The sequence below is a fragment of the Orbicella faveolata genome, unplaced genomic scaffold (genome assembly GCF_042242905.1).
Source record: "Orbicella faveolata isolate gen_17 unplaced genomic scaffold, um_ofav_v1 contig_3, whole genome shotgun sequence".
In the NCBI taxonomy this organism is placed as follows: Eukaryota; Metazoa; Cnidaria; class Anthozoa; order Scleractinia; family Merulinidae; genus Orbicella; species Orbicella faveolata.
In genome coordinates, this window is record NW_028301558.1 from 6957421 (window position 1) to 7077500 (window position 120080).

At 38.7% G+C, this 120080-nt stretch overlaps 8 protein-coding genes, 2 long non-coding RNA genes and 3 pseudogenes across 21 annotated transcripts; 8 read left to right on the forward strand and 5 right to left on the reverse strand.

Moving 5' to 3' along the window:
• Nucleotides 1–1577: 1577 nt before the first annotated feature.
• On the forward strand, nucleotides 1578–6254 carry LOC110039938 (collagen triple helix repeat-containing protein 1-like). 3 transcript variants are annotated; one of them, XM_089297789.1, is made up of 5 exons: nucleotides 1578–1624; nucleotides 2694–2740; nucleotides 4492–4625; nucleotides 4848–5183; nucleotides 5771–6254. In XM_089297789.1, exons 3-5 carry the CDS (start codon nucleotides 4542–4544, stop codon nucleotides 6125–6127), a joined length of 777 nt encoding a protein of 258 aa, XP_089153915.1. In that variant the 5' UTR covers nucleotides 1578–1624; nucleotides 2694–2740; nucleotides 4492–4541; the 3' UTR covers nucleotides 6128–6254. The 3 variants fall into 3 exon arrangements, with proteins under 3 accessions (XP_089153915.1, XP_089153914.1, XP_089153916.1); XM_089297788.1 differs by lacking the exon at nucleotides 1578–1624 and adding an exon at nucleotides 2511–2614; XM_089297790.1 differs by lacking the exons at nucleotides 1578–1624; nucleotides 2694–2740 and adding an exon at nucleotides 3977–3994.
• A 1138-nt stretch (nucleotides 6255–7392) lies between these two features.
• On the forward strand, nucleotides 7393–18842 carry LOC110039951 (uncharacterized). 5 transcript variants are annotated; one of them, XR_016209686.1, is made up of 4 exons: nucleotides 7393–7828; nucleotides 9903–9954; nucleotides 12062–12114; nucleotides 18753–18842. It is a non-coding gene; the product is annotated as an uncharacterized LOC110039951 (long non-coding RNA). The 5 variants fall into 5 exon arrangements; XR_016209687.1 differs by lacking the exon at nucleotides 7393–7828 and adding an exon at nucleotides 9773–9826; XR_016209685.1 differs by lacking the exon at nucleotides 12062–12114 and having other exon boundaries at nucleotides 18753–18826.
• Nucleotides 18843–19086: 244 nt separating this feature from the next.
• Nucleotides 19087–20809, forward strand: LOC110039952 (collagen triple helix repeat-containing protein 1-like; annotated as a pseudogene).
• Nucleotides 20810–24304: 3495 nt separating this feature from the next.
• LOC149106203 (uncharacterized) lies at nucleotides 24305–25212 on the forward strand (annotated as a pseudogene).
• A 6302-nt stretch (nucleotides 25213–31514) lies between these two features.
• LOC110039926 (uncharacterized) lies at nucleotides 31515–45824 on the reverse strand. 3 transcript variants are annotated; one of them, XM_020745101.2, is made up of 16 exons: nucleotides 45728–45823; nucleotides 44052–44086; nucleotides 43883–43973; nucleotides 42088–42878; nucleotides 40656–40756; nucleotides 40059–40107; nucleotides 37826–37958; nucleotides 37336–37419; nucleotides 36843–37002; nucleotides 35634–35722; nucleotides 34803–34869; nucleotides 34602–34671; nucleotides 34357–34488; nucleotides 33252–33465; nucleotides 33055–33120; nucleotides 31515–32010 (listed from the first exon to the last, which is right to left on the reverse strand). In XM_020745101.2, exons 1-16 carry the CDS (start codon nucleotides 45774–45776, stop codon nucleotides 31943–31945), a joined length of 2199 nt encoding a protein of 732 aa, XP_020600760.2. In that variant the 5' UTR covers nucleotides 45777–45823; the 3' UTR covers nucleotides 31515–31942. The 3 variants fall into 3 exon arrangements, with proteins under 3 accessions (XP_020600760.2, XP_020600759.2, XP_089153842.1); XM_020745100.2 differs by having other exon boundaries at nucleotides 43883–44086; nucleotides 45728–45824; XM_089297716.1 differs by lacking the exon at nucleotides 37336–37419 and having other exon boundaries at nucleotides 43883–44086; nucleotides 45728–45824.
• A 977-nt stretch (nucleotides 45825–46801) lies between these two features.
• Nucleotides 46802–65319, forward strand: LOC110039936 (tartrate-resistant acid phosphatase type 5-like). 2 transcript variants are annotated; one of them, XM_089297740.1, is made up of 7 exons: nucleotides 46802–47000; nucleotides 59171–59420; nucleotides 60390–60462; nucleotides 61282–61359; nucleotides 61910–62057; nucleotides 63375–63493; nucleotides 64325–65319. In XM_089297740.1, the coding sequence occupies exons 1-7, from the start codon at nucleotides 46824–46826 to the stop codon at nucleotides 64620–64622; spliced, it is 1143 nt and encodes a 380-aa protein (XP_089153866.1). In that variant the 5' UTR covers nucleotides 46802–46823; the 3' UTR covers nucleotides 64623–65319. The 2 variants fall into 2 exon arrangements, with proteins under 2 accessions (XP_089153866.1, XP_020600776.2); XM_020745117.2 differs by lacking the exon at nucleotides 46802–47000 and adding an exon at nucleotides 54055–54464.
• A 1712-nt stretch (nucleotides 65320–67031) lies between these two features.
• On the forward strand, nucleotides 67032–77770 carry LOC149106204 (tartrate-resistant acid phosphatase type 5-like). The gene is made up of 7 exons (XM_089297746.1): nucleotides 67032–67744; nucleotides 71290–71539; nucleotides 72999–73071; nucleotides 73418–73492; nucleotides 73909–74056; nucleotides 75231–75334; nucleotides 76165–77770. The coding sequence occupies exons 1-7, from the start codon at nucleotides 67574–67576 to the stop codon at nucleotides 76349–76351; spliced, it is 1008 nt and encodes a 335-aa protein (XP_089153872.1). The 5' UTR covers nucleotides 67032–67573; the 3' UTR covers nucleotides 76352–77770.
• Nucleotides 77771–83064: 5294 nt separating this feature from the next.
• Nucleotides 83065–84219, reverse strand: LOC110039919 (D(1)-like dopamine receptor). Its single transcript, XM_020745093.2, has one exon. The coding sequence runs from the start codon at nucleotides 84020–84022 to the stop codon at nucleotides 83228–83230; it is 795 nt and encodes a 264-aa protein (XP_020600752.2). The 5' UTR covers nucleotides 84023–84219; the 3' UTR covers nucleotides 83065–83227.
• A 4317-nt stretch (nucleotides 84220–88536) lies between these two features.
• On the reverse strand, nucleotides 88537–90237 carry LOC149106205 (uncharacterized). The gene is made up of 2 exons (XM_089298375.1): nucleotides 89500–90237; nucleotides 88537–89307 (listed from the first exon to the last, which is right to left on the reverse strand). Exons 1-2 carry the CDS (start codon nucleotides 90235–90237, stop codon nucleotides 88537–88539), a joined length of 1509 nt encoding a protein of 502 aa, XP_089154501.1.
• Nucleotides 90238–95531: 5294 nt separating this feature from the next.
• On the reverse strand, nucleotides 95532–96299 carry LOC110039953 (growth hormone secretagogue receptor type 1-like). The gene has a single exon (XM_089297796.1). It carries the CDS (start codon nucleotides 96294–96296, stop codon nucleotides 95532–95534), a length of 765 nt encoding a protein of 254 aa, XP_089153922.1. The 5' UTR covers nucleotides 96297–96299.
• Nucleotides 96300–99158: 2859 nt separating this feature from the next.
• Nucleotides 99159–100160, forward strand: LOC110039954 (5-hydroxytryptamine receptor 2A-like; annotated as a pseudogene).
• A 3304-nt stretch (nucleotides 100161–103464) lies between these two features.
• LOC149106206 (uncharacterized) lies at nucleotides 103465–112126 on the reverse strand. Of its 3 annotated transcripts, none has more exons than XR_016209696.1 (3): nucleotides 111682–112118; nucleotides 109552–109632; nucleotides 103465–104606 (listed from the first exon to the last, which is right to left on the reverse strand). It is a non-coding gene; the product is annotated as an uncharacterized LOC149106206 (long non-coding RNA). The 3 variants fall into 3 exon arrangements; XR_016209695.1 differs by having other exon boundaries at nucleotides 103465–105182; nucleotides 111682–112106; XR_016209697.1 differs by lacking the exon at nucleotides 109552–109632 and having other exon boundaries at nucleotides 111682–112126.
• A 791-nt stretch (nucleotides 112127–112917) lies between these two features.
• On the forward strand, nucleotides 112918–118602 carry LOC110039923 (collagen triple helix repeat-containing protein 1-like). Its single transcript, XM_020745097.2, has 4 exons — nucleotides 112918–113063; nucleotides 115177–115304; nucleotides 116609–116881; nucleotides 117896–118602. Exons 2-4 carry the CDS (start codon nucleotides 115182–115184, stop codon nucleotides 118253–118255), a joined length of 756 nt encoding a protein of 251 aa, XP_020600756.1. The 5' UTR covers nucleotides 112918–113063; nucleotides 115177–115181; the 3' UTR covers nucleotides 118256–118602.
• Nucleotides 118603–120080: the final 1478 nt, after the last annotated feature.

Consider the following 120080-nt stretch of genomic DNA (forward strand, 5'->3'; position numbering starts at 1 on the left):
TGATATTAAGACAAAGTCAGGCAGTTAAATATGGAAAATAACAAACCAATTTCGATTGATTCATCACTGCTATGTTTCCAGTCTTTCTTGGAGTCCAGGTATTCTCGTTTGAAGCCAACTGAACGGAAGCTTGGCACTTACATTGTTCAGTTGACCCTAAAATTATTCAAGCTATTCCACAACATGTTCCAATGTAAAATGTTTACAGTGAATGCAAACACTATTATGCTGTCGGGGTAATCGAGGATAAATCAACGTTTTCTGGCTCTTACTTCTTGCATTTATTACACTTTACAATGTAGGAAATCACTATTCTTCAATGATAACATAACAAATTTTCCACAAAAGCCGGGAATCTGCTCAATTACAGCAGATGTCGATATTGCTAAACAACAGCCTTTGTTTACCTCATTTTGGTTTTCATCTGTAAGTCTGATCGAGTCTCTTCCTCGATTCAAGCAAACGAAGACCTGTGCCCTAACGTGCGCTGTGATACAGGTTATAATTTTTCTCAGTTTGAAAGCCACTAAGACTGAGAAATCTATTCTTTGGCAGAATTTTGTGCTCTCTGCACCAGATTTGTCTTATCAAATTCAGTAGGGAAGCTTGTAAATGCTTTCTGTTTTCATTCGTTTCAAATTTGACGCGAAACGCATTAATAGAGATATTTGCAACAAAACAGGCATTTTCGAAAGATATTAATAGTCACGGGTGACTTCTAGCGAGTTTCGCGGTTTGCTAGATTGCACTGACTTTTGTGCCAATATTCCTGCTGCCTGATACTTAGGAAAAGTATAAATTTGCAAGAAAAATAGAACAGAACTGTGTTCTACTTTCCAAGGTGGTTGATTTCCTCATGTACAGTGTAATGAGGTGATTCGATGTTTCACTGATAGGTGTTCAGTTTTTAGTCAGCAGATCTGTTTTCAAATCTAAATCTAGTGCAATTATTCCATAAGTAATTTTTATGCCTTTAAGAGCCACAGCAGATTTGCACTGTAGCCTAAGAGAGCGGATAATTAGATAATCTTCGTAACCTCAAGTTTTGTTGTAACTGGGGCTAACACATTTAAAAGTATAAGTATTCGTAAGGATGGCATGTGTTGCCTTTCTGAGTGAATCCTGATTTTTGAGCAGGGATTTATTTTAAACAAAGATTCAATTATTTTTTACTTATCGTTAACAAAAGACAAGAAGTGACTCACGGCTTTGGTTTGTTTGATATTGCATTACAGCAGGATCAAAGGTGACAGAATGATAACCTCCATCCTATTGGACAAATCCACGGCTAAACAAACCGTTCTACATAGATAGCGAATAACATCGCGTGTTAGAAAGATAAATAAAAACATAACAAATCCGTTGTTTCACAAACTTGTTCTGACGAAAATTTTCCTAAACAAACAAAGAAAGCAACAAACAGTGTGGTCAGTAAGTCAAGGAAAGAAAACTTGCTTGAATTTTTTCTAGCTTGGAGAACTTAACAATGTAAGTTTAAATTTTTTTTTTTAGAACTCTTTCTTTTCAACCGATTTTAATGTTAAATCTTATGTTCATTTTTCTGTTCTACTGTTTAGCTTTGTGTGCTCGCTCAGACGACACAAGAGGCTGAGTTTATTCAAAGGTAAATGATCTAGCGTTAACTGAGAAGCATGCACCAATTTCGCAGATTTAAAGAAAAGGAAAACAAAATATTTATATGTGCACACCTTAAACTGTAGTCAGGGTAGACATACTGGAAAATTAGATCACTTAATTCACAGACAGCACTTTGGGTCAATTAGTTGACAGAGAATTTAGCGGTAAGATTTTCAACATTAATATTTTTAATAAGAGTAAAGTCATGTTCACAAATAAGACTCATTTTAAGTGTTTATTAAGACTCTCTTTCAATCTCTTTAGAGTGGTTATGTTAGTTATTGCTATAAAGGGAAAAAAATTTTTCCGTTGTTTGCTACCTTACCGTTAACAGGTTTTGTGGTAATGCACAACATAGGTTGAATTGATCATTTGAACAGGAACAAAAGTAGAAGGCCGGGCTGCTAGGTTTTATTTATTTCATTTTAGAGATTAAGACAGACGTACGACAGACAGAAGGAATTAGAACATTATCCAGAGTCTGCATTTGGACTTTGTTCCATCACAGGGGCACGTGTTTAAACCATTTATTATCAAGGACTCGACATCCGAGTGTAAAAACAAATATTCTTCTTTCTTTATCATCCGAATTTTTTTCATTGCAGTTAAGTTGCCTTTTGGCTGAAAAATTAGTGTGGAATTGCATCCTAAAAAAAGAAATCAGAAAGAACGCTGACTCGCACTCATTCGTGAAAAAAAGAAAAAAAACTATGAGGAAATAAACAGACTGAGCAAATGTAAAAATATAACACGTCTTTTCATTGGACAAATAGCAGAAAGCAAACAGTTTTAGCGAATAGCTTTGCTTGTGAAAATGAAAATTAGAATTTTACTATGTACGCTGTTTCAGAAACTTGCTTTTACGCGAACCTCACACCGACAAACAAAGCAACAAAGTTCAATATGCCTGACTAACAAACAAAGAGTTCATTCGTGTTCTGAACGGCGAGGAGAAAGGACTGTATAAGTTTAAAATGTAAGTTGATTATTTTTTGGACTCTTTCCTTGTTTTAACATTGTTCAATCTAACACTCCTTCTTCTCTTCCCTGTTTAGCTTTTTCAGTTCCATTCAGACGACACCGGAACTGAGTTGCTTCAAAGGTAAGTGATTTCGTTCATTGCGCGTCCCGCCAGAGCAATTTTTGTGAAACTTTTTTTTCTCTAAAACCAGCATAATATAAATTATCAGTGTCTTCCAGCTTTCGTCTTGGCGGAACAAACAATCTACAAACTAAGATGGAACAAACTGAAAAGGTTTTAAATGAGACTACATTTTGCAATTGCGCTCATCAGCTTAGTATCAGCTCTTCTTGATAATGATACAAAATGGGATTAAAATCTCATCATTGACGCTGCTTAGATTTCAAGGTGAAACGACATCAGTTCTGTCGTTGACTCATCAATATGTTTGTTGGACGATATGCCTTTTGCGCAAAAGAGTATCTGTATTAAGTCTGTCCCACTGAAGTCGCGTTTTCTTTCAAAAATGTTAGCATAGATAACCGAATTTTTTGTTGTTGCTGTTCTAATTTTTAGAAAGTAAGTTATATCAAATAAATCGTTTTCTGGATAATTCAGTAGACGCTCTTACCATCAATGCTGTTGATTTTTTAATTCAAAAAGGATCCTTAAGAAAAGAAAACGTAAATGGATAAAAATGAAAGCTTTTTCGTAACTTGTCAGTTTGTAAATGTTGGATAAGAACTTCTTTGCAGTATCGGCATGCTTTTTCAGATATATCACAGGCAGTAACCCGACAAGAAGAGACTGCCGTATGAGCTGACGGTGTAACAGCTACATTGTAAAACTATATAAATGACTTAAAGAAGGTTCTAAGACTTTGTTACATCTGTTCAAGTGCCATAAATTCGAGAAAAGGTCGTGGCGTCTTAAAACAAGAATTGGAACAAAAACTTGTAACCTTCACTCCATGGGCCCAGATTATCGCCATCTGCTCATCAAACGTATTACTGCCGTTATCCTTATTTGAAAACGTTCTAGACAAAAGTTTAAATCATTTTTAAATGCATTTTCAAGGAGCCTGTTACTAAAAAATGGAGAAGTTGACTCGTTGTCGTGGCGTATTTTGCATTTTCGTAATGATTTTTTGTCCACAACACGTACACAGCTCTAAAACATGATTTAACGTGAAACTTGTCAGCACAAAACAAATTGACGTTAATGTCAGACTCCGCGTCATTGATCAATTTATAAGTGATCTGACCAATGAGAGTGCTCACATAATTACCTAGTAAACGTGTTTTCAACATGTATCTCCAACGCCGAATAACAAGATAAAATGATACACTGATAGCAGTATCATTTTCATTCAGATGATTGCTGCCGCAGTGGAAGGTATGCTTTTTATTGACTGAGTTGTACATTCATTGTTTTGCCTTGCCTGGGTTTAAACTTAAACTGGTGCGAAGAAACATTGCTTCGTAGCGTAATTTTCACTTTCTGTTGTTGCAAAGTCTCGGATAGATAGTCGAAAGAAAAGCAACGTGGGATCAAAAAGAACTCTCATAACAGCCAAAGAAGTTCTCGACAGCCACTACCTATAGTACTCAGCACCTCTAGTGGTATAAAAACCAATAATAGAAATGTAAATGTCGCAGTTTTAATTTATTTTGTTATTGGCGATCACGTCAAGAACTCCATTCATTTCCATAGCCTCAGCGAGAGTAGAAACATTTCTCTGAAGCTATTTTTCAAGCAATGATCTTGCTATAAAACGAGCAGAAAAGAAAAAGTAGAAAAACAGTGACTCAGTTTGTCAAAGATTTCTATAAGGTACTGTGAGTGTCACCATGACCATTATTGTTTTACTTTTCTGACATTTATTTCTACAGGCCAGGCTAAACGATAACAAAAAGAACCTCGTATAAAGTGCCCGCCGATCATGTTGTTTCTACTGATTTTTGTGCTGATAACCCAGGCATCTGCGACCGCCAATAATGTCAGCAGCAAACCAAGTGATAACAAGGTGAGTAGCTCCCTCTATGGTGTGTGAGTTAAAGTACAGAGAAGAAGATAAAAAAAAAGAAAAGAACGAGAATAGTACAGATTATGTTATAGCTGCTAAACATCACTGCTTCTGAAGTAGTTTCCAGCGAGATTGACGAAGAGTTACATCAAGACGCTTCTTGTCACTTTATTATCGCTTGGACCTCACTGAACTCAAGGTGTTGATCTTTTTCTGACACAGGTCTCAATGTGTTACGGTGGACAACCAGGGACAAATGGCATCCCCGGCATGCATGGCATGCCGGGATCCCCTGGGGCACCTGGACGTGATGGACGTGACGGAGCCAAAGGAGACCAGGGTTGCCCGGGAAAGACTGGGCCCCAGGGACCAGCTGGCGCAGAAGGAAAGGAAGGAGATAAGGGAGAGCCTGGAGCCCAGGGCCCCGCCGGCCAAAAAGGACAGCGAGGGGAGAAAGGTGAGAGTGGAACTCCAGGATCACCTCAGCTTTCCTCGCACATGAACTGGAAAGAATGCACCTGGAAAAAGGTTGACGGCAAAGACTCAGGTGTGATCCAGGCAAGTGATTTACGGCACTAGCTTGGAATTTATTCAACAAAGTTTTGTCATTTGATTCTGTCTTCTTAACAGAGGACATTATTACTATAGGATAACATGTTATTGCCGGGCTCTTTGATTTGGCATTTTTGTTAGATTTCCCAGCCTTCACCTCTGTTGCTAAGGGTAAAGATCTAAACATGAGCTATGAGTTAGCATTTATTTCACCGAGAATGTCGAGTGCTATTCTTAATCATCGGCAAGATTAATTCTCAGCCGACTTATTGCTCTTGAGGTTAGGAAATAGTTACGAAGAGTTCTCGTAAGATTAATCACCCTGACTAAAATGGGATACGTTCACAATGTGCAGGCCCGGTAATCGTTTCCATGTTAATACTGGATAATTCGTTTCTTTCATTTAAGTTTTTTTCAGTATTCTCGGCTCATATATTCTAGCATAGTTATTATGCAATTTTAAACATCTTATTTCAAATTGACGTTGCTTATTATTTTCATTCCAAATACTCTCACTTGTTCCTGGCAAACAAAATTACAAGCACTGCCTGAATTCAGGTTATTTTGATTGATAATAATGATTATTTCTGTAGAACTGTGACTTTATGAAGAACTTCACAGACACTGCCCTCCATGTTTTCTTTGCTGGTAACCTCAGGATTCACGGATGTGACGACTGCTGTAGTCGTTGGTATTTTACCTTCAATGGCGCCGAGTGCAGCTCTCCTGGCTCCATTGACGGTGCCTTCTACATGGCAACCGGCAAGAACCACAATCTTCATCGTCACCGCCATATTGAAGGTCACTGTAATAACATTCACAAGGGAAAGGTGCGAGTGGGATTCTGGGTTGGAAGTTGCAACACTGGCCACAAGAATACTGACGCTTACACAGGCTGGGCGACAATGTCCCGGATCTTCATTGAAGAGGTGTCAAAAGCTCAGCAGTAACACGTTACACGTGATCAACTGGACTTTCTAGAAGAAATCTGTTGTATAGTAAGGGTAGATAAACTGCTCTGCTGTCTTCGACAGTTTGTATCAGCTGAGAAATAAAGTCCAGGAAAGTAATCAAAAATCTGTCTTGTTTCAGTCGGAAGATTCCTTATAATTAACTTGCGAATTTCCAACACGGGTTGAACAAGCAATATTTCTGAGCTACAGCTGAAGTACTTAGAGATACACACCAGTAAAAGTACCTAAAAACTAATGAGTGCATTTTCGTACAGCACGGAATTCAACCCTTTTGTTCATTGTTTGAATTAAAGTATGTTTACCTGCGTTTCTGTAAACACGAACGCCAGGGTACTTTGCATCATTGACGTTTGATGCCAACTTCAAAATCACACGCTTTTAAATACAAAGTTTCTATGTCTTACCCGGTTTATTTATGTTTAATTTTTTTTTTTAGCCCACTTGTTTCGTATTTTTCCTGTAATAAAATAAACAGTCCCCTCCGATCCGGCGATAAATCCTGATTCCTGGCAAAAACAAATCACAAACCTGCAAGATGATTCCTTCGTATGTTTCAATAATTATAAAGAAATTTACAATTACACACTTATCACTAGGACGGTTAATGAAGCCAATTTTCTTTGCTAAGTCACGAAAGTTGGTGAGGTATTGTGGTATTAACAGTAATTTTTCATAAAACGAAAACATGGGTTCAACAAGCTACTAAAATATTTCGATTACTGACTGAAAGCCACCGTTGTAGTGCGAAGTCTCGTTATATTGGTTTTTGCGCTATTTTTTGTTTTATCAGACAGATTTAAATCCCAGAAATAGCAGAATTTGCGGACAAAACGGACCGGGCTTAAAGTGTAATTCTGCTACTTAGCGATAACAGAACTCGGTTATTCAGAACGCAACGTGCACAAATATTCAACAAAAATTAACTTAATGACTGCCACGAGTGCGTACATTGAGTTCAAAAGGAGAAACTTACAGTCAGTTTTGAAAACCGATATTAAGCAGGCAGCAAAAGGTGGCTATAGGAAAACAAAAGCTTTAATCTAAGACGTTAGGATAAATTCGGATGTTGAAGTTCGCATGAGCATGTATTATACATAGAGCCATGTTTTGAAATTCATCATATAATCAATTAAATGAATTAAGGTGCTCTCGCCGAGTAACACTCAAATTATAGACGCTCTATTTATCAGTTTTTTCTTACTTTTACTGTAACCTGGAGTCATTTTGTTTTCGTTTTTTTTTTCAGATCAAAAATCACACCGAGATAGTTATATTACAGGTAGCTATATGGTTTGAATGAAACGCGTCACAAACAAATTGTCAATGAAAGACTTGATTCTATTGGGCTAACCAGTGACTATAGAAAACGTTCTAGCGAATAGCATTGCACGTTAGAATGAACATTTTAATAACATTAAATCTGTATGCTGTTTCACTTTTCTTGTCCTTACGAGAACGTCTCTAAATATTCTACGAAAAATATTTTCACTCAGGCTTTGAACAGCGACAAAAAATCAACTACGTGAGAGAAGATGGCGGTAGAACGTTGCCGCAATGTGTTAACTGGTTTATTTTCAATCATTTTGAACTGTGCTATCGCTATGATGCAATCCGAATTTTTCCGCAGCGGTTTTTGTTTTCCCTCAGACAAGCCCGAGGCACTAAGTTACTTGACAGGTAAGTGATCTATAGATTCAATTAGAGTTGCTAACCGACTGTGTCCAATTATTTCGCTTCAAAAATATTGCCCTCAAATTCAATGAAAAAGCAAATTTGCGACCCCCTTAAAAACTCATATCGTGAAGACAAATTTTGCGGACCCTATTGGGTGAATTCATCTCAGGATCCTCCAAAATATTCGCAAAGTTATCAAAGAAAACAGGTTCTCGATGTGTTCAACAATTTGCAATCATGATTTGTTTTCATCGAGTCAGTCTCTTGATTTTGCATAATTACGTGAAGCTCACTTGTAGTTCGTTTGATGAACCTTTTGTACTTCTCTGTAAAAGAAACCGGGATCTCGACATAGATTTTACCGATTTAGTACAGCGGCAAAAGTAACTTCTGATGAATTTAGTTAATAAATCTATATTTTAAGTATCAGATTAAGTAGCTCCAGGGTTGGCGGGTTTGATAAATGTTTTGGCTTGACTGTCGGTAGGACAAAAACGTTCGCTGTAGCAGTATATTTTGAATTTTCATTTTCTGCTCGGAATTGTGTCAGTTTTGCATCGGCAATCAAACAAGAGAAATCGAGTACACAGAATCGTATGATGCAGATGGAGAGGGAAGGCCTATATAAAATGTAACACATTGTTTTTGTCAGCTATCGTGTATCGTGATGTAGATGAGATTCAAAAGAGAAATTAAAGACTTAAAACTAGCATGGGGCTACCCTACCGTACGTTTCTTCAAAACATTGAGACTAACATTGATATAGTCAGCCGTGTTTAGGAATCTACGTATAAATCTAGCCATTATAAGTGTGCCCAACGTTATATTTTCATGAAAAGGATTTCATTTCTCGCCTTGTTATAACGATCGAATTTTGTCTGTTACGCAAATGATAAATGAAACAATAAATTTTACACTTACCACGCTGGCTCAGACAGGTTTACGTAAACATTTTGGTCTTTAATGGAAGGGAAAAAAAACAGCAAACAGTCCATTTTTTTTTGGTCATCATTAAAGCTTTAGTTCTTTGAATCAAGAACGTAACTGGAATCGAAGATGTTCTTACATCCAAAATGATACGTTACAGTCAGGTTTATATTTTATACGTATGTTCAATCTAGGTAGTTCTTTCAACTGAAATTCATCCAGGTTCATCTGGAACTGACTTCGGTCTTTAATTAATCGAAAAACAAATTAATCCGTTTAGTTTGGTGTTTTATCATTATTTTTTATTGCCAAATATAATGACTCACACATACAATCTGAATCATGTCTTTCTGGTTTTGAAGCACTAGTACCAGTCCATGCTTCATTGTATCAATCCCCCGTGTGCAATTTTGAGAGCTTCAGTTTGTTCATTATTTTAATTTCCACATTCGTTGCTTAATTCACAGCCAAAAAACGATCAAATAACCAATTCAAACTTCTGGTCAATAGACAACAGTTCGGAATGAAATGCGATCAAAGCATAGTTAACGTTTCGTGACTGATCGATGCAATGAGATGTTTGTTTTCATTGAGTTTTTATCTCGCATCTGATTGGTGGCTATAGAGAAAACAAATGAAAGTTCTTATGGTTTTCTTATAAGAGAATTTTTGTAACAAAATGACCCATGCAGCAAAATAGATCCTCTGATCTGGTGTTTCTTTATTAATATGAAGGAAAATATATAGCTAGGAGTTGGATGTGAAGTTGGTTTCTTCACACGAAATAGCAGCGAAATGATTAAACAAAAGAGCACTTGCTGTGAAAACGAAACATGGCACTGAAACAAACGGTGAATAGAAGACTTCATCCTATTGGACAAATTAGTAACTAAATAAACTGTTTCAACCAATAAAAATGTGTGGTAGAATGGAAATTCAATTTTAATATGTCATTTATTCCACAAACTTGTTCTGACGAGAAGTTCATAAATTAATAAACAAAAGTGTAGGTATGAAATTAAGGTTGGATTAACTAGGACGAAGTATTTTCACCTCAGTTGTGAACATAGATAAGTAAGTGTGTGTTTTCTCGCTTTGATCAGTTTTAAATTCTTACATTTGATTCTATTTTCTGTTTTATGCGATTTAGGTCATTCGTTTCCCCTCAAAACGTCCCAAGCACTGACTGAGCTATTTCCAAGGTAAGGGCTTTCCTTTGTTTCAATAAGTTAATCTCGTTAATGCGATCGAATGTCCATAGTTAGCAATGAAAAACAAACAAGAACTCAGGCATTCACAACCGAATGTTGCAACTGACGAGGAAAGAGCTAACATAAAATGTTAAAAATTGTTATTGTTAGAAGAGTACTCAGTATTGTGATAATTTGAGATTCAACAGAAAACGACCATTAGCACTAACATGACCTAACACTGATGTACTTTGCTTCGAAACTCCACATAAACATGCCGTGTTTTGGAATCTATGTGTACCTTGAGTCAGTGTATCGTACGTTACATTTTCAAGAAAGGGATTGCATTTATCGTCTTGCCATGATGATATTCGTCATGCCTGATTACGCAAATGTCTAATGATAAAATCATTTGGAAAAAAGAAAATTGACTCCTAACCAACTCTTGCTGTGCTGGATAACATTAACATTTTCGACTTTTCTGGAAGAACAAAACAGCTAATTGATTTTTTTTACTGACCATTAAAACAACCCACCATGTTAGTTTTTATTTTCTTTTTCCGTCTATATGTTCTGAGGGCAGAACTGCTGAAAAGACGGCTTAGAGAACCAAAGATTTAACTGGAATCGAAGATCGTTTTGCTTGAATTAGTAGATGATAAATTAATGATTTACATGGAATGATACATGTTCAACTGGAGAGATTTATCCTCTAAAATTTGTTCAAGTTCATCTTGAACTGAATTTTGGCCTTTGAATCGAAAAAGTAGTTACATTGCTACCCACTGAATTTGGAGTTATCAAGTTTTTTCGCGTTCGAGAGTAACGAGAACGTATACTAATTTCGTCTCGGTCTCCTTGTGTCTCACCCGACCAGAAAAATCAAGATTTTTCGTTGGGAAGTGGTTCACATATTGTCCCCCTCCCCCGAAGATTTTTTCAGGGGCTAAACACACGCAAGTAATGCATTCATTTATTTTCAAATCTTAAGCAAAAAACGTGGAGGTTGTTTCGTGCGGACTCAAGTTGTGGCTTTGATGGGGAGATCATTGGCGGTTAAGGAATTTATCTTTTCCTCAAATCAACCACAATGTTATTCAAGAGTCTTAAAGCTAACATTTAATTGTGTATTCTGTGTTGTCAACTTGGTCGCGTTTGACGACAACCAACTGTTGCGTCATAATTAATTGAACAAAACCTCCGAGTTGTGTAGGTCACCTACAGAAATCGACCATGGTTTGTTCGAACAAGATAACTCTTGTCACACACCGAGTTACGTAGCTCGCCGACGGTAAATGGCCAGATTTGTGGTCACAAACACAAATGTAACGATTCTACGAGTCGAAGAATTAATTAGATCATATCCCAAATATACCGCTCGGATTTCCATTTTGTTTTCACCGCCAAAAACAAACCGTGAACCAAGGTATAGGACATCATTGCAGGGGTATATTCGCTATATTCCCCGAGGAATATAGCGAATATTTCTAAGGAATAGCGATCAGAGGTTTGTGAATTTTTCATGCTTGATCGAGACAGACGTTAGTTCGCTTTCGTTGTTTCTTTTCCTGTCCTTGATGGCTACACAATAGAAATGAATGTGTTTATGGTCTTCTTTCCGGCTTTTTTTTTTTTTTTTTTTTTCACTTAACAAAATGACTCATGCATATGCGGCAAACTTCTCTATTTTCTTGTTAAGCACAAATTTATTACTGGCAGTTGGATCTGAAGTCTTCAGATACTTTGGTTTCTTCACATGAAATAGCAGCGAAATAATGCTTCGAAAGTAAGAAAAAGAAACGTGGCACTGAAACAAACGAGGAATGGAAGACTTTATCCTATTGGACAAATCGACGACTAAACAATCCTTTTTAACCAATAAGAATGTATGTTAGAATAAATATTAAAATCACATATATCTTTCGTCCTTCAAACTTGTTCTGACAAGAGGTTCATCAACAAACAACAGTTTGGTTATGAAATTAAAGTTTGCTAAACTACAGTGTAGGAAGAAGTATCTTCAACTCAGTTGTGAACACAGTGGCAAGTAAATGTGTGTTTTCTCGTTTTGATCAGTTTTATACGCTTACATTGGATTCTATTTTGTTTTACTGTTTAGCGTATTGATTTCCTCTTAAACATCCCAAGCGCTGAGTTATTTCAAAGGTACAGGTCAGCTATTTTCATTGTTGATAAGTTAACCCCCTGTACCCGAATGATTCCAAAAAAGTTTCCACACTTTCAACTGATGAAAAAGCAGGAAGGTGAATAATTAAGAGCCAGTGCCCATAACTATGGACCAAACAACGGCACAAGTCGAAAAATCGATTTTTCTCATTTTTTGCCCATAGATTGGCCCTAGCTAGTAAACAAACGGACCATAGTTAGTTTCTGCTAATGCAGCTTTTTTGGGGAGAAATTTGCGAAAAACGATTTTGCCCCGATTGAGCTCAAAATCTACTTCCTGTTATGCTAAATTTTCTGAAAATTTGATTGCTTTGCGCGTCGCACAGCAGCTACTTAAGAATCTTTCCATGGTCTTTACATTCAGGTCAGGTCTTCATGGTATGACTGAGCGAAAAATAAAATAAATCGAGGTTTCTTTTGAGCCCGAAACGAGATCGAACAGAAACGCAAAATATTACGATGTGTTGCAAACGAATTATAGCACTAAAATATCGCCATATTTTTCTATGGGCTATAACTTTAAATGCCATAAAAACACTTTCTACGGGTTAACTGTACACCCACCTGTTTGAAAATCAAAAAATATCTCTGGGCAAATGGTTTAAAGTCGCCCGCCTTGGCCTGTGCTTCTCATAGATTTTTCCCTGAACCGCCGTCAGAATGTAAACAATTGCGTGACGCAGGCGGTCACCGTGAATACATAATTCGTTTCCAACAAACCGCAGATGGCTATCTTAGAACATTTGGGTGAAAAAGAAAAACATAATGGACCACTTTTAACTTTAATATTTTGAAAGTCATCGCTTTGGAAATTTCGTTAATTAAAAACGTCAATTTAAAGCAATTTACTTGGAGTTCGGGTGTTACTGCTATGTCGTTTTAAGCTGTCGTTCTTTCTTTGATCATTTTAATTACAAGAGCGAGTTCTAGAGAGAAAATCGTTCGAAGTTCATTTGTTAAGCGTAATGACAAGTTGATATTGTTGGTTTGTAGTCTTACGTGATCTGAAGCAACGCTACAGTGATTAAATTTGTATTTGTTGATTGATTTTCGACGGATCGATTTTCGGTTAAACCTTTTTATTTGTACCTTTAATCTTTAATAAGTATACTCCTGAAACAGTGGAACTATACTAGTACCAACACATTTAGTGCCTTTTCTCCTGCTAAAAAGTCGGAAAAAGTAAAGTAAACAAATCCTAAAAGTTTAAATCATAAATAAGAGGCATCGACAGTGCGAGTGTCTCGGTAAGCTGTTAATTTGAACAATTACTGTGCTGGACGGATTGCTTTCCAGGTTACGCACGTACTATACATATAGTTCATTGTGCGCGAATGTTTCTGTTTCAAACAACTGAAATGCTCAGTGCTTTTTTTTTTCTTTTTTTCTTCAGTCTTAAAACTTAAGGTTAGAGTTAGGCTAAACCCTAAACTGTTTTGGCGGCCAACCTATTTTTGGCTAATTGCTTAATCAAATTATATATTTATTTCATTGAAATTCGCTCTTCCGTGACCGACTTCCGCGAACAAAACAAGATGGATGTTCGCTGTTCATTTAAGACTACAATCCTGGTCAAAAGTGTTGGGACAGTTACGGCAGATGACTTCACAGGCAGCCTCTCTTAAGACCAAAACCGCGTAAGCCCGCCTACCCCCCTGCCCCTGTCAATGTTCATAAAAATCTTGAAGAAAAAAAATCCTTGACAATAGCTTCAGAATAGCCACGTTTCAAGAATTGTTCGCCTCCTAGAAGAGTATTCTCGAACTAAAGAGACGAGAAGATAGATATTCACGTCTTATTCCAATAATAGCGATTTTTCAGCAATCGCGTTTGGTTCCAACACAACTGTCTAACCACTTTCTATTGTCCCTTTTTCCTTTTTTCCCACATCCGATCTAGTCTTTAGAATAGCTTCGTTTTCATGCAACATTGCTAGGGGGGAGGGGGGTCAATTGTACTTGCTTCTATTCATCTTTTGTTCTAAAACGTTAATGACGTAGTTGAAATCGAAGGTTTTAGCGCGCAAAAGGGGGAGGTGTCCCAACAACTTATGGCCAGGATTGTAGGTTTACACTAGAGGAAATTGTTCCGGATTCTTGATGAATTCGGAACGTTTCAGTGCCGGATTGATTTTGCCGTTTACACAAAAGTGGACGAATCCGAAAAAAAACTCCCCGGAATTTAAAGTGGGAACTTTGAATCCCAAAACTTTTAAATCTGGAGAGTTTGTCGTGTAAACGATTTTCTCTCGAATCCGCATATTTTTCCGCCTGTGATCTTTTGAGTTTGCGGTGGAACGAAAGTGGCGGATTACATGATCCAGTCGTAGTCGAGTCGTAGGCACATTGATGGCCATTTAATGGCGGTCGCTGGGTGATTACCTCGTGCTGTTTCAGGTGTAGGTAATCACTTTTATAATGGGTAATGCCATACTCCTCAGAAACCCAATTTATACTTTACTGCGCAGATGACGACGATGGCACGATCGAAAACCTCGACGGTTCTAGATATTAAGTAAAGACTAGAATAACTTCCTGGAGGGACCTGACATGATGGACAACAGTACCGTGGTCAGCGAGTTGAAAGAAAACTTCAGACTGTCTCAACCTACCCCTAGCCTTATTTTCGGAGGCATTTTATTTCTCGTTGTCGAGGTGACAAACTGCTTGTTAACCATTCCATCATGAATGTGCCCGGAGTTATCGTCGTGTGTAAACGGTTAAGAATCCGAATATCCTTTCACTGTAAACCCCTACTAATCCGAATACTCTAAAATTGATGAATCCGGGAACTTTTACGAATCCAAAAAAACTCCTTTAGTGTAAACCTAGTCCTAGATCGACCACTGTAATGTTTATTTTTCTACCAGTGTTATGATCTGCAAATTTCAGTTAATTGATCAAACAACCAAAGTAGAAAAGATGGAGTTTTTCCCAGTATGATCGAAACTTAAACGCAATTTCTCCCTGGGCTAATTCAATTCAAGAAATTCCAGGTTTTCTAGCTGAGTTTGAGCATAATGTGCAGGTACAAATTTTCTACACAGCTAGAAGAGCTGAGATGCCATCACGCAGTTAGTAGTTTATAGAAATTATGGTATTTCCACTTGACTTTATTTGTCAGTCAATGATTCAATTGCCATAAACCATAGAGGATTGGTTAAGTGTATCTCTAAAACTGCCTCTATATTGTAAGTTATCAGTGAAATCAATAAAATAAACAAGTGTTAAAATCATTTCCCGGAGTACTGTAGAAACGTTCTTTATCAGGGATGTCGTGGGTGTTGCAATGCAAATGAAAAAACATATATATTTATACTGACTTAAACAAACAAAAAAAAAAAAACATTTTCCATTATTTTATCCACACAACGTTTCAAAAATTGCTTTCATCGGATTGCTGGAAACGAATATTTTACTCGAGTGTGGCTATCCGCGTCACGCAATTGTTTACATTCCAACGGCGGATTTTGGGCAAAATCTATGAGAAACACAGGCCAAGGCGGGCGACTTGAAACCATTTGCCCAGAGATGTTTTTTGATAGCCTAACAGGTTGGTGTATATTTAACCCGTAGAAAACGTTTTAACGGTATTTAAAGTTATAGCCCATAGAAAAATATGGCGATGTTTTTAAGCAATAATTCTCTTGCCACACACTGTAAAATTTTGCGTGTCAGTTTGATCTCTTTTCGGGCTCAAAACTAACTTTGATTTGTTTTATTTTTCGCTCAGTCATACCACGAAAACCTGAACTGAATATAAAATCCATTGAAAGATTCTCAAGTAACTGTTCTGCGGAGCGCGAAGCAATCAAATATTCGGAAAATTCAGCAAAACCGGAAGTAGATTTTGAGCCCAATCGGGTCGAAATCGTTTTTGGCGTATTTCTACCAAAGAAAGCTGTATTAGCAGAAACTAACTATGGGCCGTTTCTATTCTTACTAGGACCTATCTATGGACAAAATACAAGCGAAATCAATTTCTCGACTTGTGCCATTGATAGGCGATTTAGGTCCATTTTTGTAGGCATTCACTCTTAAGTGCCAACGCTCTCGCAAAATCATTTAATTTTAATTTGCGAAGGAACAATCTGGTCTCAGCTTGAGTAAAACAACCCGCTTTGAAGACTTGTTATAATTGCTAGTTAACACCAGATGAAATGATGCATTGCCGGCATTATGATGTGACTTATACATGTCATCATGTGAAACTAGTGTTCCGGTTGTAAAGTAGTCACAGAAAAGAAAAAGGAAATGCTTTGCTTTTCATTTTTAACAGAACGTTTTCACCAGTTGAGGTTAGTTCAGACTCGTGGAAATCCTGTGTCACTGAAAACGTAACTGGGGCTATAAAAAAACTGATGGGGAAACAACTAAAAGTAACCTATGCCCGTATGAAAAGAGCTACGTGACTGTTTATCAAATTATTTCGGTTGTAAAATGTAATTATCTGCCGAACCTGTTTTAGCGTTTACCTCATGTTAAGTTTATAACAAAATTAACATGAATTCATGACGCTATTTCACCGGACAACCTAGACACTATCTAACTGCAATAAGCTTATTTGATGTACTGTTAGCTATTGCAGGGGACAACTTGTTTTTACTAACATGAAGCTCAAAGAATCTTGTCACATAGGAAAGCGTTATACTTATCTTGCAATTATTTCATCAACTGCAAGAACAAGGTAAAGTGAAACCTGTATTAAGCGGACCCCATATTAAGTGGGCACCCTCTATTAAGGACGTTCGCGCGAAAATTTTCCAATATTGATTTTTTTTCTGAGACTTTTACCACTGTAAGATGATGAGTTAGTTGAGTCAGAAATGTAAAAAACGGGGGGATCACGGACTTCGTTTTGGAGAAAACATGCCCCCAAGAACACCCTAAATCCGAAAAAATCGGGCTTCGTTAGCGAATAAGGCCACAGTATCTGCAAGCCCAAAAATATTGCAATTAGATCTTTGAAGTGAAATGTTTACTACAACATATTGTTTAAGTGGATCTATTAAGTGAATATAGCCAGCTGGTGAGGTTTTAAAGAACAAGTTCACATTTAGCGACCATAGTTTCACTCGCCTTTAAGCCGAAACATGGCAGGACTCGATGTCCAGTGGACAGAAATCTTGAATTTTTTCTAACTTCCCACTTTGATTTTTTGTTCATTTTTGGACAATGTGGAGATAATTGTCAATAAAATCTGTTTCTGGAAAGAAAAGTAGGGATCACCGAAGGTCCAAGATCGTTAAATCCAGGCAAAGCTCTAGCAATGGCCATCTGCCCTAATAAACCTGAATTCAGCGGACTTCTCTGTTAAGCGGACCGGGACACCAATATTCTGAGCCATTTTGTTGTACAAAACCTGCAATAAGCGGACACTTCAAGGGCTATTTGCTTTTAAAAGCTCAACGCAGACTTGGTAGATTATTCCAGATTGATGCACTGGTAACCTTGCTTATTCATGCGACGAGAGAAGACTGCCACTGAGCTGACGGTGTAGCAGATATATTTCAATGGCAAGTAAATGACTTTCATATGGTAAAAGGTTCTAAGACTATGTTAAATGTGTTCAAGTGTCATAAGTGGGAGAAAAATAAAGACATCCTAGCACCTTAAAACAAGAATTGGAACAACAGCTTCAAAACTTCACTGAAGCCCAGATTATCGCCATCTGCTCAACAAACGTATTAGTACCGTTATCTTTCTTTGAAAACGTTATAGACAAAAGTTTAAATCATTTTTAGATGCATTTTCAAGGAGCCTGCTACTAAAAATGGAGAAGTTGTCTCGTTGTCGTTGCCTATTTTGTATTTTCGTAATGATATTTGGTCCAAAACACGTACACAGTTGTAAAACATGATTTAACGTGAAACTTGTCAACACAAAACAAATTGGCATTAATGTCAGACTCCGCGTCATTGATCAATTTAGAAATGATCTGACCAATGAGAGTGTTCAACATCTGCACGTAATTAGCTAGTAAACGTATTTCAACATGAATTTTCATCGCCGAATAACAAGATAAATTAAGTGATACACTGATAGCAGTATCATTTTCATTCAGATGATCGCTGCCTCAGTGGAAGGTAGGCTTTTTATTGACTGAGCCGTACAGCCATTGTTTTACCTTGCCTGGGTTTAAACTTAAACTAATACAAAGAAACGTTTCTTTCTATCGTAATTTTCACTTTCTGTTTTATACTTTCGTTTAATTTAATGTTGCAAAGTCTCTGATAGACTTGCCGAATACTTCACTCCTGCATAGTCGAAAGAAAAACGTGGAATCAAAATGAGCTTTCATAACAGCTGTAGCAGCCCTCGACAGCCACTAGCTATAGTACTCAGCACCTCTAGTGGTATAAAAACCAATAATATAAATGTAAATGTCACAGTTTTATTTTATTTTGTTATTGGCCATCACATCAAGAACTCCATTCATTTCCATAGCCTCAAGGGGAGTAAAAACATTTCTAAGCTATTTTTCAAGCAGTGATTTTGCTATAAAACTAGCAAAATTAATGAAAATGTAGAAATACAGTGACTCAGTTCTCAAGATTTCTATAAGGTACTGTAACTGTCACCACGACCATTCTTGTTTTACTTTTCTGAAATTTGTCTCTACAGGCTAGACCATATTAAAGAGAACCCCGTATAGAGAAAGCGCCTATCATGTTGTTTCTACTGACTTTTGTGTTGATTACCCTGGCTTCTGCGACCGCCAATAATGTCAGCAGCAAACCAAGTGAGTAGCTCCCTCTATGGTGTGTGAGTTAAAGTAAAAATAAAAAGAAAGAAAAGAAGAATAGTACAGATGATATTATCGCTGATAAACATCATCGCTGTTGAAGTAGTTTCCAGCTAGATTGACGAAGAGTTACATCAAGACACTTCGTGTCACTTTATTATCGCTTGCACCTTCGCAGAACTCAAGGTGTTGATCTTTCTTCTGACACAGGTCTCAATGTGTTACGGTGGACAACCAGGTACAAATGGTATCCCCGGTATGCATGGCATGCCGGGTTCCCCTGGGGCACCTGGCCGTGATGGACGCGACGGAGCCAAAGGAGACCAGGGCAGCCCGGGAAAGACTGGGCCTAAGGGACCAGCTGGCGCAGATGGAAAGAAAGGAGATAAGGGAGAGTCTGGAACCCATGGCGCCGTTGGCCAAAATGGACAGCGAGGGGAGAAAGGTAAGATTGGAACTCCAGGATCGCTTCAGCTTTCCTCGCACATGAACTGGAAAGAATGCACCTGGAAAAGGAACGATGTCAAAGACTCAGGTGTGATCCAGGCAAGTGATTTACAGCATGAGTGTATAATGTATTCAACAAAGTTCTGTCATTTACCTCCGTCTTCTCAAGAGAAGATCTAGACATTACTGCTTTGAGATAACATTTTAATGACGAGAAGGTCATAAGCCGGGTACTTTGATTTGGCAAAATTTTTTTAGTTCTTCAGCCTTCTTCTCTCTCGGAAGAGTAACGATTGCAACTGGAGGGGAAGTAATTTATTGACAATTTCGAGTCGTGTTATTATTTTTTAAAAATGCTTTAAAAAGTCTGTACGTAGGGTTCAGAGCCACCTTAATTTTTCAATACTCTAAGGGGCTCTGAACCCTATGTACAGATTTTTTTAAAACTTTGCCTTAATAAAATTTAGTAATATGAAAAAATTTCACTGTGCCTTTTTTGAACTATGGTAACCCATGGTGTCACGAAAATGATAGCAAAGTTTTCACCAATGATTCGGCAGTTTTTTGATATTATGATTGAAGCATCAACTGATAAAGGGTGGTTATAACAACCCATCAAAATCTGACTGCTGGAAACTGTTTTGAGCCACCTCAATACACAATTTAGAGTAAAAGAAAATTTTAAACTTTTACTTGCTATAAAAGTTAAGAATACTTGGCGATAAAACACGAAACAGATTGGCAATAAAAACAACTTTGAATTTTAGTAGGCCGTACAGGAGAAAACGTGCCGCTAAACTGACCAATCAGCGCGCGCGTACTAACAGAGATATATAATGAGCTCTCTTACTTTAATAATCTCTTGGTTTAACGCGTTTTTAAAAATTGCATTGATGTTAATGATTAAGTCTCACTTGTTTCTCGCCCCTTCATTGCTGGAAGTTATTTTCTAGTGTCAGATTAATTTGATTGATCATCTTCTGTAGAACTGTGAATTTACCAAGAACTTCACAGACACTGCCCTCCATGTCTACTTTGCTGGTAACCTCAGGATTTATGGATGTGACCACTGCTGTAGTCGTTGGTATTTTACCTTCAATGGCGCCGAGTGCAGCTCTCCTGGCTCCATTGAAGGTGTGTTCTACATGCAAACCGGCAAGAACCACAATCTTCACCGTCACCGCCATATTGAAGGTCACTGTAATAACATCCACAAGGGAAAGGTGCGAGTGGGATTCTGGGTTGGAAGTTGCAAAACTGGCCAAAAAAAATGCTGACGCTGAGACAGGCTGGGCGACGATGTCCCGGATCTTCATTGAAGAGGTTCCTAAAGCTCAGCAGTAAACACGTTACACGTGATCAAGTCCGTGATCAACTGTACTTTCTAGAACTTTAGTATAGTAAGAATACAGAAACTGCACGAGTCGTTATCAACGGATTTGAAACCTGTATGAGCTGAGAAATAAAGTCCAGGAACAATATTAAAAAAGCCGTCTTGTTTCATTCACAAGTTTCCTTATAATTTACTTGGGAATTTCAAACTTGGATTAAACGAAACGTACATGTACGCCCCAATTGCAACTTCAGCTTTAGTGAAATACTTGGAGTACACTCCTGTGCCAGTAGTTACAGATATGATGAATTTTCTTACTGGTGAACTAGAATTCAATTACGCTTTCGGTCAGTTCCTGAATTAGGCGCAGAACGTTTGACGTGCGTTTCTGCCAAACGAATTCTAGCCTGTTCCAGGCTCCCGGTAGTTGGGGACGACCGAAAAAACAGAGGACGAGCGAGAGAAAAAATGAGGGAGGACTTATCTCACTCGCGCTCTTTTTTTCTCTCGTTCCCAACTACCGAGAGCCTAAGTCCCCCTCGTTTAATCTCTAACTCGCTCTTTTATTTTTCGCCCGTCCCCAACTACCAAGAGCCTTAGCCTCCCTCGTTTTTATTTCTCTCTCGCTCTCTTTTTTTCGCTCGTTCCTAACTACCGAGAGCTTAAGAGCATGTCCACCAGAGGACCAGGCAGAGGTGATACATGCCATCTCACCGATTTCAGTGAAACTTGGCCAGATTGAAGGGCATACCAAATAACTCAAAAATCCAAAATGGTTTCTCAATTGCAATTTTCCAGGGGGGAGTTACACCACCTCCCTTCGTTTTTTACATAAATTTCTTTAAATACTACACTAAGTAAGAGTAAAAGTAAGGGGCTCATTCAATTCAGTTGTGGCTGCACATGAGTGTAGATACGTCCTTCGTGAGTTATATACGGGTGTTTCACGTCATTTGATTGATGACCTGTCAATCAATGTAAGTTAATAATTACCCATGTAAAATGGCATAGCAAACTATGATGATTTTGACGCCAAATACCTCCGGTGGCCAAGTCCCTCCCAAAGAGATAGCTATATCACGGTTCAGTTCCACCTTTGGCCTATACGAGTTATTAAAAAAAGTTTTGGGACCTGCTTTTTTTTGTTCGTAGATCGAGCTCAAACCCTGCACATCTTGCACAAGATTTTAGTTTAATGACTAACATCGTAAAAGTTCCTATATAAACCGCACCCGCAGATAAGCCATAACTTCAAGATGGAAGCTAAAATATTAAAGAGCAACATAAAGACAATAAAGTTTGAAGTTCCAATTAAGTTCTAATTGGTATAAAAACAAAGACAACCAAGTGCGGTTTCAGAACTCTGATACAGCGGTTGTTGCGAGCCTTCATATCCATTTAAAAGTCTTTAGATAACAAAATTTCACTTGTTATACCTTTTCGTCTTCCTAATTCACTCTTCTCAAACTTGAGATGCTCTCTTGATAACATTATCGCTTCGCCGAAACAAGCCAAATTCGTACGCCACATTGAAACGATACGAATTAGTGCTTAGTAGCCAAGCTATTGAAATGTGGAGAGGAGTCTGGGCATCACAATGCGTATAGATGAGTCGCTTCGATACTTGGACACTCAACTCTCATGAAGATAACTTGATAATATTTGTGTAAATTTTCGCTCAACTTATATGAGTAGCAGCTGACGAACGATTTAGATAAAAACTGAACGTGTGAAACGTGACATCAGAGGGGTTACAACAAAACACTGACCCCCGGTCAACTGACCCTCTACTTACCCCCTTTACCGCCCCCTCCAAAATTCACTGGAAATAATAATGAAAGAAAAATATACACGGAGACCAACTTACCCAAGGAAAAAATATTTTTCAATACCGCACAGAGTGTTATTACGCATACATAACGCGTATGAGCCGAGCAACAGATTTTCACATGCGTTATATCGTTTGCACGTTCACTGAGCGACTTGAGAACATCCCAGCATAACACACACACACAAAAATATGTTAGCATTTTCCCAAACATTCGCGGTTCTGATGGGCACAAAGGGAGAAATAGTTTACTATTCCTACTGTAAACATTGTCACTGATGCGCCGAAGTTTCTTGCTTTGTTTACTCGCTGGCGCAAAGATAATTATTTGGCGTCACGAAACATCACAGTTCATGTTTCACCGAGGTTTTTGAATAATAAGTTCAAGTACAATTTCATGACCCTGAACTTGGAACAAAGAAATTAACCTTACATTCCCTGAAAAAAAATTCCAAAAACTATTATTGCAATAAGCCGAGACAAAATTACGGACATTATATTTGTAGTTACTATCCATTTTCAGCTAAATAAAAACACTTTCTCGCCTTGTTTATTTCAAAGTACATTTCCTTCTTTTCAATAGCATTTCTTAACCACTATTATTAAATATATTTTCGTGAAATTGTTCTTGAACTTGTTGTGTAAAAACTTCAGCGAAACATGAACTGTGACGTTTCGTGCGCCAAATAATTACGTCTACACTAAAAAGTAATCAAATTTGTCGGGGTTTGTAAGTGGGACCTTAGCACAACAAATTCATTTTCTTCGTGACCTTTAAGTTGTGAAAATAATGTCTAATCTTTCTGTTCTTTTGCCTCGCACTGTGACTCTCACTGTAATATTTCATCTCGACGAAACGAGCTTCTTCCTCTGAGCTCTTGGTCTAGAGATATAAGTGCTCATCTTCGACAAATCTCTGTATCCCAAACAAGTGTAAGTGTCTTCTGAGAAAGAACTAACTCTTGCACGCGTGGAGTTGTTTAATGAAGGTGGGCGTGACTTCCTCGATTAGGTTTCCTCAAACATCAAGCTCTATCAAACGTCGGCTAAAAGCGGCAAAACAATATCTTAAGTCAGATTTTTAAGATACATATTTCCCAAGAGGAGCCCTGTGCCGACCACTGTAGCGTGTATGCCCTCAGCAGTGGACGGACAGTGATCATCGCGGGACATGCCAGCACCAACACAGCATCTGCTGTGATCGCTGTGATGACTTGAGGAATGTAGACATCGATATCCAGCTAGCCTTTTCCTCCTCTGATGTACATTTGAGGTAAAATGTGAAGAGCCTATTTCCGTATTTTTTGCATGAACGATTCAAATTCTAGTGGCTCCGGTTTCAGAAAAAAATAGCAACGTGGTTTCTTCTTTTATTTCAATGTCGCAGTGATACATACTGACGAAAAGAGCTAAATTATGATGTCGAGAGGGCTCTACCTATGCTGGAAGAGTGGAAGGCGCACATTGTGCGAGCTGTCCACGAAGATGCAGCCAAATCCTTCGTGGTCGATCGTCTATCAGCCAATCAATCTCTCCTAATCCTGGACTGGGCAATGAAGTTACTACCCATGAGTTTCAGAGAGACCCAAAGAGACTGGTTTGGGAAAAAAGGGAAATCCTGGCATGTGACGGTAGTAATCACGAAAGATGAAACTGGCAGTGAAGTTGAGGTACTCGTCTCACATTATTTACTCGAATAAATGCCGGGTAAGCTAGGGTGCTCCATTTTGTCTTGTTTGCTTTGGGAGATAAGCTAATCCGATCATATGCCCAGGCCTGAAAATCGCTCCGGTAATACCTACACGATCGTGATAGTGCAACCGAGTCATGTTTGGTGGAGATGATGAGTTACTCTTTTTCAATTATTTGCAGACAAAAACTTTTATTCACCTCTTTGATGACTGTAACCACAATTGGTTTGCTGTTGAATCTATCCTAGAGCACACATTAGCAACTCTGAAGGGACTAAAGCCCCACCTTGTAGAAGCCTTTCTGAAGTCGGATAACGCTGGGTGTTATGACACCGCTTTTCTGTTGCTCTCCTTACCAAGCCTTGGGGAGTGCAGGGGAGTTAGAGTTGCACGCTATGTCTTAAGTGAGCCTCGGGTGGGGAAAGATATATGTGACCGTTGGATGGCCTCAATAAAGAGTCACATTAGGCGATTTGTGAACGAGGGAAACGATGTGGTAACGGCAGTTTCTATGAAGGCAGCTATCGAGTCTCATGGCGGCGTGAAGGGGTGCTGTGCGTCGGTCTGTAAGGTACAAACTACTTTGTAGACGATGCAAAAACACACTATGACAGGCGCACAATCCCTGAACAACTTTTCCTACGAGGGAGGAGGACTGAGGGCATGGCGGCGTATAACATTGGATCTGGAAAATTCTTCACCCCAGCTACGCTGGCACGGTTGGGTACTCCACAGGGAGCAACAAAATCTTACCATTGTACTACCATTTGGAAGACCAAACGAGGAAGTGGGAGACAGCGGTGAGACCTGTAGCACCATCTCCTGTTGAACCCAGCCCCTCTCGGCTAGATCCCGCCACCCAGTTTGAAGAGCAAGAAGATGAAGACAGGGTCCCTTTCGCTTGCCCCGAGGAAGGATCCATCACAGTGTACCGGTCATTTGCTGCTTTGCAGAGGCATCTCGATGTGGGGAAGCACCTTTCAAGACTTGAACGCGAGACTCAGTATGACCAGGTCAAACGCAAATGGGCAGAAACCTGACAGTCCTTGGCTGGTGGATATCTTCAATCTGTGCCTACATCCTCGGCTGCAGGCACTGCCGACCAACCTGGCAATCAAAGCATGCCTTCTGCAGAAGAAGGATGGGGCCTCAAAAAGGTCAGAAATGCCGTAAACATCTCCGAAAATGTGAGAAACTATTTACGGGAAGTGTTCCTGCTGGGGGAAGAGACAGGCCAGTAGGCTAACCTGGGAGATATAGCAACGTGCATGAAGGGGTTGCGGGACAGTAGTGGGAAGAAGAGATTCCCGAAAAAAACAGTGGTTGACCACTGCGCAGATTTCTCGCTATTTCAGCAGGCTATCAACCCTCAATAAAAGTGGTAGACTGCTTGGCGATACAGTTGCAGCATCTCTCCATGCAGATGACGATAACGATGAAGATGAAGATGAAGATGAAGACGGTGTTTTGACAACGGAGGCCACTGCCATCCGGACAAGGCAACAGATCCGGCGCGAGTTGGAATTGTAGTGACACTGAACTTTTATGAACATAACTTTTTCTGAAATTATAAGTATCAACGCTTCCATTTTCTACGTATTAGTCGGTTTCCCAGTTTTTTTTTGTTTTTTTTTTCATGTCATGTTTTTTTTTTCCTATTTCACTTTTAAATGCATCAGTTGTAAATAAGCGGCGGGAGCTGTTTAATGATCAACAAAGAGGCTCAAAAGTTGGTCACGTCATACACCAGGGACCCAACCATCAATACTCGCATTAGTTTGCTCAAAATGTTTTCGGTGTAAGGATTTCTGCGTGGGCAAGACGAGGAAGCTACAATTCAGCTATATAGAGGTGATTAAGGTTTTAGACAGACGTGGGCTCGGGCGTCTGGAAGCCAACAAATCAATACACTAGTCTACCTCGCGGTTGTCAACGGCATATTGAAATATATGCACGACAGCCAAAGTCCTCACAAGAATCCCTTAGAATTTTTTGCAAGAAAATCAATGTGAGCGACAAATCACCTCTCGTGCTAGCTTCTAGTACCACTTTGTAAATGACTTTGGCGGAAATTTGCGTAATATATTTTCAAATCATCTACCTGAAAGTCAGTACAGAAATAATATATAGGTACAAACTGTAACTTTGTTAGTATTGTAAATAGCGAAAAAGAGTATTGTGATTATTGTTGAGCCAATCTAGTTATTTTTTTAATCGGTATTGTAAGTAATTTTAGTGGTATTAATACTGTTGGCAATAGCGTTAGAAAATGTTGAATATTTTAGTATTATAGTGTACTGTTAATCCTTTTTGATTAAATTATTAGCATTGTATATAATTATCATTATCAGTTCTTCTTTTAGCTGCGACTACTATCACTTTAACGGCAATATTCATCCATTGAATTATCCAAATCCTCGTCTGTGTGAAGTTTTTCTCCTGCTGTAGTTTTTCAAAGATCTTGATAGTACGTAGTATCCCTCTAAAGTAAATAGGGGGTCTCTTATGTGTTGTGATGCCCAGACTCCTCTCCACATCTCAAAGCTTGGCTACTAAGCACCATCATCGCATCGTTTCAATATAACGTACGAATTTCAATGTCATGGAATGTTCCGGCGAAGCGATAATGTTATCAAGAGAGCATCTCAAGTTTAAGAAGAGTGAATTAGGAAGACGAGAAGGTATAATAAGTGAAATTTTGTTATCTAAAGACTTTTAAATGCATATGAAGGCTCGCAACAAACGCTGTATCAGTGTTCTGAAACCGCACTTCAAACTTTATTGTCTTTATGTTGCTTTTCAATATTTTAGCTTCCATCTTGAAGTTATGGCTTATCTGCGGGTGCAGTTTATACAGGAACTTTTACGATGTTAGTCACTAAATTAAAATCTTGTGCGAGATATGCAGGGTTTGAGCTCGATCTGCGAACAACAAATAGCAGGTTCCAAAATTTTTTTTAATGATTCGTACAGGCCAAAGGTGGAACTGAACCGTGATATAACTATCTCTTTGGGAGGGACTTGGCCACCGGAGATATTTGGCCTCACAATCACCATAGTTTGCTATGCCATTTTACATGGGTAGTTATTAACTTACATTGATTGACAGGTCATCAATCAAATGACGTGAAACTCCTGTGTATAACTCACGGAGGACGTATCTACACTCATGTGCAGCCAAAATTGAATTGAATGAATTGATCAGGTTTAAGAGCCCCTTACTTTTACCCTTATTTAGTGTAGTATTTATAGGAATTTATGTAAAAAACGAAGAGGGGTGGTGTAACTCCCCCCAGAAAATTGCAATTGAGAAACCGTTTCGGCTTTTTGAGTTATTGGGTATGCCCTTCAATCAGGCCAAGTTTCACTGAAATCGGTGAGATGGCATGTATCACCTCTGCCTGGTCCTCTGGTGGACATGCTCTTAAGTCCCCCTCGTTTTATCTCTTACTCGATCGCCCTCTTTTTTCGCTCGTCCCCAGCTACCGGGAGCCGGGAACAGCCTAAACGAATTCCAGAGTGACTTCAAGTCATTCACGTATTAAGGTGACTTGATACCCTAAAAAACACCAAAACGTTCGTTTAAACTTGGGAACGAAAAAAAAATTGTATTCGATTGCATTCATTAAGAGAACAATAATTTCGACGGTTTTTATGTTAATTGGTCGCTATGGCAACCAGCCACACCCTTTTGAAGTACGATTTTATAGCATTTCATAGCCCCTCTACAAACAAGGTTTGACTTGCAATAAAACATATTGAGTGAATCTCTGTTTCACCCTAAGCACTAAAACCAAGTTGACAGTAACCTCTTGCAGTGCCTTTCACAGGCTTTATTTTTTACTTATTTTGCACCAAACCTAGTGGAAATATTATCTCGTATTACGGGACTGACGTACAGTTATCAATGAAAGTGATGCAATGAACCAAATAAATTGCAACATTTTCGGTCAAAATGTCACGATTTATTTGGTTCATTGCTTCACTTTCAGGAAACCCTCTTAAATATGTTTCAAAGGATATGTTGCCGAGAATTCAGTCAGTTTAAAATGTAGACATTTAAGAAAAATACACTTAAAGTTTCTTAAAATAAATAAATAAATAAATAAATAAATAAATAAATAAATAAATAAATAAATAAATAAATAAATAAATAAATATACATTTATATAGCGCCATTTTCCACTAATTGTCCATGGCGCTTTACAATACTTTAAAATTAAAATCATAAGTTTAAAATCCTAAATTAAAATCCTAATCCTGGTTGAATTAAACATTTTACAACCCAGTATTGAGGGGAGGGGTTGTTGAGGCTTGCACCTCCTGGGCTTGTGGCGAAGGGGGAAAAGGGCTGTCTCGTGTGAAAGTTACTTCGTTTGTAGGAAATATTCCACTTCGTAGGGACAATTTGATTACAACTGCTAAGCTGTACAGGATTTACCGCTTTTTTAAAGTATCACATATGTATGTTATAATTGACTTTTTCATCAAAATCGTCATACTTTAGGGTATTGAGCCACTTTAAACCAAAGTCAAATTTATGGTCCATTATGTATTGGCCAGTAAGAGTTTATATCCAGTGTGACCGTTGTTAGCTGACAAAAGGTCTTTTTTTTAAGACTTTAAATTATAGAACCAAACAAGTGTTGAGCCGACGTCTGTCATACATATATGTTGTGGCTCAGTTTTATCCTTGGAATAATTGTATGGTAATATGTAATAATGAATATAAAACAAAGGAAAATACCAGATTGTACCAAGGGTAAATATACAAATTGATGTGAAATATGTATTTCAAGGTTTTCGAGGTATACTTTTCGTTATGCGATAGAGACATAACGAAACTTGGAACTGAGTGAGCCCGTTTATTTCATGGGCTTATATAACTTCATAAGGAGTTTTGGATGGGCTTATAAACGGGGGACTTATATCCTAGGGGAGAGGGGGGGGGGCATATGAGCGGAATACAAAAACGTGTTTCAGAACGAGATAAAACGAATTAAAGCTAACATACCATTACATTTATAGCTATCACCTTATTACCGTATTATTACTCTGTTAGCCTATTTTCGATTAACAATTTTGATCTTTGTAAAGAAACGCAAAGGGAACCCACTTATACATTAGATGGGCTTAGGGGCGGACCATTAGAAAAGTGATGGGGGGAGGGTGGGGAAAAAGCAAAAAAAAATTCATGCAAGGGAGGGTGACTGAAAAAAAAAAATCGCGCAAAGGAGAAGTGAAGAAAAAAAAATGCTGCAGAGTGAGTTGCACTCTCGGGCTTACAAATTGTACTCGCCTGAAGGGCACCTAAGCAGCCATTTGATACTGCAGTTTCAATTTCTTTGTCCTGGTGTAATTCCCATTCAGCTGGTGTTCTCTACAATTAGGAAAACGGACATTTTCCCATTTCAAGGCTGATACATTTTGTGCACAGCAACCTAATCATGGACACTGCTAGCCAAACATCCTTGCAGAAAAACCCTTACGGATGGCTTAAGCCATGTGCTATAAATAGCCATCCTGCTTGATTCGTTTGCAATTAAGGAAGCACATACTGTGTTTTAAAAGCCTCGACATATATAATAGGCATAGGCATGTATAAATGAAGATTGTGGACACATGTGCACACCCATGGCGAACCGTAACATTTCCCCTAAGATGGCCGCTAAGATCAACGTTGGACAAACGTCGTAAAAGACAATCATGGAGTACTGATGCGTTTAGTATGGGCTGTTTCAATCTATTTTAGGTTTTTGACGAAGTAAACGACGCGCTGGCATTCAAGTCCAATCGATATATTACATTTATCGGCCGAAAATCGGGGAAAACGCACCAAAAACGCTTCAATTTTGCAAAATTTTCTGGGGGGGGGGGGGGGGGCATACCCACAGACTCCCCTAGTAGAATAGGCCTTTTGGCCCCATATCATGGTTACTGGAAGGTCACTCACAGAATCCTAGCTAAAACCTTGATTCACAGCATGCCAATGAACTTTATTACCAGAGAAAAGAATAAATAAAATGGTTATTTCCCTAGACATCAAACAAAAAATGTAACGCAACCCCATCAGTTGGGCAACAGCCGCTTATGAATGTGTCTGATAGTTGGTTATGTTTCTTCCTGAGTATAATTTCGACATTAAAGCGAAACAACTGTGTGAAAGATAAAAATATATTTGTTTGAAGCCTCTTTCAGGCAATCAGATTGTGGCGAGTGAAGATTAAGATTGCGGCAGTAGAATATCCACCTCCCCACCCCCCCCCCCCACCCCCCCCTCAAAGAAAACAAAAAATTCGTGCAGGAGGACTTGACCCCGAAAAAAAATCCTGCAGAGGCAGTGGACGTGAAAAAAAATTCCTGCAAGCTGAAAAAGTCCCACCCCCCTTAATTTTCTGGTGGTCCGTCCCTTATATCCGGGGGAGGGTTATATCCGAAATAATATCTTTGTTAGGAAATAGAAGGGTTTATATTCGGGGGGGGGGGGGGCTTTAACGTGGGATTTTACGGCATGTAGTCAAGATTGAAAATGCGTCACTATTGATTATATCAAGAAAAATTCCTTAGGGCAAGTAATTTTCTCGCTTCTCTCTTTCCGTTTGTATATTTTTCAGTGCGCGTTAATTATTCAATCCTACTCCCCCCTGTTGACCAGCCTCCTTATTCTCCAAAAATTACGCCTTACAGTGCATTGCGATAGTACGGAGAAATAAGGCAATGATCGTGTCATGCTACTTTGCAGGTTACCATACTGAGAAACATAGAATGTTCTACTAAAGGGATTTATTTTAAAGAGGGAATAAACTACATAATGAATGTTCATAGAACAATGGAAGTTAGGCGGGTGCATAAATAGTTTTCACTATTTTGTTTTTAGTTATGTATTACAATTACACACCTCGAGCAGGCCTACTAAACTCTCATTCAAGGTTTTTTGTTTCTCTTAAGCCTCCTCAGCACCGCCAGTTTTCACCGTTGTTTCTTTTTTTTTGTTTTGTTTTTTCATTAGCAACTGCAACTTCTTGTATGATAACTAAATACGTTGAAATTATACATTACCCTATCGAATGAAGATTTATAACTCGCTTTCAACGTCACATATTTTTGAATTAAAAATGATTGGAATTCAAGGGTGAAGAAAAAAAAATTCACCAATACAATTGTTGCTATTATTATTTTTAATGCACTGCATGGACTTAAAAAAAAAAACACACACACACACACACAGACTGAGAAAGTAATGAGATTAAGAAGAGAAAGTTCAAGGGAAGCTGAAGGTGGAGAGGCGTCTATTGGTAATCGTTCATTCACGACTAACAAACCTAGATGGTTTACAGACAACTTACAAGTAAGAACGTTGGTAATTTTATTATATACCGATAAATCTTCATGTTAATTACTCTTTATTAATTTCTCTCTATTTTCTTTACAGTCCCGCCGTTACACGTTTCTTTAAAAACACATTTACACTATGCACAGCACAACAAGAAATAATATCAATAAAAATCAAACAACTGGCCCGCGCTCCAAGTCCCGCCGTGACAAAAAGAAGTCACGCAACAATTTGCGTGCTAGAGAGACTCACAATAACTCACGCAATCATATCATCTGTGACTCACTCGCTCTCCTGCAAAGTAACGCACAATCCTCCCGTCGACAAACTCACTCTCAACTAAAGGACAGGCCACTACTTAGTGGTAGATCCTTAGCTTCAAAGGCCCAGAGACAAGGAAGTTCAATTAAGAACCTCTTGAAACTAAGCCTACCTAATCAATCCTCAGTTTGCTTCTCGGGTTCCTTGGGCTTCAAGAACCTCGGACGAATTACCACTGGTTCAACTGTAGACAAAAAATAGTTTACATATAAGTTAGTTAAGTTTTCTGTGAAATTGCTACATCAACAACCTGATGTCGGTCAAGATTCTTGATAACATAATATTTCGAATTTACTGGCGTGGATAACAAAATTCTAAAATGTAGAGGTTGTTTACCGTCGAGACTGCGTATACCATCTTCAGCAGCCGCATGCAACGACCAAAATGAGACGATTGGTTTTGGCCTTGCTTTTCATTGGCTGAGAACACATAAGCTGAAATCTGATTGGCTAAATGATAACGAAAACATGATACTTTACATCTCCAAGCAGTGGTTACAAAAGTTAAGCGAGTTTCCGGGAAGGCTGTAGCTGTAAATTGAATGAGAGTTTCAATCTATACTGCCTAAAGTCGTTCGCTTCTCATTGAATAGGGCTGGCCGAAAACTTTTATCCTTTGCTGCGCGCCAAATTTACCGATGGAATTTTCCTCAAGCAGAGGCGGATCCAGGGGAGGGGTTGGGAGGGTGGCAACACCCCCTCTCCCCCTGTGAATAGCAAACTAATAAAATTGTTCTAGACATAGTTCTTTCACTTCCGCCAATTGACTGACTCGGACTGTCAAGTTAGGAAAAGGTAGGGTACATTTCACGACTGCATTTCTGGTTGAGAGGTAAAGTAAACTCCAGATTTTATATCATGCCTTCACAAACGCTTTTCAAGTGTCAGGAATGCCGGAAATGGCGGAACATTTTTCCGGGGAGGGATGACCTCGAAGCCCCCTAGAAGCTCGCGGCTACGTCGCTCGCCATCCACGTCAATGGCGTCAAAAGCTATAACAGTGGTACAACCCCCCTTTCAGAAATTCCTGGATCCGCCCGTGTCAAGTTCTCGCAAGCGAAACAAGTCGAGCTTGCGCTCTTCAATCTTGCGCTCTTCGCATTCAAGTTGTGAGCGTCGCAAACATTTTTCTCTTTCCGAGCTCGGCTTTCGCAGCTCGACTTGAAGGTAAGTCTAACTTCAATCCAGACGCTAAAATGCTCAAGCCCAATGTGAAGGTCCACTCTTACCATCCTTCTCTTTGGTTTCTACTGATGTATTTTCCAACGGATCCAGCGTAGACGTTTGCTCCGAATCTACAACACAAAAGAGCTTAATCGACAGGCAAAAAGGTATGCTTTGATATGCTTGTACATTCGTCAATCTCAAAAAAGTCCGTAAAAGACTAAGACCATTTGAACACTCAGAAGTAGATATCATGACAAACCTGCATCGCTGGCTGAAAGTGGCAAGAAACCTTCATCACTCGTAAAATCCAATTTGGAGAGTTTTGAGCTCTCGTTTTCCTCTTTCGAGGAAGATTTTCGTTTACGTGCTGCAGCAGGTTTTCTTGCTCTGTGCATTAGTTTGCAGTTGGATCCCTTAGAACACTTGCCAGTCGTTGAGAATTCTTCACACTCAAGGATGTGTTTTTTGTTACACTGTCAACCAAAAAAAAACAACAACTATGTTTTACTTGTAAATAATTACACAGTAAACGATACCAAAACGACGGGAAATACACCCATCGACAGATCACTTCAGGGAAAAGCGCTCAATTGTCAAGGCTTGACAACAAACGCACTCCGCCTCAGGGCCAAATTTCTATGCCTACTGGACGTGTATATCCAATGCTGTTGACAGTTTTGTCGCTACCTAAGATTATTTGGCCTTCTCTGGCTACTTTTGACAGCGGAAGCGCAGCATTCAGCAAGATCCCTTGTTATATGGCTAGCTCCGTGAACAGGCAAGATGAACCGCATCCTGCGCTTTGATTGGCTACACGAGTGGGTAAGATGGCACAACCTCGCCAGCTCGGAATTACCCGCCTTGTCTTGCAAGAAAATAGTGTCCTTATTTCGTATAATAAATCCTTTATTGACTGAGCTTGTTCGGTCAAGATGATTTTGGCCTCGTTCTTTTTCTGCGTGTTTCTGGACCTCAACTCCGTCTCGGTCCATAAACACGAGGGAAAAAAAAAAAAGAAAAGAAAAAGGACTTGGCAAATGCCCAGCCATCTTGACCTCTGGCTTGGTCAATAAACCAAATATATAATCCTACCCTTCAATGCCTTTGAAGAAGAGTAAATTTAATCTTTAGCAGAATGCACGCAACCTTTGTATTGCCTGTTTATGACAGCATACATACACATGTATGTATTTCAAGTACTTGATAATCCACTAAGTGCCCGGCCCTTAAGCTTCAGTAATCTTCTCAGAAGCGTTTGTATGAGGTTCTCACGCAATACTCCTCCCCACATGAGAGTAGCATTACATGGCAATACAAATGAGAGCAGCGAACAAGAGAATAATCAACAATGAGAGTAAACACACTTGTTGTCCTCGTGAACAGAACCCTTTGAGAAAATCCTCGCACACTTCCGCCTTCTTGCTAACGTTGACGTGAGAATAAGGACAGTTGTCGTGGGAACATTTACCACGAAGAAAAAACTGACAAACTGGCATCTGAAATGATGAAAAAAGACACTAATGTTACAGAAGGTTAATTTGGGTATTGGATATGAAATCTCAAGCAGCCAAGGAAAGAGAAAAACTCTAATAAAGAGTTTAAAACTCACCTTATCTCGGTCAATCTTATGCGAGAACGGACAAGACCCATCGACGTTTTTACAGCGACCACGCAGAAATCTATTATAAAAAAATACAAGACCTTGTCAAAAATCTGCCCTATTTAAGCTACGTGTTCGTCCAAAACTCACAACTTAATCAAATTCAGTTTTGACGTTACAATAGTGCGATAAATTTAAACGCATACTCACTTGGTACACACCGCAACTTTTGAAGGGTCATGAATGTACGGACAAGTGTCCTGCTTGTTGCATTTTCCTGTAAAAAAAACATAACGAAAGTGTAATACAAGGGGTCACAAAGCAATGTGAAATGCAGTCACGTCTATCTATTTCTACTTACAGACCATTACCAGAGAGAGATAAACTGATCACGTTAGTATAGTTTAAGACGAGTTATACAGACAGATAACTTGACTTCTCCTGATTGAACTCAGGGCGCCCGCGTCAATCTGTTGTTGTTGTTGTTTGAAAACATTACCCCAAAGAAAGAAAATTTGTATCGAGCTCTCACCCATTTTTGAGACCGTCTTTGGAGCAACCCTGAATCCTCCATTCACTAGTCATGACTGCATTTTTTAAGGGTTTAATGCGCGCTCTTATTGGTTGATTTATAGTCACGTGACAACAGCTACATCTAAATGACGCCCCCGCGGGCAACAATTACGCTCTTCCCGGACCGCTCTCCCACTAACCAGAGGTTACTTTAACTTCTTTCTTGCCTTTTTACTTTACACTCAGTGCGCTACAGCTATATAACAAAACACTTTATTACTGGTCCTTTGGAAAACAGTTAGTTTTGTTTTTCCCTCCAATATCGAGATCCTCAGGAAAACAGAACTAATTGTTTCCCTCGGAACCAGATAAAACAGATAAGTCGCGTGATTTAGTGACCCGACCGAAGTCGACTTCTCTTTTTGGCTTTTTGAGTTTATGTTGAATGTCTTTCAGCAGACTCAATAAATTATTGGCCAAGGGAAAATGAGGTCTCGTACAGTGGTTTTCATTACCATATGAGCTTACCAAATCTATTGTAGAACATGCAGTACTGCTGTGAAGCTGGCGTCTTTTTGTACAGTCTGGCATTGTTTATGCTACGCCGCAATACACGGCTGAAATCATCAACGGAAAAAAAAAAACAGGAAACAGTTAGATACACCATTTTACCTTACCCAAATTTGCAACATGCCATGGGCATTTGGCCCGACTTCGTCTCACCAAAATACGAAACCACGGCTCGATCAAATTCGCCTCATATGCTGCCGATTCAACACTAAAAAGGTTCAATTAGGTATACATGTAAATATCAGTCCTTTCAATCTATCGTTGTTTGCAAATGTTAGACTGAAAGACAGCTAGGTTTTTATTAGAGTTCAGTGACTAGAGTGGGAAAATCCTTGATGCGTGGAAGAATTTAAGTATAGCAAGGTCCTTATAGACTGACCAGCAGTGGCAAAGGGATCTTTGAAGTCTGGCTTGACCAACTGTACCCAAAACGTGTTGAATCACATTGTTTCTTAACGGAGTTACGTCACGGTTTGGGCATCTTGAAAAGTTTAGCCTATGTTCGTCGTTTGTAATCCGCGTGAATCTTCTCCATCCTTCACCATCCTTGTTTCTTTATGGTTTATTGATATCTCTTTGGTGTTTTTCTAATTTAGTTAACTACTATTTTTAGGTTTCTTTCAATTCAAAAGTACTTTTGTACGAGGCCAAAACAACTCAAATACCGTGACTGAGCTCCTTTAAAGCCCACTTTATATTTTTCCAAAAAATTTAGCCTCTCTAGTAGAGCTCATTCTCCCTCCCACCAAACGTCTACACACCCTTCCCATCTTCCCTTGCGTCACTCGTCCCGGTAAGGTACACACTAATTAACAATTAGAGGCGAAGCCGAATGAGCTATTGACCCGTGGCCCTTGAGGGCGAAGGGTCTAATTGTTTTAGTATCACCCAACTAGTCGGACAGAAAAGGTAATAATAAAGTTAGCAAATGCAAGTTGAAGAAATATTTATTTGGGAATAAAACGAAAGAAAGCGTCACGCTCGATGGCGCCAATTTCGCTACTCGATGACTATTGCTAATAGTCCCCTAGTAGCGTAGCCAATCAAAATGCAGGATTTGCATTAGTCCACTAGTTGGGTGATACTAATACGCAAGTATCGATTTCATGAACTCGATTCAGGCCTTTTCTACCTTTCATCCAGTAATTAAAATGTTTGATAGAATACCTAGCAAGAATCTTGCTTGGAGTATTGCTGACTTTACTTCTAACCAGCGTAGTTGGAGTACGTAATATGACCATGTGTCCATTACTTGACCGCCTTCTGCTTGGGGGCATTTGACTTGATTTAGAAGAACTTGGTCCATTTGTAGAAACACGTCTGGGAGCTGAAAGGTACATGTAGATATAAGATATCAGTTATTATTACTGACTGAGCCATAGTTGAGATTGGTTCTACACTGTAGTTGACAAGAGCCCGGCAACTTTCCATCATAAAGAAGCTTGCATAACATGTACATGTAAACGTACAAACTGCAGCTGCTCAGAGTCCACTACATGTATCTCCATTCCTACAGTATCTTATGATTAATACTTTTGAAGCCAAGAAAGGTTTTTGAAAGAGTTTACACTTCTACTGATACGAGAAAGAAAGAAATTGCCTGGAAGCAGGGGAATTTTTTCCTGTAAAATACACGTCTGTAAATATGCTCAGTGTATACCTTTACTGATTCTCTGGAGAGTCTTTCCTTTTGAGTCCATAAGAAACTTCTCACCCTGAATGTTAACGGTTTTTGTCAACTTTCCTACGGGAGTAAAGCGCTGTAAATTAATTTGTAGCTTAATTAAGAGGTGATCTTGTTGACAAATGAACACATATTTTGATCACAATTACAGTGCTGAAATAATAAACTGTAGATTTCCATGAAAAGATTCCTCACAAGTACCAAGAAAAAGTACAACTAATCGTAAGCGTAACATTAAGGCTCACTCCAATCGATCACATGTTCAACTAAATTCCAATTCAAGGCTGTGGTCTACAAAAAATTACTAGGAGCCTCAAGGTTCCTAACCATATGCATGATATCCTGGGTGGCCAGCACTTAAGCTTATACGAAAACAGTAAATTTTTTCAGTCGCCCAAAGGCAAAAGTTGACTTTTACCACTTTTTTGACATTGAAACATATAGTAATAAGTTAAAAGAGGCTCACCGATTTTGCTTGTTGACAAACTTTTCATGCCTCTACCACTTTGCCTCTCAGTTGAAGATGTTCTTGCTTTGGTGAGTTTATTGGATGACGTCTTGTATGAAACACCTCCAATAACCACTTCTTTATTTAACTTCTGCAAACAAGCAGCATTAGGAAAAATTAGTATTATGATAAAATTAAAAAAAAAAATGATTTAAACGTTACAGTGCAAGGAAGTTGTTCTAAATAGTTTTTTCTCTCCCCCCCCCCCCCCCCCTCCCTTAATCAACAGATTTTCAGACTAAGATGGAACCATTATGAAACAGGGTGCAAAGAAAACCAATTTTTGAGCTAGCCTTCTGGGCAAGCTGAAACTATGATGTACTAGTCCAAAAGTCATTCTCACCTCCACCCCTCCCACAGTATAGCACAATAATTTCATCTCTTACAGTACATGTGTGATTAGAATTTCTTGTAGATTCACCCCCTCCCACCACACCCACCCACTCAAAAAACGGTTGCCTGTCAGGCAGGTAAAGGCTAAAGCCCACTAGCCCAAATGCCAAATCCACTAGCCCCAGACTATCAGATACAACTTTCTTTGCATGCTGTAAAAGCAATTTATCATACATGTACAGGGTAACTGCATCAACAACAGTTTGTTGAAACAATCATGCACTCAAACCTTTCAAAAGCCAAACATATTTAATTCTCAGTATTGAAATATTCACTGATTATCAACATCATGCTCTCCTTCCCTTTCTTTTATTAAAGACATTTTCTACTATTGTTGTCTAGTCGTTTCAGACGGGGTTTTTAAGCTTTTTTGTGTCCAGTTCTACCCTTTAATATTATAGTTACATGTTTTTGTTTTTTTGTTTCTTTGTTTGTTTGCTTGTTTAGGAGTTCATGTACATGTACTGTAGAAGGGGACAAGAAAGGAGAGAATTTTTCATGTCCCAATGTTTTCCCACTGTTAATATATTGGTCGTAAATCTACATTTACATTTTGGAGGGCAACATCTGACAAACTACCCCTGCTACAAACTAGTCTTTACTTCAGTCGCAGCTTTGTTAATGTGTTTGTTGGTTTGTTTTATTGGTTGCTGTTCTCACACAAGTATCATCTATGCAGATATTTGTTTTTTCATTTTTACATGTACAATGTATGTTTTAACCACAACATAATTTATTTTGCTGCAATATATATATTTTTTATATTTTATATTTTTTCTCTGATGGATTGCTATTTTGTGCTTACAAGCACTTGATTGTTTGCTGCATGTTCTAACACATGTTAACATGTCTATTCTTTTTTTCTTGCAGCATTATTTTTAACTAGTGGCTTTTTAGAACATACATCAATACTAAATGTACATATGCCTCTGTAATGTTTCTTTATGTGCATGTACATGTAGCTACAGAGTGTAGTACAGTAGCATAAACATAATTACTTTGAAGCTTTGTGGAACTACATTGTTAAGACTCTGACTCTGACTTTCTTGATCAGTGGACAGGAGGGGGACAGGAGAATAATACCACACTGATGTTGTGCCAGAATGCCAGAAATGAGCTGGCTACTGGTCACAAATTATATGTACAAAGTGCATACCCTTCTCTACATGACTGTATGTAAAACTGTAAATGTAATCAGGGTCTAGAAGTGTGCAGTGTAATATAATATGACGAGGCATATAGTAATTATATATTTCATTAACAACTACAACTTGATGAAATAGATCCGATTTTCTCATCTTCGTAAATGCGAACATTGACGGCCATGCTAGAAGCTTGTACACTGTTGGAAGGATGAGAGTCAAAGATCCTCTCTTAAATTATACAGTACACCTGAAGGTATGTGTATCAAAAGAGGAAGCATTTTATGTCAGTTACAATGTACATGTACATGTAGCCCAGGCCACTATAGGATTGTGGAAATGAAAATAATGTCAATCAAACCCATTGTTAACTGGCCAGATACATGTAATAAACATTACAAAATATATGCTTTGAAAGAAAATGATCTCAAAATTTACTGCAATATAGAATTAGACCAGTGACTTCACCAGAAGTGAATTAATATACATACATGTAATATACTGTAATATTATCAATATGTGCATAATATGCATTATGTACGTTAAGTTTTTGTATACAGTCATGTAAATGTACATGTTGGCAGAGACAAATATTTATTATAGTCTCTTAAAACAAAAAAGTGCATGACTGTAGGTACTTTGAAAAATTATCAAACCTGAGCTTTAATAGCAGCTTGTTTCCTCTTTGACCTCACAACCCTGTATCTGGAAAAGTCCAGTTAAAAAAGAAGCAAATGTCAGGAAACATAATTGAACACTAAGATGTGTATACAACAATTTGTGCAGCAAACAGGTATATACCCCAAAGCACATGTACTGTTCACATGTATATAATTACCCTCTTAATAGACACGTCTAGTTTCTAACAAAACAAATCCCATTTTACTCCAGAAACATATCCTCTTTTGATATACATGTAAGTAAATGCAAAATTTAATTAGATAATTCTACAGTACCTTGTTACATGTACATATCATAAGAAATTACATGTTTGCTAGACAATCAAAGAAGACAGTTACATTTCAGCTTCACTACGGGACAGACAGAACACAATATGATCCACTACTGTAGGTTTATTTTGCATGTCTTGACCAAGCACCAGAGTACTACAGTGTACAACCTAGTACAGACACTGATATAACCTTTCACATGAAATGTTACAATTTAATTTATAACTCATTATGATAAGATCAAATTCACATTCACAATTTCCACTTGGCTACTAATTACCAAAAGGTAGACCATACACATACCTCTCAATCAATCCTGCAGAGGATCTTCTTGACAAAGCTCTTGATTGACCTTTCCTCCTGTCTAACTTTAACGCACTCTGAGACCTCCACACACTAGAAGTCTGCAAAACAGACCACAGGTGTCTTGTTACAGAATGCAATGAACCTTGATTGAATACAGAGTATGCACAGAACTAGGGTCTGTAGCACATACATGTACTACAGAACTGCACTTCCATTCCCTATCCCCTGAACTTCGCCTTGATGTCAGTCATGATTTCTCTGTTTTTTAGCTAGTTTGGACAACATACATGTATGTACATTGTAGATCAGGGCTTAAAATAGTAAACAAATATAAAATTACAGAACTGGGTGATGCTGATCTGTTTTGCCATACACTTGAGTTGTATCACATTAAAATTAACAGCCAGGGTTTGGTCTTTGGCAGTTCAAAACTACAACTGTCTGGTAAAATTTTTGATCTTTTCTACCATAAGAATAGAAAACTCCAGGGTTATGATTCCTTTGAGTTTCCTTGTAGCTTTTTTATCTTATGGAGTTTTGCTTTTATTTTCACTACTTTATATGTAGATGAATACTAAAGAAATTCTATTAAAACGTGAATTAAAATGAAAAATTAATTAAATTGAAATATGACTGTGAATTCATTTTTTTCAATTTACTTATTTTATTTTCATTTTATTATTGGTTACTATAGTGTTTTTAGGGGTAGTACATGTAAAAATAGGGGGTCCATGGACCTGGTCCATGAAAGGGGGTCCATGGACCCAGTCCATATTTTGATAGACCCGGCCCATGGACCTGGTCCACAGAGGGGATCCCTGGACCAGGGGGCCATGTTTTGTACTCTCCCAACATCACGGGCTCATCAAGGATACTCAGCCGTAAGTACAGGTGTTACAGGTTAAGGCCCTTAATGACAGCCCTGAGTGGTACAGTGGAACCCCACCTTATGGACACTCCATTGATACCTTATTCTGGGCTGAACCAAAGGTGCCCTTACTTTTTTCCTTATTTAAAGAACCTCTAAAACACAGATAACCTGCCTATACACAGCCAGATTTTTGTGGTCCATTGGTGGAATTAACAGGGTTCCACTGTTTTTACTTGACCCTAGCAGGAAGTCTGCAATCCTTTAGAGTGTCTACTGAAGAGTAAAAGTCAATTCAGCTGTGTCAGTTCAGCTATGCCTCATTGACTAATCACTCAAAAAAACTCAGGCTTGTAGCGCAATTGTTACCTATACTGTCATGTCCAATCATGTACATATACAGTACTTCAAATACTTGAGGGGCTTATTCACAACTCAACCTTGGAGGCCTGCATTTATTTACCACTGACATTTGACCAAAAAAATAAATATTATTAAGATATTTTAAGATGATCACTTGTACTTTCTCACAACATTGCATCTCATCATAAAATACTGTACCTGATTTTGGAGTATTTTCTTTTGCGTTGAATGCACTGGTCCTCTGATCAATTTAGTTTTGTTAGCTGTTTTCAGCATTCCTTGTTTCTGACCAGCACTGCCACTTGCAGTATTTTCTTTCCTTAGCACGAACGGATTCAGTTTTCTTTTGATTCCAACTTCAACAGAAGCTACAGAATCTCTAGGTTTGGTCCATTTTAGCTTGGATCTTGAAGGCTTGGATTTCTTGGTACTTTTCTTTTGACCAAGACTGCTGGAAGCAGTTGGCTTTGGTTTTGACCACTTAAAAGATCCTGGAACATTTGATGGAACTTTGTGGTGAACATTTGATGAACTTGGTAACTGCACTGTACTTGGAAAGTTTGATTTCTTAGCGTAAAGTTCTGAATCTGAGAGGCTCTTACTATTCGCAGAAGACAAAACTGTGCTGACACTTGGCTTTGACCACTTCAGTGCTGATTTCTGAGCAACAGCTGATTTGGGAATAGATACATAAAATGTTTCCTTTTTATTCAAAACATAAGGATTCTTTGCTGTGACTTGATGGCTTGGCTGTGAAGATGAAGAGTGATGAGAAATTAAAGATTTCTGCAGCAATCCTGTCTGCGGAGGTGATGATGCTGTACTTGATGATATTGTTGGTGTTGATGTCGATAACTTTGAATAATTTTGTCGTGTAATAGCTTTGTTGTTAGCAAATGATTTTGTGCCTTTAGCACATGTAGTCCAAGACGACCCAGACAATCCAGAAATGCCAGGAACATTCAACCCAGTCACTGTGGTGTTTGAACCTGGAATCGAGAAACACAGCCAGTAAATTTGCAGACTTCTGAACGACTAGAAAAGGATGCTTTTATTTCTTTTATTTCCTGTTTGAATATCAAGCTAAACATTAACATCAATGCAAGAGGTAAGTAAACCTTGTTGTTATATTGCTGGAGATAAGTTGAATCTAATGCGTGCTCTCACTGGCTGATTTATGGTCACATGACAAAAAAACACTGATCCCTTGGCCAACAGTTTTGTTTACCCACAAATCTTGATGTTTTCCTTGACTTCGTCTTGGGAAACATTGAGATTCAAAGGAAAACTGAACTGTTTCTGCCGGGAACAGCAATTAAGTGTATATTAGTGTATATTATACCACTCATTACAAAACCCCAAAAACCCAACAAAAAAGTTGGAAAGTACATGTATTTCTTAACAAAATGCATGTCACCAACCTCTGGGGGTTAAAGATAATTAAGGTATTTTTTGAAGAAGTCTTAAATAAACTTTGTGGGCTGAGATGAGCACATTACAACTTTAAAACCTTATACATGTACATACATACATGTACCTTACAGTGGACAGCAATTAATGCCATAAGCAACAAGTGTGCATTGCACAGCAACAGGAAAATACACAGGCAGCCCAAGCTCACGATGCGAGGAGTTATTATTATTTTTTTTAATCTTTATGCGAATGTTCAGCGCGTGGTAATAGTAGATGTCGGTGGTGAATATGTCACGTTTCATGCACTGAACATTTGCATAAAACTTAAACAAAAGAAATAAATAATAACTCCTCGCGTCCTGAGCTTGGGCCACCTGTGGAAAATATTACTTGTAAGTGCATTATCTGTCGCTACTACTAAAAACGATGGATTTACAGTTTAGTTCTGCCAAAGATAGATACTGCACAGTTCTCTCAATTTAAAGCAGTACATAGTGTATATTGTAGGTGTGAGAATTACATTGTGTAGTTACTGTTATGTTCTGATGAAGTACCTCTTATACAATCCTGGAACTCATACCTGAACTGACACTGGTCATCTTCCTTCGATCCAGACTATATGAATGGTTGTGGGGAGGGCCTGTTGCTGGTCGCTTCTTTTCTTCACCTGGCTGTTTAGGTTTTTGCCAAGAAAATGAGCTTTTACTCTTATTTGATATGTTATTATTAATTGAAGAAACATGGCTTACATGTGATGTTGTCTGTTTATGGGATTTGATGAGATCTACATTGTATAGAAGCAAAACAGAAAGTAAGTATGACTGTACAAAGATAATACCTTTGTAATACAGTTTGGATTTTGCGAGCACTCTGACTGATTGGTAAGAAAGCTATGTTTTGAACATGGAAAGCACTGGAAATAAACAATGTAAAAGTTGTCATCAGATGTTGTCCCACCAAATTTTTAAAATTATCCAACTATCTTTGCATTATGATAAGACATCATAACCGAACACCAATTTTAAGACCTTGTTTGCTAATTTCAAATATGTTAAGAATCACAAATCATATCGATCTGTGGTTTATTTTCCTTAATTACATGTAACTTCTCCAGACTTGAATAAAATGAGAAAAAAAAGCCAAGATCCTTTGCCAAGTGCATGAAGTTTGCACTACATGTCTATGTACTAGCAAACTTCCTGTGCAGTCGTTTACTTTTGTGCGATGACTGATTCCAGCTACAACTTTCATTTTCTAAATTTCCTGTCAAAGTACTTTGAATTCTTGAATACAAATTATCAAGCTTAAGCTTATGGCCTTTACCCTTCCTTTCTTTAAACTTTAACAGCATTAATAAAGTCTTTGCTGCTTTGCTCTGCAGACTCTGTGTGTGGAGCTGAACCTATGCTTTCACTCTTTCAGTCACTGTGACCGGTTTACCACCTCAACGCTTAGAATAAGCAACTTGATCACAAAAAAACGATGAATTTTCCTCTCTTGACAAATGCTTTTTTAATGGGTTTACTGGGACAATAAACCCACACGGGATGTTGGGAGCTTTTTTTTTTTCATGTGGATTTATTGTACCAGTAAACCCATGAAAAGAGCAGCCTATTACTCAAACACCAAAGTTGGCTACTATGGACATTGGCAAGCAAAAAATAAACTTTGAAATTTGAAATGAATACCCCAAGAGTGTACTACATGTGTAACTTCTATATAAGAGGAAGACGTTTGTGTACAAGAGAAACATTTGTAGGCAAACAATACAGAAACTCTAGGTGCATGTAGCTTGTGCTTCAATTCGTGATAACTATAAGCATTTCATACCAACACGTCTGTCTGAAAGTATACAAAATGTATGTAACCAGTGGGTTCATCTAAGTTGTATGTACGTGTATGTAATATATCTCTTCCCTGGTTAGTTTTTCGTATATTTTTTCAGTCCTCATAGTGCACCAAAACCACGGAATATAAACTTTGTATTTTCAAGTCTTGGAAAAGTTACCGACACAGTTCATAATTATAAACCGTTCCCTTCCCCTCAACATGAGTCGATCGAAGATCAAGGAGAACATTGTCTTTCGATCTGTATTTAAAAATATTTTACCAGCCAAATTTCACTTTGAAGCTTTCGGATGAATATATGCGCTCGGAGATAATTTATATCCCTTTGAAAGTAATTTTCAAGCTTTACCCTCTGTCGTTTACAAGTCAAAACAGCACAATCGACTGAGCACGAAAAACTAAAATGCTTTTAGCTGTATATGTTTTACGAAATACAAAATGGAGTGCAAGGTTTACATGTTTTCAGTGAAATGAACTTCATTTAACCGTATTACTAATACCAAATACTAAAGAGATAACAAATAGTTCGATAAAATAGCACAAACGTAACTAGAATTGTAAAGCAACGAAAACTTACCCGTCAGGAACGCTATTTTTGCTTTCAGCTTGGACGAGTCGTCCGCCATGATGTTTGTGCCACAGAAGAACTGCTGACGTCCTGACGTCCTGACGTCATAAACGCTTGTAAAATTACAGGAATACCACTTTCTCAAACTGCACAGCCTACCAGAGAAACTGCAGCATGTCAGAATATAGAATATCGGTATGGTTTTTTTCTTTTCTTTTTTTTTTTTTTTTTCGAAGAATGTGAGTATTTTTTACTAAAGATTTTGAACCCAGAGACCCACACCTTCGTTGATTTGCTTTGGCAGATGGCACTTTTCAAAGGAAATTGGCTCCCGGTTTTCGTAAATGGTAAATTCACTTTCTTTCAGTTTGTGTGTGAAAAGATGTGTTCAGTCCCAAACCTTCTTTAAGACGTTTTGACATGGTTGTATTGTTAACTAAGAGGAAATGGACTCAAATTGAGTCATTTACATCTTTACCAGCGGAGATATTACCCAAAACAAGAGCTTCAGGAGTTTGTAACGGCGCACCATTCGTCCAACTTTGCACGTTGAATGACACATTTAAATCAGGTCAATTAGGATTTGGCCTGTAATTCCTGATTCAGTAATTGGTTTTAAAGCTTTTATTTCAGAAATGTAGAAAAGAACAATGTATATACATGTAAATATTAACTTAATTTATGACACCTCACTCTTTTGATCATGAGTTATTTATTTTTAAACTTCTAGTTCTGTATTTACTGTTTTAGAAGTATACCATGGCCAATTAGAGATTGCCGATAATGAATCTGCATCCCGTCCGATGCTAGAAAAAAATGCGTCAGGTCTCCCAAATATTTATAGAATAAAATAAATTGAATTGAAGTCCGTCCCAAACTGTATTAAAATATAAGATTGAAACAGTTAGTCAAAACACATATTTATTAGTCAATGGTTATTTCCGGCTTGTTATTGGAGAACTGTGAAATTTAATCATCGCTATCTCACTGAAGAGTGTTTTATATACAGATCATTGAAAATTTTGTTTACTAAAGCTCTTAGCATAATGTATTCGTAAACGCGTAGCTATGTAAATTGGGCTCAAGTTAACTTGTGGCCACCGAAATGCTACGAAAAGTAAGGTCCTTGTCAATTTTCATCGCCTTAAAGATATGCTATCGTGTTCACTGCTATGAGGAAAGTCAGAGTCTCACTTTTGCTGCGACTGGAGATTTCGGTGGAACTCCATTTCCACCGTATTACACAAACACGCAAAAGAAAGTAGCAAAGGTTATGGGAGAGGTATGTGTTGGAAGAGAATTAACATAGCTGACTTTACAGCCGCGTTTTATCATTAGAATTATAACCCTTCCTATATAGCATAAGACGTGAGTTTTGTTGGAAAGCTAAACGTCAACGGCTGAAGGAATTGTATGAGAATTTTGGTATGTCGATTTGGTATATATTCGAAGCACATGTCCAGCCGGGCCGCAAAAATTTTCAATCGTCTTCAGTAAGATGCCAAAGGAAAGCATCAACGTAGACATCAACGTAACTTTGCAAGAGCAACTTTGAAGTTTGACTAATTCAGGCTTCTCTTAACCTTAGAAGAAAAGAAACTACGGCCGAGTTTGCGCTGGTTTTAATAGCAGGCACGCGCACCTTCCTATGGCGCCCATCTCTCCATGATGCTAGAAGTTTCCCATATACCGCGATCACACTAAAGCTCCCTTCAATATCCATCCCGGTTAAAAGAGAAGTTCAATTGTTCTCAACTTGCCTCAAGACGGTCAATGCGACAGAATCTTTCGGGCGCCGGTATAGTCAAACTCCATTTCTGAACTTCAACTGGCTAACCTTGCCAAGAGACTTCTCAATTCTTAATTCGGCATATAGGCCTTCGGGAAATATATGTTTTTTGTTACTATAATTGTTGTTTTAGTTCTGTGAAGTGCCGGGCATGATCCACAAATGGAATTCTGATTGGACTAGAGTGTTTGAATTCAGGGGAGTTGATAAATCCACGCGCAACCGAAGTCAAATTTGCAAGCATTTCTCAGTACAACGAAACATGCACACTTTAAGCGGGTATCGACGCTTATATTATGTTTGTTACGCCAATAAGTCCAAGTTCATAAAACAGATGGCCAGAAAAAAAGATGACCGGTTTATACATGTAATTTTTAAAATTCATACACATTCTAATATGTTGCCATGCGCCCTCAGAACATAGGAAAGTATCCAAATTGTACCAAATTAAAATTTAACCACAACTGACATACGTGATATGTCAAACACGAAAGACCGCGTGTTTGACCGCATTTCCAAAACCGAGAAGAGAGTAAATTGAAGATATTCTTCAGTGTGTAGCTTAAATGGACGATTCGCTACTGCATTTCTTACTTATTCCAAGCTTTCGCCGATCTACGGCATCGTCAGGGAATGAAATAGAGGATATTACATGCCCGAGCGTGGATACGAATTTTATCTTCGAGTGCGCTCACTCGTGAGATATGGAGTTGACGATTTTCCGAAGATTTCCGACCACTTTCCGAGGATTTCCGAAGATTTTTCAAAATTGTTCCGAAGGCCAGACTAACGCTTCCAAACATTTTCCGAACATTTCCGAACATTTTCCGAAGATTATCGAAGATTGCCGAAGATTGCCGAAGGCGACCGAAGAAGATCCAAAGATGTTTCTATCATACATTAACAAATGTAAGTGTAGTTAAAGGGACAAAAGACAATGTTATCAAAAATGTTATCAAAAAGGAATGATATCTTCACAGTGTTAAAGATAAAAATAGTATCTTCACTACGCGCGATGATGATATGATTTTTTAATAATGGTAATAATAATAATAATAATAATAATAATAATAATAATAACGAATATTTATACAGGATAGCCCTTCAGTGCAAGAGTACTGTTGTTAAAGGGGTCCTGTCTAAGTAACATGATATAATGATAATATAAGTAAAAGGAAAAATCCTGGTATTTCACTGGTGTTTATATGATAAAAGAAAATATTCCACTATGCGTGAAATAAAAGCGGTATAGATGACACAAATGCTAGCCGTTAGGATATACAATAAGGACACTGAGTGGTACAAATGTGGCGATGGTAACTCAAAGTAACAGAAAAAATTGCTACATGTAATCGATAATTTGGTGAACAAAAGATCTAAGCAGTCCAGTTTAAAATAAAAGGTCTCTCAGTTCAATATATTCCTCTCGGGAATTAAGTTCGAGCTTACGCTTTCGAAGGGAGTTGAAAATACTACGCTTAGTGGAGTATTTTTGACGATCTTTGAGGTGTGTGAACAAACCAGTAGGGTCAAAGATAGTATTAGTTTTAAGTTGACGTAATAACATGCGCAGGTTACATGGAACACTATCCCGATTGCGCGCGAAGGTATTTACCATATTTTTCTTCGAGACGGTACCCAGTGACTGAAAGATCTTCTGCTCAGATTTGAACCAAAATAACGCAAATTAAACACAGGTTTACAATGAGTTGTTGTTATTGCATTGCATACTGAGACCGCACAATCCAACCTTCATGGTTTGCCCTTTCTTAAATTCTGGGCCCGACTTGTTTTTTTGTTTTGTTTTGTTTTGTTTTCTCTTAAATAATCCTTTATTTTTTTTATTCACTGAAAAAGGTAACATACAACACAATTTCAAAAAAGAAAAACAAAATCACAAAAAAATTAAAACGCAACAACCTACAAAAAAAAAATTACAACTAATATAATTAAAATAGCTAAATGAAAAGATCTGCGAATTACGGTCTTACAAACACTCACAAGAATCAAACAAAACAAAAGTGCTCTAAAGAGTAACGAGGTCTCGAATCTTTTTTTTTTTTGTATAGTTTTCTTCTGTACCTGAAGAAGACCGGAAGCAACCAGCTGAAACATAATAGATAATACAGCACTAAATCAATTTAAATTCTACATTGTGTCGGCATGGCTTAATTTACGGTTGCTTGCTATCTCTTCTAGTCCTTTTTTTCAGCTTCCAATTTTACATTGTTATATCATTGTATTTGTTATACCAGTGGTTTAAATATAACTATCGTAATATCTATTTATAGCACCTGAAGGAAAACAATTCTAATGTGAACTACTTCGTGTCTGGGGCGGGATCCAGGCGTACTGGCCCCTGGCTCGAGAAGCATCTCAGCATTGCAGCACGAAACTCAAGTGAGTAAAAGCCCGGGGGGAAGAGGGGAGGGGAGACACCCTGTGAAACGACAGAAGATGCTAATCGTCTCGCTTAGGGGTGTAAATCACGGATCTTAGTCGGCACTTAGGGTAGAGCACTATTTTTAACCTTCAAGGTATCTTTCAGGGTTATACGCGAAGAAATGATCTGGTCTGGGTGTTAATGACGAGCTTCCCCGACCTTTTCAAGTGGGAGCCCTCAACGGGAGTAATAGATGTTTATGGTACTTCATTCGGTGATTGAGCGTGCTTTCATTCCAATGAAAGCTAAACATGCATATGAGACTTATATCTCCTCCTAAAATGGAATATTATACAACGATGCCGAATTTGGCTGTGCTGGCTCGCAACGCGATTCAAAGCACGGCACGAAACATAAATAAAACCCTTGAAGAATGTTTGTATTGAATGCTTTTCATCTCAATAATTTGCAATTTCGTTAATTTTGTATTTTTGGTTTTTCAACAGTTACTATGGAGCTTTTACTCTGTTTGAAGCCACTCCTGAATTTCTAAAAATCACGCAAATCAATGAGAATGTAAAAGAGTTGAACAAGGCACCGTTAACACCAAGGAACTCAAGAACCCGTGGAATTAGTAACCCGTGGGGTCCATTAATTGCTGTTTTACTAGCCCTTGTTGGTATAGTGGGTGCCACTGGCTTTTTGTGCGCGCTTCGGTCTATGAAAGCGTGCGAAAAATTGAAAAGTCGAAAAGTCTGGACCAGGGTGCCTGAAGAGTCGAGTGAAGAATCTGAGCCTGAAAATTAACTTGAGTTCACAGCTAAGTTGACGATGATGTACGTCCACTATAAATGTACAGGAATGTATAGGGTATTTGAAAATACTTAGGCTGTTTTCTTTAGGCAATTTAGGCATAGCTCTAACTTATATCGCACCAAAAAATCAGGGGGTGGTCCACCAACCTAAAACTTTTTCTGCCTAATAGGTTTAACAATTGTGTCATATTTACCTAAAATAAGTGATATACGCTCATTAGGTCACGTGACTTGTTGCGAGGGTCTCAATGGGGTAGTGGCGTTTACGGCTAATGGTTAAATTTTAAGCATTTTTATGCCTAACGGTTAAATTATTGGCCCTTTTACGGCTAACGGGTAATTTTTCCCCGTTACGGCTAACTTAAAGTTTAATAATTAATTACCATTATTTTAACGTTATAATATAATAATTAACTGAAATATAATAGTTAATTTCCATCGGTGTGGAGCATGGCGAAATCATGAAAAGTATAGGAAACATTCTCGGTTGACAAAAAATGAAATTTATCTGGTCCACCAATACATATCAGTCCTGTATTGCGGGACGTAGAAATTGGGAACTTTAAACTTCCAAGAAATTAAATAAAACAAGGAATTATATTTGCCTGTATGTGGTTAGGCGTTATAAACAGGTTGTTCTTGTTGTTCTTTTGAAATAATGATTATCATGCTTCCTCTTACATTTTTGATGAGGCTTACCGTTTTACACTCTCTTAAACATCAAAATGTGTCCACGCCTTGACCTACCTCCCTAGCTGACCTCGTTATCACCGCTCTACTAGTGACCAGCTCTTCCGATTCAACAGCTAAATCATCACGATAGGCAAATGGAGTTCTTTACAAGACAATTGAGACCTTTAATTTGTGCTAATATATATATATATATTTTTACGGTTATTTTCAATTTGTTTTACGGCTAACGGTTAAATTTTAAGCTTTTTTACGCCTAACGGTTAAATGATTGGCCCTTTTACGGCTAACGGTTAAACCCCATTGAGACCCTCTGTTGCGGCTAAAAAGTTCAAAAAACCTTTGAGCGGAAATGGTACCAGTTTATACCAACAGTCATTTAACTCGAATGCGCCCAGATAGTTCAAAAGGTTAGCAACAAAAGATCTGCGTTCGCGCTATGTTAAATATTTCATTAAATTTGAAAATTAACGGCATTTTGTACTAGTGCCAAGTCCCCCAAAAAGTGATTGACGAAGGGTCAAGGAAGCTATCCATATAAGACTTCATCCAAATAACACCAACAGGGATGGTGGAATTGAAATTCCTGAAGCATGGATACCGACAATCACAAAGCACAACAGCCGATCAGTTACAATGCGGACCTATGAGGGAACAGCGTCACAAAGCCGGAATAATAATGAAATACACTATCGGATCGAAATACACCAATAGCAGCGAACCAAGTGCCACAAATAGCGACACACAACAATCGACCTCATCGCCTGAGGAAGACTAGAGTATAGCAGTCGAAACGTCGTGATCTACATCTCAAAGTGACTCCATCGTGAGACAAACGAGAGAAAAATTCACCTATCCTATCTTACACCACGATGAATAATGTACACATTTTTAATGACAAGTGATTTCTTATTTTATACTTTTATCTTAAAAAATTCAACAAGTCCGGGAAAGGTAACGATGTACCTAACAGTCCTCACATTATAAAGCCAATGGCAGCTTCCTAGATGCTGTAAAAAGTGGTGCCATTTTGCTACGAAGAAATTTGAGCTAAAAATAGCCTTGGCAGGTCACGTGACAATAAATGAGTCCGAAAAATATTCAAGGTTGCCTAATTAACTTCTTGCTCACAATGATATCCCAAAGAAGGAGCCCATGATAAGCTCCTGCCCAAAGCTATGAGATGTCTTTTAAAATGCTTAAAAAATTAGACCACCCTATCACTTTTTTAATGAAACGTTTTAAAGCTAGGCCTTAATTTTCCTGAGTTAATATTGTTTTCATGGCAAGAACGAATTTGTTGAAAAAAAACTTTAGAAAATGTATTAGAGACCAAATTCTATAGAACCCAGATCTACAGGATTACTGTAATATTCGCTTGATAATATCCGTTAACTCCGAGTTCATAATTGCCAATTAAAAACCTCATGCGATCAGGTTTTGTCTTAATCTCGTTTCTCCCTTCTCTGTCGCTTCCCCGCGCACTTGAGTCAGTAATTTTTCATACTGAGAGAGAGACTGGGACGAGTTAGGCTGTTGTCTTCATGTCTTAGTTCTCGCAGACGTAAATCAATGAAAATGAAAAGGAGGTGAACAAGTCAATTTACGGCCGTTTTCCCTTAGTGTACTCGTTCGGCTGGGGTCACTCAATGCCCAACCTTGGGAAAGCATTTATAGAAGACAAAGCAGTGAAGCTAAAAGCCATCTAAATTGCAATTTTAATTGGCTTAGAAACCTCACGAGAACCAAGGAAACACACACCCGAAGCCAGGTAGGTTTATCTGTCTTTACGCTCCTTAGTTTTTACCGTTTTTCCATACAAATTTTTATATGACGACTGCACAGGAATGCTCACAACGTACGAGCTTGGCACACCTGTGATTTAACCTTGAGACTTCAAATATTTCACTAGCCAAATTTCATTTTGAAAAAAAACGGGCGAATGTATGCGCTACAAGATATGTCCATTTTATTTTTCAGCCATTGCCTTCCGTCGCTTACGAACTGAAATAGCACGATCGACTAAGAACGAAAAATTTATGTCTTCAGTTGCTGATTTTCAAAGTGAAGTGTACATGTTCCTAGCGAAATGAACTTAATTTTAAAGCTTAACCAGACTTCTTAATTAATACCAGATACCAAACAAATAACAAATCTGAGTTTACAAAAGAACACAGAGACAGCTAAAAATGAAGAACAGCTAAGACCTCATCGAGAGAAACATTATTTTCGTTTCAGCTTGAACGAGACGGAACATTGTACTTTTACAGGCCAACCAACCACTTTATCAAATTGCACAGCCTTACCAAAGAAACGCATCGTGTCTCAAAATATTTTTTAAGAATGTGAGAGTGTTTTACTAAAGATTTCGCTACCAGAGAATTACACCTTCTTTGGAATGCTCTGGCAAATGGAGTTTTCATGGCAATGGCAAATCGTGAATTCGCTTTCTTTCCGTTTTCGTTTGGAAAGATGAGCTCTTTAAAACGTTATGTCATAATTGCATGGTTAACCAAGCGAAAAGGCACTCAAACTGAGTCATTGTCGATATTGAATTTGCATCCCGTCTGATGCTAGAAAAAAAAAATGTCTCGTGTCTCCCAAATATTTATAGAATAAATTAAATTAAATTGCGGGAGTTAAAAAGACATGTCCGTCCTTAAACTGCATGTACTGCTCTATTAAAATATAAGATTGAAACACTTAGTCAAAACACATATTTATTAGTCAATAGCTATTCCCAGCTTGTTATTGGAAGAACTGAAATTTTGATTATTCATCAGTGCTTGATTGTGTTATCACTGAAAGGTTTGTTTATTAACTCTTAGCATAATGTATTCGTAAACGAATAGCTATGCAAATTTGGCTCACGTTAACTCGAAGACAACGGAAATGTTAGAAAACGTTAGGTACTTGTCAATTTTTCTCTTGTTACAGATATGTTGTCATGTTGGCAGCCATGGGGAAAATCAAAGTCTCACTTTTGCTGCGATTGGAGATTTCGGCGGAACTCCATTTCCACCGTATTACACAAGCACCCAAAAGAAAGTGGCAAGGGTTATGGGAGAGGTATGTGTTTGAAGAGACCATCCATAGCTGACTTTATATTATTTGTTATTCGAATTATTTTTTACGTCTTTCAATTATTAGAATTATAACCCTTCCTTTATATATAGCGATGTACACTATTTTCCTTGGAAAGCCAAAAATCAAGGGATGAGGGAACTTGAATGAAAATTTTGGTACATCTGGCATTCTAGCCGAGCCGTCAAATTTTTTTTTTTTTATCGGCGTCAGTAAGTTGCCAAAGGGAAGCAATCTGCGGACATCAATGAAACTTTACAAGACTTTGAAGGGTGGCTAGTTCAGGCTTCGCGCTGCGTCAGCAGAATCCCAGCAAAACAAGCCCAGTACAGTCGAGCTGGTTCTAATATCAGCAGCCTCCCTACGGCGCCCATCTCACCACAATGGCTCGGAGTTTACATCCCAACTGCATTACCTGTATACCGTGATCCATAATCTCTGCTATAATCTGAAGCTCCATACAATGGCCAGCTCGGTATAAAGAGAGCCGGTTCAACTGTAATAACCGTAGCGATATTAAATCACTGACATAACCACCAACCGCAATGAGTGTTCTCTACCGCAAGCGGTCAAAGAGACAGATATAGCCCCACACTGCCTAACTTCTTAAGTGACTGTTCAGTTCTCAATTCTGCTTATAGGCGTTCGGGTAAAAATGATTTTTTTATCATTGCTGTTTTAGTACAAATCAGTGTACAATACACCAAACGGAATTGAAGTGTTTAATCTGAACTGGGAAGATAACAGTAAGTACCTACAACCAACGACAATATTCGCAAGCATTTCTCATACAATGGTAACGAAACATGCTTACTAAAAGGCATATCAGCGCATGTTGTGTTTGTAAGTAAACAGGTCTAAGTATATTAACCAGAAGCCCAGAATATACTGCACGCTGACAGGTTAATGCGTAATATATCAAATGCGAAAGACTTCATGTTTGACCACATGTACAAACACCGACAAGAGAGTTGAAAGTATATTTGACAAACTTCCAGGTGTTTGAAGAAGTGGTCAAACAGTGCACTGAGTGTTTGATGTATCTTCACAATCAAAGCTAAAACTAAGGAGAAAACAAAGAAATAAAATCATGAAATTCTATGCTAATTAAGATCAGATATTCAAACTGGCGTTCTTGGTTTTCGGAACTTCGCGTGATCGAATTGTTATAAAAACGTTTTTTTAAAAAGAAATGGCTCGTTAAAACCTGTTTTGATATCCGGTTTGCAAAAGAAGTCTCAAGGCCCGGTGAATCAGTTATCAATATAGAAACTCTCGGGACCTTCAGCCATCCGTGATAGTCGAGGTTTGAAGTCTGTTGTCCTAAAGAACACAACGCTTTTGTAAGAATGCTCTGGAAACCTCTTATTGCATGGAATAAAAACTAACATTTCAATCACAATGAGGAGCTCTCAGACGCGAAAAATTGTTATGCAAATTGCTGGCTGCATATTGAATGTGCAGCCAGGTAATTTGTATAGATATGTAAGTCAAAGTCAAGGTTTGACACCTCTCCGTGTGACTTCAGGTAGTCGCCCGCAAAAACACCTATGGTGACATGGGTGTTACCACAATTTCCGATTAGTGCATTTTTTTTTATCATTTTCCTAATATAATACATTATACCAATTAGATATCGCTTTGTCTGCTATGTTTTAGTGCTTTCACAGCAACAAAAGTCTTCGCATTTCTCCATCAAAATATATTCGGGAACTTTCAAACTAGTTATCTCCATAGCGAGAAACCGAAACTACTAGTTCGTGTTTTAGCGCTTTTACAGCAACAAAACGTCAAGGAGTTCATGGCGTATGAAGCAGTAAACTCCTTGATACTTGGCTATGGGAAGATCTTTAGTTGCAGCGGTACAGTTAATTTACAGTTGTTTAGTCGTGAAGGATGAATCTTGAAAGAAACCGTCAGAGTTCAACGTAGAAAGGAAATATGGAAATATTCTCCTTGGTTTTGCCATAACGTCATCGCATCTCTCCATCAAATTATAAAACTCAGTCATTTTTCAGTATTTTTTTCGGTAAATTTCCCAACTAGTTGTCTTCCATAGCGAGAAACGGAAGCTAGTAATTTTAGCGCTTTCACAGCAACAAAATGTCTTCGCACCAAACTCAATAAGTTGTCGGTAAATTTCCCAACTAGTTACCTCCACTAGCATTTACAAAACTCGGAATTTTTTTTCGCACGTTTACTGCACTCTCAGCGGTTTCTGGAAACACAACAATGTCTACGCATTCTTTAGATATATGAGCACAAACTCTACAGCCGGGTCTACAGGAAGTAAACGGCTGCTGACGACAATGGTTAATTGCTTCAGTTCCTAAAAATCGGCATAATAAAATACGCTCTAATTTCCTTAATGGCCGGTTGCTCGTCGAGCTAATTTTTCAAAGCCTTATTTACCACGACCATGTTCGTAAACAACATTCCTGTACTTTTTGGACAAGAAATGCTAGAGAGTATGTCTTTTTTCGCAGATGGTTTTCCGGTACCATCAACCAATTGCGGCGCAACGTAGCTGTCTTTGTAGAGTGATTTTAAATGTGCAGATTTAGGGTCGGGAAGTTTTGCTTCGCTAAATGCGACACTTGTCCCAAAATCATGATCACTGGATAAAGTCTTTCATCATCTCGTTTTTCCAAAACAACATTGTCCGATTTTAGATCATTATGTGTGTATCAAACACCTAATGCTTCCGCGGTGCCACAAAGAATCACGTGCCACTCCTGTTTTCCAGCAACATGCTTTGTTTTTGTCGCTTTGTTTTCGGACAACAATTTTTTAAGCTCTGGCTATTTCTACATTATACACATTTACATTCCCAACAAATGAAAAGTACCTACGTTTCTGGGTACCTTCTGCGATGATTCCGGCGCCAGCGCTTCTATCCTGCGCGATCACTGCTAGACGACGAAATGGCGCCATGAGGTCAATAATGAAGCAAAGAAGAGCGTCAGCGAAGCGCATAGCGTTCTGGTCATCTAAAATCCCACATCCAAGCAGCCACTGTGGGTAGAATGTACCTGAGAGTAACAATCTATAAATAGGGTGACTGTTAGATCGCAACTCTCAGGTATATTCTACCCACGATTGTTACAAAGTTAATATGATGGCGTGACTATTAGATTGTAACTCTCAGGTATATTCTACCCGCGATTGTTACAACGTTAATATTATGGCGTGACTATTAGATTGTAACTCACAGGTATATTCTACCCGCATTGTTACAAAGTTAATGTTATGGTGTGACTACTAGATTGTATTAGCTCACAGGTATATTCTAACCACGATTGTTACAAAGGTAATATGATTACTCTCAGGTACATTCTACCCACAATGGCTGCCTGGATATGGGATTTTGAATACCCAGCCCGCGCTCTGCACTTCGCTGACGTTCTTCATGGCTTCATTCTTGATCTTATGTCAACATACTTGCACTTGCGCCATTTTGTCGTAGAGCAGTGATCGCGGGTAGAATCGCTGGTCAAGTAGCTTTGGTCGTATAATTCACTTTGACTCGTTAACTTTCCACAGCCCATGGGTTGAAGTCGCATTTTCGGCACAATGTATTTGTCTCCGATTATGTTCATGTCAACAGCATTTCAGTTATTATCTCTCAGTCCGAAAAGACCATTCTTTTTGAAATACTTCAGAAACGCTGAGCTAAATCTTCTTCGTTCAAAACCTACCAGTTTTCCACTCAGTCAAGTCGATGTGTGCTGTACTTTTTGACTTAATAGTTATTAATAACTTCTTGGTGACTAAAATTACACCAATATTCCCCAATTTTCAAAACTGCGCGTGTTCAGAAAACTGAGATTTGAAGGATAATCAACACAATAGCCTCTATTTGGCGCGAAAATATGCTCGGATATTTGTCCTTGGACATTCTCTACGCTCTAGGAAAACTGTTCGCTTCTAGGAACAGACTGTCCGCGGACAACTATCCGAGCATATTTTCGCGCCAAATGGAGGCCATTGTTTATGAAATTTGTTAAAACAACAAAATAATATGAGGTTAATCGACCCCGACTGAACGAATATTGACTAAACATATTTGTTTGCCTTATTGTTTTATATTTCTTTTTTCAAGTAGCAAGAAAGAGTATTTCGGGAAATTGGCCGCAAAACTGTGTTACTTGTTTGATAATCTCCAGGGCGGTTTTCCATTATTTACTTTGGGGCAAAAATTTCCCTGAATGCGGTTCCTCGCTCGTGGCTCACGTTTCCATTCTGTTGTTTTAATACTAGATGATACGCCAGCCTTCTCTTGACCACTTCAGTTTCTAAGCAGTGTTCTATAAAAAGATCGACACACTGAGAATTTCTGAAATCTCGGCCCTGATTCTAGTTTTAGTGTTAAAAAAAGCCTTATGCAGCCACGATATTAAGTGTTTCGTTACAGACGTCGGTTCGCATTTTTTTTCACATATTGTTCTATAATAATATAATCTAGCAGAAATCTGTTTAATTGACATGATGTATTAAGACTGGGATGCCTAAAACGTCATTTTGAGAAAACACCTTTGACCACAAGTGTCAATATAATTATTTCATATCTAAAAACATGATTGACGCAAACAAACACATTTGTAATCTTCCCTGCTGTGATTTTGTTTGGACTCTGAAGTTCGACATGAGTGACGTTTTCTTAGTTAATTAAATTTCTTATTCATTCTTAGTACGCTGATTTCCAAGGAGTAAAATTCGTCATTGGATTGGGTGATAATTTTTATTACAAAGGTGTTCGTACGGTGGATGATCCCCGATTTACTACGACCTTTGAGCACGTGTACGCGAGCCCCGCCTTAAAAGAAGCGACGTGGTACATGATTGCTGGAAATCATGACCACGGCTCAAACGTCTCTGCACAGATAGCTTACACTAAGATCTCCCCTCGCTGGCACTTTCCGAATTTCTTTTACACTAAAGGTAAGAAATTTAAAATAAATGACAGACCCTTGAAAATGGCTTAAAAAAAAATGTATGCTCTGTCTTCTCAGTGGTTGATTAGCGTTTCCCTGGTAAAATAACTTTTCATCATTTAAATTCCAACATTTCGATTTGAATGTAACTGGACTGGAGGGAAACTGTCGACCGTTGAATTAAGTGTTGACACGCACGATTTATTCTACGGTTGATGGTTTTACGGCTGTTTGCTTGCGAAATTAGGAAGTTTGAGTGATCACGATTGGTTTATAATCAATGAAAAGCTGGGCGTGTGCCAAAAAGCATGCACAGGCGAATAAATAATAGGGACCTTACGCATATACGACGGCGACGGAGAGGACGACGCCTAGTAAAAAATGTGTTTCTATTTTACTTTGGAATTTCGCATTTATTTGGAACTATCCAATGTGTTTGTCGCAAGAGTCGGTATTAAAACTTGCCGCTGCTGAATATGCTACGAATGCGTTCAGTTCCAAATAGAAATACCAAAAATTAGCAGTTGTGGTTCACGTTCTCCAGACAACGCAGAATTTAGTTATTTCACGTTGTTGTTTTGCAGAGGACGGCAAAGAAATGTGCCAAGAAATATAATGCACGTGCACGGCCATTGTTTTTCTCATTAAACCTTTTGTTTGGTGACGTTAATTCTCGTTGCCGTTGCCGTCGTGTTTTGCGTAAGGTCCCAAATACAGACATGCGCGGAACTGTAAAACCCTCCCTTTAACCTTACAAACTGAAGAAAAGACTAATTAATACTTTTCGTATGTCTCGAGTCTTTTAACGTAAAATCTTAACCAAAAGGTTTGTAGTTTTTTCTCTTAGCTCATTATACAAGACAAAATTAAGGTGGCACCAGAAGACTCTAAAATGAAATAACTTACTTGTTTTTTTCCTATTTGTAAAAAGAAACTTTATTATATAGTCAGTACATTCTTATTCTTTCTTTTCCAGTTTTGAAGTTACCAGGAACTTCCAAAACAGTTCAACTGGTCATGTTAGATACAACTATGCTGTGTTGCAGAAAGTGAGTAGAATTTTGTCAATGTATGAGTGTGACAATCGATGTAAAAATGGAATGAGAGCAATCAGTAAACGCGACTCTCCTATAGGTGTATCCTTCAAGTTTCCTTTTTTATTGCGTTTTTTCCCGTAGAAAGGTTCAAATTTCGGCATATACAGGAGAAATCCCAATCCAATGGTATGAAATATCTGTAAACTATTAAGATTTATTTTTGACAGTCTTCAAAAAATGTCATGGAAAGATGGGAAGCCGCACACTGTAGCACTATCTATCTAACCGTATTGTTACGTACGAGGTGGCCTCAACTAAAAGCCTGGTGGTTTCTAAAGGTCACTTCGCCATACATTGAAATATTCATAAATAATTACTGTATTAGGTAAAAAGGCAAATAAACATGAAGACAAAACGCGTTGTGTCGTAGTCTCCATGAACTGGGTCAGAAATAATTGAACTCACAGATATTGCTAAGCAACACGATACATTCCTATAGCAACATGCTGACCAACCTCGGTCCCATGACTTTTGAAATTAGGGAAAGGCCCTGGGAATGAGGTTGAAGTAAAAAATAACTGCCGCTCATTTTGAAAGGCTTTTTCAAAATGCCTTTTTGCTTACTGGTTTCGGCAAATCGCTCCTGTTTCAGCTTTTACCAAATTTCTTGCCTGTAAAGGCAGTCAAGAATGTTCCGCCCCTCCTAATTTCAAAGGGAAAATCCCTGGAACGAGGTTACAGCCGGCGGGCTCTGGCGGATCAAAAGTCAGAGTTAGGGAAGTATGCGCGACATTTATTTGGAGTTGTTTGTTTTTCCTATTTTGATAATAGCCAACTGAAGAAGTTAAGGAAATTCTCAAGTCAACGACAACAACTAACCTGGATAAAAGATACACTTCGAAGTTCTACGTGAGTATTGTCTAAATAGGAAATGCATTAATGTTTTTAAACCGGTGGGGGCGTACAAATTTCTAGCTTTCGCACTGTCCTTGTGTGACTTTCTCCCAGGCATTCATGGTCAATTGATTTCGGTGGCGTAACTGAGCTAAACGGTGACTGGCAGCTCAGCGGCTTTTGTGACAAGTCAACAATAACGCCAAAAATGTTGAACAAGTGGGAACCAGTATTTTCGAAATTAAAGTCATTAGAACTAAGGTAATCTCCGAAATACTTTGGTTCTTTTAGTTTTTCAGACGTATTACGGAATTTGTTCGCGCATTACACTACACGTACAACTTTGTACTTGGTTAAATAAGCTCGTGCTCTGTTATTAACATGACATCTCATGTAAAACCAAAACCACCGTTGTCTTTTACGCGCATACGCATATATTTGCTTCATGTTCTCACCGGCTTGTTTTCTCAATATTTTCACTAGTTTAAATTGGTCATTGTAATTGTTTGGGTTTTGCTTTAAGCTCCTCAAATGAAAACCACCATATCTTCTTATTGTATTCCAGCGCGGACTTCCTTATAGTGGCTGGTCACCATCCCGTTTTCTCAGCCGGTTCTCATGGCAATACTCGATACCTTGAAACTAAACTCAAGCCACTGCTGGAGGAAAATAACGTCACGGTATACCTCAGTGGCCATGATCACAGTCTACAGGTAAATGTCTACAGCCGCCTACCCAGGGAACTCTTTCGGTATCCTGGTAAAAATTAAGGTTCCCAAACTCCCGTTTAAAGATGTCCTTTTGAAGTTGTCCGTTTTACAGTTGACCATGAAACAAGAGAAATTGCGTCCAGGGCAACATTGCTTTGCAAGTGAGATCACGTCCCGCTTGTATTTTTGAAGTGACGCCTTAAGAAATCTTTACCGACGTCATCGGCTGGCACCAAACATGTAATGAACTTGTGGAACACAGTAATCGATGAGATATTTACTCTGTGGGTGTAACATTGAAAGAGACGTTGGTTTTCTAAACCTGGAAAAAACTTCCGAGTGGCAAAGGCGCTAATAAGCGTTTTTGTTCATTGTTAAGTGTTGAGCTTTTAAACCCACGTTCCGCAAAAAGTACTTTACGCATCGGGCTTAATTCAATTCATTTGTGCCGTGCCTTTCCATCATCAGGGTAAATATATATTTTTTTGTATCTGGGTTAGATTAGAAACAAAAACTTTTATGATAAACAAATATTGTAAACAAATTCCTCTCTATCAACAAGTTACAACAAGTTGAGACCTGACAGGGTTGACCGTGAATCTAATTGGGTGTGCCAACTTTAATCGACTTATTTACCCCCGATGGCCCAACGTTAATCAGGCTCATGTGCTAGTTAAAATAAATATAACTTTTGTGATATAGCAATTAAAACAAGTGAACAATGCCACTCCAACCATCATACACTACTCGCGCTACTCTTGTTTATTTCGCTCATGGAATTGTTTCCGGAAGAGGCTAAATTCATTATTAGAGCTCCTTGAGGTACTGGGCTCAATGTTTAAACCAAATCGTTACAGATCTTGCAAACTGATAGAAGTAAATGGTCTCCTTTTAAATTCCCATTTTTCAGGGGGTTTTTTTGTTTCATTTTCTATCTTGACATTGTCATATCACTGTATTTGCTGGAGCAGTTTTCACTTGAGTGTTTCTTCTTGGTGTCGAATATTACTCACGTTTGCTTTGGCTTTGTATTACTACGACAGGTGATTGGCTTAAAAAACTCGCGCCACTTTCTCATCCAATCAGAAGTAAAACCAAAACCAATCGTGACTCGCTCGCGCACGTTTTCCCGCGCTTTGCGTCATGTATTTGCTTTGAGTGTTGATTGGTTCACTGGATTGTCTGTTTCCTTCGTGATTGGCTGGAGTGATTAGGTTGGTTTTGGTTTTAGAACACTCAATTGAGAACTGCTCTATGCCTCTAGCTGGTGTAAATTAAGTTACAGTACAAATAAAGTTATTTTAATATTTATTTTTTTAGCACTTCAAAGAAAACAACTCTATTGTGAACTACTTCGTATCTGGGGCTGGAGGTGGAAATTTTCACAGGCGAAGCCATTGGAACAAGGAGCATCACAAGATTGTCAGCACAAAAATCAAGTGAGTAAATTACTTCATTCGGCGATTTGACTTCGTAACTTGATTCTGTGTATGTAAGACAGAGTCCAGTACAGGTCTGTTTTTCTTTGGAAACAAATGTTTGTTTTGTTTTCAACTCCTCTCGGCATTCTCTCGTCAAGCCACTGCTCGTTATTTTAAAAAAGACTAAAATGGAATCTCGATTTTTTGCGAACCCCCAGGAGAAACGAAGATTTATTAGAAAAATCGCGGACGAGCTTGAGACACCGGGGCTAAAATTAAAGTATCTGATTGGGTGGGGGGGGGGGGGGGGGGGAGGGAGGAGGAAAGGAGTTTTGGTTCGAGTTACCGCGAGGCTTGAAAACTCGAGAGTTCAAGAAATCGGGATTCCACTGTCATTGTTTCAGTTTTCTGAAAACTATAACCTGTGATTGAGATGTACAATACTTGACGAATATCAGTTCATGTCTAACCAGATAGCCATCTGTCTCAACTCAATAATTAGGAAGGTTTCCAGTTGCTAAGACGTTGTGTTGCCAAGGATCGTCTCTGACGAAAATTGCGCCCACTGACCTATATTTAGTATTAAGAGACAAGAATTTCGACCGATCGAGAAAGGCACTTATTGCCCCGATTTTTTTTGTAGACATTCCAGTGAAAGCTAAACATGTATTTAGCCTCCTAAATTACATAGTACAAAGAACCGCCGCAATGCCGAATTTCGCTTTGCTGGCTCGCTATGCGATTCAGGGGTCAGCAGGAAACATATCTGCCCTGAACCCCTCAAGAATGCTTCTGTGGTGAAGCGTTTCATTAAAACAATTTACACTTGCATTCATTTTCTGTTTTCAGGTTTTTCAATGGTTACTATGGAGCTTTCACTTTGTTCGAAGCCACTCCTGAATTTCTCAAAATCACGCAAATCAATGAGAATGGAAAAGAGTTGTACAAGGCACAGTTAAGACCAAGGAACTCAAGAACAGTCGTGGCTTTCGATTTTATAAAACCAAAAACACAACCGAAATTAACACCAAGTGTGAAACCGACATTAAAACCGAAAACGCAACCGAAATTAACACCGAAATCAAAACCGACAATAAAACCGGTATTAGTACCTCGCGGAATTAGTAACCTATGGGGCCGTTTATAGCTGTTTTACTAGCCGTTGTGGGTACCTTGGTTGCCACAGTCTTTTTATGTGCACTTTGGTTTTCCAAAGCGTGTAGAAATACAAAAAATCGAAACATCTGGACCAGGTTGCCTGAAGAGTCGAGTCAAGAATCTGAATCTGAAAATTGACTTCAGTTAATAGCTAAGTTGTACATCCACTATAAATGTATTTATATATAAGCATCTTTAGTTCCTCTAGTGTCGATCTTGTGATCATTCCAGCTCAAGGTTAGCCTACACGTCTTTCTTGTCAATGATAAAGGTTTTAGTTTCCGTACTGGTCTTGGAGGTTTAGTTTTTAACAATAGCTTATAACGGTGATCATGTTTGGTTTTGTCTACTGACCAATTGTTGAGGCCCTTCACTGAACGATTCCTGATTTGGCGTAAGTTCTTAACTGAGTGTTACACTCGTTGCATCAAGTGCTTTGCCTTTCATTTGCTGTAGTCGCATAAAAGTGTTTAGCTTAATGTACCGTAAAGACGTTAAATCCTCCAAGGTCAGTCGTTCTGTAAGCCCACACATGCCTACCGATGGACTTTCAAGTGCGTGTGTAGTCAATCAAAAGGAGTTTGCCATGCAAGTCACTGGAACGAGGTCAGCCAATGGAGATTAGATTCCTATGAACTCTCTCTACTTGTTGCCGAATGCCCCAATAAACTTCTATTTTCCTCTCAGTGGCGTTCATCCTTTCTCCAGCACCTCCCTCGCGCTCTACATTCTTTTATATTTTCATATAAGAGAGCGACTGGGGAGTCAGGTACTTGTATTCATGTCTTAGGTCTCGTGTCACCCAAGCTCACGATTCTTATATTCAGGGGTAAAATATACTGATTTACACGGATTATAACTAGGGCTGTCACTAAGGTGCTCCAAATCAAAAAAAAAAAAGAAAAAAGATGCTCAAAAGTTCTCAAAAGGTTGCTTGCTCAAACGTTGCTCAAAAGTTGTTCCAAAATCTTCACATTGCTTTTCACATTTTCTACAAGTTCTTAATTTCCCTACCAAAGAACCTTTTTTAACTGTTACTTGACTCCTCAGCATTTAATACCCTGCTAAAAAGAGTTGCAACCTTTTTTTGTAATCTTTTCGTTCATTATTTAACCCATCTGGCATGCTTACTCTCGCACTCCAGCGCTTTGGTAACTATCTCGGGGTCACTCGAGCATGAGGAATCGTACTCCGCCTCTACTCCGCCACTTTCAATTTTATTTAACACCCACTGCTGACCAGTTGAATCACCTTTTCAAACCAAAGGGAAACCAATGCGGACAATGTCTCACTTTGTGGAAAACTTAGAAATGTTTAGAATACTATGCCATATTTGACGATTGTGACCAAAAAATGCGAAAAATGTGCTTCATGAGTGCTTTATACGGCCAGTTTGGTCTTCATAATTTTGCTGTATTGTCTTAGAACATAAGAAGTTGCCCCAAATTAGAAAAGTTTCCCGAAATTGAAAAAGTTCAGTGCCCAAAAGTTTCCGAGCTTCTTAGGGACAGCCCTAACTATAGGTAGAAAAGGCATTTAACAAAAATGGTGACTAATTAAATAGCGTTTGTAGTCTTTATACGGACCGGTTGACAAACAATATAGAATCATAAATAAACAAAAATAACATTATTTCAGCAAGGGACCACTTCACCAAAGGTGCTCTTCCATGGAGCTTTGCAAATAGAAAATATAGCATTATGCGTTTGGAAAATTTAAAGGATGAAAGCAGAACAATGAAACGTTTTTATAAAAAGTGCATTGAATTCGTCATAATACGAATAAAAACAAGATCAACAATTTTTTGTGATTATCTTTCAGTTTAGCAAAAAAAGAAAAAAAAAATAGATGTTTGCCTTGATGTTGCCTGTCTATTTGTTGTTTTGATTGTCCTAAACCTTTAATAAGCTGCATTTTAAAAACAGTCTGAAATGTGTCTTAAAGGTTGTGGAATTATCAAGAAAGGCGGACCACAGGAAGAAATATTTTAAGTTTTACGGACAAGCGTACGTCTGCATCTACCAGTAACATCTTAATCTCCAACCTCAAGTTGGATAAGTACAATTTTCATTTTTTGCCAAAATATTTAAAATCCTTTTTTGCAAGGCGTCAGTAAATTTGCAGACGGCTGCGAACATTTCAAAACGGCAAAAGGTCGACATCTATTTAAGCACTACACACGTCTTTCGATTTATGCATTCCTTTAAGGCCTGTCAAACGACTTAGTCCAAACAAAACACGATCCATAGCTTTAGACCTTTTTTATGAATGTTTGTTAGTGATAAAGGGAGAATACACAGTGCCAAGAGATGGGGGAAATCTAGTACTAGCCTACTTACAACAGCAAGCTTCCTCAATGCGGATGATGTTACGTTTTTTCCTGCATTTAAGCTAGGAGGCCGAAAAAATTGAGTTCGATTCATTCCGTAGTGTTTACCAGATTGTGCAAGTTACCATGAAAATCTGTGTTATACGTATTTCAAGGCTGCTTGGAAGTGAATCGACATTATTCGAGTGAAATGACATTCATATTACTGCGACAGGTCAGGGGAATTTGTCTAGTCCCACAAGAGGGGATATGTTGGAGACTGAACAGTCCTTGCAACAAATTATATTACCACCTGGTGCAATCTACTAAGAGCTGTGTTTGTTGTGGTTTAATAACTATCAAGGTTCTTTTTCCCACTGTTCGTTCAACCGTTATAATGAAGGTGTCAAGTGTAGACAGCAGTCGTGCACTTTAAAAATATCTCTGCTCTGGATTGTTGACACAGGTGGCAGTACGCATGCGCAGCCAAAACCAACCATTGTTGACGTCACCGCGATGTTGGTTATTTTGACAACTTACATGAACAGGGTTCGAAGATTTATTAATAACATGAGGGGCCACAAAGGTGGAGTATAAAGACGTCGATCGAACGAACTCATGGCCGGGAATGAATGGAGGAGGTTAGGCTCTTGTCACTGTTCCTGTTTTTACAGATATGTTTCCGTGTTGGCGCTACGGAATATCCAAGGCTCACGTTCGCTGCGATCGGAGACTTCGGCGGGATCCCACTTCCACCGTATTCCACGTACATGCAAAAGAAGATAGCGAAAGTTATGGGAAAGGTACGAGTTTATAAAGAGTCGCTTTTTGATTTCACGACGCTTTTGCTCTTAGTTTTATGATCCCTTATCTCTTTATTACTGGTTGCTTGTATTCACCTATTCAAATTTAACGGGTGGCCTCTACTTGAACTAGCTAAGGGAACAGAGCTTTTGGCTTTATATGTTTTAATGTGTATTATTCGCTCGACTTATCAATTGGTTTCTGTGGTGATTAAACTTAAAAATAACTCAGAACTTAAGGCGCCCCGAGGGATGATTTTCATTTGACCGGACGACTTAGTGCTAAATCTTCCGGAAGTATTGGTTGTGTTCGCGATCAGGGAGCTAATAAATTATTTAGCGAAGAACCAATTGATCCACATGCAACTTCACAAGCAACTGCACACTGAAATTTAGTTAGGTGCTACTTTAAGCTTCTTTTACAGGGCAACCAAAGCGATTGAATTCTAGATCTGGAGTTGGAAAAGTGCTGAAAGGGGGTTGCAATAGGAAGGCAGTATTTTTGAAAATATCATTTGGTGCTAAATAAAGTGAAAAAAATTCAGAAAAAAATGCTTATCGTAATCTGGGTAAGAGAGGTTCTTGGATAGAGTTTTGACAAGCGGTTTGGCTTTGACATTTTATAGTAACGAACTTTAAGATCATATCGAAATCGGAATCTTTTAACTTTAGTAATCTCTGTCAAAGGATTCAAGAATTTCCTCAATTTTTTCAAAGTTCATTATGCAAATTTGAAGCTGTTTTTTCTCTTTTACAGTTGCTAAGGGAGCATCTCAGATCCCTGAAATATTCGTTCAGTGGTTCATTGACGCGGCCAATGTTCCCAGTGACTTGGAGACTGAATTGCACTCTAGGCGTCAAAGTTCACAAATGTTACTTTGAATCGTAAAATATGCTCAGCTTTCGTAAATAAAAATTAGTGCGCGCTCTCACGAATCAAAATATGTCAAGCGTAGTTATAGCCTCTAAGGCAGGGATTTATGTCAGATTTTTAAGCTGCTTTGGGCATTTTTTTCTTGGGTAGTTTAGTTAAGTACAGGAGTTTATTTTGTTAACTTGGGGCAGTCACTGCTGTCAGTGAAAAGCATTTCTGTACTTAGCAACAAATCAACTCCTTCACTACGCGACGTTTTAATAGACTTGCTAATGTTAGTGTGTAAATCATGTTTGTTTAATGGTTTCATTGTTTGACAACAGCTGTTTGGACCCACTTCTTTCGTCCATTAATCTTGGACATTTTGCGGTTTCGAATCCCTGCCTTAAGCTTTATTCTTTTATCACGGTAGGGTGTTTGATATGATGTTTTATTGCCTTCTGTTCAGCGAGATAATACGCTGCAGTCCAACGGAGATGTGCGATAACGTGTCGTTAATCCCTGAGGATTCATCCCTGTATCATGACGGCGTCACGGGACAAATTCTCAATCCTTGAACGACAAGCGACTAGAAAAACATTTTCAGAATCGAAAAGAGCAGAGCAAAATTAAGACATGTACAAAGTTCCAGCTCAATAGAAAAAATATTGAACATGTGAGAGTTCGTTAAAAATATTTCACTTGAGTGGGTGGCAAAATTATTTGACCCATAGTTATATTTAACAATCTGTAAAACTCTCACATTGTCAATAGTTAATTTTGCACTAATGAAAACTCTGCAGTAACCTTGACCTACTCTTCCCGTGACTTGCACTCCAGATCCCACATGGGACTCATATGTCTAGTGAGGTAATTCGATCGGAGTATAGCAAGAACCACAAATATTCATCATGAATAATTTTAGGGAAGACAGCATCTCAAACATATAACGCGATCATATGGCTGTCATATGGCTGTGACAGCCTTCTAGAAGGTTATTGCCGTCTTGCTTTGCCATAAGCGATCATCTCTGGATTTTTGAATGAGTAGATTTCACAGAACAATAAAGATAAAATTATGGTTGTAAGCCACTCACGCGATTACAGAAAAGAGAAATTACTAAAGATAAAGTTTCAAGACTGTATAACGACTTTATCATACTGACTTCTTTAGAGGGCCAGTAACTAAAATCAACCAATCAAATTGCTCCATAGCCGGTCTAAAGTTTTCTAAGTATTGGACCTGGACTGTTCCGAATGATCCCTTGCCGCCACTATTGACGATTTTCTAGTTGTTTTGTGGGGGCTTACTTAGTTTGCCAAAAGCCTATTAACTTACTCGTAACAAGTTCTTTTCCCCTTTTTTCTAATTCTCTTGTCCTTCTTTTTCTTTGAGAATATCAAAGTTAACGTGAGTAAACGCCGAGTCGATCTCAGAATTACGCGTTGGAAGTTAACTGTGCCTCTTTCCAGTCCGTAATTGGGGGAATTTTTTTTTCCTGAACAATTTCAGCCATGTAATAAATCTCTTATTAACCAAGCATAAAGGCCGTACTGAGAGAATATCGGCCCTCGGTCTTTGCTGTACGGAACTCGCTGTTCTTGGTCTGTACTGTCAAAACCTCGGGCCGATATTCTCCTGGTACGGCCCTCACGCTTGGTTAATAAAGACATATATTTTTGGCCTTTCAAGAGCTTTCCTCGGAGCTTTCATTTTCGTTGTTCAAGGCTTCGTCACAAAACTCGTGAATGAAAATAATCTATTCAAACGCTTGGATAAAGTTTAAAGATAAAGTCCGCATGCGAGCCAAGAGGCTCATCAGGCCGGCGCTTATCCCCTGTTTTTGTAGCATGAAGCGACCAGGAGCATTTCTACTCCTCCCTGGATGGGATGCTAGTCCATCCATCTATCCCAGCATTAAATTCGCCGGTACCCATCTATACACCTGGGCGGAGAGAGACGTTGTGTAAGTGAAGTGTCTTGCTCAAGAACACAAAACAGTGTCCCCGGCCAGGGCTCTAACACGGACCGCTCGATCCGGACTCGCGCGCACTAACCATGAGGCCATCACGCCTTCACAAAAGCAGAGTTTTCACTCTTGCTCGTTCAAGAGCTAATGCATATCGAAAAGTAATCTGAATCCATTTGCATTTTCTTTTGTATTCTTTTACAAATTTAGAGGCAATGTTACTGGTCACGCTTGAAATTTGCATAATGAAAATTAAACCAATGAATGAAACTTCTAGCATGATCAAATCCTGAGCTGTGATTGGCTACCCCTGCCGACAAGATGGGGTTATCTTGCCTACTCGGGATTATCCCGCTGTGCCCGACAAGACAATGGTTTTCTATACCCATATAATATTTGTATTTAGCAAGATGACTGGAAACTGGCCTTATTCGTTTTTCTTTGTGTGTGCGTTCATGGACCTGTCGACTGCGTTTCGATCCATATTATATTAGCACACAAAAGAGGAATTGGTCAACATGCAGCCATCTCCATGCTATTTGATCAATAACATACTCCTTTACACATAATGCTGCCGTTTTTTTACTCGGCACTTTGTTTTCTTTGTAAACGTGCAGAATGCGTCTAAGACATACAGCGGTCAAGCCATTTTGAAAATTGTAAGACAGGGACCATACATAAATGTATTGTCTAATTGGTGTTTTCATTTACATTTTTTTTTAGAAAGCCGATTTAAAAGAAGTAAAATTCATCATTGGATTAGGCGACAATTTTTATTACGAGGGTGTGAAGTCGGTTGAAGATCCTCGCTTTTGTTCGACTTTTGAGCGTGTGTACACGAGCCCCGTCCTAAAAGCAGCCACGTGGTACATGATTGCTGGAAATCACGATCACGCCTCTAACGTCTCTGCACAGATAGCTTACACTAAGATTTCCCCTCGCTGGCACTTTCCGGATTTCTTTTACACTAAAGGTAAGAAATTAAAATAAATGACAGACCCCTGACAATGGCTTAAAAAAATGGATGCTAATAATAATAATAATAATAATAATAATAACAATAATAACAATAATAACAATAATAACAATAATAATAATAATAACAATAATAATAATAATAATAATAATAACAATAAAAATATTCCAGAAGGGAAATTTAATTCCTTGTTGCAAAAATCGAGCGGAAATTCCAATGGAGATTTGTCGTGTGCCATTTATAGGCACCCCTGTTTATGGTGTGAATTATCCAAATTGGAAGTCTGAAGCACTTCTCGAGAAGGTCCGAGAAGTTTCGACCGTTTATCGTGCGTTTATCGTGTTTTGGGGGACGGAAATGACAGTTTGGGGTCATTTTTCTTAAATTCCTATTCGACTATAAAGATTGCAGCTACCTCTCGCGTGCCCGATCACAAATGCAAATGGTATCATGGAAATGTGAAAAGGTAATGGAAAATGTCCAACTCGAAAAAAGAAAAAAAATAAATCCGTACGTTCAGAGGGAACTCCAAATCTCTAACAGAATTTCCGTTTGCGTTGTTTTCATCTATTTATACAAGCATCAAAAAAAAAAAAAAAAAAAAAAAGACCGTTTTCTTCAATCAGAATGTCATAATAGGGTTAACCGCTAGAAGGTATTGGTTTATATAAGTTTATAAGTAGTTAATGTTCAAGCGCTGGCCTGGAGGGCTAAATTTGACCATAAACTGCTATTGAGAGAAGAGTTATTTACTATCCGTCGGTGAAATCCTATTATTTTAAACCAGGTTTCTATGTTCAAGCATTCCGTTCTATCTGGTGAATACCCAAAACCTCTCCACTCAGATGAAGGAGCATTTTACTTATTCAATTACTTTCAGACTGAAGGAACTACAAAATGATAATTTTCCAAAGTGGAAAAAATACCAAAGAGAGAAAAGTCCACGGATAAAGTAAGGAAAATTTAAACAGATTACAAATGACAAAGTTGAAAAATTATTAGGACTGTCTTTTTCAAGATACATCGTCCGTGACATCGCTATGTTGATGGTATTTTAAGTTACCCAACAAAGACAATTTAAACGTTGATACAAGCTTGTATACACGTGTCACAATATATTTAAACAAGTCATTTTAGACCTGGCTGGTTAAATATGGGGTTGCGACTGCATGTCGCGCTAATCCAAAGGCAGTTCAACTGACAATCTACATAATCCCGAATTCGAAACATCAAGTAACCCTCGTGTGGATGTAAGTCATAACCAACCAATGCGATGGAATAAAAGAATTTTTGAAGTTTTCATATAATTTCCGTGCTTTTGGCATCATGCTACGTAAATAATGACGATATACACCAAAGCATTTTTTTTTCATTCTTTGCCCTTGACATCCTGAAAGAAAAAGAAAAAATTAAAAAAAAAATTGGCGTTATCTTCATATATCTCTCAATGTTTCAGTTTTGGAGATACCCGGATCATCCAAAACAGTTCAGCTGGTAATGATAGATACGACCTTACTCTGCTGTAAACAGTAAGTAGAATTTACTATCATTTACTATTATTAATAATACTATTCTAGTTAACGGCAAGGCGCAAGTCTTCACTGACTGATCCACTGGACCAGTTTCATGAAGTCCGTCCCAGGTTAGGTGACTCCTATTTTGCGATTGTCAAAAGTGGCACTGTGTAAACCTCGAGGCCAAACGAGAAAGATAGTCCAAACGTTGTATATGAAAGTCAGCACTGGTTTCACATCAGCCATCTGTGCGCATACATGGAAAAGGTTTCACGAGCTAGCGTAATAGCTGATAATGGTTAAAAAAATTAAGACGCACTCTGTTCAACTGCTCATTTGAATTTCCCTTTTTTTTGTCTAGTCAGAGGCATTTAAAGGATTTGCCCGGTCCTCAAGAGCAACTGAGATGGATAGAAAGGACGCTCAGAGATTCCAGGTGAGTATTTTATTGCTCGTGTACCACTTTCTCATCACTGGCAGGAATGACAATGTAGGCTCTCAGTAAGGAGAATTATTACTTAGATTTTAAAATATGGGGCAATAGCAAAAACGGATAAGAAATACTTAAAAAGGCAAGCGGTTTACTTGATCATAGAATCCGTTACGTCATAAACAATACAACACGTGTTAACAACGTGTCCAACGCATGGCCTAATTCAGTGTGAGTCTTGCCGGCCACACTCACACAGAGCTTCTGTAGTATAGTCTCACGTGTCTCGTGTCACGTGTCTTACGTGTCACATGTCCAGCGTAGACCTTAATCCTCCGTATGACCATGGCTGTGCTCGAGTAACTTAATTTATTTTAAATTTTAGTAAGAGCTCATTTAACTTATATTTAATTGCGTTTCAGCGCTGACTATCTCATAGTGGCTGGTCACCATCCAGTCCTGTCAGCCGGTGTTCATGGCAACACTCAATATTTGGAATCTAAACTCAAGCCATTGCTGGAAGAGAATGACGTCACGGCTTACCTGAGTGGTCACGATCACAATCTGCAGGTGAGTAACACTTCCCATCCTGCAGTGCTTGCTGAGTCCAGCGTATATCTCGCGTAACCGTTTCGATGTCTCGCGCATGCGTACTTAAAAAATCCACTCTCCACTGGGACAAAAATCAAAATCTGATGGAACAATGGGTGCGCGCTTGCAATTTGCCGAAAAAATAAATCTGCTTTAATTAAGTAATCTTTGAATAATGGGAACGATTCTTCCAAAATTAACTGAACAGACGAGAGGCAGATCATTGTAAAAATCTTCCTGGGTTGTCAACAGAACCCACAGCGCGGTTTTGATGGAGATTGTAAGCTGGAGAATAGCGCGTATGGTAATCGGCCTTTTTGGCGTTTTCGTTTCAACTGAGAAAGAGAAGAACCTCTAGAGGTATTTTAGAATATGTTTTCGAAAATTATGTATTCTCGGCGGCTTGCGAGAGAAAGTAGGTCGTTCAGTCCTCGACAATCAATAAAGGATCTTTTAAACGTGAGGCTACAAGAGAATCAAACAGAGACTTTTAGATAGCGGTATGAGTGCGAGATCGATTAGGAGTCTCAAATTCCATTCTAAAACTCATTAATAACTCGTCAAGTTAAAACAAAGAAAATCACAACTGTAAAGGAGGTTTGGATACCTGGTCTTAATTAGCATAGGTTTTGACGATTTTACTTCTTCGTTTACTCCTTAGTTTTTGTTTCGATTAAGAAGATATATCAAACACTCGAGACAGTGTTTCATTGGCCATCCAAACAACTCGAATTTCGTCAAAAATACTCCGCTGCGCGTCGTATTTTCAACTCACATCTCGGTGTTTGGGTATCTGGATGGAACACCGTCTCTCGTGTTTGATATATTTCACATCCAGTCACCTTCTCAGAGCCCTGACTCTTTTCTGTTGTTGACCAGTTTTGTAAGAGACTATCGATAGGAGATTGGATGGAAATATGATTATCAAATCGTACGTAGGCACTAGTTTTAAAAAGGGAAACTCTTTCTCAGTCTGGTACTCTTACTCCGATCTAAAGGTCACAGTTACTCCCCCCCCCCCCCCCTCCCCCTCCACCCGCGCTTCCTCTACCATCCGAGCAAGATATCTGCTAACTTCTCGGGTAAAATGTGAACGTCCGGGTATGAGTAATATGAGACCAATACTTTGAGTGTTTCTGTTGGTTATTTGCAGCACCTCAAAGAAGAGCACTCTAACGTGCACTACTTCGTGACTGGAAATGGCAATTTTTACAGTCCGGTCCCGATGCATAGACATAGAGTCCAAACATCACTCAAGTAAGTGAAGAATATATGATCATAGTTTTCTTCTACAAGAAGATCCGGCACTTACGTCGTCAATTTTTCCTCTGTGTGCCTATTTATCTCGTCGTCTGTTTGGTCTGTCTGTTTATCTCAGCTCTATCTGTCTGCATGGCTGTTTGTCTGTCTGTCTGTCTGTCATTCTGTCTCTCTCTCTGTCTATCTGTCTGTCTGTAAATCAATCTGTTTGTCTGTCTAACCACCTGCCTGAGCTGTCTGTCTGTATGTCTTTCTGAGCTGTCTGTCAGTCTGTCTGTCTGAGTGAGCTGTCCTTATGCCTGTCTTTATGCCTGTCTGTCTGGTCTTTCTGTTTGCTTGGTCTGCCTATCTGCCAGTCCTATCTTTCTGTTTGGTATGTCCGGCCTGTCTAGTTACTCTTTCTATCTAGATCTGTCTTATTCGTCTGTCGGTACAGTCTTTGTTTACTGTATGTCTTCTGGTGTGTTGTTTATCTGTCTGTCTAGTCTTTCTGTTTGTTTGGTCTCCCTGTTCAGCGTCAGCAGACAGCAGTGTGGCAGCTTTGTCTGTCTGTCTGTCTGTCTTTCTGTCATGTCTGTTTCATCTGTCTGCCTGGTCGATCTGTTTGGTTTGTCAATCAGTCTCTGTCTCTGTCAGCAACTTAATATTAATGACGTAACACCACGAACACCTCTGCACTGTTTCTGATTGGTTGTTACTTGCGCGCGAGAAATCAAATTGAGCGTGCGTAACTCTCTCGAAGTAGCAGTAGGGCTGATACAATTTTTTTTATAGAAATGGTTCCTTTAGAAGGCTCACAAACTTTGTTCGTTTTGTCTTATTTTCAGATTTTTCAATGGCGAGAGTGGAGCGTTCACTCTGTTTGAAGCCACTCCCGAATCTCTGAAAATCTCTCAAATCAACGATAATGAAAAAGAAGTGTACAGCGCCGAGTTAAAACCAAGGACTATCCTTCGTTCACTGAGTGATAACGAAAACACGATACTCGATGAATTCTTTACTTCTCAGACTTAGATGTACGTTCGTTACTAGTAGAGATAGCTATATAAATGTATTAAATAGCTAGGTGACAATTGACCAAACATTATGTAAATATTTCTTCACTATAATGGTATTAACATACCACAAAAATTCAAGAACATTCCTTCCAATCAGGGATAGAGTAGAACCTCACTATCTCAAACTACTTTTTCCCCCTTGAGTATACTTTTCAGTCATTTAATATCGGCTATTTCAAACCACCGTTTTCTCAAGCCATTCTTTTCGTTTTCCTTGAGGGTTCGAGATAGGGGAATTTATCTATACTTAGATTCTTTTATGTTAGGGGGAAGGGTGCTGGGAAGGGAGTAAACCAGCATTTTTGTGGAACGGATTGGGAGTATTCCACTTTTGTGTTCTGATCGACTAAACGTGAAATTTTGATCTCGATGAAACGCTAGTTTGTTATTGTTTGCTTTTCTGATCGGCTAATCCGTTTAAGCATCATAATAAGTTCTCAAAAGCGAAAGATGTAATAAGAAGAATGTAGTTTTTATAGGTTTAAAAGTTGCTTTGAACGTTAATGTCTCGTCACTTCTCCCCCTCAGTCCCTGAAAGGATCTCTTATCTGTGGGAAGCGTTATGATCGAAGAGGGGAGCAGAATTTTTGTCGATATTTTTATTCGGTTTGTAGAAATGGCTTTTTGTATCGGAAGAGCTTCATTTTAAGTTATGTAAATATGAATAAAGTAGCGTAAAATAAGTTATAACAGGTTCATAGAAGGTGAAATATATTGAGTAGGTGATAATAGACTAGAAAGGTTGTTGATAGCGAACACGTGATGTGACAAGAAGAGATAACTAGTATCCAATCTCTCCTCATCCAGATAGCATTGAAATGATGACTAATATTGATTTGAAATACGAGAAATGGGGGAGGGGTAGGTGGGCTCCGTTTCATAACCAAAATCAAACTGTGAGCCTCAAATATGGAAACGTTTACATTAGTGTAAACCTCAAATTATTTTAAACGTATCAATGGTCGTATGGAGAGGGAAGAACATGCTTGTTTGGACTACTGGAAGTCGAGTCTGGTCAAGTCAAGTCAAGTCAAGTCATCCTTGATTATTTAGGCAGGGTAGTCCCATCAGCCATAGGCCGGTATCAAAAGCGGTCCTGCGCAAAATCAAGACTACATGATAAAAAATTCAGGATATAAAAATTACCGCAAAGTTATGAACAAGGAGTTTAAAAATTGAATAAGAAGGAAATTACATATCTATGAAGTACGATTTTTCTAGATCAATACAACAAAAGAGAACAAAGTATATCTAAGTATTACATTGGTAGAAAACTAATTGCTAAAATGAAAACTAAGAGAGTTCTTAAAAATGGAAAGCGAGGTGGCTTCTTTTACTGATGTGGGTAAATCATTAAAAAGAACCGCGCCTGAAATTCTAAATGCGTTTTTCCCTAGCGTTAACTTAAAGTTCGGTAGGTCAAAAGTAAAAAGCAGTTCACAATGGATCCGCGGTCATGGTTCTTAACCAATCACAAGTTTTTCTATGAAATCGTTGACTTTTTCGTGGCTGATATGAGCCCTGAACCAATAATTTGCTCAAAAGTTGCTCAAAAAGGCAAAACTTGCTCGACGTTGCTAGTACCGCAAAAAGTTGCTCCAAACGCCAAAAGTTGCTCGAAAGTTGCCGAGCACAATTCCTCTTAATTATTTAGAGCACTGGACCTTCTTCAATCCAATTTGTGGTAATAATTCGATAGTTCCTTGAATCGGTGGAGGATCTGAACCATATCATGAACAAACTTAATGAACTGTCTGTAAATCTTAAATTTACAGACCTGGGGCCCGTTTCTCTAAAGCCCCGGAAATGTTTCGGACCCGTAAAGCAATTTTTAGTTCATCTGTATCTGAAAACGGAGAAGTGTATACGCCTGAAACTTCTTGTATGAAGAGAACCTCTGTTTATATTAAGAATATGCGAATAAAACAACTCTGTAATCATCTGGTTTGAGATTTTGCTACGGCTTTCCGGGTGCGAAAACATTTCGGGGCTTTCGAGAAACGGGCCCCTGGTGCTTTAATGGGACATTGCACCAGAGGTAAATTAACATTATGATAAAAAAACATCACACAGTTTGCGTTTAAACAAAGGTTCGGAATAAAAAAAAAAAAAAAATGTCCGGATTAAGATGTCTTAAGATGTTTAAATTTGACGACATTTTGTTTTGATTCAGGCTTTTTCTTTCAGCTTGAAAATGCAGCATGAAATTCAGATCAGAAAAACAGATCATCGAGACTGCAACCATAATGAGCGACAAAATTCTGAAGTTTCTGAAGCTTTTTAGCGAACCCTTTATCAGTTCTTACAGTTGTTCCATATAGTATTGCAATAATCGAAGTGGAGTTGAAAAATAGTCGAAGTGGGGTTGAAATTTATTAATTTTACCGTTTTTGTAAACGAAATTATCTACCTGTCTGTCTTTCGATCTATCTATCTATTTACTATATGGTAAAAAATAATTAAGTAAAAGGTGAGCGAAAGGTCTCCATATCCAAGGTTTTGACACTAATAAATTGATTGATTGACTGACTGACTGACTGACTGACTGATTGATTGATTGATTGATTGACGGATTGATTGGTTGAAAGTGGACAGGAGATCTAGAGGATATATTTAAACAGGCTTATAAAAATAAGCCAAAAGTACGGTGCTAGATTCAAAACGGTGTTTCGTAAAGTACGCACAAGTCCCCATTGGGACAGCTTACCAATTCTGGGGGATGATGTACAAGTGACTATGATACACTTAATATTCGTTTTTTATGCCCCAGAAGAAAAAGACGCTCCTCTAAACTAACTAGGTCTTCCGGTTGACTGCAATCTCAGAAGTGTCCCTGCCCCAGTCCAGTGACTTCGCTTGGTCGCCATCTTTATAGACGGCGCTATCTTCATGGCAAGTTCAACTGATTGAAGAGCAAGCCTGGGTAAAGTTTACCAAAGTTCTGGGTTGTTTAACATTTACAAGGCGAAACTGGTTTGTCAAAGGTCTGTGCAAATGACAAGCAAAAATGCCTAATCGTAAGTTCCGTTCGAATTGACCATTTTACCATTAACTCAAAAAAACCCAATTTACCGAGAGAAGCCTAGGACGAGTTCGACCTGATCATAAGTCCAAGATGGCAGTAAAGAATTGCAAATGGTAAGCACATTTTCCACTCGGATATATCGGTTGGAAACTTTGGACTACCCTTCAAGACGTCCCGTTTGATTTCGAAAACTTTCCGATCGGGAAGCCAAAATTGTCTTTCAATTTATATTCTGACCAAAATTTCAATGCCAATCAATCTTCCAATAATTGTTTTTGGTCAAAGACGCGGGGCTTTAATCGGGCTTCATCGGCTGGGGTGCTGAAAACTTTGTTATGTGTTCAATTTAGACAATTTCTGCTTTCAGAACGGTTTTCACTTGAGTGTCGAAAGCGATTTACATTAGCTTTGGTTTTGCATTATTACGCGGCGCGATTGGCTAAAAAAACTGGCACCAGTTTCTCATCCATTCAGAACAAAAATCCGAACTAATCAAGAATCGCTTCCGCGCGTTTTTTCGCGCGTCGCGTCGGCTACACTGATTTGTTTGAAGTTCTTGGTTCAATAGATTGTCTGTGTCATTCGTGATTGGTTAAAGTGATTGCTAACGTTTTCGTCTCACGAAGCCCAATTGAAAACAGCTTCGACAACAATTATAAAACGTAAAGAGGACAATATTCATACAGTGAATGTCAATATAATTGCAATATTTATATTATCTCCTGGGGCTCTTGCCTATTTTAGAACTTAAGGTTACAGTATACCTTCGGGTCGGCAATTTTCTTCAAATTTGGATTTTTGGGTCAAAATAGTGGTCGAAGAATAATCTCTAATTTCTGAAAAAAAATTTTGAAAAAGGCTAAATATTGGCGGAGAAATGGCGGTTTTACGTTTTCACCGGAAGTAAAAGTTACCTCTTGATTGACAGCCCTATGGCGCGTATGCAATCAACCGAGACGATTTTCGCGGGAATTACCTATATGGATGTCACGAATTGACTACTCAGTTGATCAGCATTGTTGTTCTGACTACCCAGCATTTTTGGTATTAGGCGTGTCTCTATTAAGTTATAAGTAAACATAGACCACGTTTAAACCATGGACCAGTTCGAAAAAGCGAAAACAGCGAAGAACGAATGAAAATACATCAATGAGTGAAGAAGCGAAAGTTCGCCACGCAGATGAAGCTATAGTTATCGTATAAGGCGGGGAAATATTCGTGGTAAGAGAAAAGAAAGGTTCTGTAAAAATTTCGGAACTTGACAGCAATAACAGGATGCTGAGTCCGATATCGTCGGACTCATTGAGACCATTTGAAATATTATCCATGCACAGTTGCCCACACACAGTTGCTCTCTGCGCTTTCTTTTGTTTGTTTCCTTCGCTCAGCCACTCTAGCGTTCGTATCCTTTTTAGTCTTCCCCATTTTGCCAGACCAGCTTCAAGAAAAACCGAGCTACAGGAAAATTATCTCTCTGCCTTCGGTTCCTTGAGCGCATTGCTAAACACAAGAGTTTTTTAGAGATTCCCGCGTAAATTTAACCAGGGGGTTAACGGTAATAAACTTTCCCTGCACTGATTGGCTTAGTTATCTGAGAACCCAGTTGAAGGCGTTTGTGGGCGGAGTTTGTTTGCGAAGCATAAAATTGTTCTTAGCGCTGTTTTCTCGAATAAATCTTTTCACTTGAAGCAGACATTTTAAAGAGTTATAACTCAAAGGGATTTTGTTCAATTGCTCTTAAATTTGGACAGTGGCTAGTTTAACATATCTCTGGGAATTGTTAATTTCGAGATACTTTTTCTTCGAGAGCGATTTTTGTACGATCACTCCACATTTTTTAAATCCTATTTCGAAAATGTTCTGTAACTTTTTACTGCAATTGAATATACCAAAACGCAGACACGTGTTTTAAGCGCTTTGGGCCCTGAAACCGAGGAAAAAATTAAATTGGCGAAAAACGAAATTCGCTTTGACTTGTAGCTTTCGAAAGGTGATTCGGGCGCTCGCATTAAGTGGTCGTGAAAAATTCGACAATTCATTTTCTTTCAAAATTCTTGGTATAGTTTGATAGCCAGCTCCATAAGCTTTAATTTGATATGGGGTTTAGGTATCTACAGCTTAAACCGCACGCGCTACATCGCTTGCGCGCGAGACACCCCTTAAGGTATACTGTAACCTTAAGCTTTCCTGAGTTAATCTGCATGACAAGAAGGTCCCGGATGAATTCTGCCTTCTCTTTTTCCCAACTTTATTTGGACCACTATTTTGAGGAAAAGGTAGGTATTATAATTTTTTTAGAAAAATTTCAAGATTCTTCTGACACATGACTGGAAATACGACATTTAGAAAAAAAGGTTCACTTTTGATTCAGATTTTCTTTCAGAGAAGGTTTGTGAAGCTTTTTGTTTATAATAATTTTTATCATTAAATCTAAATTAGTTGAACGGCACTTGCACATGTGTATCAATGAAAATCACATCGTTAACTGGCATTTGATCTTCAAGATTCAAAGGCAACTGAAAACCTCAATAAAAAAACTGCCTGGTGGATACTGTAAAATAAAAAGACAAATGCCTCAAATGATAACCATATTTGTAGACCTCAAGTTTCGAGTGGAAACTGAATGTTAAACGAACATGGTGAACATTTCGTCTGGTTCTAACACCAGCCAGGCAGACAGAGCTAATCACCACTGGACCCACATATAGTTATGGCAGGTTTACTTCAGTCACGTTTACAACAATCTCGGAGCTTGCCGGTATACGACAACTTAAGGCTTTCACATCCTCAGTTGGAACAGTTGGGAATGAGGGCTGACGACCATGTTGGTCGCCTGTGGAAACTTTCAGACATGGCCTATCAGCACGGGCTTTCTTTTTGCCTTCAGTCGGCAGCGGAACAATCGAAGTACCTCTGAATAATTTCTTGAAGGCGATTCTGAACTCGTTGGATCTGAACATGTAAATGATCGGGTTGAGAGCGCTGTTTATTGCTGTCAACACAATGACGACAGAGCGGAGTGCGTTGGGAATTCGACTGGGGCCAAGTTTTACCGTGAGCAGTACACAGATGAATCCTGGGAGATAGCACAAGGTGAACGCGCCGATCACCATAACTGAAAAAAAACACAAACAATAATCTGATCACCTACTGTAACTCGTAGCTTGCTAACGCAATCACAAGTTAAAAAAGGAAAAAAAAACACAATAACCAGGTTAAAACAAGTAACTTAGACGAAAAGCAACTCTGGAAGAGACGACATAAGTTTGATTGATCACACTGATCGATGTTGTTTTATAGTTCGACCCGAACTGTATATGAATGTCAAATAATTATCATGGAATACGATGCTAATCATTCAAAACAGTAAAAAAGCACTTAACAGGCTTCTTAACAGGCTGCTGCAGAGAGGAGCGGCAAACATGTACTAGCAGACGTGTACAAAGTGTAAGACACACATTGTACATGTAACGTTGGACAAAGCTTTTCCTCTAACCGGAATATTTTCTTTTAAATTCAGAGGTTCTTTCAAGAATCTTCCAGGTTATTTACTGACAAAGTTAGGCAAAATATGTAAAATTAGTCTTGCTGGCTTCTGTTTGCATTTCTACCTTTCTTTTCGAGTTTTGTTTTTTAATTTTAACTTTTTATTTTATTTTTTTTTTATTTTATTCAGGCCACAGTTTCAAGAGGCAATGACATTTTATAGCTGGCACATTACTCGTGGTTCGGACAACAACAAACGAATCACGACTCGGAGCAGAGTAAAGTGACCAAAAATGAACTTAGAATAATAGCAAAGTGAATTTAAAGTGTACCGTTAGGACTAACAAAGCTCTGGTTACCTATTGTCTTCATCCATTTCATCTCTTTTTTCTTCCTTCTTCTTAACTCAGCAGTTTCGGGATTCAGGTTTTCGCCAGGTTCAACTCGGCTGCTCTGATACCAAGAGATTTTGGCGACATGGCCATAGACGAAAATCGTCACCACAAATGGAATCACCAGAAACAGGGTGCCGTTGAATGCGAGATGAACTTTGTACAACGAGGGTGGCTCGCCTGTGGACTCAGAGCAACCGATCAGGCTTGTTCGAAACTGAGAGTGGGCTCCGCCACCAAAACACAGAGGCAAAACCACCGTGGAAACCACAGGGGCACCCCAGGCAACCAACAAGGCTAGCGTCACCCCTCTTCTGGTGACAATTTCAGTGTACCTCAGAGGATATATGATAGCAATGTAGCGATCGCAACTGAGAAGACAAATATGACCAATGCTGACGTACAACAGTACTATAAACAGCACTATAAAATGTTCGCACGCTTTGTTTACTGCTTGAACATCGTACAGCCAAATCAAACGGAAGAGGAGAAACGACAGCAAGGAGAAGTCAGACATTGCTAAGCTGGCCAAAATAGAACTGCTTGGTCTTTGTCTGAGGGAACGCGTGCCCCAAATAACCAGGCAAACAGAAATGTTACCGAGGAAGTTTGCTATGAACGTGGGGCTCAGAACTGCGGTTTGTAAAGCAATAGAGACGGCACTTGGCTGGGACGCTGTGAAACTAGGACCAAAACTTTTAGAAGCGCTATTAGAATCACCCATGTTGCTTAAGACTTCGTTTCCTCGATCGATTTCTTACCAAACTGTTGAAGTACTTGGAACTGTACGTTTATCAGTAGCGATTGATTATGAAATCGCGGGATTTCATGCACAGACTTTATGAGTTCTTTTCAACGACTCGTGTTCACTTCCTCGTTTTGGTCCTGGCCGCATAATTAAAAGTCGTCATTAAAAGGAAATCCTTTGTAATTATTTCAATGTAATCATAACTTAATCGAGTGTTTTGAAGAAGATATCAGCCTGGTCTATGAACGCAAATAACAAACTACAGCTTCATAAAAAGTTTATGTTTCAAAAAACTTGGGCTGAACTGATTCAGAACTAGTGTCAAAGCTTGCTGTGTACATTTAACTAAATAGGTGTGACACAACAGCAGAAAATCAGAAAATTGTGCAGAAAACAGAAAAGTGCCATTGTTATACTTTGTGTAGGCTTTACCGTTAAATTTGACGAAAAGAAGTGATAAGAAGCTTTTTATAAAATTTACAGCATTTCTGAGGTAAAATAGTCTTTTGTAACTCGTTGTCAGTTGTCACTTAAAAAAATGATTAAGAATGATAATATTTCAAAGGAATTAGTCACTTATTTAAACTAAGTACTTAAATTTTGTTTATTTGATCCTCAAAGCAGGTAGAAATGTGTGAAGGTTACAAACAAACGCAGTTTTTATTTTTTTTTTAAATAGCAATTATAATAAAACAAAGGGAAAAACGGAAGACTTAGGATATGTTTGACGGAGAAACATATTTCGTTTTTGTGTCAACGTTTCCTCTTTTCGTATTTCTCGTGATTTATTGCTTCGTTCTCGCGCAACACGTGAGTTGTAACTTTAGCGTAAATTTAAGGTAGCTCAAAACAGTTTCCAGCACTTTCCAAGACTGATAATTTGATGAGTCATTATAACCACTCTTTATCAGTTGATGCTACAATCATGGTATCAAAACACTGTCTAATCATTGCTGAAAACGCCGTTATCATTTTCGTGACACAATAGGTTACCATGACAAGGTAGCTACTAAACAACACTTAACTTTAGCTTTAAGCACTTCTATTTCAAAAATAGCACGAGGAGACCCCTTTATCTTTATCTTTATCGAATTTTGATGAGCAGGATAAAATTCAACCAGCATTTTCTAAAGATGCGTTCTTCACAGTCCAGATGTAGGCATATCAGACCGGAATTATACACGCTTTTAGCCATATATTTTTTTCCTTTCCGAACAATTTTTGTCGTAATTTTTCTTGGCTGTATTTATTGAATGGTTACGATTTTCATTTTCAATTTATATTCAAAAAATTCTTTTAAATTGCGTTCTCCTAAAGGCTGAGAATGTTCGAAATATCACTCGTACTGTAAATCCTTAATTGCATTCATATGATTTTGATAACAACAACAACAATAATGATATTCATTTAAACTTGGAGACCTTTCGCCAAGTAGTGACCCACAAATACAGAATGCTTTTTAGTTTATTATTATCTTTGGTACTGAAATTTGACCATTTCATTTTTTTAAATTCTGGACTTGGCATGTGCTTTTCCATACTTCCCTCCTTTTGTATCACCGGAATTAAACATCGATTAACAAAATAAGTGATGTTGATGGCATTTGTCTCCAGTCACCTGCTCTAAAGAAAGGGAAAAGGTTCAAGACAGATTATAAAGATTAAACTGTTTTGAATGGCTGAGATAATGAACAAAATATGTTATTTCCTGTTATAATTCGGGCGAAAATTTCAGTATTTTAATCATGAAAACTGAACTCTTCACGGATTTCATCATTTATTTGGCTTCTCAGATACTCGCCTGTGTTACTTCAGGAAATGTTTATCGCAAATTTTCGTTCAATTTTCCAAAATTTAAACGTACGTTAAAAGACGCCTTTATAACGATTACGAAACTCAAACATTGTACTGCAACCGACATGAACAATCACTCTTAGTTTTGGGGTATTTTGTTCACTAATATATTGTTAAGTTATCTACAGTAAACCTCAATCTTATGTGAGTACGTGATAAATTCTTCTCATGAGATTTCATCGGAAGCTCTTTCCATTGCTCCGTTTGAACGGGAGGATTCATCCGTGCTAAGGCAGAATTCTCGATTTTCGTTACTAAATTTGAATTTTCTCCTGCCTCGTTATTACTTATAAATTTTCAAGCCACTTGAACAATAACGAGGAAGTTTGCCTAAGCCGTTTAGGAGAATAACTATTTTTGAAAAAATCAGGTGACAATTAAGTCGCGGCTGATAAACAGGCAGCGCCAATAATCAAGCGACGCAAACTTAATAATAGGCATCGCGCCAACAAGCTAGAACTTAGAACTTAGGCTTTCCCGTGTTAATCTCCATGACAAGAAGGTCCTGGATGTCATCTGCCTTCTCTTTTTCTTAGCTTTATTTGGACCGCTTTTTTTAGGAGAAGGCAGGTATTATAAAATTTTGTTTCTCAAATTTCAACATTCTTCTGACAGATTGGAAATACGACATTTGGGAAAAAATGTTAAAAAAGACTGTCTGGTGGATACTGTTAGGCCCAGGTCAAACGCCGTACTTCACACGAGCCGAACCTAATGACAGTTTGGGTCGACTCAAATAATTGTAAGAACGCCTGTTTGAGTCAAACGTTGAACTTAATTCAGTCGAACAAAACTGCTACACCAAACAAATAACAAAAGCGGTCTTGTTGCAATTGGTCAGTGGTTTTTCAAGGTAAAGTTTAAAATGACACCTTTAGACCTAGACCTTTGATTATGCGTTTGGTTCGACTAATGTGAAGATCGGCGTTTGACCCAAAGTCGGTCTTCAGGCGTTATTCACGGCTGGCCAGTCGTGAAGAACGCCTCAGCGGCTCCAAATAGAATCAGTCGAACTTAATTGGGTCAAACGCCGAACTTCACATGAACCTAATTAGTTAAATTGGGTTCGGCTCATGTGAAGTATGGCATTAGACCCGGGCATAAGATGCCTTAAGAGTGAGTGTCAGCAAGAATCAAGCAAAATCGGAAATTAGCGGGAAAATGTACAATCCAAATTTGCTCAAACCCCGGCCGTTAGTAGTCAATTTTGAACTCGTCATCGCTGTGTGGTTTTTGGTTCGGCGGAAAATGGCGATACTAAATTTCTAGGCCAGAAGTTTAGGCTTGAAAAGTGCTTTGCTTTGCTTTGTACGTTCGAATATTTTGTACGAAAACATAAATAAATAAATAAATAAAATAAAAGACTTTATTTAACCTGAAAGGCCAATCAGTGATCACTGGATCCCTGGTATTAACTGGCGATCAGCATTTACAGATAAAATACTGCTATTCATAAAATTTTACTTTAAAAAAAAAGAACAAGAAGATATATATAGTAAACGTTTACATTAAAAATTACAACCATTGTGGAGATTATATAAAAACAAGCATTTAAAAAGAAGAGCAGCAACGACAAACAGACAAGCAAAAAATTGAACCTAATTTACAGTACATACACGATTGATACGGTCTTGATCCATAAAATGCTTAAAAATATGTGTTTTATACTTAGAAAGAGTGTTTAATTCTCTGATCTCTCTTGGTAATCCGTTCCATTCTCGTGCAGCGTCACACTTGAAAGTAGACTGACCCATTTTCGTTTTAGATGGTGTGACGTTTAAAAGTGTTGAGTCTTTAAGTATTCTTCCATGCAGATCAGACCTCTTAACAAGATATTCCTCTAACTGGTGCGGACAGTGAACATTGTGTACGATCTTAAACGCTGATTGTAGCTTCAAAAACCGCCGTCTTACTATCTAAGGATAGCAGATATAGCCTGTTACGCATATCCTTTGAGCACGTTCTGCGATTCGCAGCAAGAATAATACGCATGGCCTGATTCTGTAATCTCTCTAATCGTCGTGAATTACTTTTTCCACAAACACCCCATATGATACACCCGTAATCTAGGATGGGTAATATAGTTTGTTTACAAATGTTCAGTAGAACTCTTTGGCTAAGAAAGGGCGCGATCCTGTTTAACATTTTGAGTTTAGGATATACTCTCGATGCAATATACGTAATGTGCTTATTCCAGGTTAGGCAACTGTCCATATATACACCTAAACATTTGCAATGTTCACTTTGTTTCAACAGCTTTCCGTCTAGTTTCACTTGCAAGTCACGAGTGTTAGCTACCGAATATCTTGATCCAACTAGCATAGCCTCGGACTTTTTATGGTTGCTGATGAGACCGTTGCGGCGCAACCAAACGCTTACTTGATTAAGATCATCGTTAACACACTGTTCAGCAGTACCAACATCATTGAAACTTGCATGAAATTCAGTGTCATCGGCATAAAGAATGACTTGGCTGTTTTTACAAGCACTGGATATATCGTTTATATGTATATTAAATAAGGTCGGTCCTAAGACAGAGCCTTGGGGGACTCCATGGGTGATTTGTTGCTGTTCAGACTTAATTCCATCGCAGCTGACATATTGAGATCTCTCCGATAGGTAGCTTCTGAACCACTCCTACTCCTTCCCATGTAGATGTTTTGAAAGTTTCTGTAGTAGGATGTTGTGATCAATGGTGTCAAATGCTTTCCTCAGGTCGAGAAAAGCACATACAACTTTCTTGGTATTGTCAATTGCCATTTTCCATGAATCTACCGCTTTAATGAGGGCGATTGTTGTTGACGAGTGTTTCATAAAGGCAAACTGATGTTGTTTTATCATTCCAGCTTCGAGTGCAAAGTTTGTTAGAGCATTGTTCGTAAACGCTTCAAAGATCTTCGAGATGCACGGAAGCACTGATATAGATCTGTAATTGTCGCGTTCTGTTTTACAGCCACCCTTGAAAATAGGTGTTACTTTAGCCACTTTAAAAGAGGAGGGGAAGTGACCAGTACTGTATGATAGGTTGAAGATCTTGGCTAGAACTATACAGATATGCGGAGCGGCAATCTTCAAAGCTTTGGCTGGAATGTTGTCTGTACCAGTTGCCTTTGTGTGATTCGTAGTACTCAATGCTTTAAACATGTCCCACTCGTTGATAATAGGTAGGCTGAAAATCTTAGATGGAGTCTGGGACTGGGGTACTGATTGTTGTATGCCAGGTGATGGTCTGTTCTCAAGCAGCGTAGAGGCTACGTTTGTAAAATATTCGTTGAAGGAGTTGGCTATGTCGAGCCCATCATTCAGTTCTATTTCGTCAACAACCAACTTTTCGGTTCCAGATATTTTGCTTTTAGATGGTAGAATTTGCCTCAATGTTCTCCAATACGCTTTTGGATTTCCACGGTTCTATTCAAGTTTGTAAGCAAAGAAATTCTTTCTTCTTTTCCTGTTAATGCTCGTTACCATGTTACGGAGGCGTTTGAACTCATTCCAATCTGTGGACAGTCCATGTTTAATTGCCTTTTTGTGTAGCTGATCTCTTTGCCTCATAAGTCGAAGAACAGAAATATCAAGCTACGGGTGTGTCTGTTTTCGTACTCGCTTTAGTTTTGTAGGGAAGTGAATGGGATAATGGTCACTGAAGGTTGTGCTCAGAGCGCCGGAAGCTTTAAACAAATTGGGCGTGGAGGTGATGAGTACATCAATAAGACTTTTTGTGCTGCGTGTTACACGGTAAGGCTCTTTTATCAACTGTTCTAGTTCGTTGGCCATAAGAAATTCCTGTAATCTTGTTGTTTGTTGAAGAGAGGTGTTAAGGCAATAGCAATTTAAATCACCTAGGATAATGACTTCGAGGTTATTTCGTGTAGCATATCTCAACGCATCATCCATGTAGTTGAAAACCTCCAGAGATTCGTTTGGGGCTCTGTAGATGCATCCAATTAAGAAATTGGTGTTGCATAATTTAGCTTGAATCCAAATTGCTTCCGACTCTGCCTCTAAGTCTCTTCGACAACTATATTTCAAACCATCCAGTAAATAAAACGCTACCCCTCTTCCTCGTCGATTTGTGCTCCAGTCTAGACGTTCTAACGAGTAGTTAAGAATTGAGATTTCAGAGTCCGCGACAGAATCGTCCAGCCAGGTCTCCGTTATTGCGATAATTGAAGGATAAACATCACCAAAAGTCAACCTCAATTCATCCATGTGCTTTAGTATACTTCTGGTATTGATGTGAACAATCATGCTTGAGCGTTTGCCATGAGTAATGTTCTGGGTAGTAGTTCTGAGTAGCGTCTGTCTTTCGACTGGGCCAGGATCGATTTGACGAGACATCACAGCATAGGGCGAAATAAGCGCTGATTTGGACGTTTGCATCGAACGGCAAGACAACCGCGTGTGTTCCTCGTTTCACTTGTTTCAATATAGCAACCCCGAGAGAAGTCGAACGACGAGAGCAGATAATTAAACCGGGTTTGAGTAGTAGACCATGAAAATAAACTTTGTCGAAAACGCGACCAATTGAGATTGAAGCAATCTGGACACCACGGGGTTCAAGATACCATGCAACCGCAAGTGGACTTGATATATCTGTCATCTCAACCTTGGTTACCGACCTAAATCATGGTTGATTGCAGGGTAAATCGAAAATGCTACGCATCAATAATAAATTCGGTCCAGCTCCAATTGCATCGTGGCAGAAGTAAAGTTACTTGTCAAGTTATGTATTAATGAAAACAGCTTCGGACTGGCAGCTGAAGCATATCGAAGTTTAACTAGACAGTGTGCTTGTCATAGATTAGCACAGATTAACGAAGTTTGGATGCTGAATTTAGGTCTGAGAAAGGTCAAACAAGAAACCACAGCACCGCAGATAACTTTATTTTACCGAACACCGTAGCGTGAAAAACACAAAATCGCACACCAAAGGGTTTGAGATCACCAATGCATCACCGCTTAAAAAAACAAAAGAACAAGCTTAATTTTTGGTCCGTGGGCAGCTTTAAAGCTCCCGTTCAATTTGCGTTTATGAAAATCCTCTCGCACGCCCAAAGCACAGGGAACCCGTGCACTTTATCAGCAATAACATAATCATTAACAAAATAAAAGCACTGTTAAGGTCCAGTAATACGGGCAACATTTTTCTTCAACTTGTCTCGCACCATTGTTGCATTGCAAGTTTGTGACCAACTTGTCTCGCAGCAAAACACGGTGTTGCAAGTTGAGGCAACATGTTGCGCAAAGTAGACTCGAGTTCTGCTTTCCGCAACCGGACAAAGTTCAGTTTTGCTGCTCGTATTACCACTGAAGCTACAACTTGTCTCGCAACAAATTTGAATTCAACGCTTGTGATTGGCTGTCGGAAAGCGCGGCAACGCGGCAAACAAAACAATCATGGCGGACGGTGAAGACGAGCGTCAATTCGAAGTAGGCCAGTAACTCTCGCAAAGTCATAAATTTGCCCTGTACAAAGACCTCGAGGGCTAACAGTCTTTGGGACACCACGTTTGCCCCTCCAAAACAAGCGGCAAAAGGGGCAAAAGGCTTGGAAGCACTGTCGCAAACATACAACTTTTCGCCTAGCTATCTGAAACGACACTGAGCTTTACTCTAAGAGAACTTGGCTGGCGCGGAAAATTAAGAAGAAAATGACGCCCAGAACTAGAAATGCAAGTTCGTCGAAACGCTTAATTATGAAAGAAGGAACCATTTTTATTTACACACGATTGACCAATCATACGTGTAGAATTCCGCAGACTTGCAACACTGTATTATGTTGCGAGACAAGTTGGTCACAAACGTGGTAATACGCGCAACAGAGGGTTTCAACTTGCAATGCAACAATGTTGCGAGACAAGTTGAAGAAAAATGTTGCCCATATTACCGGACCTTTATTTACCTGTGTTCCTGGGTCTGTTTGAGCCGTTTAGAAGGGATTTGACTAGAAGCAAAGGCAGTTTATCTCAAATATCATCTTGTCTACCGCTTTGTTTTCACTATCTTCATTAATTATTAACTCTCATCAGGGAGAGATTTTCAGATTTCATAAAATCCTCAAACCTTCAACTGAGCCGATAACTATATGAGATTGTACAATAATATTGCATAATCTCACAAAAATCTTCGCAATGGTTAGACACAAAAGCATGTATTGAATAACAGATACTTTTCTTAGAAATTAATATTTATTGCGTTTAGTTCACCGCTTATGTTCTACAAAATTGTTTTCCCGCTCTGAAATTTTGTGAAAAGTTAAAAGTCGTACTGCAAAAACAATTTCTGCCAGTCGTTGCGAATCGCTTGAAATCAGACATTTATACCGTAAATTGAATAGCAGAAAGCACGAAAACTCGTCAAGTGCATTCCACAGAAATTCTCTTAAATACACCAACGAAGAGGTAAACTCCACTGAAACTGACTATATTTTAGTTAAAATTGTATGCCGAAATAAACACATTACGCGCCATTACAGAGCCCAGCCAGAAACAACACCAAACAACTCTCACAGATCAAACACTCGTTTCAATTTACTTACAGTGACTCTCCTTGCCATTTTAAAGTGAATAGAGATAAACTTGTCGTGTAAATTGATCGTCGATAGAAGTGTAACTCGAGTACATTCAAACCTGTATTAAGCGAACACTTTCTCAAAATGCACCATTATGTAATAAACTTCTATACATAGACACGTTCGTGCGGATTCGATGGCGGAATGTCTATGAGAAAGCGGCGGAAGGAGCGAAAGAAGGATCGATGGAAGGATCGAGTGAATCTCCCATCCATACCTACAACTTGGATTTTGCAAGTCAGAAACGATAATTGCAAGTATAGCCTGCTAAGCACGTAAACATATTTCAGAAGTTATGGAAGCTTTGATAAAACAAGCATGCCAATAAACGCTGTAATTTTAAAAACATTAGTACATGTAAATAGCAAGACTCAACATCAACAAGAATAACCACTATATTTTCAAAGAGCTTTTTCACTGAGTTTGGGCGGAAATAATAGATCTGTCTGTCACGGTCCGTCACGCAATCTCTTGTTCGATCTCGCAAGTTTAAGCGCTCTCTCATAGACCACAGCCTGATTTCCCCACAACAAAAATCATATCAGTTAAAAGCCCATCCCTAAAGAGGTCTGATCTCTAAATTTCGTTTAATTTGTGATAAAGGTAGTGGGTAATTTCTTTTTCAAGTTAGGTAGTGATTTCCATAAAGAAACAGGGGGTTTCTTTCAGGAGTGGCGAAAGGTCCTTCAAAAGCTCTGGGCCTCATAAAATTTTAGTCGAATTTCACGGGTCTCGCAGTCTCGTTTTTTAGCGGTTATGTGCGTCTCGCAGTCTCGTTTTTTCTAGGAAGCTGTCTCGGAGTCTCGATTTTTCGCAAGGCTAAGGGTCTCGAAGTCCCAAATCGTTCATTTATCTGTTTTTATAAATGACGTCTTCTCTTCACTTGATATGGAGTTTCAATGGAGCAGCTTACAAATTTTCCGAGAAAAAGTTAATCCTAACTTCTCCTAATTACCTTACTTCCACAAAAAGGTACAAAACCTACCGCAACGTCCGTTTTGGCGCCAGAAAAAGTCACTTTTCTCTAGGATATCATAATGTAGTGTGTTATAATCGAATTTCCAGTTTCAGTCAGTTCCAAGAAGCTGGCGTAAGGCTGTACAAGCTCATTCTTGCTCTCAACTAAATCTGGGGCTCAAAGTTTAAGAGTCTGAACGTCTCGCGCCCGCACTCAAAACACTTTGAAGTCTCGGTCTCGCAATCTTAAATGTCAAAACATCTCGGGCTCGCAACGAAAAACGCTTGTCTCGCCGTCTCGCAAAGTCTAGCATTTACCGTTCGCCACCCCTAGCTTTCGCACAATGTCAGATTTTTTTTCAAATGTCATATAAATTACAACCTGGAAATTGAAACCTGGATAAGTTGTAGAATAAGCTAATTGCAAATGGATATCTTCTGGCTTCATACTTCAGGCATGCGGTTTTCTTCAAAATGGCAATGAACCACATAGCGACGAATAGTTCAATACGGACTACTCATAGCCAAAGTTTGAGCGATTTTGAAATTTTGAAGTTTGCCACTCCATGTTTGATATTCGTGGACATGTGCTCTCAATTAATTGACAACCATCTTTGATTCTGTCCCTCAGTTAATATTTAAACTTAACTAGCTATGCTGGCTAGGGTATTCCAATAGGGGGTGCAACGTATAATATCATTGTCCAGACAATAAAAAGTTTAATGCATGTAGACCTCGAGTTTCGAGTGGAAACTGAATGTTAAAGAACACGGCCAACATTTCCTCTGGTTCTAACACCACCCAGGCAGACAGAGCTAATCACGGCTGGTCGCACATCTAGTCATGGCAGGTTTGCTTCAGTCACTTCTACAGTAATCTCGGAGCTTCCCGGTAAATGAAAACTTAAGTTTCTCACATCTGCAGTCGGAACAGTTGGAAATGAAGGCTGACGACCATGTTGGTTGCACGTGGAAACTTCAAGACGTGACCAGGCTTTCTTTTTGCCTTCAATCGGCTGGCGAACAATCGAAGTACCTCTGAATAATTTCTTGAAGGCGATTCTGAACTCTTTGGATCTGAACATGTAAACAATTGGGTTGAGGGCGCTGTTTATTGCCGTCAACATGATGACGGAATTGCGGAGTGCGTTAGGGACTCGATTGGGCCCAAGTTTTACCGTGAGCAATATACAGATGAATCCTGGAAGATAGCACAAGGTGAACGCACCGATCGCGATAACTGAAAAAAGCAAACACAAAAACGAAAACCAGGTTAAAAAATGTAACGTAGGCCAGGAGGAAGTCTGTGAGAAAGCAAATCCTTACTCTCCACCAAAATTATTTGAGGTCTATATCATTGTGTCTCATTCTGAGAAGCTATATTTTAAAGTCACACCTGTCTGGTGATTGATCATTCTTATCGATGTTTTTTTTCGGCCCAAACTCTTAATTCAATTTCAAATGATTATCAAGGAATACCATGCTAATCATTCAAAACAGTAAAAAAAAGCACTGAACATGGCGCTGCATGTATATGGGTGATACTTGAGGGTTTGTTCCTTTTGAATCAGAGACTCTTTCAGGATTTTTCCAGGCTTTTCACTGTCAAAGTTAGCCAAAATAAGTCATGTAATCTTACCGGCTAATGTTTGGATTTCTGCCTTTTTTTTCGAGGTTTCTTTTATAGATGTAAACTCTGGGCATTTTATAGCAGGCAACATCTCATTGCCATATCAATAATCCCTCAGAAGCAAGCCATATTTCATGATAATCTGAAAAAAAGATGCTTCCTTGTTCTCGCCGTCAAACCCAAATTTGTAGCTCACGTAACAACAGCTTTTTTCGGTTATTAAAACCGTGCATTGTGTTTGTATCACGTGATTAGTGTACTGACGGGGTCTCTAATTGCCTGCAGGTGACGGGAGATGACACATAGGTTTCTTGATTAATTCTAGAAGAACGTGATGTGTTATCACCATAAATACATTACACGTGATTCAGATGAAAAGTAATGAATGGCTATCTGGACTAAAGTAAAGTTGATAAAATGAACTTAGAATACTAGCAAAATTAATTTGATGTGTATTAGTGGGATTAATAAGGCTCTAGTTACCTGTTGTCTTCACCCATTTCATCTCTTTTCGCTTCCTTTTCCTTAAGTCAGCAGTTTCGGGATTCAGGTTTTCGCCAGGCTCAACTCGGCTGCTCTGAGACCATGAGATTTTGGCGATATGGCCATAGACGAAAATCGTCACCACAAATGGAATCACCACGAACAGGGTGCTGTTGAAGACAAGATGAACTTTATGCATCAAGAGATGTTCGCTTGTGAACTCAGAGCAACCTATAATGCTTGTTCTAAACTGAGTGCCGTCACTGTCAACGTAAAACAGGGGAAAGATAACTATGGAAATCACAGGAGCAACCCAGGCAACCAACAAGGCTAGCGTCACGCGTGTTCTGGTAACAATTTCAGTGTACCTCAGAGGATATATGATAGCAATGTAGCGATCGCAACTAAGAAGACAAATATGACCAATGCTGACGTACAAGAGTACTCCAAACAGTACTATAAAATGTTTACAGGCTTTGTTTGCTGCTTCAAAATCGTACAGCCAAATCAAACGGAAGAGGAGAAACGACAGCAAGGAGAAGTCAGACATTGCTAAGCTGGCCAAAATAGAACTGCTTGGTCTTTGTCTGAGGGAACGCGTGCCATAAATAACCAGGCAAACAGAAATGTTACCGAGCAAGTTTGCTATAAACGTGGGGCTCAGAACAGCGGTTTGTAAAGCAATAGAGACGGTACTTGGCTGAGACGCTGTGAAACTAGGGTCAAAACTTTTAGAAGCGCTATTAGAACCATCCATGTTGTTTAAGACTTCGTTTCCTCGGTCGATTTCTTACCAAACTGTTGCAGGCGGAACTGCGTGTTTATTAGTGGCGATTGATAAACGTACAGTTCCGGGTATATACGTTCGATTTATACGTTTTTTTTTTTTTTGTTTTTTTCAGCGACTCGAGTTCGTTTCCTCGTTTTTGTCCTTGCCGTATATTTAAAGTCGTCTCTAAAAGGAAATCCTTTGTAATTATTTCAATGCAATCATAACCTAATGTTTTGAACAAGAAATCAGCCTGATCTAAGAACGCAAATACCAAACTACAGCTTCCTAAAAAGTTTATGCCTCAAAACTTGGACTGAACTGATTCAGAACTAGTGTCAAAGCTTGTGTGTACATTTAACGAAATAGGTTTGACACAGCAACAGAAAACGGCGGAAAATTAAGGGCCATTGTAATGCGTCCTGTAGGCTTTACCTTTAAATTTGACGAAAAGAAGTTTTATGAGGGACTTTTTATAAAATGTACAGCATTTCTTAGCTAAAATAGTCTTCGATAACTCCGTGTCAATTGTCACTTAAAAAAGGTTTGGGAATTAAAATATTCCAAATGAATGAAAACTTTATTCACTTATTTAAACTAAGTACTTAAATTTTGTTTATTTTATCCTTAATTAAAGCAGGTGGAAAGGTGTGAAGGTTACAAAGAAACGTAGGTTTTTTTCAAAAATAACAGTAATAATAAAACAAAGGGAAAAAACGGAGGACTTGGCACATGTGTGACGGAGACACCTTTTTCGTTTGTGTCACCGTTTCCTCTTATCGTATTTCTCGTGATTTATTACTTCGTCTTCGCGCAACACGTGAGTTGTAACTTTAGTGTCAATTTAAGGTGGCTCAAAACAGTTTCCAGCACTTTCCAAGACTTAGATTTTGATGAACCAATATCACCACTCTTTATCAGTTGATGCTACAATCATGGTATCAAGACTGTCCAATCGTTGGTGACAACGCTGTTATCATTTTCGTGACACGAAGGTTACCATGAGAACAGTAGCCACTAAAACAACCTTAACTTTAGCTTTAAGTACTTCTATTTTAAAAACGAATTTTGATGAGCAGAATAATATTCAACCAGCATCTTCTAAAGATGCGTTTTTCAAAGCATCCGGATATAAGTATATCAGACCAGAATTTCAAACTTTTCTTTAAGTCGCAGTATATCCGTAGTCAACCACATGTGACTTAAATTTATGCATTATAAAGTGGAGATCACCGTGCTCGTTTAGGACAAAATGGAACATTAAGTTCGCTGTCGAGCTTAGCTTGAAGGAAATTTCTTAATGTTTTATTACTTGCACCTGCTTGAGTGGATGCACTTTTAAAGAAAAAAATCGTTCATGTTTTTTGATAAGCAAAGAGAAGGGTTGAAATGTAAAATTAACGCAAAAGACGTAACGTCATAATTGTTCAATATATGCCCACTGTTTTCCTTTCTATATGTAGAGAGATGTAAAAGTGAAACTATAACTCATTAGAATCGCTTTGAAACGGCACGGAAACACAAGTAGCACACGGAAAGGTCGAAGTAAGTCGTTTCATTGGATGGTTTTTGTTTTAACGCTGACGCGCAAAGTCACATAATGTTCACGGCTCGCTCGTTCACTAGGATACCAGTGTAGTGAAACATTTCTCCAAATACAATAACAAATTTTATCCTTGAGCAACGGCTTTTGTGCACGATTTCAGCTATATCTTTTACCCCTTCCGAACAATTTTTTTTTTTAAATTTTGCAACTTAAAGAGAATAATTTTTTATTGAATGTGGTTACGATTTTTATTTTTAATTTATATTTAAGAAATTCTTTCAAATTACACTTGCCTAAACTGGGCTAAGAATTTTCGAAATATCACTCGTACCGTAAAATCCTTAATTGCTCTCGCTTTCATATGATATTGATAACGACAACAATAATAATAATACTAATTGAAACTTGGACACCTTTCGCCAATGAAGGCTCTCCAAATACAGTATACTCTTTAATTTCTTGTTATTATCGGTACTGAAATTTGACCATTTAAACTGAAATTTCATTTAAAAAAATTCTGGACTTGGCATGTGCTTTTCCATACTTCCCTCCCCTTATATCACTGGATTTAAATGTCGATTAACAAAACAAGTGATGTTAATAGCATTTGTCTATAGTCACCTGTTTCAAAGAAAAGAAAAAAGTTCAAGGCAGATTATATAGATTAAACTGTTTTGAATGGCTGAGATAATGAACAAAGTATGTTATTTCCTGTTAAAATTGGGCGACAATTTCGGTATTTTAAACATGAAAACTGAACTCTTAACGGATTTCATCATTTATTTGGCTTTCCATATACTTCCCTGTGTTACTTCGGGAAATGTTTATTCCAGTTTTGCGTTCAATTTTCAAAATTTAAACACACGTCAAAAGTCGCCTTTATAACTATTACGAAAACAAGCATTGTACTGCGACCGAGCTGAAGAATCTCTCTTAATTTTCGGGTATTTTGTCCACTTATATTGTTAAATAACCTTGTTAGTATGTGATAAACTCTTCTCGTGAGATTTCATCGGAAGCTCTTTCCATTCCTCCGTTTAAACAAGAGGATTGTTTCGTAAACGGTCGATTCGTGCTAGGAGAATTCTGGGTTTTCGTTTCTAGATTTGAATATTATTTTCCGGCCTTGTTATTACTTAAAAATTTGCAAGCCGCTCGAACAATAACGAGGAAGTTTATCTAAGCCATTTAAGAAAAGAACTATTTATAAAGAAGTGAGGTGAAAATTTAATCGCCGCTCATAAACATGCAACGCCAGTAATCAAGCGACGCAAACTTGTGAGGCATCGAGCCAACAAACCAGCATGGGCGATTCGTTTGACGGGTCTCGACATTCTGGCGGGAGCTTCACTGCGCTGTCTCCGAGTATTGTATCCACAGCCTTGCAAACTGCAGTTCTAGGCCCCACTGTCATAGCATACTTGTTTGGTAACATCTGTGTTTGCTTGGCCATTTGGCGCGTGAGAAGCCTCCGTCAAAAACCAGACAGTTATATTCTGGCTAGCTTAGCAATGTGTGACTTCTCCTGGCTATCGTGTCTTCTCTTTCGCTTGATCTGGCTCTACGACTTTGAGGCTGTGTCCAGATTGTGCGAGCATTTCGTAATCATACAAGCGACACTCGTGCACGTCGATATTGCTCACATTTGTCTACTCAGTTGCGATCGCTACATAGCTATCCTTTACCCTCTGACGTACACCGAAATTGCACCAGAACACGCGTAATACTAGCCTTGTTAGTAGCCTGGGGTGCTCCTGTGGTTTCCATGGTGGTATTGCCCCTGTTTTATGTTGACAGTGACATCACTCAGTTTAGAACAAGCATCTTAGGTTGCTGAGAGTCCACTAGTGAACCTGGCTTGTTGCACAAAGTCCATCTTGTCTTCAACATCACTCTGTTTGATGCGATTCCTTTTGCGGTGCTGATATTCGTCTACGGCCACATCGCTAAGATCTCTTGGTTTCAGAGCAACCGAGTTGAGCCTGGCGAAAACCTGAATCCTGAGATAGCTGACATGAGAAGAAGGAGGAGGAAAGAGATGAAATGGATGAAGACAGTAGGTAGCAAGAGATTGATAGTTTAAATTTTGTTTCCCTTTACTATAGTAATTTAGTTTCCGAAGCATAATGAGATTCTATCCGATTAGCTCACTGACAGGACTGACAGAAAATACATTAAATGCACATTTTAACCAGGAAATTCTATATTTAGGACTAAAAGAAACCGATAGCATAGTCAAAAGCGTGAGCTACAAATGCCTATTTTATGAAACGAACATCGTGTGTGTCATAGCAAATTAAAAATAATATTAACACTCTCCCGCGGAAGCGTAGATAAAAATTATTACTAGGGCCAGTATTGTCGAGGTTTGTCGACCTTTGTTTTTTTTTCGATCTTTATTTATTATTATTATTTTTTTTTCGTGTCGCAATTGTACCCGACTGCACTGTGGGAGATGATTTTGAGCTCACGACACTTGATTACACCTAAGGGTTAGGTTAAGGCAAAGTCGGCATTCACGCAAAGTGGCCCATCAGACCACTTGGCTCGAACGCTCGAACAGTGCTCGAACAGTCGGATGCTGGTACATCCCAGGGTTACCTCCTAGCATCAAATTTTCTGGAACCGATTTAAGCATCGGGGTGAGAAGAGACAATGTGAGAGAATAGTGTCTTGACCAAGAAACAGCACACTGTCCCGGGCCAAGGCTCGAGTCTTGACCGCTGTTGTATTGCCATTTGTTATCTGTGTTTTACAACATGCAGACTGAAGTTTGGAAAATCCTTTTCGAAATGCCTTGCCATGTCCTTGTCCGCCATCCAATATAAAAGACAGGACAGGAAAACTTACGAGTACGGTGAGGGAGTGAGCAAGTGTAGCTGAATTCGCCCGCGACTGTTTCTTTTACGTGAGAAAGCGCCACAAGTGTACATTTGCCCAATATTTTTGCTCATGATTGTAGATATAAGGGCCAACCACATTATTTTTTCTCTTTCACTTTTCGTTACGCTCCAGTCTATCGGCTCTTCCTTCCACTGGTTCGTAATTGCAGTAAACTCTGTATATTTCTGTACGTTATGTTGCTAGTGTGATGATACGAAGGGTGTGACGTCCCCTAGACCAGCTAAGATCAGTGAACGTTCACCATCTTGCCATTTCTAGTAATTAATATAGATATCTTTCTAATTTCCCTTTTTTTTTCTTACAGTAATAGTGATTGGAGCGTTTGTGCTCTGCTATGTCCCAGCGGTGGTCTATGTCCTGCTCACCGTCAAACTCGGTCCCAGTGGAGTACCCGATGCAATCCGCTCTGCTGTTATTGTGATGTTGGGAGTAAACAGCGCTCTAAACCCGATCATTTACATGCTCAGGTTGAACGAATTCAAGCGCGCCTTCAGAAACCTTTTCAGAGGTGCTTCGGTTGAGTCCAGCCGCACCGCCACCACGCTTATTGGCGAGACCAGCCTGGATGCAGCCACGTGCGGAGTGCGACATGATCTGCGTCGTTTATCGGTGTCCCAGTTGTGAGTGCAACGGTCGCAGAAGCACGTAGACCAAGATTGGATTCGTAGCGCGAATGATGGCGACGAAGGGGAAGACAGTGAGTGGAATGAGAATTGGGAGGAGAGATAGGCCGAAAGGACCAGCTTCCGCTCGCTGCAAAACGCCCGATTTGGAGCCTGGGACACACCAGACTTCAATTACGGAAGTGGTAGTGGATTCATGTACCATTGCAGTTATGTCCTATGTGGCAGACATGTCCTCTGACGTAATGTGATATACGGAGCCAATCATATCATGCGTTCTATCTAATAACACGCAGCATAAGACTGGTAACTAAACTCCGTTGCAGTTCGGTCTTCGAGCAAAATTGATTTTTGGAGGGGTAGCGTTCGGAAGCAGTATTTGACTTTGTATGTCTTTACTCTGAACCAGAGTAACTCTGAACGTAAATATGCAGCGACTATTTGCAAGAATTGCATTGACATCACAAGACTTCTATCGGAAATTGACCGCTTAGTGTATTTTCAGTTTCAAATTCAACATGAAAGTTCGATCGAAGATTTAAACAGCGGTTGCTCTCCGGTTTGCGAACTGCGTGTTCCCGGCCAGCCAATATTAAATTCCGCGCTTTGATTATTCTCAAATCGTTCAGGTCGTTCAATGATATTACAGAGGCAAAACAAAATTTCTGAGAAGCAGTGTAACCAATTTTAGTTTCGGTGCTGTAAAACTACCACTCAATCTGCGCAATATTTCTCTATTCCCAACCTTGTCACTCACACGAAATCCGGTTCGCGAAAGCCCTCTTCTCAGTATAGGTTTGTTGAGGCTGACTGACTGAACCTTTTTGGGTAAGCCGTCTCCTGTAGCATCGAACATTTATTACAGAAAGTTTCTTGTCGAGTAGATTTTATGGCCGGAGTGCTTTCTAACTGTTCCTAGTTCGCTTTGCTTTACAAAACGGCAGTAGTAGTCGAAAAACCACAGAGCACTTTGTGGCCTATTCAAAACACCACAGAGCGCTTTGTGGCCTATTCAAAACACCACAGAGCGCTATGTGGTGTTTTATTTTGGGATTTAACATTGAAAACTGGATGGCTCGTTGACTCGCAAATATCTCACTGCTATTTTCTGAAATAATTTGGTTTTTCCAATTTTTCACACCACAAAGCGCTTTGTGGCCTATTCAAAACACCGCAAAGCGCTTTGTGGCCTATTCAAAACACCATAAAGCGCTTTGTGGCCTATTCAGTACACCACAAAACGCTTTGTGGTTGTCATCGTTATCATAGCGATTCTGTCAGTGGAAGTTATACTGTGCGGACAAAACTGGTAGAGGAGCGCTCTCTTATTTTGACAGGGAGGTTGGCAAGATTTTCGCACCACCCCTTACATTAATTGTGCATGCAATTTTTTGACTGACTCGTTCTTTTCACGATTGCTGTTTGAGTATAATGTGATAGTTTGACATAGTTGCATACATAATTAATGTATGGAGCTGTACGGAAATCGTACCTGGAGGTTAGCCGAGTGCTCTTAAAGAAACCTCTGAAGGGAACCAATAGATTTTCGCAAACGTGCTGAGGCAGGTTGTGTTGAACACTATTTCAGTTTTTGTTCTTAGAAAGAAATATCACCGAATCTCCGATATAAGACTTGATACCCTTAAAAGTACTCGTTATGGTTATCAGACAGAGCACTGACTGCTAATGAGATTTGCATTCCTGGGATCGGCTGGAACTAGCTACAACGGGTGCCTGTTATTAACCGGGAGAAACGATGAAATGAAAGCAGAAAGTTGAAAATTAGGAATTCAGTGATACCTCAACAACCTATCACTTGTTTCGGTTGGAGAATCTTAGAGGGATTTATTATGTTCATTGATTTATAGCTCTATTGTTAGTCCTCGTTTGTAGGCATACCACTCAGGATGTTAGCATTGAACAAGGAATGAAACTTACGTCGGATACTGATATGGCTATCTCTTTTTTTTTTACAAGTCTATGGATCTCGCCATAACATTGCAAGGTGAAGAACTCGACCAATGTTTTACCAACACGGACCTCATACTAGTTCAATAACATAATTCAGTTATGACAAAGAAGATTACAAATCTTTTTTTTTTTATTTATGGCTAGACTGGACTTTACACAACTGGTGTTTTCATGAGCAGGTATAATTACCATTATCACTATCAACCGGAATCTTATACATGTAGATCTTTCTACACACGGGCGAACCAAAACAATCTGACTTGTGACCTTGAATTAATTGGCTTGAATTACCTCCAATGCTCGCGGATGATACAAACCGTTGCTTTATCCATTTTCGAAAATTATATTTTAGGGCCTGTTTTTAGCCTGTGTTGTAAAACCACTATAATCTTGAGATTTGTATTGTTACAAAGGCAAAATAACCAAAGTTAGAATTAGTTTGAGAAATTCTATTTTTGACAGGTAAATGCCTTTTGGACATACTAATATAATACTTATCATTGTATTTACAGTGGTGCACTTCTAACACAGGCCACCAAACTAATTTTTTTTCATCATTTTTTGACATGTTTTCAACAACTTTCTTATGGCTTCCATTCAAACCTGGCAAATCCAAAATTATGAAAAGAAATGTGAGAGGAGGAGTTGTCGACTGACCAACAGGTTACATGATGCTTGATATTTTCACCATACCTAGTTCATGCATTTTGATTAGCTTATCTAAACCAAGGAAGGTGGCCACAGTTAGTCATGCACGACTGTGACTGGGTTCTTATTGCAAAGATGAAAAGCTCTGTCACGCTTTTGTCCCTTAAATCTAGATCCAACAAACTATTCACCGACAACACAGTGATTTGTGGTTCATTTAGTAAAAAAAAAGTAATGACATATTTTCTTCAGCCTTTGAGCTTGGGCTAATTTGAATAAGCTGTTGTAAATGTTGAACAATCAAAACAATTTCAGACTCATCCTCTATTTACATAATTACTACTTATTAATACATCTGTGAAAGAAATATCGATAAGAATTTAAAAACTGAATCTACAAAATACTGATTATTCTACATCACTATCAATAAATTCATCCTCTATTAACTTTCTGTAGAGGTCTTCATCATCGTCTTGTTCTTCTTGCCCTTCCTCTTGTTCTTCTTGATCCTCTTGTCCTTCTTCTTCTTCTTCTTCGTCTTCTTCTAACTCCCCCTCCTCCTCATCGATCATATCATCTAATGCCTCCAGGTATGGTTTGGCCAGGCTATTAAAAATATGGAGAGGGATTTACTTCATTAATAGACACAACAATATTGTGGAAAACTGACACTTTCTGTGAAGGGGCCTGTTACGGCTATTTCGTGTTTTCTTTGTGTCCTTTTTTGTTCCGTATGTTAATGTATTTTTTCACATTCTGCATGCTTTTTTTCTCGCGTCGTATGTAAATTTCGTTGCGTATATATTTGTGTTATCCTTTCATGTTCATTTAGTGCTAGTTTATCGTCTGGTACACTTGTATCTTCTTGGTTCCCTGAACTCCGTTGCCAGCATTTTGGTAAGCCGTTTAGTTTATCGTCTGTTTGTATTTTCCTCTTAGTTTTCTGCCGTCTTCGGTTAGTTATTTGTAGTAATTCGTTTCATGTTTACCTTTAGGAATTTACCTTCCTCCTACGGAAAGTCAAATAAATTTGCTGGACTAATTGAAACTAGCTTTAAGTTGTGTCTGAAGTCGGCCCTTTGCTTCTTTAGGGACCATTTCTTGAAACTTCCTGGCTACTCGAGCGCTTGCCAACTTACAAAGACCGTTTTCAGGCTGCTGTTTTGGGCCCAAAGCACCAAACTACATAATGAAACTGAAATCAGTTTTTAAAAAGAGCTTTGGAATTATAATCTAAAGTACAACAGTAATATTATTATAATTTAAATTATAAATATGCATACTGTATTTGAAAGTGGAAGTTTTGTCATGAGGAATGTGAACGCCTTAAAGAGATCTTCTCCCGACGGCGCTCTCCTGACGACCTTGTGCAGTCAACCATGTGTCGGTGGTGTGTCGACCAACGCGTCGGTGATGTGTCGGCCGACGCATCGGTGGGATCGGATTCTTTACCTTTACCCACAAACCCGAGTGGCTGATAAAAGAGAAGCCCCAGTCAGATGCGTGTTGCCCTACAAGGACCAGAAATCTGCAAACGTAGAATACGTAAACAGCTGGCTGACCTCAGTCAGAAGATTAACGCAGATATTAGCCCAGTTTACACAAGTAGAAAGATCAAGGATGAAATTAAGGTCAGGGAAGACAAGCAGTCTCTTGTAAGTCAACAATGCGTGGTGTATTCATTGCAGTGTGGCCTGTGTGATCATACTACCAACTATGGTGTGATGCAGGCTATGTCGATTACACGTGCCGACATCTACACCAACGAATTGTAGAACACAAAGGATCAGCAATCGGAAACCACCTCAGAGAGCAGCACGATATGGAGCCAGAAGACATCGCACAGAGTTTCGGAATCTTAAGAAAGTGTCAGAACAAATTTTACTGCCTTATTTTTGAAATGTTTTTTTTGTTTTATCAAAGAACTGAAACCAACGCTAAACAAACAGTGCGATTCAATTCGTGCCAAATTATTTGTTTAGAGCAATTCTTGCTAAGATTATTTTATTTCTCCATTGTATATTTTTAACACTTTTGTCACATTTTAGCGTTCGCCACATTTTTATCTATTATAACTTGTTTTTAACATATTTATGGCTATATGCTAATTTAGAAAATTTCACTCACTTGAAAATGACCTCTGAGAGGTCGAAACGTCGTGACTTTTTAGCGCTAGTTTTTATTTCAAAATCGATTTCTAAGAAACTACTTTTTAACATACTGTATTTCTATACCTAAATAAGAAAAACAGTTTTTGATTAATATGATGCAAATGGATTTCTCTATAAACTCACTTCCTTCAACTTAATGTCTGCTAATTTTTCATGCAAATAGCAAACCACCAGTTGTGATTGCAGTTACCCGTCTCATTCTACATAGCAATTTTCAATTTGGTTTCAAATTAACTTGCATTTGGGTATGTATCACTGTGCTCTGTTTTGCATCCTGTACTTTCTTTGTTGTGTTGTTTGTAATATTGTTAATACTCTGGTTCTGGTTTCAAGGCACTTCAATGAACTGTTCAGACATCACTTACTTCCAGTATGAGATAAAGTAATAAAGTACATGTCATTTTTGGTCTAGGACATTGATGGGGATTCCTGGACAGGCTCCCAGAGGAGCTCCCATCTGCTTTCAAAATTATATCATTAGGCTAGCAAAACTAGTGCCAGTCCCAAACCCCACATTAGAATTTAAAATCCTTAAACTTATAGTCTTGTTGTTATTGGGATAAGATGTTCTAGGTTCCGAGCTACTGTGTCCGAAACACCTCACAAGATTAGAAGCCACAGATTTAGGAAAGCCATTCCCTAACAGGAACGTTTTAATCATTGTTCTTTGTTTCTGAAAGAAAGAGTCTATTTCACATGTACGAGAAGCCTGGTGCAACAAGGCTCTAACCCAAGCCATTTTGCGAAGTCAACGTTCATGACTAGAAAACAAGACATTCTGTCCAGTGTGATTCCTATAAATGTCACTGGATGTTCTTTTCAGAGAAATGTTAAAGTTAATTTGGCTAACAATTCCTTTCTATTTAAATGTATGTTGCTTGAAAATTATGACCTGGTGGCCCTGAATGCAATTTGAGTTTTTCTGTAATTTTGAAAAGTCAAGCCCCACTGTTATTGTATCAAAAGGATAACACCATTCATATCATGGTTATTCTGTTGATTCCATTTCATCATTATTAAGGCGGCTCTGCAGTTATTCTGGACACACTCACCCCTGTCAACGTTTGCAACATAAATTTTGGGGCTTTGAAGCGTTGGTTAAGAAATTTTGGGAAATATTTTGTCTTTCACTCGGTGATAATGTTAATTAATATCATTTACTGGGGATAATGTTTTTATTCTTACTGGTGTTTGACTGGACCCCATTTTTTGGACAACAACACTACCAGTAAAAAAAATTTTCCTGGCATACTTTAACTCAATTTCTGGAACCAGCTTATTTTGACTTAATACAAACCATGCCCAAGTTTTGGGGAAATCATTTGAGCAGAAGTTCGGAAGTATTAAGTCAAAGACATGTAAACTCAACTCTAACATTCACTGAAAGTTTCTACATATTGACTCTCATTTCCGAAACAAGCCATGAACCCAAATTTTGTGAGAAGCTTACTCCAAAGCTCGCTAAATCAAAGTGGCTGGTTGATTAGTGATCGTGCAAACCATAAAAAGCATTAATCCCTAGTTCTCAAAACACTATAACCTTGAATTTTCAAAGATGCATTTTGCAACAGTATTTGGAAATAACTTTTGTGTCAAAGTCTTTCCACACAAATTGCATGGTACTGCAATATTTTGGCTACAAGTTTTACTGTTGTGACTCAAAAAGAAATGGAGCACTGTTGTCAGGATTGTAAGCTACTCCCCGACTGATCTCTGGTGAGGAAGAGAAGCAGTTTTATTACTCTATGATTACAAATACAATATGGGTACTACAGGTACAGGCTGAGCCATCTTTTTGCAGTTCCTTAATGTATGGTTAAAAAGACAATTATTAATAATAACAATAACAATAAATAAAAAAAGCAATATTAAAAACAACAACAACGATGACAACAAAAATAATAACAATAATATCAATGATAATAATGTGCTTCAGGGCATGAATTATGTTTTCATTCATGACAATTGGTTCATCGTATTTGACCAATGAAAGTGCTTCACTGGGTCTATTTGTCAGAAAAGTGGAGTCTCATCAAAATGTGTGGGCACAGTTCGTGGATGTTTAAAATCTTGTGAGGGATGTGCTCTATGACTGAGTAATCACCCAATGAATCACTGTTGCAACACCAAAACAAGAAGGCAAGTTTATAAAAAAAGTTGAGCATTTCTGCAAGTTGAAATTTTCTCATGAGTGCTAATGGGCAATTAAAGTCTACTAGGTATGCAACTAAAAAGACACATGGGGAACCAAAAAAACAGAACTATAGTTACCCAAAGGGCAAATTAGCAAGAAAGCTAGTGTCGAACACTGCATTAATAGCTGTCAAGCTCATTCTAAGAGCTTTGCGGCATCCAAAAGTTTCTTTACTCTGCCTCCTCAACTCCTCAACCTCTCTTAATTCATTTATGTTTGCTGTGCCCCAAACCATCGCAGGAAAGAAAGTGAGTGCTTTGCAGGCTGTAAGTATACATGTAGAATACAGTAGGGGCAATTGTACATGTATGGTTTACCAGTTTTGTCATTTAAGTGCTGTTGGTTACTTTGTAAATGGCACTTCAAAAGTTAAGGTTGTTATTTGCTAACAGAGAAAGCTCAACTTGCTACAAGCTGTCTTGTCCACGGCTTCTGGGGTTTTAAATAAGAGTCACAACAAAGAATAGAAAAAATATGTGCACGCAACAAATGCTACAAGTAGCTACATATGATATGCAAATATCTTCTGTGTAACATGCAGCAAAAATTGCTTGTATCACTGCCATACATCTATACCTTGACCTATAAATTATAATATACCACAGAACCTCCCAAACTACTGGTAAGTTGAGAATTTTATTTTATATCAATTTTAAAAACATTACTTTTTTCTAGTGGGGACAATGGGTTGTTGACTAGTTTAATGGATACACAAGGATATTAAGCTATGCATTAAAGTGGTACTGTACAATCACTTCTTCCTTAAGATTTTGAAACTCCATCTACTAAACACTCTCTGTGCTAAATTTTAAGCCTTCATAGCAGGGATGAAAAGGAATTAAAATTAGAAACTGGCTAATTTACCCAGGTTCGAAGAAGATGTGTTTTGAAAAATAATAGCCAAAACTATAAGTTGGCTTTCTCTAACACATTTGGTTTGCAATGTTCTTCTTAGTATTGCTGGAGTACTTAGTGTACAAGAAAAAACTCATAAGCTAACCAGATATTGAAGCATAATATAAGTTAGGACATAAGCCCTAAAATTCTTGAGAAAGTGCTGCCATTACAATTAAGACCCATTTACGTACAGGTAACAAAAAAATGAATTATTTTGGCAAGACACAACTCTAAAAAAGTTATCAACACATAGCAACTGATACATATCATAGTAACAGCTGATGCTCACCATCCCTAGTCCCTTCTCTACTAAGACTTTCTTCGGTTTGTGTATGTTTTCCCTCATCCAACCCATGATGATCATCCATTACTGCAAAATAGAAATTCAAAGCATTGTTAATAAACACAAAATCACACAAACGCAATTATATTTTACGTTAGACTGACTGTTTTAAAAAAACATACAGCCTTGAAGATTAAAAGCTGTTCCTCAGAAAAGGGAAATTTAAAAGAAAACAAATTTCAATCAGAAACAACTGCAAGAGTATGACTATCTTATCAAGATCTAGGTTTTTAAAGTCTACTTCAACTGACAGTGAAACCAAAACAGAACACACTGAATCTCTAGTGGCAAAGTTTAGCTGGTGAAAACTACATCATATTTACCAAGTGATAAAAGACATCATTGAGAACAAAAATACAAGTAGATAAACAAACCGTTTTCCCCTTCTTTAATTGTTTTTACATTAAAAAAAACAAAAAAACCCAAGTATCCAAAAACATGAATAAATTCTCCAGAAGATAACAAGAAAGGCAATGTTCCTCACACAAGAGCTGACACAAAGAGATAATGGCAATGTCACCTAATGAAGACATGACAAGGCATTGGCATGTATCCCTATTATGTACTAATTGGACCAGCCACATAGAAAAGGAAGCCTAGGCGAGCACTTCTTGAAGCAGCCTCACATGATGACTATATACACTGCGTGTCTACAAAACATTGCTTCATAACAAACAGCTTAAAGGTAGCCAGTCAACAAAAGAGGAAAAGAAGAAAAGAAGGACAAACAACCCTGACCTTTACTGGTGATTCCTTAGCACTATATTGCGAACCCTTCAAGTGCAGAATTTTACACTTATTCAATAGCATCAAGTGGGAGGCGTGGTGGCCTCATGGTTAGTGCGCTCGTCTCCGGATCGAGCGGTTAGGGTTCGAGCCCAGGCCGGGGACATTGTGTTGTGTCCTTGGGCAAGACACTTTACTCTCACAGTGCCTCTCTCCACCCAGGTGTATAAATGGGTACCAGTGAACTTAATGCTGGGGGTAACCCTGCGATGGACTAGCATCCCATCCAGGGGGGAGTAGAAATACTCCTAGTCGCTTCATGCTACAGAAACCGGGATAAGCTCCGGCCTGGTGGGCCACTTGGCTCGTATGCAGACTTAATAGCATCAAAAACAAAATGATCACTCATGGACATAAATTAAGACCTTAAAATCCAACAACTTGAGGAATGCTTTGATTGTATGTCATTTGGATTATTTAGATTCTTTTGCCTAAGTTGTTTATTATGTTGTTCCTTGTGCTCAAAATGTCATGTATGCCTATCAAAGTTCATAAAAAAAAAACTGTACCTTCCAGCCACCGCAAAATGTAATGTAGAGTGATAAAATACATGAATAGTACTATTTATAAGACCCGGCAAAATAGGGTAAGACTGGTACATCATATCTCTTTTGCAAGCATGGTGACCTATTTTAATTTATTTTTAGAGACTGTGCTTGGTAGCGAACATTCAGGGAAATGTATTGTACATTTGTTTTCATGATTGTGCCCAGGAGATTACTTTAAGCTTACTTTAAAATCGGTAGAAATCATTCCCAATACTGATAGAGGGAAAGAAATATCACACAAAATAAAGGCTCGAAAGTTCGAACTGTCATAAGAATGGTAAACTCGATTTCTTGACATCCTGAACTAAACTCAAATTTCTTGAACTGTGACCAATTTCAATCCTTGCAATCCTGCACTTTATTTCGAAACTACTGTTTTTGCTTTGCTCTATAGCATTTTCTATCCAACTAAGCTGTATATATATTTGGTGCCATTTGGCGATAGTGCCATGTGGCGAAGGTGGTAATAAGTTGAGTGAAAATTTGCTCTGTCGGCATGACAAAGTTTCTTTATGCCCTTGACGGAGGCAGATCTTAATTGCAAAATGCAAAACACAACAGTGTGGACTATACAAACTAGTACCAGCTTAGTTCGTGCCGCTTGAAAGCAACACGATCAACAATACTTAAATTGCTGATGAACATGTCGAAATGGCTTCGTAAACTTGAACCATTTGAAATTACTCACTTCATTACTACAAACAACATAATACAATACGCTACACTTCACAAAGCTTCTTACCGACAATATTAAGCTTCAAAGGCAGCTGTAAATGTGTTTCGGAACCTGCAGAAAGATCCGGTAAAACACCCTCACGATAAAAGTCACAATCGATAGGTTTCGAGCTTTCACCTGGCAAACACCGTCCCGTCCCCTAGTAAAATAACCTCAGAGGACACGGTCACAACGCATTTTCATTGGAAGAAACAACAACATATACAATTGGTCAAAAGGTGTCAGACATGTCTGCCACGCAGGACGAAAGTGCAACGCTACAGATTCAAACATTGAAACTTTTAGACAAGATTTATCTGACGAGAATCTTAACCAGGAGAACGGACGCTAGACTAATTATCAAGGCAGTCGGTAGAAACCCTCGCGGATGTACTTTATTCCAGAAGCAATCGAATTGTCTCAAATAGTAACAAACAGAAAACGTGACTTGTCCACGTTTGCTGAATCGCTAAATTGTGTAACGTTGTTGCTAAACGGACTGGTTTTGAGTACATACAAAAGCCCTCAAATTGTTTAGGGATTACAAAGGTCCTCAATATATTACAAAATTACCAGTACATTAAAGCTGATTGATTAACTGTGCACATATGTAATCGAAGATTTTAACATTTATTAAAATTGTCTTCTCAGAGTCATCTCGTTTGTAATTTTGCAGTCTCTTTTGCAATTATTCGTTGTACTAGAAGGCATTACATTCAATAGCTGTGCTTTGGGCTAAATAAATTAACCGTAATAAATGTCAGTCAGGCTGAACTGAGGATTTATAGGTGTTAACAAAATCCTTTTCACATGTATGAATCATGTGGCAGTCCTTATACAAACAACACTACACGCAGCTAATCAGGTGTGAGACCTGTTGACCTCGATGTTTAACGGTGGGTAATTTATAGCGCACGTACAAATATATCCACGTGTTAAGAGCGTGAATTGCTGTTTCGATAGATCACAAAGAAACAATCATGAACCTCAGCCAACTTCAAGGACAATGTATTAATTGGATCTTCGTGGTAAGGAGAAGAACGTGCCGAAGGTCGTGCCGAAGTCCGAAGTTCGTCAACAATACTCCACTGTGCTGCACGTCCTATTTTCAACTTTTTTTCGGTGTTCAGGAATGTGATAAAACCTTGTCTCCGGTGTTTGATATATTTCCTCGACACTGTAGAATAGTTTACAAATTTGTTGTTGTTGTTGTTTTGTTGTGATATTTTTTGAGGGAACGTGCTCAACTTTCAAACATGTCTTAACCTGTACCCCTTTAAATCGGAACAGATCAAAAGATAACTTTAATATTTTGGAAACTTGCCACTGGTGTTTTCCAGAAACTGGATATATAAAGGTAAAACGTTCTTCAAATTGTGACCAATTTCTTCCACAACCACAGCTGCAAGGTAGGCACTTAACCGATGAACTTAAATGTAGTAACTTTGTTTTGCTTTGCTCAGTAAATGATGAATTGAAGGTATTATTTCTTGATAACCGCTAACCCACATTATGTATCGGATGACTTTGTACGGTACACGCTTGAATACTGGAAACTACACACACGCAAGAACCTTTTCAAACTATGTTTCTTCTAGAACAAAAACGAAGTTTTCACGTCAAGTGGGTTGCCTCGACTTTTTTTGTAGCTACCGTAAAGATCACATGAAAATTACGATTCGACTAAATGACAAAAGAAACTATTCTCACAAATGTCCTTTTCTACAGTGTAAGTCAAAACCAGAATGAAGAACCGAGGTCATAAGTCGCACATCACCAGACTGTAAGCCACGACTGATTTTGTCATACAAACTGTGATGCAGATTTTTACCGCTGACAATTATACGATGAAATAACGATTGCCAAGTAATGAAACATTGTTAGTCGAAACATTTTCCAATATCTGTCCGACAGTCTCTTTTAAACTAATGAATAAACTGAACAGTAATAGTCGAACACAATTATAAATGTCTCCCCTAAATCTTCGAGAAATCTTTGGAATTTTTCGGAAAATGATCGGAAACTTTCGCTTGACTGAGGATCATTTTTAAACAAACAATTTTCAGGAATAGTCAACATCTTCTTATTTCTTTTTATGTTGGTGTTATATAAAAAGATATCAAGTTAATTACCCATGAAGAATTTGCAAATTTCTCCACACAACCACATACTGTGGCACTACAGTGACACTTGAATTAAAAGGGACACCCTTGGGATACTCGCTAATGTGCCCTTAATACAGGGTGTTCGCTCTAAACAGGTTCTAATATATTGTGGAGTATTAGTTAACTAGTAGTAATCAGAGATTATGAGAGTGCGTTCGACGCTCTCACATTAATATATATATACCGTAAATAAACGATTTCACTAGCTAACTTTCAACCTTTGTCTATTGCTAAAATCAGCATTTTTCAACAGCAACCGAGGTTTTACAGTCAGATATGCATAGTGTCAAAGTACATGCTAGTGAAGAGGTCACGATTTGTTGATACGTTGCGTGACGCTGCCAGTTTCTGTAGACTCTCAAGTTTCATAGAATATTTAAATTACGTACATTATTCTCAGCTAGCATTTGCAATCGCGTGATCGTTTCGCGTGGTCGATTATCGTAAACAAACTTCGTGCGACTAATTCGAGTATTTCCCCTAATGAATAAAGTAGTCTTATGGATCTTGCCTACAGAGTACTTTTCCACCGATTCCAAACAATAAAATTGCGACCGGATAAAGACTGAGCTATCTGTCGCGACTGAACCAGTCAACAAATGCAATCAAAATGTAGCTGTTCCCACGATTATCATCCCAAAGCCAAGTCGCGTTAATAAACAAGGACAATTCCCTCAGATTTCGTTAAATGCTACCGTCGAAGCGTTTAAATTCGCCAAAACCTAACGCTGAGAGCACATAATAGCGAAGCGTACGGCGACTGAATGGAAAGAAGTCAAAGAAAGATCCATAGGAAAGACGAGCTCACATGGCCTGCTCACATACTCACATGTTCGCCACATGTCTTATCACATGTCTTAGCATTAAACGCTACCAGTTTATTGGCCGTGACATGCCCCTGCAAAAATCAAGCGGGGTGGCCATTTTGGTGTCCTTACAGGAATGTGGAGTTTTCGGCCTATAACCGTCCACAGGGCAACCCACTCTGAAAAGGCACAGGTCACAATTAGGTTTGCGTTCCACTTCGTCGAACGCAATTATTAAATGTTTTGTGACACAGTGTAACACAGTCTAACACAGTGTTCATGCCGCGAGTAAATGCATCAATCTAAAATAATTTACTTAGCTTTAAAATGACATCGCTGAAGATTGTTAAAGGAGTCTATGCTGAGCTTTTAGAAGTAAAAAGTCCTTGAAGTGTCCGCTTTGCAGGTTTTGTGCGACAAAATGGCTTGATATTGGTGTCCGCATCCGCTGAACGCAGGTTTATTTTAAAATTAATGTGGGAAGAAATTTTAATAGATGGTGTCCGCTTAATACAGGTTTCACTGTATTCTCTATTCATTCTTACTCGCAGATCAAATGCCATCATATCAAAGTCAAATGAACATTTCCCACACCATGTTAAGTTTACTCGTTTTACCGCTGATCGCTTTCTGCGCCACAACAGACAGCAAATCAAGTGCAAGTTCAAGTCAAGACAAAGTGAGTTGATTACATTAAAAAGCTAGTCAGTATAAATCAATCCCTAATACTTTAAAATCAGGCTGATTAAAAAGGTAAGCTAAGCTAAGCTAAGCTAAGCTAAGCTAAGCTAAGCTAAGATAAGATAAGATAAGATAAGACAAGATAAGATAAGATAAGATAAGATAAGATAAGTGATCTCAGTTGTGGCCAAGGTCTTTGAAGAAATCGTCTATGGTCAATAACTATTATACGCCTACATAGAAGAGCATGACATCATCTATAAATATCAATCAGGTTTTCGTGCTATACACTCAACTGTCTCGGCTCTCCTTGAGGCCACGGACACTTGGGCGTACAACGTTGCCCGCGGCAAAATCAATGCCGTTGTTTTCTTAGACCTAAAAAAGGCCTTCGACACAGCTGACCACGAGATTCTCTTGTCAAAATTAAGAGACCACGGCATATATGGAAACGCGCACAAATGGTTTCAGTCATATTTAGAGAATCGTACTCGAATGTGCTCCATCAACGCGTCGCTCTCTAAAAGTTGGTCGTTAAGTTGTGGCGTCCCCCAGGGGACAATTTTAGGGTCACTACTATTTCTGTTATATATCAACGATCTTCCAAACTGTCTGTCAAATTGTGCACCGAGGATGTACGCTGATGACAACCATCTTACATATGCAGGTGACAATGCAGACAATATTCAGTTGCATCTAAGTCAAGATTTTGAAAATGTTCACAACTGGCTGATAGCAAAAAAAAAAATCACTCCAAATATGACCAAAACCGAATTCATTTGTGTTCCATAGGGATGATCAGAATCACGATCAACCCTCCGTACTAAGGAACGCACCCTTAAGAGACCGTGTCACACTCCCCTCCTTCTTTAGAAGTGCAAGATATCAGAAGATGACCTAGTGTAAAAAACGTTCGGTTTTTTACTTTTAACTTTTTTAGCCTTGTTAATAGAAATGATTTTTAAAATAAAAGAAAATATTATGGACATATCTATTATTGCTACCAACCTCTCTCCACTCTACAAGCTCCTACCGTGCACTCTTTCTGCTCGGTTTGCCTTGTTTGACCGCAGACGTCTAATTAACCCATCCGATGCTCAATTTCTTGTAATGGCTGCAATTATGAATGTAATAAAAGGAAACTCTTAATATGCTTTTTCGGTTCAAAAATTCAGGCTCGCAGTCTACCAAAGAGGTCAAAGACTATTCGGAAAAAATGGAAGAACAGATGTATCCGTTCTGTGCTCCAAAGCAATCTTTATGAGCTAACAAATGCTCATTTTGCTTTCTACATTAATTAAGGAAATTCAACCGACTTGCGGTCAAAGTTGCTGTTGTGGCACACCAGGAATCCCAGGTATCCCAGGCAGCCCGGGTCCCGTGGGACCAGCAGGTGTTGCGGGATCGCCCGGCCCGCAAGGACCCATGGGACAACGTGGAGACCAAGGCTATGATGGCAAACCAGGAAGTCAAGGCCCTCCAGGCCCACATGGACTTCCAGGGACGCTGTCAAGTAACTGGAAACAGTGTGTTTGGAAAAATCTCGACGACGGAAAGGATACTGGATTGATCAAGGTAAATGTTACACTTACCATTCTTTCGGCTATCTCGTGTAACATGCAGGGGTTTTTTTTTTTTGTTCAGTTTGTTTTAATCTTTTTATCTTCGCCAACTGTATTTTGACCTTTTCAGTGAGGTATGTTTAGTGAGACAGATGATTGAACTGAAAAGTCTCGATTCAATTTAACGGCGTGGAAGAGGTGCAGGCGGCCCTTCATCTTGGTCGTGAAATAAAGAGCAATAGACTCTTCTGTAGGGGAGGCGCGGTGGCCTCGTGGTTAGTGCGCTCGTCTCCGGGTCGAACGGTCCAGGTTCGAGCCCTGGCCGGGGACATTGTGTTGTGTTCTTGGGCAAGACACTTAACTCTCACAGTGCCTCTCTCCACCCAGGTGTATAAATGGGTACCGGCGAACTTAATGCTGGGGGTAACCCTGCGATGGACTAGCATCCCATCCAGGGGGGAGTAGAAATACTCCTAGTCGCTTCATGCTACAGAAACCGGGATAAGCTCCGGCCTGATGGGCCACTTGGCTCATACGCAGACTTTGCCTTTACCTATACTCTTCTGTAGGCGCTTTCACAGCCTAGCAAAAGCATTAAAATTAATTCAGAAGCTATTTTCTTGTGACCCTCGTTTGTCGCAGATTGGATTTATTGGTAGGTATGTAAGAAAGGGCCTTTAAAAGTTAATTTGGTCTTGTGCCATAGTTTGGACTTATGTAAAGTCACCGTGCACTTTCGAATAATTCCATAGCACAGATACCATGATGCATTACAACCGCCTTTAAGCTAAAGTTAACTAACAAATATGCGGTATATAGTGAGTTACAACGCTTCCATCACAATATCTCGTGTCTAAACATGACCGTGCCATGTTATACTCGTTAACAAGGTAGACGACGATAAAAATACCGCAATAAATCCAGGCCCAGCTGAAGAAACGTTTCCTTTCAGAAATTTGAACTTATATTTTAGCGTCCCATGGTCACCCTTCCTGTTCAAAATTTCCCTTTCATTTAATTTTTGCAGGAATGTCTTTTCAACAAAGCGTCAGACCAAACAAGCCTGCGCGTCTTCTGGAGTGGCAATCTTCGCATCTTTAACTGCCATGAATGCTGCAGACGATGGTATTTTACCTTCAACGGAGCTGAGTGCTCAGGTCCTGAGGCGATTGACGGTGTGGTCTATATGGTACACGGAAATGGTGCCAAGAAAGATTTACACCGCCCTCGCCATATCGAAGGAGTGTGTGAGAACATCGCCAAGGGCATTGTGCGCGTGGGATTCTGGGTCGGTAACTGTGCTCGTTACGGATCGGCTAACGCGTACACGGGTTGGAACTCAGTGTCCCGGATTTATGTGGAAGAAGTACCACCCCCACAGGCTTAAATTCTGAAGATACGAGGATAAAATTCCAAAACTCAAATTCCAAAACGCTTTATCTCCAAAACAAAGCAATCTGCTGAAAACTGCACAATTCATATGATAATAATAACAACAATAATGATATTAATACCAGAGATTATGATCCTGAGAGAACAAATCCTCAGTCGTGTTCATGATAATCTTTTCCAATTTATTTTAATCTTCGCGTTACGCTGGGAAAGTTATATTAGACTCGGTGAGGTTATTGCGCAGCCAATGCCCAACAGTCATTCGGGTCGCATCCATGTAAATCCGAAATTAGAAATCTAACCGGTTAACAGAGAAATAAAATCATTTTGTTTTTTACCACACCGTTTGCATTAGAAATCATTTTCAAAGCGCTGGGCAGGAAAAATATCTTATACGTGCTTCTCCGAAGTTAAAATACAAGTCGTATCATTCCCCTGCATGAATGATTACTGACACAGCGCAAGACTTGTATTCAAATGAATATCATAGAAAGATCATGTAATAACTGCGGAGAATGATATGAAGACAAGATTGATTATTACAATTATACACACAACCGTAGTAGTTGTAAAATTATCGGGTTTGAACGGGATTCGAACCCATGAACTTTGCGATACCAGTACAGTGCTCATCTGGGAGCTGGTCACTATGATCAATAATGGCTTCACTTGTATCTTCACCATCTACGGGTATATTACGAATTCACAACGTGACCAGCTACCAGTTGGCTTGACAGCTCAGTTGGTAGAGCACTCAGTGCACTGAGAGCAAATTCTTGCATATTTAACTTCGAAAGTGCTGGGTAATATTTACCAAGCTTTGTTTCCCCAGAACTACCGCACCGTTTGGATCGCGATAGATCTCTCTTTGGAAAGCATTTTCAAATCGCTGGGCAGGAAAGTTATCTTCTATGTGCTTATCTTATGTTGACTTCCAAAATATGTCTTGTCATTTCGCTGCGTGACTGGTTCACATGTGGCGCCCTGGCGCCCTGGCGCCCTATTCTAACCCGCTCGAATTTCGTTTTACGGAGAGAACTTAACGGATTAAGGCGAAAAATACCTCTTTGGAAAGCTTTTTAAAAGCGCCGGGCAATTTTCTTCCTCTTTCCTTACAAATTGCGCTCCGAAAATCCAGGCGCAAGTTATTTGCGCAATGTAAATTCTCGAATTTGGTCCTCCCTTCAAATAAACGCCCTTCGAATAAGCGCCACTCCCATCGGCCAGAATTTAAAGTAAGCGTCTTCCCTCGAATAAGCGCTTTCTCTCCTCCCCTTGTTTTATGGAAGAGTACTGAAACAACAAAAGATGTATAGTTTTTGTCGTGTCTAATCACAAGCAAATGATTATCGACTCATTCAAGCACTGCGCATTGACCGTCGCAACGGATGGTATTGAAGATCCACTGATTCATTGGCTGAAGCCCAGCCAACCTTGTGCAGCATGACTAAATTGGCCAAAGGTGTTATATTGCGTAGTTCTCCAAGAGAGACAGGATCCTTCTGAGCGACTGACACATACATTTATTACTAAAAAGCCCGATCATATCTGACCACGATTTGGGAAAAATTAAATGAGCGTTCCCCCGCCCTCCCTTCTTCCTCGATTTAAATCAGCGCCAGCTGGACCGGGTTGTTCAAATTTTGATTTGAGTTTTGTAACTTTGCGGTGAGATTTTCTGTCTTTATTGTTTGGCCTTCTGTTTTGAGTTTGAATAATCTTAAAATACACAAAACATAAGCAGTGAAAAACATTAGTATACAAGAAAACAAATATACTTCGGTTAAATTTTAATCCTGGGTTAGCGTTAACCGCTTTTC

What these genes read in the sequence shown, in the direction of transcription:
- LOC110039926 (XM_020745100.2), bottom strand. Translation starts at nt 45,776, where the DNA reads ATGGCGGACGACTCGTCCAAGCTGAAAGCAAAAATAGCGTTCCTGACG. An exon ending in AAAAATAGCGTTCCTGACGG is followed by an intron (nt 44,087 to 45,727) that starts GTAAGTTTTCGT and finishes TATACAATGTAG; the next exon opens with ATCTCATCAAATCCCATAAA. An exon ending in ATAAGATTGACCGAGATAAG is followed by an intron (nt 34,489 to 34,601) that starts GTGAGTTTTAAA and finishes TCATCATTTCAG; the next exon opens with ATGCCAGTTTGTCAGTTTTT.
- LOC110039936 (XM_089297740.1), top strand. Translation starts at nt 46,824, where the DNA reads ATGCTACGAAAAGTAAGGTCCTTGTCAATTTTCATCGCCTTAAAGATA. An exon ending in GAATTTCTTTTACACTAAAG is followed by an intron (nt 59,421 to 60,389) that starts GTAAGAAATTTA and finishes TTTCTTTTCCAG; the next exon opens with TTTTGAAGTTACCAGGAACT. An exon ending in ATTGTCAGCACAAAAATCAA is followed by an intron (nt 63,494 to 64,324) that starts GTGAGTAAATTA and finishes TTCTGTTTTCAG; the next exon opens with GTTTTTCAATGGTTACTATG.
- LOC110039938 (XM_089297789.1), top strand. Translation starts at nt 4,542, where the DNA reads ATGTTGTTTCTACTGATTTTTGTGCTGATAACCCAGGCATCTGCGACC. An exon ending in GCAAACCAAGTGATAACAAG is followed by an intron (nt 4,626 to 4,847) that starts GTGAGTAGCTCC and finishes TTTCTGACACAG; the next exon opens with GTCTCAATGTGTTACGGTGG. An exon ending in AAGACTCAGGTGTGATCCAG is followed by an intron (nt 5,184 to 5,770) that starts GCAAGTGATTTA and finishes TTATTTCTGTAG; the next exon opens with AACTGTGACTTTATGAAGAA.
- LOC110039953 (XM_089297796.1), bottom strand. Translation starts at nt 96,296, where the DNA reads ATGGATGGTTCTAATAGCGCTTCTAAAAGTTTTGACCCTAGTTTCACA.
- LOC110039923 (XM_020745097.2), top strand. Translation starts at nt 115,182, where the DNA reads ATGCCATCATATCAAAGTCAAATGAACATTTCCCACACCATGTTAAGT. An exon ending in CAAGTTCAAGTCAAGACAAA is followed by an intron (nt 115,305 to 116,608) that starts GTGAGTTGATTA and finishes ACATTAATTAAG; the next exon opens with GAAATTCAACCGACTTGCGG. An exon ending in AGGATACTGGATTGATCAAG is followed by an intron (nt 116,882 to 117,895) that starts GTAAATGTTACA and finishes TAATTTTTGCAG; the next exon opens with GAATGTCTTTTCAACAAAGC.
- LOC149106204 (XM_089297746.1), top strand. Translation starts at nt 67,574, where the DNA reads ATGGAGGAGGTTAGGCTCTTGTCACTGTTCCTGTTTTTACAGATATGT. An exon ending in TAGCGAAAGTTATGGGAAAG is followed by an intron (nt 67,745 to 71,289) that starts GTACGAGTTTAT and finishes ATTTTTTTTTAG; the next exon opens with AAAGCCGATTTAAAAGAAGT. An exon ending in ACCTTACTCTGCTGTAAACA is followed by an intron (nt 73,072 to 73,417) that starts GTAAGTAGAATT and finishes TTTTTTGTCTAG; the next exon opens with TCAGAGGCATTTAAAGGATT.
- LOC110039919 (XM_020745093.2), bottom strand. Translation starts at nt 84,022, where the DNA reads ATGGGTGATTCTAATAGCGCTTCTAAAAGTTTTGGTCCTAGTTTCACA.
- LOC149106205 (XM_089298375.1), bottom strand. Translation starts at nt 90,237, where the DNA reads ATGTCTCGTCAAATCGATCCTGGCCCAGTCGAAAGACAGACGCTACTC. An exon ending in TCCCTACAAAACTAAAGCGA is followed by an intron (nt 89,308 to 89,499) that starts GTACGAAAACAG and finishes AAACTTGAATAG; the next exon opens with AACCGTGGAAATCCAAAAGC.